Here is a 144,179-nt window from a genome sequence, read left to right on the forward strand (position 1 = left end):
AGTGTGATTTAACTATACTTCTGTCTCGGTCTGATTCATGGTTCCTGATAGTAGGGCAGTTAATACTGTCTCCGTATGTTTTTCAGGTAGGAATAGCTGCCACTTTCTTCAGAATCGTCAGGAGGGGCCCCTTCGGTAGACCAACCCTCTGTGCACCTGAAACCGATCTCGGTGCAGCAGATGGGTTTCCTTCGGGGAGTCAGTGAGGAGCAAGTCAGGGCATTGACTCTCAAAGGCCTTCAATGCCAAGCTACAGGGAGGTTCCTCCAACTGGTCCCTCTGCAGGTCTTTGACAGCTTGGGCAGACCTTCATCCCCGACTTGGGCGATATTGCAATAACATTTGGGGACACCAACAGCTGACACTCCAACCTCTTCGGTCCTGGATCCTACTCCAGGTTGATGTTCTGCTCCTTGACATAAGGCTCGTACCCTTCAGGTTTCAGCTGGGCCTATTCTTCTGGAGGGTCTCTGGAACAATGAGGCCTTCTTGACAAAGCATCAGCATTTTGTTTCCTGACCCCGGTCGATACTTCAGGCTGAAAATAAACCCTGATAGAGAAGCCAACCATCTGTGACCCGTGGCGTCCAACTTGGTGGTAGTGAGGATGTAGGTGAGAGCATTGTTGTCGGCCTTGATCACGAACTCCGCTCCATACAGGTTATCCCTCAGCTTATCCACCACCGCCCACTTCAAGGCCAGGAACTCAAGTTTGGAACGGGGGCCAAGTTCCGACTCACGTAGGCAACAGGCCGTAGATGGCAGTCATGCTCTTGATATAGCACCCCACCTAACCCATCTCGACTGGTGTCAAAGTGTAGCTTGTATGGCTTGGTTGGATCTGCATAGGCCACGACTGGAGCGGTTGTTAGGCTTCACTTCAGCTGCCTAAAACCTCTTCACACTTCAGAGTCCATTGTTCCTGAATGGACTCTATGGGTTTTCTGGGCCCTCCAGCCCTCCAGCTGGTCTGACAGGCTTCGCTAGATCAGGGTCAGCGTCTTAGCGAATCCCTTAACAAATCTTCTGTAATAAGAGCAGAATCCCAGAAATGACCTAAGCTCAGTCACGTTGGTAGACCTCGGCCAGGAGGTCAGTTCATCAGTAGACACAATGTGACCAAGGTAGTTGACCAAGGGTTGATAAGACTGGCACTTTTCCAGAGACAGCTTCAACCCCCTCACCATGGAGTTTCTTCAAGACCTTCTGCAGAAACTCTTCGTGCTCTTCCAGGGTCTTGCTGAAAATGATAATGTTGTCTAAGTACACCAACACCTCGATCAGTTTCATGTCACCCACGGTCTTCTCCATTAGCCTTTGGAAGGTGGCTGGGGCACCAGACAGGCCTTGGTGCATACGGTCAAATCCAAAGATCCCCTGCGGGGTAATGAAAATGGTCTTCTCCCGATACTTAGGGTGCATGGGGATTTGGTAAAACCCACTCTTCAAATCCAGCATGCTGAAACAATTCGCTCCTGACAGACTCTGCAAGGCATCTTCTATCCTTGGGGTGGTATATTGGTCGGGAATGGTCCTTCAGTTCAGCGTCCGGTAGTCAATCCCCAGCCTCAGTGACCCATTCTTCTTCCGTACCACCACTATTGGGGAAGCGTATAGACTCTGGAACTCTTGGATGATACCTGCCGGATGATACCTTCAACTCTGCCAGTTGTTCATGCAGATCCTCCAAGTCCCCTAAAGGAATCCGTCAAACTCTTTCCCTGAGCAGCTTATGCACTCGAAGAGATGGATCTGGTATTGGGCACTTTTTTCACACCCCACATCAAATTCACTCTTGGAGAATGCAGCCTGCCATCTCAGGAGCTGAGTCTTGGCCCTTTCTTTCCATTCAGGCAAAGGTGGAGTATTTTTCAGATAGAGTAAAGGGGGAGTATTTTTCGGATAGAGCTCCTCCACAGAAATCCCATCCTTTGCTCCCCCCCACCAAATCAGACGGCGGGACTGGGGTGGCCAGATTCACTTGTCCCAGCAACATCTGAGCCGGCATCTTCACTGGCGAGGCTGTTATGTTGCAGACACTAACCAAGATCTTCCTGTGACTTCTTTGCAACCCTTTGGTTGAAACCACCTCGGGAATTATCTCCACTCCCATGTCTTCTCTCTGTCCTTCTGATTCAAGGACAATGAAAGGGCCTGCTTGCTTCCAATTTAGCTTGACAGATGCTCATAAATAGGCCACTTTACCAGGCTGTAACACCTTCTCACACTGGTCCAAGCGCCAGATCTTTCCCTTCTGTTTTGGTACCAGGTGCTGGTAGGCTTGTCTCAGCATGGGGTGCACACTTGTAGTTGAAGTGCCCGGCTCCAGAACAAGAGATGTCAACAGCCTTCTGACAAGATCAGTATTGGTCCCTATGTTGAGAGAACTCTTACTGGCCCCTGGTGGGCAAGGACAGACCACTGCCTGAGTTTCAAAAGTCTCGGCTTTCCCAGCCATGGAGAGATCGAAGTTCAGCTTGACCGGTAGATAACAATCATAGGGGAAGTTCTGAGTCACAATGCCCCATATCTGCAGCTCTTCCAACTTCTGCAAAAGCAGGTGCTTGAGGTGCCTGTTATATAAGTCTCTGTAGAGAAGGGTCACTTAAGCTCCAATATCCAGAAGGGCCTTGGTGTAAACTCCCTTTACTTGGATGCAACAGAAGAAGGTCCCACCAGCTTGTCAGGGAGCATGGAGGAGTGGTGGCCCTGGCCTGTTCGGTGGTTTGTAACCGCGCTCCCACTTGATCTTACCGACTCTAACGAATAGCTATTAGCCTAAATGATTTTTGGTCAGAAAACTGCATGTGGGGGGGCTAACCCGTCCATATGTACCACCTAATATCTCTATTTTGATGTGGAATATCTCTGAAATGATGTGAGATCTAATGTTAAAACCACTTGATCTTACCGACTCTAACGAATAGCTATTAGCCTGAATGATTTTTGGTCAGAAAATTGCATGTGGGGGGGCTAACCCGTCCATATGTACCACCTAATATCTCTATTTTGATTTGGAATATCTCTGAAATTATGTGAGATCTAACGTTAAAACCACTTGATCTTACCAGATCTAAGGAATATCTATTAGCCTGAATGATTTTTGGCCAGAAAATTTGACAAAGGGGGGCCAGCCCCGCTCAATAATCACTTAATAAGTCTCTAATTATGTGAGATCTAATGTTAAAACCACTTGATCTTACCGGATCTAACAAATAGCTTCCAAAATAGCTAACTGTTTGGTCAATTTTTTGATAAGGGGGGGGCTGATGACGGGTTAGCCCCCCCAGCAAATAACTGTTAATATTGCTTCTTCTGTGTGAGATCTAACGCAAACAACGGTTGAGCTAACCTGATCTAACAAAGATCTAACAAACTGCATAAGATTTTTTCAAAAATTTTGATATGGGGGGGCTAACCCGGCAGAGGTAGTGGAGACTTTAGAGGGAAATGTTCCCTCAGAGACTCCATCGGCGTCTCAAAGGTATGATTGAGCACTGCAACTTCTGGTGACATTTGGCAGCCATCTTGGTGCAAGACAATGTAAATTAGGGTTCCCTCATCATTCAGGCATGCAGGGCAAGTAGGGCCAGCTCAGGGGCAATGCCTGTGCACAAAGAAAATCCCAGTATCTGCCTGGGCCAGCAATGTGGGGCTTTCCTGAGCTGCATAAGAGTTCCATCCCATAACACAGCATGCCAGCATCTCTCCAGTGAAAGCTGTCCTCAGGTAATACAGGCCCAAGCCTGGTGATACTGTAAAAATGCTGATTGCTATAGTGCGCTATACCAACTGCTATGTTGTTTAATACCAATGCCCATGGATAAATTACAACATCAAAGACTGTGTGTGTGGTCTCTCCCTGATTGTGTACCATAGGCCTTAGGCTCTGCCTACAAATAGACTGATTCAATCTGGATTTGGTGTGTGGCCATTACTCATTTAATTGATTGCTACCATGATAGACTTTGTTCAGATTTGTGTTAAATACAAACTCCAGGAAAACAGCTAAATGCATAGATGAAATACAAATACAGGAGCTGTTTTACCTACAAAAAGTTTGGAAATCTGTCCAACCACTCCTGAGATTTCACATCATACAGTCCACATAGTACAGTCCTCCTAACAACATACTCTTTGTCATACCTCCCAACTGTCCCTGATTTTGAGGGACTGTCCCTGATTTGGAGCAATGTCCCTCTGTCCCTCTTTCCTCCTCATTTTTATCTGAGCTATATAGTTGTGTATAAAATACACTTTTTATCTTTCTAAAAGTGTTTCCCAGTGCTAAACCTTTCATCTAATTTCTAAAATGCTGCATTTGTACATTTCCAAAGTCAGTATAAGGGAATAGTAGTGATAAAAAAAAAAAAGAAAAAAAAGCACGAATCATTTTTTGGTATAATTTTTCTTTAAGGGGGTGTGGCAGGGAGTGTGTCCTATGCCAACATATTTTTGATAATAAGTGTCCCTCTTTCCCATTTTTAAAAGTTCGGAGGTATGTCTTTGTACTACTGTCCACCAGGTAAGCTTATAGAAGGTAGGATAGACTTTAGAAACACTTTAAGCATACCTCTCAACTTTAGAACTTGAGAATGAGGGACACTTCAAGGAGTTAGAGATCTACGGCTGAACTCTCCATTATTTACTACTGACCCCTAAACGCTGCCTCACTTACTACCGACCTCTGAGCCCTCCGTTACTTTCTACTGACCTCTGAAGTCTCCATTATTTACTACTGACCCCTGAACTCTCAATTGCTTACTACTGACCTCTAAACTTTCCATTACTTACTACTGACCCTTGAACTCTCCAATACTTACTACTAATCTCTGAAGTCTCCATTATTTACTACTGACCCCTCAACACTCCATTGCTTACTATTGACCTCTGAATTCTGTTACTTACTTCTGATCTCTGATTAACTTTCTACTGGCCTTTGAGTCACCTCTGACCTCTGAGTCACATACTACTGACCTCTGAATCATTTACTACAGAGTACAGAGATCAGTACTAAGTTAGACCGAGGTCAGGGGTCAGTAGTGTCACAGAGTACAGTATTAAAGTATAACTAAATGCAAAACTCTTTATTTTTTGGGGTTTTGGATATGGTGCAGGGGGATTAGAATGCTTTTCAGTTTTTATTGCTGTCTGTGCGCCCTCTCTCATTGTCCTGTTTACCATTATCAATGAAAGTGAAAGTAAAATAAAATTCCAAATTTTGAGTTGTCCTCAGAAAGGTATTAGAGGGAAAATCTTCCAATGGAGACACTAGTTCAGGTGACCTGGGGTCCCCAAGGAATTCCCTTAATTTTCAAGGATTTCCTCTCACTTCCTGTTTGGCTATGGGACAAGAAGTGGAGGGAAATCTCTGCAATGGGACACAGATGGCGAAAAAAAATCTGACAGGGGTTGTAACGCTCGCCTACTCTAACAAAAATGAAAAAAAAAGCCTATAGTTCTTCTTTATGGAACCTTTGTCTAACCTCTGCTCCGCTTACCTATGTTTTTCTTATCTGTGGACTCATCACAGTACTGCAGATCCAGCTCTTTACCCCCTTCTCCTATTCCCTGGTCCAATAGGCAGAGCTAAATTACAGCTAATCATAGCTCCACCTACTCCCTGGGCAGAGTTCAGAAGTAAGCCAATCCTTCTTCTGTGTCTCTACTGCAGCTGTGCTTGTCACAGGCAGCTACAGAGTATTATACTGTTTATGGTAGTGAGGGAGCGGGTGCGAAAAGCTGCCACAGGGAGTATGGGGCAAGGCTATAATTGACTGTGGTTAGCTTAAAGCTTGCCCCCTACTCCACTACTGACCTTTAGCATCCATCGCCTCCACGGCATAAGGTCAATCATAGCCCTGCTTCCCCTCCCCAGCCTTTAGTACCTGCCCCCTCCTCGCATGAATAAACAGCGTTTATGCAGTTCGGCCCCTCTCCCCTCTCCTGATTGGCTAACGTACTTTGATTGACAGCAGTGGGAGCCAATGGAACCACTGCTGTGTCTCAGCCAATCAGTAGGGAGAGTCCTGGATGGCCAAGACACTCGTGGACATCGCTGGACAGAGATGGGTTTCAGGTACGTATTAGGGGGGCTGCAGGAAACAGAAGGCTTTTTATCTTAATGCATTGAATGCATTAAGATAAAAAAAAAACCTTTTGCCTTTACAACCCCTTTAAGCTATACAAAAAGATGGCAACCACCCCAATTTATAACTAGCCTTTGCAGTAAGGTGCACATAAAAGGGCAATGCACATCATAAACAAACAATCATTTCCAGCACACTTACCAGTTAGGCTGAAAAAAGGGAGTGATTGAACTCTGCCAGATTCCACAAACTTTTTGGGGCTAATGTAGTCTTAAATAACAGAAGGGTTTTTTCAGCGGGAACATGCATTGATATGACTCTTTCTCACTTGAATAATTAAGGGGCATATTTATAAAGCAGTGAATCTGACATTCACCAGTCATTCATTCACTGCAGGTGAATCTTCCACATACATTTTAACTGGCAGTAACTGATTTACTACTAGTGAATGTTTGGTGAAAGTCACATTCACTGCTTAATAAATAGACCCCATATGTTTTTAATACTCAATAAATATGTCCCCAAATGGAGATCTCCTGTCTCAATTACCACCATCACTGGCACAAAAAGTGAGGGGAAATTCCATGTTGGGGCACAAATGACATTAAAGACCTGAAAGGGTTTCCAATCCTTCTCACCGCAACCAAAATGAAACAAAAAATCTCTTTAGTGCGAGTTTTACCTAAAATTGGTTGTTGAAGTGAATATCACATTATTGGTTTGTGCACTATGGTGTTAAATGAATTGTACTGAATAAATAAACACAACAAACTCTAAAATGTAACACAAACAACTTAGAAAACTTGAACAGAATAGGTTAAGATTTTATTTAGTTGTTATTTCCATTGTCTACCTATGCTTTTGCATTTTTTGGAGTATATTGTTTAAGTGTATTGTCCTGTCATTCTGATAGCTGCTCTTCTTTTACTGTCTGCCTTTACTGAATTGTCATTTTTAGTGGTTTATTTCCATACCTCCCAACTTTTTGAGATGGGAATGAGGGACACCTATTAGCAAAAGTATGCAGGCATAGGACACACCCCCTGGCACGCCCCCTTAAAGGAGAATTTTACCAAAAAAAAAAAAAAAAAAATGGTTAAACCCACAAGTACTTTTTTTTACCACTATTATTCCTTCATACTATCTTTTGGAATTTACAAATGCAGCAATTTGGAAATTGGATGAAAGGTTTAGAACTGGGAAACACTTTCTGAAAGATAAAAAGTGCATTTTATATACAATTATACAGATCAGACCAAAATGAGGGACAAATGAGGAGGAAAGAGGGACAGAGGGACATTGCTCCAAATCAGGGACAGTCCCTCGAAATCAGGGACAGTTGGGAGCTATGCATGTCTATGATAATTGAGCATACATCAGCCAAACATACAAAGCCTCATATTGAAATACTGTCTTGATACCGCCACTAGGTGGTGATGTGACAATGTAGTTACATGCTCAAGCAGCCGGTAGTACCAGATTGATATGTTTTAAAAGGATATGGCAAAATTGAAAAATTAGGCTGAATTAATTACCACTTTACATTATTTCATAATATCTTATGATGTTGCTTAACTGAAGCTTAGGGCACAGTGATTACTACGGTTGTCCCAGCACATACATCCCATAGAAATAATCACTTTCAACAATAAATGTTATGACTTTAGTTTCAGTCTGACTCGTAATCCTTGTCCCTGTGCTTTAAATGCCTCAATCACCCTATATACTGAAGTTATTAGTTTGTCATAAGATGATTTGTTTAACCTTTCTGCAAACACGTCTTATTTCCTGGTACAGTGCAGATCAACTCATAGCCCAAAGTTTCTCTACATATTGAATAACTTGGGTGTTGCAAATTAAATAGAAATTGTAGGCACTGAACAGTACAGGGGACCTACCAAGAGACTTCTAAGCAGTGGTAGGTGAACTGCCAAGTATAAAATATTACTTGGTCTCAAAATGATTATTGTCCTGGAACCCTCTACAGCAGCCTCTCAACATTTTACCAAGAAGGAACCATTTGAAATAACGTTTAGGTTTCAGAGATTTCCTGCTAATAAAGCCTCATGCACACTGGACGTTATAAAAACGCCGGTAGCATTAGCTGTAGAATGCCACATTAAAAACGCGTTTTTCAGTGTTTTTTTAGCAACGCTATTCTCCCATGCAAGTATAAGGCTCAAAAACGCTCATAAAAGCCAGATAGCCACGTTTTGCTGCATTTTTACAGCTGAAAAACTCCTCTTCAAACGCAGTTCTCGATTTTTTTTTCGCCAGCAAACGCCCCTGCCAAAAAAGCCTATGTGTGCATGGACACATAGGATAACATGCTGGGGAGTTTACTGGCTGCAGGAAATTAAAAAAAAAAACAAAAAACGGCTGAAGCCAAAAACAGCAGCTGTAAAAATGTCCAGTGTGCTTGAGGCCTAATTACTGCAGCTACAGCTCTCTACCTTTGCATGTATAGAAAGTTGAAATATTACAATAAATTAAAGACTAATGAATGTGGTATACTTTACGTTTTTCACATCCACTTTATATGACAATTATTTTCAGTAATAATTGAAAATCAAACTAATGACGGCAAGAAAAAAAAAGTGAAAAATTGTAGTGTTCCTTACATTGGTGGTCAGTAAGGAAGGGCCCCCTTAGATTGGCCATCAGTCCATGAAGTTTCACCTTATTTTGGTGGTTATTGGGAGAAGGGCCCTCTTATACTGCTGGTCAATGGGAGAAGGAGTTCATTACACTGGAAAGTCGGTGTACTCAGTGGGAAAAATGCTCCTTATATTGGGGGGCATTAGGAAGAATCCTGTATACATTAGTGACCAGTGGGAAAAAAACCCTTACATTGAGCGGCAGTAGCAAATACTGTATACTTCTTACATTGGCAGCCAATGGAAAGAATGCTCCTTACATTGGTGGTAATTTGAAAAAGTGTTCTACTGTATACAAGATACAGGTAAGGAGTGGACAGGCAGACCATTTAGTAGAAAGGGAGTGCCACATACAATAATTAATCCAAGAGAGAAAAGGGGGTTTCCCTAAATGGACTTTTAAGGCACTGGAGATGGTCAAGCAAATACAAAAATATCTATAAAAATAAGAATTTTATTGAAAAACTTTAAAACACATAGAGCAAGGCATAGATTATTCGTACATCACATATATAATAATATGAGGAATAAATAATAGGTACTCTTTACACCCAACGCATTTCGATACACATGTCACATTCTTCTTATTCCGGGGTGTGAAGATTTTAGAGAACCTTTTATATGGCTGGTTAATAGAGATGTTTAAAACAATGGTTCGTTGGTTACCATAGGACCTTGCAATTGGAGTGGCATCAGATTACCGGGCTGGTAGTGGGTCAATCAAAACGAGCGTATATGCCAATGTTTCATGCAGAAGAAAATTCTGATAGAAAGGTGGGGGAAGGGGGATTCCTCATGCACTCCACCAAGGATGGCCAGACCAGGGGAATATACTGAGTCAAATGTGGAGAGGAATCCCTGTAGTTAATAGGGAGCTTCAAAAAAACATCAACTGCTCAGTCCAAGTCCAGTGCAGATATGTCTGATTCCTCTCCACAGTCTTAATTTCCTTGAAGTCTTGGGGAAAATATGAGATGCATTGGCAAAATACAGTATATTGGGGTCCATTGGGATGGGGATACAGGTGACACAAAGTCAGTTTTTGGTGTTTTGTGTTATCTTTTTGTTTGTTGATTTTTAAAGAAAATACAGTTATAAATGGCAAATAAACATTCCAGCAATACAGTAGAACATCAATAGCAAATTAGCAAGGAACACCATAAAGCAAAAGTCCAAGTTCCAATACATTAGTAAAAATATACTCAAGTATTATTCATTTTATAACGTTTAGGTCAAACAATTCACATTATTAGTGACAGTATTACCCTGATGTATAGAAAAATAGTAAGCATATTCTCTAGCGCTGGAGTGAAAGTACATGCAAATAACTGGTGACCACTGTAAGGGCCAGTTCACACCATAGAAACGCAGCCTGGATTGCGCTCCAGATGCTTTTTTGCATGCAGTTTGTGATGCGTTCCAGTGCGTTTTTGATGTGTTTTTGATGCAGTCCAGTGCATTTTTCCCCCTTTTTTTCCTTTAAACAAGAACATGGGTGTTCCAGTGCGTTTTTGGTGTGTTTAGGTGCGCACCAGTGTGTTCCCGTGAGTTTTTGAGGCTTTTTACAGTGTTCCAGTACAGTCCAGAGCAGGAAAAATGCAGCATGTTCTACTTTTTTTTCTGGAACTGCAAGCACTGGTGTGAATTATGCCATTGAAAACCATATAACCTACTTTCTGTGTGTTTTTGAAAAAAAAAATGCAATGGACTGCATGTGGTGTGAATTGACCCTGATAGAAATAGTAGGCCAGTTCACACCAGATGCAGTTCTGTGCGCTTTTTTTCTGGACAAAATGCATGCACAGTGTTTTCTATGTATTCCAATGGCTCTAGTTCACACCATGCAGTCAGCTTCCGGTCAGTTTCTGCACCGGAAACTGACTGCATGGTGTGAACTAGAACCAATGGAATACATGGAAAACACTGTGCATACATTTTTAGGGCCAGTTCACACCATAGAAACGCAGTCCAGAAAAGTTCCAGATGCTTTTCTGTATGTGCGTTTTTGACGCATTATTGATGTGTTTATGATGCAGTCCACTGCATTTTTCCCCTCTTTTTTCTTAAACTTAAATAAGGACATGTGTATTTTGATGCTTTTTACAGCGTTCCAGTACAGTCCAGTGCAGGAAAAATGCAGCATGTTTTCCTTTTTTTTCTGGAACTGGAACGCACTGGAACTGCAAGCACTGGTGTAAACTATGCCATTAAAGACCATATAACCTACTTTCCAGGCATTTTTGATGCAGAAAAAAAGCACACTGGACTGCATGTGGTGCGAACTGGCCTTTAGCGCAGAAAAAAGCACACGGAACTGCACCTGGTGGGAACTGGCCCTAAATGCAACTGAGATAAAGGAATGATACAACAGGAAAGATAAGATAAAAAGCAAAAAAGAAAGAAAAGGAGAAGTAAAGGGGGGGGGGGGATTGTGTAACAAATATCCCAAGATAGTGCAATAGGAAATGAAGATTGCTACATATAAAGTTATTACTATTATTACAGGTTTTTATATAATGCTGTCAATTTACGCAGCGCTTTACACATATACTGTACATTCACATCAGCCCCTGCTCTCAAGGAGCTTACAATCTAAGGTGCCTAACTCAAATTCATACTTACACATACTAGTTAGGGCGAAGCTATAAGTTGCCTGGGGCTCCATATTTTGTTAAATTTAGAAACAGTGTTGTTGAGCCGAGCTGTCAAATATTCCATGCTATAGACATAATGAATACGTTTGGAAAGACCTGCCAATGAGAAAAAATGGTTGATCAACTTAGTAGCGAGTTTTGCTGTATTTGGCAAGGGCAACCCCAGAGGATAGTACACAGGATCTAAAGGAATTTGAGGGCCGAATAATCAAAGTGCAATTTTAGTGTGTTCCCAAAAAGGACAAATCTTGGGGCAATTCCAGTAAATATGGTGTAGGGTCCCAACTGAGTCATTACATCTCCAACAGGTGGGAGGTATGATTGGAGTAATCGCATGGAGGTTTTTTGCTAATTTTCAAGGGGTTGACTGGCTTTCATTTATTCTCTAACTAGTTGCAATGCATTTTCTCCACAGCCACTAATCAGATTCAGATTTTCCTTTTTTCATCTGTGATTTTCCAGTGTAAGATTACCATCATACCATCCACAATCTGTAGATAAATGTGTTTATAGGTATGGTTCCAAATGCGGGGGGAATACATCATTTTAGAATCAGGACCTAACAGTGCTGTTAATTATAACGATCAATAACCAATCAACAAGCCTCCCAACATGTGATTACTATGACAGCCAGTTATGGTGATCACATGAGCTTTGTTTACAAACAAACCTGCAGACTGCAACTGTCACTGTGGATGACAGTTGTATACGCATAATTAGCTACTTTGAAACGTAAAAGAAATATTTTAAAAATGTTATGAATAAAGTAACCAAACACATTATTAAACAAGTTTTATATTTGTTCAAGTATACTAACAAACTAGAAGGGTATTTTATAAAGCAAGGTTCCAATAAAAAGCCTAATGTCTTATTTAAAAATTAATTAGGTATGCAAATTAGTCATAGAGTTGTTGTCACATTAAGGGCCTGTGTAGATGACCTTCAGTTTAAGATGCTGAGATTCTTCAGAATTCATTGACAGGTGCATTTATCCCAGAGTTGAGCTCTTTCTAACCCGCATTTGATCTGCTTCAGGTGTGTATTGCATTCCCTTAGGCTCGGTTCACACTGGGACGACTTGGGATCCGACTTGTCGCCCCTTAAGTCGCCCCAAGTCGCTCCAAGTCGCCCCAGAAAAAGATTCACATGACAGTGAATGGGAGCGTCTTAATAGACACTACTGAAGTCGCTCCGACTTCAGAGCGTACTCCCTGTACTACTTGGATCCGACTTGGTAGGCGACCTGTACCATAGAAATCAATGGAAGTCGCCTCCAAGTCGGATCTCTCTCTAAAGTCAAGCGACTTTGCAGGCAAAAAATTTTGTTTGCCCAGGCAAACCCCTCCCTCCCAGAGAGCTGATTGTCCTGTGATTGGCCACAGCCGAAGTCGCCTGTCCTGGAGGCGACTTGAAGTCGCGTTGTAATTTGCTAAAGTCGCGCTGAAGTCGCGCTGAAGTCGCGTTGAAGCCGCGTTGAAGTCGCCGTACAAAGTCGCTCTGAAATCGTGTTGCCCCTGTGTGAACCGAGCCTTAGACTTGTATGGGAAACCCATTTGATGCAAACAAAATACAGTGACACAGGACCTAAGGGATGTAAAACTGACTAACTGCTAAATTTCACCTAAGCATTAAAGCATAATGACCACTGGCCATGAAGGAGTTGAGAGCAAACTGGTGGATGTGAGGCATACTCTCATTCTTACCTAAAATGCATGTCTCTGCAAAAAAAATAATAATGCATGACTTCAGTCTGTAGTCTAAGAATTGGCACTTCCTATGAATAAACTATATATCCCACAATTCCTGGGTCTCTTGTTCTAGTGCTGTGCAGGTGAAAGCTAATAATTAAATCTGTCACAGACACAAGAAAGCAAAGCAATGAAATAAAAGAGATGTATTCATCACATTAGCACTCCCGCAGTGATGCAGCATACAGAAATGGCAAGGCAGGGGTTTTAACCCAAAACAAGAAGTTGCCTATCCCTTTAGCGAACAGGGACAAGCGAGATTTAAGGAGAAGTCCAGCCAAAGCTCGTTTGGCTGGGCTTCTCCTATGGATCACAGGGGTGCAATCCGTTTTGCACTCCTGTGACTCATTTTCAGCAGAGAGCAGACTGAAGTCCAAGCACTGTGTCAGCATGACAATGGAGGTCTGGATTCGCCAGGTGCCTGGACTGACACTGTCTCAGCCTCTCAGCGAGCAGCGGTTAGGAGGTTAGGAGCTTGACCTATTTCTGGCAGGATTGGCAGGTATTTTTCTCTATTTGCAGGGTTTTGTAAAGAGACAACAGATGGAACAATGTGCAGGTATTAATTACACAGCTGTACTGGATTTTTTTTGTTTTGATTTTATTTTGCCCAGACATATATTTTACAGCAGAACTTTACTAACAATAGCATGGTGGGATGCTTTTTTAATACAAGGCTACAAGGTAATTATTTACATGGGAAAATTTCTTTCATAAGAATGTCCATTCCTGAAAGCCATTTTTAACTTGTGTTTAGGTGCGCTACAGTTCAACTTTGGCCAATGATTAATTATGCTAACCACCAATCTCAACATGGTGAAAAAGTGCAGTATTGGCATATCAAAAATGTGTTATGGTACCATAGAGGTACAAACCCAATGTATTTTATTTTTAAACTTATTTTTATGACTTTAAAGAAAGGAGTTTATAGAATGCTCTTGATAGGTGCATTCTGACAAGGAGAAATGTCTCACTTAGGTTTTCAGAGAGTTTCCATTTTAGAACCACGCCTGTCTAGTAAATTCAGACAGACGGGTCATTACTGCAATTACACCTCATTCTTTAACAAATAAACATGAGAGAATGAGTCCATCAAAGATTTACTCCCTGTCAAGAATAAAGGCTGAGAGCTCAACGTGGATGAAAGAGGATTTCCCTCAAAGTCCAATAAAATCTCCCTCTGCCAGCAATATTTGGTTGGTTAGTGGGTTGGTAAGTAAACCTATGAATAAAAGGAGAAATATTAAGGGTGAATGATCTTATTCTATACGTTAGCAGTGTATTTTGCTCTACGTGTGACTTATGGTCTCCAATAGTCAGGTATAGTGCTAAAGTCTAAGTTCATCTTGTCAGAAAAAATGAAAAGGAAAACTAACACCCTACACTGTCCCCACCTCTTCGTCCATGCTGTACTTAGCTCCGTGGTTGATGAGCTGTCAGTGCCCATGCAGCCAGTACAGCAGTTCAGGGATCTGAAATCCCCACTCTGCTCCCTCTTCATTCTGCAGGACTTCCGGGACAGATCAGAGCAATTCTGATTGGTCAGTGCGGCCACAGAGCATCATTCTGATCTGTCCCAGAATTGCTGCAGAAAGGAGAGGGAGAAAATTGGGGATTTCAATTCTACAGAGAATTGCGGTGGCTTTGTGGGCACTGACAGCTCAACACCCAAGGAGGTAAGTACAACGGGGACTGGGTGCAAGCAAACACATAGGGTAATTGCAAGTGCCATATTGTCTTTTCTTACCTTGGTTGTATCCTTATAAAGAATATTAGCACACTTGGGACAGCTGCACTTGGTAATAGACTCATAGTGGGTAGTATTGAATTGACTGATTTAAATCAGAAGAAGCTTTAACCCAGTATGTAAAAGCTGTGTGTTGACGGCCTACATCGAGTCTCACAATTAAATCAAGCCTATGACTCTGTGGTAAGCTGTGATCAGCTTGAATGTAGCAGAATTGATTTCAGTGTTGTTAGACTTAAGTACAAGTCAGTATCATTATGGCTACTATATAATGGGGGTTTGATCCATGCACATCAGGATCAAAATCTTATCTCATAGATATGTATAGGATTTCTACCAGAAAATCAAACCCACCAGTGTCAACATAAAATTCATTCATACTTTTGAGTGAACTCATCTTTTAAAATAGAATGTTTGGCTACTGTGTGCCTGAACGAATTACTTATGCATGTTGGCTGTGCTTCTTGAATGTTTAATTGTGAGTTGTACCCGAAAAGTACATTTAACACTTCTTGCTGAATAAATCAATCTATCCCTATCACTCTACCAACAGCTGTTTTGAGTCAAGAGTTGGCTAAATAAATGTATTAAGTGAGAATCAAAGTGCTGTATCATCCTCAACTTTTATGGGTTAGGTTACCTAAAATTACATGAAAGTGTTTGACATTTCCTGTTAATCGGGGAAATGATTAGTTGTTAACCTGTTCTAAGTCATTATGACGGTTACTTGATTCAGGCCATTGTTCTTAGGGTTTTAAACCTGACTGCAATTGAACTCCCACATATCTTTACAAACTGTTTCAAAAAGTGTCCTTCAGACTAAATCTCTATGTGAAGGCCCAAGTTGGGATAAATGTTACACCTATCTTGCACAATTAGGTAAAAAAGCTTCTTTTAAATAACCAGAAGACCAACATATATGGCTAGATACTTTTGAATAACACCTCAAAATGTGTGATAAACGGTCTGTGCACTTGAATGATCCAATCAACCTAATTTGGGTTGCTCACAATTGGGCAGTTGGAATTTTTTGTCAAATACTGTATATTGGCTAAACCCTTCCATTGACGTGAATAAATTAAAATCATCATCCATATTTGTGGAAAAGTGGATATGCATGTCAAGTGAACCAAGGATTGATTAGGCCTTTTTAATTTTTGTCTCTTCATTCATCATAGTTGTGAATGGCAGCTATTTGTGGCCTGGAGTCTGTAATTTAGAGGCCAATGTTTTGTACTAACCCACCAAATAAGAAATGTACTGGTACCGGCCCGCCCATTATATATATACTGTGGTAGGGCGGCCCGGCTACAAAAAAATCACGTACCTGTACATGATCTTATGGACACAGCAGGAGCGAATCAGCAGGTCCAGCGGCCACAGTGGCCACTGCAACCCGCCGATCGTTCAGTTGAGAAACAGAGCAGTGGTCTGCCTATGTAAACAAGGCAGACCGCTGATCTGTCAGGGAGCAAATGAGAGATCTTGTGTTTCTGCTAAGCTGAAACACGGATCTCTTTTCCTCCAGTGTATCTGTCCCCCACACAGTTAGTAAGCACCTCCCAGGGACACACTTAACCCTTTGATCGCTCCTGGTGTTAACCTCTTCCCTACCAGTGTCATTTACACTGTGACAGTGTATTTTTTTTAGCACTGATCACTGTATTGGTGTCACTGGTCCCCAAAAAGTGGCACTTAGGGGTTGATTTACTAAAGGAAAAAAGACTGTGCACTTTGCAAAGAGCAGTTGCACTCTGCAAGAGCAGTTGCTCCAGAGCTTAGTAAATGAGGTAAAGATTCACTTTGCAAAGAATACCCAATCATATGCAAGGAAAATAAAAAAAACAGCATTTTTGTTTTTGCATGATTGGATGATGGAAGTCAGTAGAGCTCCCACTCATTTTACGAAGCTCTGGAGCAACTATTCTTGCAGAGTGCAACTGCACTTTGCAAAGTGCACAGTTCATTTGCCTTTAGTAAATCTTTTTTTTTTTTTTTTTTTTTTTTAATTGTTTTTACTAGTAATGCCAGCAATCAGCGATTTTTAGCGGCACTGCAACATTGCCGCAGACAAATTGGACACTAAGGGGTTGATTTACTAAAGGCAAATGAACTGTGCACTTTGCAAAGTACAGTTGCACTCTGCAAGAGTAGTTGCTCCAGAGCTTCGTAAATGAGTGGGAGCTCTACTTCCATCATCCAATCATGTGAAAGCAAAAATGCTGTTTTTTAAATTTTCCTTGCATATGATTGGGTATTCTTTGCAAAGTGAATCTTTACCTCATTTACTAAGCTCTGGAGCAACTGCTCTTGCAGAGTGCCCTCAATCTATCCCATAGTTTGTAGACGCTATAACTTTTGCGATTTTTTTTTTTTACCAGAAATATGTAGCAGAATATATATTGGCTTAAATTGATGAAGAAATTAGATTTTTTTTACATTTTTTTTTATTGGGAATGTTTTATAGCAGAAAGTAAAAAATATTGTTTTTTATTAAAAATTGTTGGTCTTTTTTTGTTTATTGCGCAAAAAATAAAAAAGCACAGAGGTGTTTCAATACCACCAAAAGAAAGCTCTATTTGTGGGGAAAAAAAAGGACATCAATCGCACGACCGTGCAATTGTCAGTTAAAGCAACGCAGTGCCGTATTGCAAAAAAAGTGCCTGGTCAGGAAGTGGGTAAAACCTTCTGGAGATGAAGTGGTTAAATAAACTTTCCTCATTCTCTTACACTTTTTATGTTGTTTATCTCTGTCTTTGTTTGCCCAGTTGGTCTGGGCCTAGCAAAGCCACTATAGATGCATACCACTATAGATGCATACTGGTAGTTTATTCTTACTGTTAGTTTAAAGTCTATTGCTGTCTGTTATTGCATCAGGGATGGCCTTGCTACTGTTTATGCTGACCTGGATGTTCTACACCTTTCATGCCTAGCTCTCATTGTTAGCTATTCTGTGTGCTGGACTGGGCTATCACTATTACTACTTTGCTTGTACTAAAATGGTTATCAATGTAGCGCCCTGGAGTTTAGTCAGGGAGTGCCTCACAAATTTACTTGCTAGGAGTAGTTACCCTGGTCAATTGCTAGAGATCCATTGATTTCTCCATAAGTTTGGCCTTGTTGCACTTTTCTCTTCTACCGCTAGGTGGCTGGGTACTTGGTGGTACTAGATACAAGAAGGGCAACCCAAGGTCAGGTTATGGGTATATAGGGTATCTCAGCCAATGGGCAGGGGGTCTCTTGAATCCCTTGGCCTGCTGGGAGAACCTATATATTCGGGTGAGGTTGGGTGATCTGGGTTCTGTGCCACCTGGAAGGCTGTCTGGGTGGATGTGTGTTGTACACCCCGGGCTGCTAAGCCAGAGATTGGGCCTATCCCAGAGGCATCTGGCTGCCAGGCTGTACGAGGGCCTATCCAGAAGTAAGAGGGCAGCGCAGGGTTGGGATTGCAGTTTGCAGTCCAATCAAAAGTGACGGTTCTGCCAGCCAGAGAACCTGTCAGTGGTCGGAGATAGAAGGGAAGCTGTTGCCACAAAGGGACCAACCACCTTTACCAGGGACCACAGTGAATAACTGAAGCAAGTACCGGAGCAGTATTCTCACCGAATGGGCACGGTGGAGAATCAGGAAACTTCAGGCGGTGATCAAGTCAGGGACCCAATCAGTGGAGGTGACACTTACAGAGCAGCCTTGTGAGTCAAGCCAGGGACTGAGCCAGTTAGCGGGGGTGAAACTTCAGAAGTATCTGGAGTGCCAAGCTAGGAACCCAGCAGAGAAGCATGGGTGATGCTTGAGGGAGATACCACCGCAAAGCTTTGAGGAGCTCCGGGGATTCACAGTCAGTAAATCAGAGGGTCCAGTGAGAGACCAGGAGCTCAAGGGGCTGAAGAACTACAAGTAGAAGTTGTAGTGAAGCAAAGAGAACCGTAACGATTTGTGTTAGAAACTGTTAAAGACTGTTGCCATAGGAGACAGCAATCCTACACGTGCAGATGTGGCGTCTAGCTGGGGCCTTGCCCTGCACGGCTGTCCTTCTATTGAAGTCTCAGAGTCTGCCAATTGAAATTGCAACTGCTTAAGGGAGTCCTGGCCCTAACCCTCTTTCCTCCTCAAAATATAAAAAGGACTGTCAAGAGAAATAAAACCTTTTAAACGTCCAAGAAGTGTCTGGCGTCCAATAACTTTATCCACCTTGCACCCACTACACCAACGTGGGGCTAAGGTGTTGTCCTCGCAGCAGTCACCCATAGCAACTGGATTCAGCCCCATTGGGATTTCGTCTGGCTCCGGGGGAAGGTGGCAAGTAATATTTACCCTTCTTATAGACTGTGTTGTCGTGTGTACTATCAACGTGGGGAAGGACCAACAAGTCTCATTGCTCAGAGGAAAGGATCAGCCTGGTCTTTTGACACTTCCCGCCAGTGCTGTGAGGGTTAATGCAGACTCCAAAATGGACTTGATTAAAGTTTTGGCGCACTGCAGTAAGAAGAGGACAGGCGTCACGGTTCCCAGAAAATGTTTGCACTGATCCGTTGGCAGGGGGAGAAGCTCCTGCTCTGCAGAAGAGGATAAGGAAGTGCTGCCATGTGTGTCTGATTGTGGGTTAGTGAAGGAGATGGCGCAGTTCGTGAGTGAGATGGCGGATTGCAGAAAGTAAGCTCCGGGCATCTGCTTTGGCCCGAGTGGCGGAAAACCTGTCCTGACCAATACCGGAGTGTGGTACGCACCGAATGGCCAGCTTACTTTGTATACAGCCGGAGGCTATGAGTCTCTTGGACTGATTTGTGGAAAGTGCTCTGGTCTGGCTACGCAGTTGAGGCCTTGGATCATTTGTGGACGCTGTGGGAAACACCTATTCGGGGTTGTCCCTCCAACCCTACACCCACAGATCCTACAAGTGGATTGGGACAGGAATGTTGCTGTCCCTTTGGAGAGTGAGGTCCAAAGCCCGTCGGTGGTCACCCAAGTATTGCAAAAAACTGCTGACCCTGCTTCAGCGACTACCCCAGAACCCAGTGCATTGATCGCTCCTAAGGGCCAAGGTCAGGCTCGGCAGCTTGCATTGATGTCTGAGTTACCCGAGAGAAAATTACTAGGGCCGGGTAAGTAAGCAAAAAGCAAGAGTGGTGTGCCTGTGGGGGAAGGGATACCAGTAGCGGTAAAAGAGGATGTCAGCCAAGGTGAAAGCCAAGCGCAACTACATCCCGGCCGAGGAGTGCTCGACCATCTCGGATTCGGACATTCCATCCGATGGTCTGTCAGAACTCTTCTTGGACACCCTGTCCTACTCAGGGAAATGGGAAGAAAGTGATGAAGAGTTAACCAGTAATGTGCAGGAAGATGAAACACCTGCTACTACTACTGCAAGCATACAGATTATGCTGTCAGCCAGTGCAGCACCGCTGATTAGCATTGCCAGATCCTTTGAGAAGGATCAAGGGAATCATTGGGTTCCCACAACCCGACCTATCACGCCCATGCCAAGTTCCAAAGCGGATCGTAACCCAGAGGTGGTTGCTAGATACCCAGTTCAGCGCGCCCCAGACGCTCGGTTTCTATCTGGGTATGGAGGCCCTAAGGCCCTGCTTTGGCTGTCAAAAATACAGTGTATAATCATTAGGAGAGTAGGGGAAATCTGCTGGTATTTATACCCCTACATTCCTCCTCATATGGAAGAGGTGATTCTGGAGAAGAAAACGCAGTGGGTGGATGAGGCCATCCGTGAATTCCTTCAAATACCCTTCAAGATAGACTTTCTAACGTTATCACCTAAAATTTCGGGAAAATACCTTTCAGTACTGACAAAAAAGAGGCTTCAATCATAACAAATGTAGAGTAAGGTGGTCCCATCCCTCACGTGATAAACCATAAAAATAGGTATGTACCTCCCTTCCAAATGGGACTTTGACAGACCACCAACTCTTGCAATAAAAATGATATTTAATAGTATACTTTAAAAAAAAGACATAGAGATGTCTATAAGATACAAAAATGCAAAGAATACAAATACAAAAAATATACATTCTATACAAAATCAGAAAAATATACAGGTATAAATACTAGATGTACATTCCTAGGGGTGGCATACCCCAATACCCGATGCGTTTCCGGTATTCAGACACCTTCATCAGGGGTTTGAGAGTTGTAAGTATTTTTTAGTATATAGGTTCCAGTAGGATGACTTTGTGTTCAAGCAGCACATATGGCCCCCACCGTCAAATAACGTCTTGTATAGGCGCCAGACCCAAAGGGGTAGAAAAATTTGTATATGTGTAGTATTAGCAATATCCAGGTATGCTGGAAAAGCCAAAGGGGATAAGTATTCGTTCAAGCCTATGTAATGCAGGCTACATGGTAACTGGATAGGTGTCCAAAGATGGTCCCCCCATGGCTATCTCCTGGGTAGCGCCCTATACAAAAACCTTGTACCGTATGGGTCCGATGCGGGATGCCTTCCCACAATCAGTCAATCGACTGTAACATGTCATGGACACTGAGTGTGTAGATAGTTAGAATAGGCTGTGATAAAGAAATGATTGCCTATTTTCTTCAAATAATGGACTCATGTGCATATATCAGGACTGCCACTGATTTAACCAATACTGAAGTTCTATACTCATTAAGAAAGTGGGTGGCATTCTCAGCAAGAATAGGGCCTGCTTTCATTCTGTAAATAATGTAGTCATATATATTGGATGTTTTACACTTTCATGCTGTCCTCGGCTGAGCATCAAGTCAAATCACTGTGTACATATTGCACTATGTTCTTATAGGATATGATGCTTTTGCATTGTTTTGATTCTCTCTTTCAGGTGTTGCTGTGTTGGTGCGTCTTCCTTGGCCAAGGACAGTCAGGGATCTAGCCGGATAACAACACTAACCCTTTGTATATTCACTATTTTTGTATATATTAGAAAGATAGTTAGAAAGCAATACTATTGCTTTACTTGCCTTAAAGTGTAAATAACCCTTTTTGATATTTGATTGTCATACGTGACTATTTTCATGTTTTGATTTTAATGTTATTCATGTGGTACGCTACACATATGCTATTCTACTGTTATACCGTTAACCCTTTCCCTGTTTCCCTACCTATCCCAGTTTTTGCCAGGACCTCCAAGGTACCTTTTCAGTCGGTTACCAAGTCTTCAGCAGGAATGGACTGCACCTAAATGGGGAAGGTGCAGCTCAGCTGGGAGAGAAGATGGCCGAAAAGTTAGTGGGGCTTTCAAACTAGGTGACGGGGAGGGTCCAGATGTAGAGACAGCCAGTGTGGAACAAGGTTCAGTGGAGTAATATTGGGGGCATTAGCGATAGGGAAACTAAAATACCTAAACCCAAGGTAAGTAACTTGACAAATCCAAATTGCAGACTCATAACCAACAAGGAGATAGTATGCGACCGGACAAAACTATGAGACTTGTACACGAATGCTAGAAGTTTGGCTGACAAGATGGGAGAACTGGAGCTGCTGATGTACGAGGAGGATTTAGATTTTGTGGGAATCTCAGAGACTTGGTTTACCAGCTCTCGTGATTGGCTGGCAACCATCCAGGGGTATTCCCTATATTGCAGAGATAGGGAGGGTAAAAAAGGGTGAGGGGTATGCCTGTACATCAAGAATGATGTGCAAGTGAATGTGAGGGATGACATCACTAATTGCGCAAGGAGTCCTAAGGAGGGAACTAAGGGGAAAGTAATACTGGGCATATGCTATAGGCCCCCCTAACCAGAGGAAGGAGGGGGAGGCAAGCCTCCTATCACAGTTTGGAATGGCGGCAAAGATGGGAAGTGTCATTATAATGGGGATTTTAACTAAAAGGCCTTTAAAAAATAGAAAGTTGAGGGGTCATTGTCAGCATTCCAACTTTACAAAGAATGCAATAAGAAATGTAAGGGTATAATCCGGGCAGCTAAAACAGAACATGAAAGGCACATAGCGGAGGAGAGTAAAAAAAAATCCCAATAATTTTTTTTAAAATATATGCAGTATAATTAGGGAGGCCAGATCATATTGGCTACATAAAGGATGATGAAGGGAATTTGGTTACAAAAGAAAAGACGGAGAGATGGCAAAGGTTTTGAATATATTGTTCTCCTCAGTCTTCACAAGGGAAATGGGGGGATACAGTAACCAAGACTGTAATGTTAATTTTCATAGCATATCACAGGAAGCATTCTCATGGCTAACAGAGGACAGAATTAGAAATAGACTTGAAAAACTTAACATAAATAAGTCACCGGGACCAGATGGCTTGCACCGGTTGGTCCTTAACCACTTCAGCCCCGGAAGGTTTTACCCCCTTAATGACCAGAGCACGTTTACACTTTGGTACTGTGCTGCTTTAAAGCGGGGGTCCACCTATCTATCGTTTTTTTTTTTTGGAGTTCATTCACAAACTTTTCTTCTCATGATTATCTACTCACATGTTCTGTGTATTAAGTCCACCTGTGTCCGATTTCGTTGTAAAGAATAACTTATAAAATTCACTGAAGGCGGTTTCCATCTTCATTGTGGGCATTTGAAGCCCACAAGCATGTATTTCCTGGATGCGGTGAATGCTGTGCTCCCAGCATTCACCGAGATGTTGTGATGACGCTGTTGCACAATGCATGCTGGGAAGCCTGAGACTAGCTCCCAGGGGACTGTGGGAGGTCTGGGAGAGGCTAGAAACACGCCTACTCCCATGGGAGGAAAACCAGGAAGTGCTAAGAAGATTAGAAAAAAAAGGTAATTACGGCGATTTAAATTTTTTTACACAGCATGTCAGCATCTAGGCAAGGAAGAGAATGCATAGAGATAATGTTCAAAATTTGGGTGGAACCCCGCTTTAACTGGTATTTGCTCGGTCATGCAATGCTGTACACAATTGAAATTGTAATCCTTTTTTTATCACAAATAGAGCTTTCTTTTGGTGGTATTTGATCACCTCTGGGATGTTTATTTTTCATATATTTTATATATATAGATCTAGATCTATATCTAGATCTATATATATCTATATATCTATCTCATTTTTGAAAAAAAATTATATTTTCTACTTTTTGTTATAAAAAAATTCAATAAACTTAATTTTAGTCATACATTTAGGCCAAAATGTAATCAGCCACATGTCTTCGGTAAAAAAAAAAAAAAATCAATAAGCGTATATTTATGGGTTTGCGCAAAAGTTATAGCGTCTACAAACTGATACATAGGGCAGGTTAGAGTGGCACAGGGCAGGTTGGGGTGGTATAGGGCAGATTAGGACTCTATGTAGTGACACTGTACAGTGTGCAGTAACTTACACAGCATGCAATATGCCTGCAGATGAAGACCCGGGCGGGGCTGCTGTGAGCTCGCCTCTATCTCCTTCAACTGCGGGATCAGCCATCCACCCACCAACTCCGACTGCCACGGGAGATATTAGAGATCCCCGAGGGACAGCCTGACCTGACTGGGGAGTGTTACAGACAGCCCCCCTGCACGGCTGGGTGCCCTACTCGTACCACTGCACTGCAATCACTATAGTACAGTGTTTAGCGGTAGCCCTGGTGTCACCCCTTTGGCAGGTGTCACCCGGTGCGGGCCGCCCCCTCCCCGCACCTCCATAGCAATGTCACTGATTTTACACCCTTAGAAAACCTGAAGGTGGTGATTGGTTTTTGGGGTCCTGTACATGGCTAGGCTCCCAAAAAGTCTCACACATGTGGTATCCCTGTACTCAGAGGAAGCAGCAGAATGTATTTTGGGGTATAATTTCACATATGCCCAATGCCATGTGTGAGCAATATATCATTTATTGACAACAACTTTGTGTCAAAAAAAATAAAAAATTGGTAATTTTCCCAAAACTTGTGGCCAATTATAAAATTTTCCATGGACTCAACATGCCTCTCAGCAAATAGCTTGGGGTGTCTACTTTCCAAAAAGGGGTAATTTGGGTGGTTTTGAACTGTCATCAGAAGCTTATGCCACACATAACCCAACACTCTTCTAACCACTAGAACCACCAAGTCCTTTCTGACACCTTTTGTTTACATGAAAAAAAAAATATATTTTTTTTGCTAGAAATTTACTTTGAACCCCAAAACATTATATATTTTTTTAAAGCAGAGGCCCTACACATTAAAATGGTGGGTGTTGCAATTTTTTATTCACAAAGTATTTGCGCAGCCATTTTTCAAACGCAATTTTGGGGAAAAAAACATTGGGCGTGGCTGTTTACTACGTGATCGGCCGTGATGAAGTCAACAAACTGCGGTAACAAGATGTTATCAGGTTCTCCTCCTCACACACTGATCGTGTGTGAGAAGGAGATTGCGGTAACATCTCGTTACCACTTACAGTGTACACCAATCACACTGATTGCCCCCCTCATAAAGAGGACTTGTCACCACCGATCAAAGTACCTGTCACAGTTCATCTGAGTACCTGTCAGTCCATCAGAGTACCCAAGTACCTGTCACAGTCCATCAGAGTACCCGAGTACCTGTCACAGTCCATCAGAGTACCCGAGTACCTGTCACAGTCCATCAGAATACCCGAGTACCGGTCACAGTCCATCTGAGTACCTGAGTACCTGTCTGCAGCTCATCAAGTTACCCGAGTACCTGTCTCCAGCCCATCAGAGTACCCGAGTACCTATCTGCAGCCCATCAGAGTACCCAAGTACCTATTTGCAGCCCATGCCTCATAGAATATACATTGGAGTGTTTGCTTTCCAAAATGGGGTAATTTTGTGGGTAATTCCACTGAGCTGGTGCTCAAGGACCTTCAAAAGTGTGATGGGTAGGAATGAAATGAGATGTGCAATTTATGCTCCTAGAACACCTGAAGGTACTACTTCAATGTTGGGCCTCTGTATGTGGCCAGGCTGTGTAAAAGTCTCACACATGTGGTATCGCCATACTCGGGAAGAGTAGCAAAATGTATTTTGTGGTGTAATTTTTTCTATATTCATGCTATGTGTTAGAAATATCTTATAAATTGACAACTTTGTGTAAAAAAAAAAAAAAATGCGGTTTCATTTTTTTTCCACATTTTCCAAAAACTTTCAAAAGACTCATTATGCCTCATAGATTATACGTTGGGGTGTTTGCTTTCCAAAATGGGGTAATTTTGGGGGCAATTCCATTGTCCTGGTGCTCCAGGGCCTTCAAAAGTATAATAGGTGGTTGAGAAATGAGATGTGTCATTTATGATCGAAGAACGCCTGAAGGTGCTACTTCAATGTTGGTCCTTTGTATGTGGCCAGGTTGTGTAAAAATCTCACACATGTGGTATCACCATACTCAGGAAGAGTAGCAGAATGTATTTTGGGGTGTAATTTGTTGTATGCATATGCTGTGTGCGAGAAATAACCTGATAATATGACAATTTTGTAAAAATTAAAATAAAAAAAAAATCTTAATTTTGCAAAGAATTGTAGGAAAACATTACAACTTAAAAAACTCACCATGCTACTTACTTAATACCTTGGAATGTCTACTTTCTAAAAAGGGGTCATTTGGGGAGTATTTGTACTTTCCTGACTTTTTAGTGTCTCAAGAAATGAGATTCACCTGATGTACTGAAAGCCTGATCAGATGTGATCAATTTTCAGTGATTGGCACCATAGTTTGTAGACTCTATAACTTTCACAAAGACCAAATAATATACACTAATTTGGGTTATTGTTACCAAAGATATGTAGCAGTATAAATTTTGCCCAAAATTTATGAAGAAAATTTACTAATTAGCAAAATTTTATGACAGAAACAAAGATAAAGGTATTTTTTTTCACAAAATTAAAGGGTCTTTTTATTTATAGCACAAAAAATAAAAAACCCACTAGTGAGTAAATACCACCAAAAGAAAGCTCTATTTGTGTGAAAAAAAGGATGCAAGTTTCATATGGGTACAGTGTTGCATGACTGAGTAATTGTCATTCAAACTGTGAGAGCGCTGAAAGCTGAAAATTGGTCTGGGCAGGAAGGGGGTATAATTGCTCTGTATTGAGGTGGTTAAAAGCCTTTACAGGTTACCATTTTAGATTCACAGAGGAGGTCTACTGCTAGAATTACTGCCCTTGATCTGACGTTCATGGTGATACCTCACATGCATGGTGCAATTGCTGTTTACATATGTCACAAGACCGATGCTTGCGTTCGCCTTTGCCTGTGTGCACCGGGGTGCTTTAATTTATTTATTTTTTTTTATTATTCACTTTGCTTTTTTATTTTATTTTTACACTGTCCCTTTCATTTATTTTTTTATTCATTTTTATTGTTATCACAGGGAATGTAAATCTCCCCTATAATAGCAATATGTAGTGACAGGTACTCTTTTTTGAAAAACGTGGGGTCTTTTAGACTCTAGATCTCTCCTTAGCCCTTAAAACATCTGACCACACCAAGATCAGTGAGATAAGATGCTTTCCCAATTTCCCAATGGCACTGTTTATATCCGGCGAAAACCAAAGTCATGAAATGCTCGTAGCTTTCGGTTTCTTAGGCCATAGAGATGATTGGAGCTGTTCTGGGCTCCGATTAGCTCTATAGTCAGCTGGTGGAACCACTGGCTGCATTCTTGGGATTCCCCAGTGGGACAGGAGAGCCCAAGAAAACCATGAATTAAACAATGCCAGGATGATACCTAAACCTGCAGGCATCATTCTAGTATAACCACACAAAGTCCAGCAACATACCAGTACATCGCTGGTCCTTGTTGGACATATATTGTATTTTTTTCCATGTAGCCTGTGGGTTAAATGAAAAAAGAGAACCTAACAGATTCCTCTATTTATATTGATCAATCGGTGGTATGCCCTCCATTAGCATACTTCCCTGCGTCCACCCAATTCTAATAATGGGCATACATGCACTGTTCTTTTTTTTGTTCAGCCCATTTTTACACTTATTTGTAAAGGTTGTAGTTTCGGGCCTCTCAAAATGCGATGGCCATCTCACCTTTTGAGACCCTGTTTGAAAGTGTGCCCTAGGACTGTGCCATGCTGTACCCTATGCTAATACTCCACTAGTGTGTAGTAGCGACGTAAACAGCCTCAGATGCAGGGACCAGGTTGGTCAGGACAGGGGGGACAATAATAGTGGGTGTCACACCTATGTCCGTGTTTTCTACAGACACAACATCTTCTTTGGGGTGATCTTTTGGCAGGGGTACCAGGGAGGACATCCGGAAAATGCCTCTCATGCATCCGGATCATTGCATTTGGATTGGGAAGTTGGGCCACAGCACCTTCTGGAAACAGAAGGGCTGTTATGATCTCTTCCTGGAATGTTAGGAAGGATCCAGGTCGTCCAGACACTTTTTATAATACATAAGCATTGAACAGAGCCAATTGGAATAGGTATATGGACACTTTTTTGTACCAGGGCCTGGCTGTATGGGCAATTAAGTACGGCGCCATCATCTGATTGTTTAAGTCCACCCCCCCCCATTTTAAGGTTGTATTCGTGCACATAGAGGGGCTTCTCAACAACACCAGTTGCCATAGTAATTTGGACTGCTCTGTCTGCGTGAATGGAAGACAGAACGAAAAACGTTCCGTTTGTCCTTCCATCTCACAGCAAGCAATTCGTTGGACCTCAAGCAGGCTATCTCCCTCCGTCTAAGTCGGGTATTTACAAGCTGTTGGGGGAAGCCCCGGCAATTTGATTGCACAGTGCCACGTATGCCAATTCCTAATTGAAAGAGGTGTCTAAAAAGTGTCACGTTTGTATAAAAATTGTCCATGTATAAATGGTACCGCTTTCGGAATAAGGGTGACACCAAGTCCCAAACAATCTTGCTGCTGCTCCCTATGTAATCTGGGCAGTCACGGGGCTCCAAACTTCTATCTTTTCCCTCATAAACCAGGAAACTCTATGTATAGCCGGTGGCCCTACCACAGAGCTTATACATCTTGACCCAATATCTGGCATGCTTGCTGGAGAGAAACTGTTTGAAGACAAGGCGGCCAGAAAATTTAATCAGGGACTCATCAACGCATCTTGATCGGGAATAAACAAGGCTGCAAATTGTTGAAGTGGTTTACGAGGGGCCGAATTTTATGGAGCCGATTATATCCAAGGTCACCCCGAGGGCGACAGAGTTCATTGCCGTTGAAGTGCATGAACCTCAAGATTTGCTCGTATTGAGTCCAGGTCATGGAAGCAGAGAACATGGGCATATGGTGAATTGGGTCAGTGGACCAATATGACCCCAACTCACTCTTTTTAGTATGCTCATGAGGAGGGATAGGCCCAGAAAAGTTTTAAATTTGTGAACCGTTATACAGTAGGTTTCCAGCCAAATTCTCTGGCAAGGGTCAAATTTGGATTTGCGATGATAAATTGACCAGCATACAAATTGCTTTGGTCCATAATAGATCTATACAGATCTTCCTAAAATTCCCTTCCCTTGAATTCTTGGTGGCTGCAGGGCACTACTGGGCCACGTCACCAAGTGTTAATGCAGTGCAGGTTTGTTTATGACCAGGACGTACTAGGCTGCTGGTGCTTGCCAGTTCACCAGAAGGTTGAGTGGCACTAGTACAGGCTCTCTGCTGCATACGAGAACCATGTGGTTGTTGCACCTCAGCAAGAGAAGAATGGGTCTGGTACGCCTGACCTTAGCAGGGACCACTACAGGTTTGTATAGTGAGCCTGAATCAGATTGTGATTCTGACAATGAGGCTTCCCCTGAGCACTCATCTGTCATGCTCAGTATCCTGTAGACTTCTTTACTAGTGTACCTTTCGTTTGACATTTTGGCCACTAAATTTACAGGTACAGCTAGCATGACTCACAGGTAAAAGAGCACATGGTTGTCAGAGACTGCTTGAATCGTTACAAAAACTAACTGTTAGTGTTAGCAGGTATCAGATGTGACTCTGCTACTGCTGCAGTTTTGTGTGCTATGTTTTGTAAAGTGACAGTGATCTATTGATACTGCACTTGGGTGGGCTGAGCTGGGCGGAGGGGCTAAATGTAGGTGCTGGCAGGTGTCTGGGTTGATCCTGTTAACGCTGTGTTTTTGGGAACACTATACTACTGAAGAGGCTAATATACTGAAGTTCTGATCAGATCAAAATATATTGATCTGTTCAGACACTATACTAGTAAAGGAGGTGCATGGTGTGGGTGTGTGCTTCAGCGCTACTGGCAATCAAAGGGTTAAAATCTGACGCTGTTTGGGATTGACGCTACCACTATGACACTAATACGGTGATCAGAAAACAGATCTGTACATTATAGTAGTGACACTAACAGGGAGTGAAAGGGTTACCTGGGGAGCGATCAGGGGGTTAAACCTTTATTAGGGAATAAGCAATGGGTACCCTGAAGCTATATAAGACTGATGGTGACTCTAGCTAACTAGTGTCACCCGTGACACTAATACAGTGATCAGAATATAGATCTGTACACTATATTAATGACACTGTGACAGGGGGTGAAAGGGTTAACTGAGGTGGTGATCAAGGGGTTAAACCCTTATTGGGAAATATATGGGGGTACCCTAAACCTACCTGGGTCTACCACTAACTACTCTAACGCTGTTTAGTGTCACGAGTGACACCAATACAGTGATCAGTGAAAGATCTGAAAAATGCACTTGGTGACACTGACAGAAGTGAAAGGGTTAACTGGGGGGGGGGCGATCAGGGGGTGATCAAAGGGTTACTAGTGTGCCTATGTGTCCTGGTGTCAGTGTAGTGCCTGGTGTACTCACTGTAGATGTCTTCTCTTCTTACGCTGGAACCGAAAATGGCTCTTGGCTGTTTCCATTACACGTCCAGGGCAGACTATAGAGGAGAGGATTTGGTAGCATACCTAGATAACATTGATATCCCAACCCTTACAGTAACGTATTGTGACAAGCTTGACGCCCCAATTACATCCTTAGAAATACTCCAGGCACTTAAATCAATGCAGACGGGGAAAACACCGGGACCCGATGGTATCCCTGTAGAATTTTACAAACAATACGCTGCAGAACTAGTGGACAAACTTCAGGACCTCTTCTCTGCATTGACGCACCTCGAGAAACTCCCGGATACAATGAGTGAAGCGATCATAGTGGTGATCCCCAAGCCAGGGAAGGACCCTACTTTATGTTCCTCGTATCGCCCAATATCCCTCCTGAATGTGGATGCAAAAGTACTGGCAAAAGTATTGGCCAATAGGCTTAACTTAGTCATTACTGCCCTGATCCACAGGGATCAAACAGGCTTCATGCCCGGGAGAGGTACTGACATTAATATTAGACGCCTTTATACTCATATAGACAGGGCAGATGAGACGTCCAAGGGACTGGTGGCCTCACTCGACGTGGAGAAGGCTTTTGATTCCGTCGAGTGGGGCTACTTATGGGAGGTGCTCTCACGATTTGGGTTTGGCCCGGGTTTCACGAAATGGCTCCGCATACTATACCATAGCCCCTCCGCCAGAATACGCACCAACGGTTGCCTATCAGAGAAGTTTGAATTATTTCGGGGTACGAGGCAGGGGTGTCCCCTTTCCCCGGGCTTATTTGCTCTGGCGATGGAGCCCCTGGCTATATTGCTGAGGGCCAACCCCGAGGTGAAGGGGCTTCAGGTGGGCCCAATCGAGGAGAAGATTTCACTGTATGCGGACAACGCTCTGCTCTACTTAGCGGATGCGTCGTCCTCTTTACAGACTGCACTACAGACTGCACTAGGTCTGATTAACCGATTCGGCGGGTATTCGGGGATCCGTATTAATTGGGATAAGTCGATGCTGTTCCCGCTCCACCCATCGACTCCTAGAGTTCCACACGCGCAGCTTAAAGGGGTAGAGGACTTCAAGTACCTGGGGATTAAGATTAGTGGTAAAGTCCAGGATTATATGGACAACAATCTGCGACCACTTATGACACAGCTAACGGCTAGGTGCGCTGCTTGGCGTTCCCTTCCACTGACCCTGGTTGGCAGAGTAAATCTGCTAAAAATGATTTACCTTCCCAAATATTTATATTTTTTCTGCAACACACCCATACACATCCCTGGGGCCTTTTTCCAAAGGTTGGAGAGTCTGCTGATAAATTTAGTATGGGCTGGGAAGCCACCCAGGGTGGCCAAGCAGATCCTATATCTCCCACTATCGGGGGGGGGGGGGGGACTGGCACTACCGAACTCTCAAATTTATTACTGGGCAGCTGTTCTTGTTACGATTCAGTGGTGGTTCTCCCAGCCCATGCAGAATCCTGCGGTCACTCTCGAAGCAGCCATTCTGGGTTCCTTTGCAGCCCTGAGCAACCTTCCGTTTCGTGGACTTAGGGCTAGTCCGTCCATGACAACTCCGATGTGGACCACCGTAAGGGTCTGGCAGGAGGCTAGGAAGATATATGGGAAACCTAATCATATCTCACCTCATATGCCCCTATGGGGTAACCCCATGCTCCCTCACCTTCACAGTATACCAGACCCCTCTATTTGGGCAAAAAAGGGTATTCTTACACTAAAACATATAGTTCAGGACACTAGGCTTATGACTTTCCAGGCCCTGAGGCAATCATTTGCTATCCCATCCTCCTTCCAATTTAGATACTGGCAGCTAAAGCACGCTTTTGAAGCTCAGTTCCCTGCCCCCCTTATTTTGGAACCAGACTCCATTGAATGGCTCTTGATTTCTAGTGTGATGGGGAAGCCACTTTCAACATTATATCTATATCTCACAGTAGAGTATGACACCAAACTAAGACATGGGAAAAGTGGAGGGTTGATATTTCTTCCCTGGACGAAAAGGAATGGAAGGAGTGTTTAATCTCCTACATTCCTTCCATGATCGCGGCAAAAGATAGGTTCATACAATTTAAGTTCCTACACAGAGCGTACTTCACCCCACAGAGACTGTCGTGCATTTACAATCAAAGGGACCCCAATTGTCAGAGATGCAGACAGGAGGTGGGCACCTTTTGGCACATGGTCTGGTCCTGTCCCAAACTCAGACCCTTTTGGTCAGCAGTGGCCTCCACACTGAGCAATGTCACAGGTTTAAATGTACCGGTTGATCCTCAGATACTATTGCTTAGCCATTTGGAGGATGTTGAGGGAGACAGGTATAGTAAATTGTGTCTTACCTTCGCATTATATTATGCTAGGCGTGAAATCTTACTGGTATGGCAACTAGCAGAGCCTCCTACTTTGGCATCGTGGAGAAGGTAGGTGAACATGGTACTTCCCCTGTATAGAATTACATATGAAATTAGGCAATGCCCAGGGAAGTTCGATAAAATCTGGTCCTCTTGGGTGGATGCCTCTGGGGTCCCTGAACCCCCCACCCCATAATTATGCTGTGAAACCCATTGGAGGACATCCTATATCTCATGCCTACTCCTCTTCTGCCCGTTCCCCTTGTGCTCCCCTCCTCCCCCCCCCCCTCACCCTTCCCTACCAGGCTGGATTGAAAATTGGTTACTTACATAATTTTATCTATGATGGTATAATACTATAATGCAATAAGGTGTACTGTTAAGTGATATTTCTGACATCTGCACAACTGGAATATCTGATAAACAGAGACTACAGGTTGAAGGTAGATTTTACTGTCATTATCCTCTCTACTTTGAATGTACTAAATTATCTTGTACTGTAATGCTGATTTGTTAAATAAAAAATTTTCTGTTAAAAAAAAAAAAATTAAGAGACTGGAGGATCTCAGCTCTGGGGAAAGACTACAAGCATTGAACTTATTCTCTCTGGAGAGGAGACTCTTGAGAGGGGATAGGATATCAATGTACAACTACCATACTGGTGACCCTAGCATTGGTAACAAACTTTTCAGTGAAAGGGAATTTAAAAAGACACGTGGCCATTCACTAAAATTAGAACAGAAGCGGTTTAACCTTAAACTGCGTCAAGGTTTCTTTACTGTCAGAGCGGTAAGGATGTGGAATTCTCCTCCACAAGCAGTGGTATCAGCGGGAAGCAAAAAACAATTCGATGGGTATCTTAGCGATCACAACAAACAGGGGTATACAATGTGCTATTAACATAAAACACACACACAGGTTGAACTGGATAGACTTGTGTCATTTTTTCAACCTCACCTACTATGTAACTATGTAATACAGTTACAATACAAGAGAATTAAGAGGGCCCTGCTCAGAAGAGCTTACCATCTAATAGGGTGTGGCAGGTGGTACAAAGGGTCATAAATGTGGGGAATGAGCTGATAGAAGTGGTAAAAGATTAGTTGGAGGCATGATAGGCTTCCCTGAAGAGACGAGTTTTCAGGGATTGCTTGAAGGCAGCTAGAGTAGGAGATAGCCGGACAGGTTGAGGTAGAGAATTCCAGAGGATGGGAGAGGCTCTGGAGAAATCCTTGAGACGAGCATGGGAGGAGGAGACAAGGGAGCTCGAGAGTAGGAGGTCTTGAGAGGAGCAGAGAGGGCGGTTAGGGTGATATTTAGAGACAAGATTGTCTCCAAATGCTTACTGTTCTTCTTGTGGAGGCTCTGACATGAGAAAACGGAAAATTGAATACTTATCTTTCCGTAATTTTCCTTTCCTGGTGCCTATCCATGGCAGCATACACATGGTTGGTTGCTCCATCGCCAACCAACCCATAGGACCAATTTAACTCTATAATAGAAAGAGCCTCCCCCATACGCCATTTTTGTAACTAGTATAGCGCTTGGTTGCTACTAGTAACTAACATCCACCATGTCACCCTGCTGCCAGACCTCCATCTACCCCTTCTGAGACAATAAACAGTCTTTTTGCATTTTTTTTTGTTTTGTTTATTGGGGAATATAACTTGGTTGGGGGAAAGGAAATATGGAATGCCCATGGAACAATTGCTTTGCCATCATATTTAAGAATTAGAACAAAAGGTTGAGCTGTGAAGTACTGATGTACACGTAATATCTAGAGGCGCTTCCCCTGCATAACATCATGCAGACTATTTCTCCTCCTCTGTGTATCTCCTGCAGACTGTTGCTCTCAGGACTTCCACCCTCCTTCACAAACTTCCACTGTAGATCATTAGTCTTCCTGTCACATCGTCCTCTTTTCACAAAAGAGACCACTCTGAACAGTCTCAGTTGCTGGCTAGAATTGGTTACACTGTTACTATGCCAGAGGTCTGCAGTGCCTCTACTCGGCAGCCTAGTAATTTAGTAGCATGTGCTGATTGGTGGGCTACTGCTCCCAGCTAGTCCGGCCTGCAAATCCTGCGCCCTCAGGCCGCAGCAATTTGACACTCTCCCCACAGTCTCTCCTCTGGCCTTGCACCCAGCTCCCCTGGCATGCCTCATCCAGAACTCCACTGTGGTCCACTCACGACCTTCTCCTGCCCCGAGTCCATGATGGAATGTTTTAACGGAACATACGTTCCGGCAGCTTCTCCAGCCCCTCTGTTCCAGAACACTTCATTCATAACCGTGTAAAAATGAAGCTCCCTCCCAGCTCTCCCGGGCTCCTCCGCTAAGCCTCGCACCCCCCCCAGATGGGGTTGGGGCCCCTGCTGCTGCCTAGTAATCCATTCTCCACGTCTCCCGGTCAACAACTCCTCCTCTAGTGGGCTGTTGCCCCAGCTTATATGGGAGGCCTGCCCCCTGCAAATCCTAGTTGGGGATTGGTCAGAGCTCCTCACATGAGCTGCCTGCCACTTCAGTCCCAGGCCCTGCCCCTCTTCCAGATCATTCTTCCTGGAAGCAGGGGAGGCGCCTCAGAACTAAAGCACAGGTGGTCACACCCACTGCTGCACTAACCACTCCCTGCCCCCCAGATCAAAAAAAGCAGGCCTAGACTGAAGAATAGGCCTGCCCAAATTTACCTGCACTGACAGTTTCCCTTACAAAATCCTCATTCTAGCACCTACCTATGGTAGAGGGTGCTACACTAGACATTAAGAATTATATAAAGGGAGAGCGTATGCTGCCATGGATAGGCACAAGGAAAGGAAAATTATGGAAAGTTAAGTATTCAATCTTCAGTTTTCTTTGTGCCTTCATGGCAGCATACATATGGTAAATAACTCACTCACAGGGAGGGTTGCTGCAAAAACAATTTTTAATCTCGATTAGAGCGGATAACTGTAAATGTTTTTTTTCAGAAGTCGCGAGAAGTAAGTGAGGCTGGATTCAAACTATAGTGAGTCAGGAATGTGGTAAAGGAAGACCAACTTGCCGCACGACAGATAGTTTCTGGAGAGACTCGCGCTAAAGCCACCCAGGAAGAGGCCATTTCCCGTGTCACGTGAGCATTTATTAATTTTGGAAACTGGAAGACCACTAGCCCAATATGTCCTCTGAATGAGGCGTGCAATCCAACTTGCCAAAGTTGTCTTTGATGCTGCCATTCCTCTTCTCACGCCCTTAGGGATCACAAAGAAACGTTGATCCTTGTGAAAAGATTTTGTTAGCTTAATGTAGTGCTGGAGAGTCCTTGCCACGTCCAGCTCGTGCAGTTTTGAAGTTGCTGGATCTTCCTCGAAAGCTGGGAGCACCCATTCTTGGTAAAGATGCTATACAGAGGGAACTTTGGGGATGAACTGGTGTAATGGTTGGAGGACCACCCTTTCTGGAAAAAATGTAGGGGTCTTGGATCTCCAAGACCTTTCGGCCAGAGGTGTATGGCAATTAAAAATGCCGCTTTGAGAGTAATATCTTCTAGAGAGCATGTGCGAATGGAGGAGCTGCGAGCAAACTGAGCACCAAAGGTAGATCCCACTTTGTGTATAGAGTCTTTCCTGGAGATCATAATCTAAGGACTGTCTTTAAAAAACGTTCTATTAGAGGGTTTAGAGACCATCTGGTGTCTGTTAGAGCTGATAAGGCTGAGACCCTGTACCTTAAGGGAACTAAGTCCCAGGCCTCAATCTAACCCCTTTTGTAGAAACAGGAGAATTTCGTGAACACCTGGCTTTAATGGGTTGAAATCGATAGTTTCCGCAAATTCTGAGAATTTTTCGCTAAATCTCAATTTCCAGACCCTCAAGTCCAGGATTTCTGGATGTGGATGGACGAGGTTTCCTTGGGACAGCAGGTTGTGTGTGATTGAAAGTGTTAAGGGATTGCAAAGACATAGTTTGGTCAATAGTGTAAACCAGAGTCTCCTTGGTCAGTAAGGGATTACTGCCAAGATGGTTACCTGTTCTTCTGTGAGACGTTGAAGAAATTTCAGTATCAGAGGGATCGGAGGAAATGCATATTCTATCTGAAAAATCAATGGTTGGACAAGGGCATCCACCCTTGCCAACCCCCGGACTGGAAACCTTGTGAAGAAGCGAGGTGTTTTGGCATTGAGAGGTGACACAAAAAGGTCTATTTGAGGGCAGCCCCATTGGTGGCAGATCCACTGGAAAGCCTTCTGGCTCAAGGACCATTCGTTGTTGATGAAATTTCTTGATAGGTGATCCGCCAGTTGATTTTTGAGAGCTGGGATATACGATGCTCTGAGATTGGTGAGATTCTTTCCAACCCAGGACATAAATCGGGACTATCTCATTGGACAATGACCTGCTGTGTGTCCCCCCTTGGTTATGGACATAGGCTACTGCCAATTTGTTGTCCATTTGTAGCAAGATGAACCTGTCTCTCAGAGGGGATGCCAAGTGTGATATCGCCATCCAGGCTGCCTTTAACTCCAAAATTTTGGACACTATGCCTTCCGTGTTAAACTGCAATCTTCCCTGGATCATCTGATTTTCGAAGCAGGCGCCCCAACCCAGACGACTTGCATTTGATGTAAGAGTGATCCAAGAGATGGGGCCAAGATGGCAATGATTTAACAGATTGTGAGGTTTTGTCCACCACCATAGACTGGATTTCATTGAACACGTAATTAGAATCTTCTGAGATAAGGATCTCCTCCCTCACTGGGAGAGAAACCCCCATTGAAAAACATGGAGATGCCACCGGGCACACTTCACCATCGGGATGCATGAGGAAAAGGATCCCAGCAGACTCAAACACTTCGCTGCTGACATGGTTCTGCTTGGTAGAGCTCCTCATACTTTGGCTACGATTAGAGGGATCTTTTCTGGTGGGAGTGACACCGCTCTCTTCGGGGTATCGAATAATGCCCCAAGGCATGTCATTCTTTGTGCTGGGGAAAACTGACTCTTTGGATAGTTTATTAGCCAACCGTATTTCGTTAGTGTGCTCACGACTTCCTGTAAGTGATTTTAGAACGCTTCTTTGTATCACCTTCTCCTGAAGAGGATCTAGAATTGCCACCGACACCTTCGTAAAGGTTCAGGTGGCTGTGGTGGCTGTCGATTAGCCATAAGGCAGACATTGAAACTGGAGATGAAGTTCTCCTACTTTGAATCGTAGACAAGGCTGGAAATCGTGATGAATTGGGATATGTAGGTAGCCATCTTTGAGGTCTATAGAAACCATCCAATCCTCCGATTGAACTGCTAGGATTACTGTGTTGAGAGATTCCATTTTGAAATGTTCTAGATTGATGAATTTGTTTAATCGTTTTAACTCCAGAACCGGCCTCCAGCTTCCTGATTTTTTGGGTACTAAAAAGACTAGGAAATAAAACCCCAATAATTTTTCAGACTCCGGCACTAGTACTACTGCTTCCTGATGTATTAATGTCTGTACATACTGGAGAAGAAATTCCAGTTTTTCTCTGGAGCTTGGGATCTTGGTGGGTAGAAAGGAAGAATGGGGCAGGTGGTGCCTGAACCTCCAGACGTGCCTGTGGAGTATCGTGAAGGTGCCCCACTGATCTGTACAGGTTTCCACCAAAATCTGAGTGAAAGCTCTGAGACGAGCCCCCAACAGACTGGTTTGGGTGGGCAGGAAGTCAAAAGGACTTCTGGTTTTTGAGTGGAGTAGATGTAGCTTTCTGCTTTCCCATCTTTAAAAAGGTAGCCTGGGAACCTCTCCAGCCCCTTCTATATTCTCTCCCTGGCCTATATGACCTGGTTTCCTTGTTCTGCTGAAAGGAAGGCTGAGCTACAAATTTTTTCCTCCTGTTCCTATCTTGAGGCATTAGGTCACTCTTCCCTCCAGTAACTCGATTATTCGCTGTATCAAGTTTTTCAGAGGGATTTTCTGTCATGGGGTATGCAGCACCATGTTTGCTTGGAGGAGGGGTCCACCGATCATGGTTTTAACCAAAGCGCTCTTCTGGCGGTCACTGAGTATAGCATGGCTCGGGATAAACATCTTAATGTATCGATGGCTTCTTCAGCCATAAAATCAGATGCGAATTTCAATTCATCTAGGGCTTTAATAATCTCATCTAACTCAATGCCCTGCTTCAAAGCTAACTCAATATTATCAGTCCAGGACTTTGATGCTCTGGAGACCGAAGTCAGAGCTACTGCTGGTTTACAAGCTGGCATCCAGATTTGTTGGTGATCTCCATGCTGGATCATCCTCTCTCTACTGCTTAATATTATCATCTCTGTTGTAAGTGCTGGGACACTGGAGTAAATCTTCAGTGTGGAGACAGAGTCTGGAGTGTGCGCTGTGGGGACGCTGAGACGGGGGCTGTAGGATCCATCCATCTCAGAGGTCAGGAGACACACAGAGGATGTGGCCAGGCATCGGGCATTTACTTACCTCATGCGTTAGATGATCTTCTATAATCCAGAGAAAGCCTGCTGTGCCTGAAAGTATGTTTAGAACTGCGTGAGATCAATGTAAGCAGTGCGCATGCCCAAGCGGCTCTTGTGCTCGTTCACATGCGTTTGTTCGCTGTGCAGCCAAAATCTTACGTAAATGTTAAGCAACGTACATGCACTTGCACGGGTTAAACAGGCTCACCTCTAAACTTGACAATTTTTTTAACGCTGGTTCACCTGTTTTTTTTAAGGAAATTTGCACACAGGTCATGTTAGCATGTTACGTTGCCAACATGTGACATGCACCATGTTCAAATTATGTAAAAAGACTCCTCTAGCTCCTCCTAAAAGGGTATTTAACCTTCCCCCTCTAATGCATATGATTTCCTTGGGCAAGCTTTTGCTTTTAAAGGGGAACTCCACACTCCATTCTCCAATACACTTCTCTCCCCCCTCTAATCCCTTGGATTTCCATGGGCTAACTTTTGCTTTTAAAGGGGAACTCCACACTCCACTCTATTCTCAAAAGGCTGTGAGTTGCCATCACCAATCCAAACCACATCCTTTTTCAGAGCATACAACAGTGTCAGCTAGGAAAGGGGCGAGAAGAGTGATCGCCCAACCCCCTCCTGAACCATACAAGGCTACATGCACTCAACATAGCTGGCTGCCTTTGCGGCATGTTGGACTCAGTCCAATACCAACCACAAAGCACCTTGTACCCACTAGTTTAAAGGGGCTTTCCACATTTGGTAAAGCCCCCCTGTCTGCAGCCCCCTACAACCCCAGCCTAAGGTTGTGTGGAAGAGGCCCTTGTACCCCTGAATATGGGAACAAGGTGGTTGACTTTTGGGGTGCCTAAGCCTCTCCTGCCCCCCAAGCATCTCTCCTCCTTTCAAGGGCTGGCTTGCTGTGTGTTTGGCTAGGGGTTTGTTAGTGTGTGGGAGGGGCACAATTTTTTTTTAAGTTTGGGGTGGTATTTTTCACATGGAGGTTTTCATTTTAAGCCTTAACAGACTCAACAGACCAAATGGCCTTGTATGTGGGGGGGGGGGGGGGGGCAGGCTATTTTTTGTTTTGGGTTAAAATCTTGCAGATTTGTAAGTTTTCTCTAAAGCTGTACATCTTTGAAGGAGCATTTTGGATACATGCTACAGATGCACCACTTTACAGACAGAGTAAGCCCCCCCCCCGCCCCAAGTTACTAGCTTTTAAGCAATTTAGCATTTTTAAAGGCACTTCTTGTTTCGTTTTTGAGGTTGTCCAAATTGGTGACATTGATATATGTCCCTCAGGGTGGGACCTGGGCCCCCATACCCATTTTAAGGCCAAAAACTAGAATATAAGCCAGCCAAGTGGGGACTAGCAAAATTAACAAGTCAGTTCCCATAGACTGCAATGGTATTTGTTGTATAACTTTTGCCCATGTTAGGCTCTTTGTTTGCCCCCCTAAACCGGGGGTGTTTGTCCTATCTGTAATTTTGTAGCATGCTGGATGATATGCTTAATTTTGGAAAGGGGGGTGACTTATTTTGTGCTAGCTGCATTTGGGTTGGTCTGGGTATGCTCAGGGACTTTGGGTTTTTTGTGCTTTTTGTGTGTGAACAGCACTTGGATTTTTCTGGGCATGCTCAGAGAGTGTGTTTTTTGGGTTAGTAATTTAAGGACATCCTTTAGGCCCCTTTCACACGGGACGGATCCGTGTTGATCCGCCCCGTGTTTATCCGCTGCTCAGCGGGGATCGCTCCATTTTCCCCAGCTGAGCAGGCAGATGACAGGGCGGGACCCGCACACTGTGCAGGGACCGCCCTGTCAGATCTCCGCTCTCCCCTATGGGGGATCGGAGGAACACGGACCGTCTGTCCGTGTTCATCCGATCCGCTCTGCAGACGGATAGAAAAATAGGATTTTCTTCCGTCCGCAGAATCGGACGAGAGCGGAGCCGGACAACATCGGGTGTTAGCGGATGTACATCCGCTATCCCATAGGGATGCATGTATGTCCGTATTTCATCCGAAAACGGATGGATGAAATACGGACATACTGTCCGCATGTGTGAAAGGGGCCTAACAGGTGTACCTACTTTGACGTTCTGTCTCTACATTGGGTGTGTCTGTGTGTCAAGAGAGTACATTTGGGTGTCCTTATAGAGTTTGTAACACATGTATTTTCTCTTTGTATTTTGTTTGTTCTGTTTTGCAAAGACGTGTTTTAGAGCAAGTATTTTTTACTTTTGTTATTTTATTTTGGGGGGGAGGGGATATTTTTCACTGAAATATTTTTGATGTTGTCATTGTGTGTTTGTAGGTTGTTAGTTTCACTTTGATTTAATTGTCTGTGCTGCATTGTTTTGCAAAATCTTCCTCAAGATGTTGTGTGACTAATAAATGTTTAAATCCTCAAGAGACTGTCCATTTGTGGGTGCAGTCCGTTTAACTCCAGTTAATTTCCTCTGGAAAATGGTCAGACATCAAAACCATATTCTGTTAGTGTCTCAAATAACATACATGTGTTTTTTTGCTTTCTTTGCTCTTTTCCAAGTCCTGTTTTGTCGACCAATAAAATTTGTAGCACATTTTTATGTTTTATGTGTTTTGTTAATAAATTTATTTTGCAGATGTATGCTCAATCCAAGTAATGCATTTTACACCCCCCCCCCCCCCCAAACAATTTCCATGCAACAGATTTCCCAGCTGCAGCTTAACTAGGCTGATTGGCATGGCAAAACAAAAAAAGGTGTGGTTTGTCTAAAAGCTACTTTCCTGGTGTCTTCATGGTAGCATATGCATGGATTGTGCGTATGCTGCCATTGATAGGAACCAGGAAAGGAAAATTACAGAGAGGTAAGTATTCAATTTTGCATTTTAGCGCAGTGGTTCTCAGCCTCAGTCCTCAGGTACCCCCAACAGGACGTGTTTTGGGAATTTATCTTAGCTAAAATAGCTGTCCAAAATACCAAGTTATTGACTGATTTAAAGCACCTGTGCAAGATGAAGGTAAACTTGCAAAATCTAGCTCAAGACAATTGTATTCTAATTGTGGGCATTTGAGGGAAACCGAATGTTAGAACCCCTGCTTGTCTTTTTTTAGGTTGGGCTTTGTATCCCTTTTTTGAAAATTGGCTTCACTTCCTGTCACATAGACAAATAGGAAGTGTGGGTAAAACCTTACCAATGTCTTTCCTTGGAGACACACTGGTCAAACTAGCGCCCCCATTAGGCAAATTGCACTCTAGCACTTTGTTGTGTACACCCCCAAATTATTAGGTATTTTGGGGTTTATTAAAGTCAAAAAGGTGCAATTTACCTAATGGGGAAACTATTTAGACTGACCTGTGTGTCCCCAAGGAAAGACATTGGTAGGGTTTTACCCTCACTTCCCATTTGGCTATATGACAGGAAGTGAATAAATTTGAAGGAGAAACTGGCAAAATTTGGGAGGTGTCTTCAACCGATCAGGAGTGTAGACATCCCCCAAAACTGACAAGATTTCTAATCCCTCTGCACTCTATCCCCAAGCAAAAATAAGAAAGGATTTAATTTAGTTTAACTTTGCAAGGACACATTCCTAAGTTCAACTGTGATGCATGTCAATGGCCCATTTAGGCCTTGTTTAATAGAAAACACCAGTTGCCTTTCACTAGAAACATTTGTTAGTCCAGTCCTGGAAATCTGCATATGCTTTACTATTAATTTCCATAAAAATTGGGTTCCTGCAGCTAAATGCGCCAAGTGCATCTAGATGCGTGACTGCTGTGTATGTGAGATGCACAACTGCTGTTTGCCCAGCGGTATTTACATGGCGCATATCTGGTTCCTGGAAGCGGTGGCCAGCACACAGGAATGACATCACACCCCTCCAGGAAGTTGCTTGTACTGCTGATAATTTCTTCCTACCACCATGCTCACTGTTCTCTGAGGAATTGATGATCCTTATTTGCAAATTAGGATCATTTTTATTTATTTTTACATGAGGAGGTGTTTGTGTGGTTCATGTATGTATGTCTAAATGATTTGGCCTCAAAACACACACCTACTTCCTGTGTACAGATTCACTTCCGGGCCAATGTATAGTGTGTGTGTGTGTGTGTATATATATACAGTGGGGACGGAAAGTATTCAGACCCCCTTAAATTTTTCACTCTTTATTATATTGCAGCCATTTGCTAAAATCATTTAAGTTCATTTTTTTCCTCATTAATATACACACAGCGCCCCATATTGATTAAAAAAGAAAAACTGAAATATCACATGGTCCTAAGTATTTAGACCCTTTGCTGTGACACTCATATATTTAACTCAGGTGCTGTCCATTTCTTCTGATCATCCTTGAGATGGTTCTACACCTTCATTTGAGTCCAGCTGTGTTTGATAATCCTTAAATGGAAGATGTTTGGGACGACCAGAACCCTTCCTAGAGCTGGCCGTCTGGCCAAACTGAGCTATCAGGGGAGAAGAGCCTTGGTGAGAGAGGTAAAGAAGAACCCAAAGATCACTGTGGCTGAGCTCCAAAGATGCAGTCGGGAGATGGGAGAAAGTTGTAGAAAGTCAACCATCACTGCAGCCCTCCACCAGTCAGGGCTTTATGGCAGAGTGGCCCGACTGAAGCCCCTCCTCAGACACATGAAAGCCCGCATGGAGTTTGCTAAAAAAAACACCTGAAGGACTCCAAGATGGTGAGAAATAAGATTCTCTGGTCTGATGAGACCAAGATAGAACTTTTTGGCCTTAATTCTAAATGGTATGTGTGGAGAAAACCAGGCACTGCTCATCACCTGTCCAATACAGTCCCAACAGTGAAGCATGGTGGTGGCAGCATTATGCTGTGGGGGTGTTTTTCAGCTGCAGGGACAGGACAACTGGTTGCAATCGAGGGAAAGATAAATGCGGCCAAGTACAGGGATATCCTGGATGAAAACCTTCTCCAGAGTGCTCAGGACCTCAGAATGGGCCGAAGGTTTACCTTCCAACAAGACAATGACCTTAAGCACACAGCTAAAATAATGAAGGAGTGGCTTCACAACAACTGCGTGACTGTTCTTGAATGGGCCAGACAGAGCCCTGACTTAAACCCAATTGAGCATCTCTGGAGAGACCTAAAAATGGCTGTCCACCAACGTTTACCATCCAATCTGACAGAACTGGAGAGGATCTGCAAGGAGGAATGGCAGAGGATCCCCAAATCCAGGTGTGAAAAACTTGTTGCATCTTTCCCAAAAAGACTCATGGCTGTATTAGAAGGGTAAAGGGTGCTTCTACTAAATACTGAGCAAAGGGTCTGAATACTTAGGACCATGTGATATTTCAGTTTTTCTTTTTTAATAAATATGCAAAAATGTCAATAATTCTGTCTTTTTCTGTCAATGTGGGGTGCTGTGTGTACATTAATGAGGAAAAAAATGAACTTAAATGATTTTAGCAAATGGCTGCAATATAACAAAGAGTGAAAAATTTAAGGGGGTCTGAATACTCTCCATCCCCACTGTATATGTATATATATATATATATATATATATATATATATATATATATATATATATATATATATATATATATAATGTAGGTAGTTGTGTCCACCAGCAGAGAGAAGTTGGGTAGATGCCACACTCCCAACCAATTCTGGAGGCATGGTCTAGCACTGGGGTCTTCAAACTATGGTCCTCCTGTTGTTCAGGAACAACAATTCCCATCATGCCTAGTCATATTGTGAATGTCAGAGTTTTACAATGCCTCATGGGATGTGTAGTTTCGCAACAGCTGGAGAGCCGTATTTTGAAAATTCCTGATCACACTAGCATGTCTTGAAAAAAGGTGTTTTTTCATGTGCTTTGTATAATGCCCAAGAAATATAGTTTGGAAAATGCAAGTGGGCCATGGCACATCTACATTCCAAATTTAGCATTTAAGATTGTCATGCACTATGCAATCTGATTGGCCAGTCTGTGTACAACTTGATATTTAGGCAAAATAGGTAATAGGAAGACGCACTTGAAAAATTAATTCAAATTATAGGAAATAAAACAGGCTCTTGCACTAAATTAATTTATTTAAGATCTAACTGATTGCAGTGTATGGTCACATTTAAAGATCAAGATCTGAAAAAAATAATTTATTGGGTTTAAAATGTAAAATGAAAACTCCTGCGCTGTCAGAAAGACCTATACTAAGGGACACTGCTGCAACACCTATGTGACTGATCCAAACAGACAAAATTGCATAAATAAAAGTGAGTGGTAATTGCGCTGTGACAAAAGGAAAAAAGGAAGTGGAAGTGGAAGGGGCTAAATGAGATGCATAGAGAGGTGACAATGGCCGAAATGAGTGCGGCCACACAAGCACTAAACACACATACACTAAAAGAACAAGAGTGCTAACATAAATAAATGATATAAATACGTGGCAAAATAAGTGTAAATAATAATACAGTAAATAACAATAATAATAAACCACTGAAAAAATGGTCCAAGTGAATGAAGGCTAGTGTCAAACTAGCACATAAATGACAACTCAGCAAGCTGATAGTGACAAATCCAGATAGGTAAGTGGATGACAGTCCCGCCACCAAGTAATGCGAAATTCCCAAATAATAAACAGTTCCAAAAAAGAGGAAAAATCTTCAGTGGGGACACCTCTGTGTGCGCAAGCAGCTCACCTTACTGCTGTAAGGTATACAGCTTGTGCTTAAATGCAAATCACTGGCAGGCATAGGTATCCCATCCGGTTATTCAGGCGATTCCGATGATGGATATGCAGGGTGGTATATAAAAAGACATAAACAATACATAGTGTAACTCTGTGACGGCCAGAGTGGAAGGGATGCAAGACACAGAAGGGGGGTGCATTCACTTTTAAAAAAGGAGTGTGGGCATCAATCCACGAACACCGAGTTCGTATGCCTCAATAGGTGTCTTCAATCCGTCCCTATTCCTCAATGCTCGTCAAGTGGGGTAAGTATATATGGAGTGTAGGAAGAAAGTGCACATAGCGTAATCCCGTTTAAAAGTCAATTTATTAAGTTAAAACAACCTGATAAACTTACATTTAGCAGTGGGCTATGGTAAAAATCATCCACGAGCGCCGAGCTCGTCTCCTGCCGTCAGTCTGTGACAGTATCCCATGCTCCAATCCTGACGCGTATCGTCACGTCACGTGACTTCACCAGAGGCTAACCAATGGGTTTAGAAACACCTCTCTGTTCTTTGTAATGTATTGAAATATTTGGGTAAAAAAAAGAAAAAAAACCACTGTAATAATATCCACAATCTCCCCCACTGTAATAATATCCACAATCTCCCCCACCTTCCCCACTGTAATAATATCCACAATCTCCCCCACTGTAATAATATCCACAATCTCCCCCACTGTAATCTCCACAATCTCCCCCACTGTAATAATATCCACAATCTCCCCCACTGTAATCTCCACAATCTCCCCCACTGTAATAATATCCACAATCTCCCCCACTGTAATCTCCACAATCTCCCCCACTGTAATCTCCACAATCTCCCCCACTTTAATAATATCAGCAATCTCCCCCACTGTAATAATATCCACAATCTCCCCCACTGTAATAATATCCAAAATCTCCCCCACTGTAATAATATCCACAATCTCCCCCACTGTAATCTCCACAATCTCCCCCCACTTTAATATCCTCAATCTCCCCCACTGTATACAGTATGAGTATAGGAAGGAAGACTAGTGTTGTTTAGTCTTACCTTACAGAATAGAAGCCGCCAAGCTGGCCAGATCAGATCCACAAGTTTAGGGGTGACGACGTCAGCGCGCACCGCAGCTGCGTGTACCAAGCTGGTCGCCGCTCCGGAGCTAAGCCGAAGCCGCGCCCTTTTCTAAGGCCGAGGCAGCGGAGTGCTCCACGGAGCGCATGTGTGCCGATCCAAACAGGTTGACCCATTCGGATCACGGATCTGTGACGATCCGTTGCACCCCTACTAGCAACAGTTGCAGTTTACATATGCGGGTATTTATTATTGCTATTTGAGCTTCAATGTGCGCCGGTTCACACGTTCGATTAATGACTTTTCCGGCGCACCAATTAATGTATGAACTGGTGAAGTGCCTTCTTAGTAAATCACCCCGTGTTTGTTATAATTCTTTGATAAGAGTTTTTCTTTATTTATGAGACAGTGCAATCTTTTATATTGTCACTTTTTCATTATCTCCTTGTATCCAAGGACTAAAAGTGCAGCAGTCTTCATTTATATTAAGATAAGAGATTTTACACATATTTTTATTATAGGCAAAAGTCAACCAAAGGAGTTTACTCCCACATTATACAAGTTTGTTAGTAAATACCTCATTACCAAGTCCTGTATAATTTATGTTTTTACTGTAGTGCCAGTTAAGGCAAGTTCTGATCTGTTTTGCCCCCTGGTTGGCTGGATAATGAGGTGGTTGATATACTGAATGGTTGCATGTGTCTACCTCTGGCAATGCCGACCCCTAATTTCTAAACTGCGTGCAACTGTGACTATTGGCTTATTGCTTTTCAGGAGGTAGGCTATATTTACTATTGCTTGATAGAAACATGCATGATTTGCATTGTACACAATTATTCCAACTTTTTGTCCCGAAGAAGCAAACGCTGACCCAGCTGAAATTCCTGATACAACAATACCCACCTGAACCAACAATGGAATCATGGATTGTGAAAAAGCTTATGTAGTCATATATTTTGTATTGGGGTGTCTGGGGTGAACCATTGTACATGTGTGTTTTGAATGGGTAACTTTAAAATCCTCTAGTTTATTTTCTGTTAGGGTAATTACATTTATTCAGTTTCTATAATGTGGTACCTTAAATAAGTATTATATAGCTAGTGTGCAACCCTTGGATATTTGAATCGTTCGGAATGAGTATTTTTTATATTAGTATACTTACCAAAAATGAGGCTTAAAAAGGTGAGGTTCTTTTACGTGAATAATTAATATCCTGTGTCACATCCTATATTAATTACTATGCTAAATACAATAGTAATTTAAAATAGTTCAGCATTTAAACATTCTGTATTTATGACGTCTCAGCACACTCTTGAGAAAATTGCAACCCACCTGTGATTCCAGCTACTGAATTATCCACCTACTTCCAAAACTTATCTGCTGATTCAGCTTTGAACACCCTTTCCGGTGTAATGTGTATCATACCGAATAGAGATGATTATCATACTTTCAAATAGCACACAGCCTATGCATTGCTTCCAAAACTGATATTCTATGCAAAATAATGGTACGGTGTGCAGATAGAAATGTAAGATTGCAAAACACTCAGTCTGGACTTTGTTTATCATTTCTAACAAACTCACAAGTATATCTTATACATGTAAATTAATTAACCGCTTCAGCCCCGGAATATTTTACCCCCTTCCTGACCAGAGCACTTTTTGCGATTCGGCACTGCGTCGCTTTAACTGACAATTGCGCGGTCGTGCGACGTTGCACCCAAACAAAATTGACGTCCTTTTTATCCCACAAATAGAGCTTTCTTTTGGTGGTATTTGATCATCTCTGCGGTTTTTATTTTTGTCGCTCTAAACAAAAAAAAAGAGCGACAAATTTGAAAAAAAACTCAATATTTTTTACTTTTTGCTATAAATATCCCCTAAACATAGATAAGAAAAACCTATTTTTGTCCTCAGTTTAGGCAGATATGTATTCTTTATATTTTTGGTAAAAAAAAAAAAAAATAGCAATAAGCGTATATTGATTGGTTTGCACAAAATTTATAGAGTCTACAAAATACGGAATAGTTTTATGGCATTTTTATTAATATTTTTTACTAGTAGCGGCAGTGACCTGCGATTTTTATCGGGACTGCGACATTATGGCGGACATGTCGGACAATTTTGACACATTTTTGAGACCATTGGCATTTATACAGCGATCAGTGCTATAAAAATGCATTGATTACTGTAAAAATGTCACTGGCAGGGAAGGGGTTAACACTAGGGGCGATCAGGGGGTTAATTGTGTTCCCTAGTGTGTGTTCTAACTGAAGGGGGGAGGGGACTGTGTAGGGGAGATGACAGATCGCTGTTCATACTCTGTATGAACAGACGATCTGTCTCTTCTCCCCTCAGAGAACCGGAAACTGTGTGTTTACACACACAGATCCCGTTTCTCGGTGTGCCTCGAGCGATCACGGGAGCCTGGCGGTGATTGCCGGGCACTTGCATCGCCTCAGTGGGCAAGCAGGGGGTGTGCGCGAGCGCCCCTAGTGGCCCAAAAAGGAAGCAACGTAACATAACAGCGATTCGCGCAGCCGAGCCATGTTGCCGCAGTACAACTACGGCAGCTGGTCGGCAAGCAGTTAAAGTAAAACAAATCTCATTTTTCAGTATGGTAATATATTAAACAAAATATAAAATATATACATATACAATAAAGACAGAGGGGGTGATTTACTAAGAAGGCATTGCACCAGTTCATACATTGATTGGTGCACCGGAAAAGTCATTAATCAAACGTGCGAACCGGTGCACATTGAAGCGCAAATAGCGATAATAAATACCCACATATGTAAACTGCAACTGTCTCTAGGGTAACTGCGGTTTTCTCATTGATAATAGCGCAAGCCCAATACAATTGGTTAATTTCATCTCATTGAATGTGTCTTGCAATTAGTAGGTGTTCTCAGTTAATTAACCCCTTTTGATGCTAATCTCATTCCTATTACTTCTAATATATCTTTGAAATTAGTTTTTTTCTTTTTTTTACCTAAATCTTTCAATACATTACAGAGAAGTGTTTCTAAACCCAATAAATAAATTTTTTCAGATCTTGATCTTTAACCCCTTGCCGACCGGCTTACGCCAATATATACGTCGGCAGAAGGGCATATACAGGCATATTAACGTTCCTGTACGTTGCCCTTTAAGACGCGGCACTGTGTGATCGCGGATCCCACGGACTTGATGTCTGCGGGGATATCCGCGATCGTCTCACGGAGAGGATGAATGGGGAAACGCTGATGTAAACAAGCATTACCCCATTCTTCCTAGTGACAGGACACTGATCACAGCTCCCTGTGATCGGGAGTGTTGATCAGTGTCATGACATGCGAAGCCCACCCCCCGACCACAGTTAGGACACATCCCTAGGACACACTTAGACCCCTGCAGCGCCACCTACTGATTAACCCCTTCACTGCCAGTCACATTTACACTGTAATCAGTGCATTTTTAATTGCACTGATCACTGTATAAATGTGAATGGTCCAAAATAGCGCCAAAAGTGTCTGATCTGTCCACCATAATGTCGCAGTCACGATAAAAATCGCAGATCGCAGCCATTACTAGTTAAAAAAAAAATAATAAAAATGCCATAAAACGACCCCCTATTTTGTAGACGCTATAACTTTTGCGCAAACCAATCAATAAATGCTTGTTGCGATTTTTATTATTTTTTTTACCAAAAATATGTAGAAGAATACGTATCGGCCTAAACTGAGGAAAAAAGATGTTTTATTATATATTTTTGGGGGATATTTATTATAGCAAAAAGTTAAAATTATTGCGTTTTTTTTCAAGATTGTCGCTTTTTTTGTTTATAGTGCAAAAAATAAAAACCGTAGAGGTGATCAAATACCACCTAAAGAAAGCTCTATTTGTGGGGAAAAAAGGACGTCAATTTTGTTTGGGAGTCACATCGCACGACCGTGCAATTGTCAGTTAAAGCGACGCAATCGCAAAAACGCTCTGGTCTTTGGCCAGCCAAATGGTCCGCGGCTGAAGTGTTTAAAAGTTGACCATACACTGCAATCAGTTAGATCTTAAAATAAATTAGATTTAGTGCAAGAGCCTGTTTGATTTCCTATAATTTGAATTAATTGTTCGAGTGCATCTTCCTATTACATATTTTGCCTAAATATCGAGTTGTACAGAGATTGGCCAATTAGATTGCATAGTGCATGACCATCTTAAGTGCCAAATTTGGAATGTAGATGTGCCATGACCCACTTGTATTTTCCAAACGATATTTCTTGGGCATTATACAAGGCACATGAAAAACCACATGAAAAAGCACCTTTTCTCAAGGCATGCTGGAGTGATCAGGAATCTTCAAACTACGGCTCTCCAGCTGTTGTGGAACTACACATCCCATGAGGCATTGTAAAACTCATTCACATTCACAGACATGACTAGGCATGATGGGAATTGTAGTCCCTGAACAATTGGAGGGCCGTAGTTTGAAGACCCCTGTGCTACCCCATTATTATGCCTCCAGAATTGGGAGTGTGGCATCTCCTCAACTCCTCTCTGCTGGTGGACACAAGAACCTACATCTATATCTCATATTATATATATATATATATATATATATACACACACACATATATACGCACACAAACACACGCTGAAGCAGGAAGCAATATACATTGGCCTGGAAGTGAATCTGTACACAGGAAGTAGGTGTGTGTGTTTTGAGGCCAAATCAAAGACATACACACATGACCCACACAAACACCACCCCATGTAAAAATAATTAAAAAATTATCTCAATTTTCAAATAAGGATCTTCTTCAGAGAACAGTGAGCGGGGCATGGTGGTGGGAAGAAATTAGCAGCAGTACAAGCAACTTTGTGGAGGGGCGTGATGTTATTCCTGTGTGCTGGCCACCACTTCTGGGAACCAGATATGCGCCACAGGTACTAGACATGTGCATTTGTTTTCGTCCGAATGCATTTTCGTCCGAATTTCAGGTATTTTCTGTATCGTTTTAACAAACGATAACGAAAGTGCAGAATCCAAAAAATGAAAGATCCGACATAAACAAATGCTTTATTTTCATTTTCGTTGCTACAACAGTTTGATATAGATAGGAGATTCTACATGATGCTGACAATAACAATCTGTGTCCATCAAACCTGTGGTCGAATGTGCCTAACCTTAACTCTATTAGTCCAAGATTATTCTACATAGAGAGAAAAGATTCGACATAGAGAGAAAAGATTCGACGTAGGGGAGAAAAGATTCGACGTAGGGGAGAAAAGATTCGACGTAGGGGAGAAAAGATTCGACGTAGGGGAGAAAAGATTCGACGTAGGGGAGAAAAGATTCGACGTAGGGGAGAAAAGATTTGACATAGGGGAGAAAAGATCGCTGCTGGAATTGGGTGGGGGAAGTAAAATAAAAATAATGATGATGATGAATGTTATTGGCTGATTGTAACCAAAGAGGATTATGGCTTATGGTGTCTGTTGAAAGTTCTAAGAAGATTCGACGGAGCAGCTAAACTATACGGCGTCGTACAGTTTAGCTGCTCCGTTGAATCTTCTTTGAACATTCGACAGACACCATAAGCCTTCAATGTCAGATTCAACGTTAATTAATTTGGATTTTCGGACGAATGCAAGTTTTTAACGAAAAACGAAATAAAGAAAAACGAATTTCGGGAGTAACTAAATACATTTATTTTTCGTACGAAAACGAAATTCCGAAACAAAATATTTCAGTGTGCACATGTCTAACGGGTACATAACTGCGCACACAGCAGTTGCGCATATAGATGCATTTGGCGCATCTAGCTGCAGGAAGCCAATTTTTATGGAAATGAATAGTAAAGCAGATTTCCAGGACTAGACTAACAAATGTTTCTAGTGAAAGGCAACTGGTGTTTTCTATTAACCCCTTCCCAACCAGCCGCCGCAGTTGTACTGCGGCAGATTGGTTCCCCTGGGCGAACTGATGTAACTGTATGCCCGTGACACCAGAGCCGATGCGCTTGCCCAGCGGCCGCTATGACTGCCGGGCACCCAAGATCGCTCCACACAGAGAGAGAACGGAGATCTGTCAATGTAAACAGACAGATCCCAGTGCTGTCAGGGGTGAGGAGACCGATCTGTTGTTCACACTAAAATAAAGTAAATAAGGGTAATGTGATACACCACATAATTTGGAAGGTTTTTTTTCTCTTCTTTTCCTTCTCCTCCCGGGGTGGGGGTTGGGAGTGGGGGGAGACGGCGAAATACCCTTAATTCTTTTGGAAAGTGTTTTGAGATTGATCCATCTGTTATATTGTTTGTGGTCTTTTATGTGTCTTATTTTTGTATGTATATGTATTTTAAAAGGATGTTTATATATAAGAATTTGAAATGATATGGAATGTTTTTTGTATACGTGAAAAATATCTTAATGAATATAATTGAAAACATACTAAGTATGAACAACGTGCGGTCTCCTCACCCAGTCAGTCCCCTCACCCCACAGTTAGGATCACTCCCTAGGGAACACAGTTTACCCCTTCATCTTCCCCTAGTGGTATCCTCTTCCCTGCCAGTGACTTTTACACAGTAATCAGTGCATTTTTATAGCACTAAACAGAAGTAAGGGTAAAACCCTACCAATGTCTTTCCTTGGGGACACATGGGTCAATCTAAATAGTTTCCCCATTAGGTAAATTGCATTTTAGCATTTTGCTGTGTACACCCCAAATTATTAGGTATCTTGGATTTTGGGGTTTATTTACTAAAGGCAAATCCACTTTGCACTACAAGTGCACTTGGAAGTGCAGTTACTGGAGATCCAAGGGGGACATGCAAGGAAAATAAAAAAACAGCATCTTTGCTTCTACATGATTGGATGATAAAATCACCAGTGCTTCCCCTCAGATTTACAGCGAGTACATTTGTATTGCGGAGTAGATTTGCCTTTAATAAATGCCAAAATACCTAATAATTTGGGGTGTACACAACAAAGTGCTAGAGTGCAATTTGCCTAATGGAGACACTAGTTTGATTGAACTGTGTGTCTCCAAGGAAAGACATTGGTAGGGGTTTACCCTCACTTCCTATTTGTCTATGTGACAGGAAGTGAAGCCAATTTTCAGAAAAGGGACACAAAGCCCAACCTAAAAAAGACAAGCAGGGGTTCTAACACTTACTTGGTTTCCCTCAAATGCCCACAATTAGAATAGAATTGTCTTGAGCTAGATTTTAGCTCAGTGCTCTAAATCAGTGGTTCTCAACCCTGTCCTCAATACCCCAACAGGCTATGTTTGCAGGTTTACCATCATCTTTCACAGGTGCTTTAAATCAGAGTCAATGGCTTGGTATTTTGGACAGCTATTTTAGCTAAGATAAAAATTCCCAAAACATGTCCTGTCAGGGGTACTTGAGGACTGAGGCTGAGAACCACTGCATGAAAATGGAAAACTGAATACTTACCTCTCTGTAATTTTCCTTTCCTAGTGCCTATCCATGGCAGCATACGCACAATCCATGCATATGCTACCATGAAGGCACCAGGAAAGTAGCTTTTAGACAAATCACACTTATTTTGTTTTGCCATGCCAATCAGCCTAGTTAAGCTGCAGCTGGGAAATCTGTTGCATGAAAATTGTTTAGGGGGCGGGGGCAGTGTAAAATGCATTACTTGGATTGAGCATGCATCTGCAAAACAAATTATTAACAAAACACATAAAACATAAAAAATTGCTACAAATTTTATTGTTCACAAAACAGGACTTGGACTTGAAAACACATGTATGTTAATTTGAGATACTAACAGAATATGGTTTTGAGGTCTGACCATTTTGCAGAGGAAATTAACAGGAATTAAAATGACTGCGCCCACAAACGAAGTCTCTTAAGGATTTAAACATTTATTAGTCACAACATCTTGAGGAAGATTTTGCAAAATAATGCAGCGCAGATAATTAAATCAAAGTGAAACTAACAACCTACAAACAACACACATTGACATAAAAAATATTTCAGTGAAAAATATTCCCCCCCCCCCAAAAAAAAAAAGAAAAAAATACTTGCTCTAAAACTCTGTTTTGCAAAGACATAAACAAAATACAAAGAGAAAATATAGCGTTTGTAACACATGTAAGGACACCCAAATGTACTCTCTTGACACACACACACACACACACAATTTTGCCTCTTTTCAGGGTAAGGCAAAGCATGCTATCTGCAAGCTTTATATAAAAAATAGGTTTGTGTGCTAATGAGGTAATTGAAAACACACGCACAGTCCATGAAACACACAAAAATGGAATATTGTTTTAAATACTTACCGTAATTTTCCTTTCCTGACGCCAATACATGGCAGCATACATATGATATAGCTCCGCCCCAATATCCACCCACAGGACCTGTTTGGCTATGTAAAAGTCTGACTGAGAGCTACTTCCCCCATTCTCCGTATAAAGCTCAAAGATCAGAGGGAGGGTTTGTATGCTCCCATATATTGGCGTCAGGAAAGGAAAATTACAGTAAGTTTTTGATAAATTTTCCATTTTCCTGAAGCCAAACATGGCAGCATACATATGATACATAATGAGCTTTTGAGAGGGAGGGTTTAATGCTACAAACTTAGTCTTTATTTGACAATAGACATAAAAGCTTGGATGGTTTTCCTCCCAAACTCTACTGTAGTAAGAGCTGCTGAATCCACCCTGTAGTGTTTTAAGAACGTATGATGAGATGACCAGCTAGCCTCTTTGCTGACTGTCTCCAGAGACAATCCTGCCCATGCCGCCCAAGAAGAAGAAGACATCCCCCTGGTTGAGTGAGCTCTAACCACCTCTGGAGGATCCTTCACGGCCGCTCTATATGCCCGGTGAATAGTTTTTACTATCCAGGCGGAGATGGTTCTGGCCGAGGCCTCTTTCCTTTTAAATTTTCGTGATGATGAAAAAGTCTGTCAGAATGTCTGAATGTAGAAGTAGCCTGGAGATAGGATTTAAGGACTTTTGGAATGTCCAACTAGCCTAGAACAGCATCTGATTTCACTGGGAAGGCTGGAAGCACCCATTCACTGGAGAGATGAAATATCGATGCCACTTTTGGGACAAAATGGTCTCAGCATAACCCTGTCTTGGAAGAACATGGAATAAGTTTCTGCTGCCCCAATTCTTGGAGTTCCGACACCCTTCCCCCTGAAGTTATGGCTAATATTAAAGCCGTTTTTAAGGTGATATCCCATAATGAATAGTCTTCTATCGGAGTACGAGGAGGGTTTGCTAGAAAATTAAGGACTACTGCCAGGTCCCATTGAGGGAACCTATTTCTCTTGAGAGGGCGTAGTCTAAGTACTGCTCTCATGAAGTGCTCCACCAGCAGGTTTGCTACCCATTTCTTTTGGGTAAATTTGCATCTTAAGCGAACTGAGCCCCAAATCTAATCCGGATTGCAGGAAAGACAAGATTTGAGATACATTTGGGTCACTAGGGTCAAACTGACGTCCAGCTGCAAAGCTTGTGAACCTATTCCATATTCTGGAGTAGATGGCATTTGTTGACCCTTTTCTGGAACTCTGTAAAGTTCTAATACCCTCTGGAGAACATCCTAACCGGCAGAGTGATCGGTGTGAACATGCTGAGATCCATTGCCAGAGAGACCCATGGTCTGTGAGGCCAGTAAGGAAATACTGTGATGACTGTCAAATTCTCTGTCAACAATCTCCTCAGGAATTTCAGGATTAAAGAAATTGGAGGGAAGGAATAGGCCAGTTGCCCAGATGGGCGAAGGCATCCATCCACTTCTCTAATGGATGAGGGTAGAGAGAGAGGAACCGGCTCACTTTGCAGATGGTTGATGAGGCAAAAAAATCCATCTTGCAGACACCCCCACTTGTGGTAGATCTGTTTGAACACTTTGGGGTGAAGGGGCTATTCGTTGGGGTCCACGAATTGTCTGGATAGGCGATCTGCTTCCAAGTTCTGACAGCCTGGAAGATATGTGGCCCTCAAATCTGAGAGATATTGTTGTGCCAATGTCATGATTGGTTCCACCTCTCTCAAGAGATATTGGCTGTGCATCCCACCTTGTCGTTGTATGTAGAACTTTGCTGCAGTGTTGTCCAGATGGAGCAGGACTAGGTGACCCTGTATGTGAGGCAGCAAGGTGGCCAACGCCATGAATGCTTCTTGAAGTTCCAGAATATTGGAAACTAGGCCCTGAGTGGAAAAATCCCCTCTGCCCTGGATCTTGAGTTGTTTGCAGGTGGCGCCCCACCCTGCTGCACTGGCATCTGTGGTAACAATGATCCATGGCTGCGGCCCTAATGGACGATGCCATTTATCGTTTGCTTCATTTACCACTAGAGACTCTGGCCCCTCTGGCTGGTGATCCTGATTGGCTGGGCTAGATGAACTCTTCCACTGCATCAGGAAGCCTTGTTGGAAAACTCTGAGTTTCCAATGAGCCCAGGGGATCATCGGAATACATGAAGCCATCATCCCGAAAGGACTCATGCACTGGGATGCTGACATCACTGGTGCAGCCAATGCCTATTGGAACGTCTCCCTGATTTTGGGGAGTTTATGAGGTGGCAAAGAAGCTATGGCCATCTGAGTATTGAATTGGGCCTCTAGGTAGACCATATTCTGTGTAGGCTCCAGCTGGCTCTGGTAATGCCTGTCCCTCAACGCAAATCTGAGGTATGACTGAAGGATTGGGACATGCTGGTAGGCATATTGCAAGCCCACTGAAATCCTCCAGTCTCCTGGTTGAATAACCTGGGTTATGGTATGGAGAGACTCCATCTTGAGTCTATCCAGATAAATCGATTCAGCCTCTTGAGGTAGTTCTGGAGGCTGTCGTTTGAACAGCCAATAATGGCCTTGTGCCACTGTGGACTGAATCCACCGTTTTTTTTTGGCAGTGGTCTTGCCGGAACTGGGTCATTTTGAGACACATGGTTCCAACTGCCTCCTGGGCGGGCCTGGCTTTAAAAGGGCTTCTAGATATCTGAGGGAGCCGCAAGGGTCTTAAATCTCTGCGATTTTACGAAGGTTGACTGTGTACCCCTCCAACGCCTTCCAAAGTCCTTGGATAGGCGAAAGCCTCTGAAATCCCAGTACCTGTTTGGCGCTTTTCTGGATGATTGCCCCTTCTGGCGTCTGGACCTTTGATCTTGGGGCAGAAGACCTGATTTTCCTCCTGTAACCCTGGAGATGGCAGTCTCCAGTTTTTTGACCAAACAGCGCCTTCCCATCAAAAGGCAGTTTACAGCAATTCTGTTTGAGGATGGGTCAGCCACCCAGGGTTTTAGCCACAGCGGTCTTTTGGATGTGACTGAGCATGACTCTGGAGGACTATCAAATGATGTCTATAGCTGCCTCACCTGTGAAGTCTGCCAAGAGTTTTATCTTATCAAAAGCCTTGATGATTTTTTTTTTGGCAGCTGATTTTTCATCTCATACTCCAAGTTCTGCGCCCTCGCATAGCACTTGCTACGGATGTTAAAGGAAAGGCGGGTTTACAAGCACCACCTGCCGCAAGGTAAAACTTTCTTAAGTGCATGTCAATGCGTCAATCAAGGATATTGTGAAAGGAGAAAGAAAGAGTCTTCCATCGGAAATGTCACATTCTTGGCCAGTCTGGTGACTGCCGCATCCCCCGTGTGGTTAGATAAAGGAGTAGCATCCTCCTCTGTTAGTGGATACAACTTCCACAACCTATTGGTTGAGGAGGATTTTCTCTCCCCCTTTTCCCATTCCTCCTGAAACAGGCCTCTTATTTCTGTCATAAGAGGAAAGGTAGCTACCTGTTTCTTTAGGTTCCTACTATGGAACCCAAAGGCTTGTTCACACTTGCAGTAGGCGCTGCTGTTGCACTGAAAAGCGATCTGTGTTTAGGTCACTTTTCAGAGACATGCAATATTATCATGTAGATGGGACAAGTGTTCCTGCAATGCGATTTTCAAAGAGCCATTTGTACGCAATGTTCAACTCACATGGGGCAGCCCATTCACTTGGCTGCCCTATATGTGCAAAAAGACGCAGAATCACATTACATTTGGGGTGCCCTGAAAGGATAAAGGCACCTAATGAGTGTTTAACAGCAATTGCCACACAATTTAAAATCAGATTGTATAGTGTTGTGATAATAGGTTTTCTCCTTCTTTGGAGGAGGTTCCCCCCATTCCAGTGCAGCTTTTACTGCCTTAATGAATAGTGATATTAGCGTAAAATCAAAGCCTGAACCTTCAGGATCCTCTGCCGAGGAGGCGATATCTTCTCCCTCTGCCTGGAATATTGGCTGTAATACTGAGTCTGGAGAATTAGCCTGCCTAATCTGCTGGGCTGGAGTCACCCCTGAAGTGTCTGGTACCCCTCTAGTTAGAAAGGGTTGACTGGCTTGTTTTACACCTAGTGCAGGGCCCACACTGTTTGTCCGCTTCTGTCCCTGGTTGCCCGAGATGACCGTAAAATTCTGCAGGGAGTTTGGGACTACTTTCTTGAGCAAGTTTAATACTTGCTGACTCTCATACTCCTGGTCTCTGGCAAGCTTCCTGAAGTAGTTGCTGCAAAGTAGCTTTCCAGGCATAGGGCCATCTCCACATGATCAACATTTGCCTTTCGGGCGCTGAGCCCTCGGAGAAGCTGTGTGCGTTCTCTTAAGCGTACATTTACGCCCTTTGTACTGGGGTCTGCCAGGACTGGAGGAGTCACTTTCTGGCCTGGAAAAATCCTGACGATCCAGAGGGCCCCTAGAGTGGGAGTGTGAGTGCCCGCAACTGCAATAGACAGGAAGACACGCTCGTCAGGGCAGAATGCACGCTTTTTCCTGCATCTTCTTTCTTACTCAAAGTTGGCCCTTACCTGGTGTTGAGGTGGTCTTAGGCTCATGCTGGCAGAAGAACTGAAAGGTGCAAAGGAAACTGCATGGCAACAGAGAGAAATAGGGGAAGCGAGAGAGAGAGAGAGAGAAAAAACACATATATATCCCCCTTTTTTTTGGCAAAGAGTAACAAATTTAAATAAAATAAATCTGGGCAAACCCGCCCTCCCATCCGCTAGTAATACATTGCTCCTTCCCCCCTTTTATCCCCATTACTAGAATAGCAAGACTTACCTGTCATCGACTGTTCGAGAGAGCTAGAGAGAGACAGACACTTTCTGCCCTCTCTCACTTCTGTTCTAATCAAAAAAGGGCTAGTACAATTTGGAGGGAAGCCAACGCCCATCCACACAAAAAGGACATTTTCAAGCTGGCTACACATCACACAATCCTCTGCAGATTTTTTTTCCATAGGAGAGAAGACATCATGCAGTCCCAGCTGCTGGATCCAGACTCCAAAGCAGGCATGCCACAAGAGGATTGTCCTCTCTGATTAGAGAACACCTTGACCCCAAAAGACCACCAGAAGGAGTTCCCCACCTTGTTGGCGCGCTTAGCAGCCTAACATGTGGGACTGCGTGCTGGGAGAGGCTTGAACCTAGACGGACTCCGACATAGTCGGCAGGTAAGAGCTTATCCTGAGTGTAACGGTCTGTAGGTGTTGATCTTTTGAGGACAAAAAGGAGAATGGGAGAGGTAGCTCAGTCAGACTTTTATAGAGCTAAACAGGTCCTGTGGGTGGATATAGGGGCGGAGCTATATCATATGTATGCTGCCATGCTTGGCGTCTGGAAATGCAAGTTCACCCAATGTAGAGACAGAACTTCAAAGTAGGTACACCTGTTAAGGATGTCCTTAAATTACTAACCCAAAAAACACTCTGAGCATGCCCAGAAAAATCCAAGTGTTGTTCGCACACACAAAGAAAAAAACCCCAAAGTCCCTGATTATGCCCAGACCAACCCAAATGCAGCTAGCACAAAATAAGCCACCCCCCTGTCCAAAATTAAACACATCATCCAGCATGTTACAAAATTACAGATGGGACAAACCCCCCCCCCCCCGGTCCAGGGGGGCAAACAAAGAGCCTAACATGTTCAAAAATTATACAACAAATACCATTGCAGTCCCCACTTGGCTGGCTTATATTCTAGTTATTGGCCTTAAAATTGGTATGGGGGCCCAGGTCCCACCCTGAGGGACATATCAATGTCACCAATTTGGACAACCCCAAAAACGAAACAAGAAGTGCCTTTAAAAATATCAAAATTGCTTAAAAGCTAGTAACTTGGGGGGGGCTTACTCTGCCTGTAAAATGGTGCATCTGTAGCATGTATGCAAAATGCTGCTTCAAAGATGTACGGCTTTAGAGAACTTACAAATCTACATTGCAGCTGCCAGTTTTTAACCCATACATTTAATGCATACAAGTCCATTTGGGTCTGTTAAGGCTTAAAATGAGAACCCCACGTGAAAAATACCACCCCAAACTAAAAAAAGATTGTGCCCCTCCCACACATTAACAAACCCCTAGCCAAACACACAGCAAGCCAGCCCATGAAAGGGGGTGGATGCTTGGGGGCAGGAGGGGCTCAGGCACCCCAAAAGTCAACCACCTTGTTCCCATATTCAGGGGGACAAGGGCCTCTTCCACACAACCCTAGTCAAGGGTTGGGGCTGCAGACAGGGGGCTTTATAGAATGTGGAAAGCCCCTTTAAACTAGTGGGTACAAGGTTCTTTGTGATTGGTATTGGGCTGAGCCTAACATGCCCCAAAGGCAGACAGCTATGTTGAGTGCATGTGACCTTGTATGGTTCAGGAGGGGGTTGGGCGATCACTCTTCTCGCCCCTTTCCTAGCTAGCCCTGTTGTATGCTCTGAAAAAAGGATGTGGTTTGGATTGGTAAAGGCAGCTCACAACCTTTTGAGAATAGAGTGGAGTATGGAGTTCCCCTATAAAAGCAAAAGTTAGCCCATGGAAATCCAAGGGGTTAGAGGGGGGAGACAAGAGCATCGGAGAATGGAGTATGGAGTTCCCCTTTAAAAGCAAAAGTTAGCCCAAGTAAATTATATGCTTCCATAATTTTGCCCCTAGCTACATCACTGTGCAAATCCACTGCAACAGAGCAGGTAAGTATAACATATTTGTTATTTTTATAGAAAAAAAAAAACAAGACTTTACAATCACTTTAAGTGCAGGGCAAAGATTTAAAAATACCCAATACATCTGGGTAAGGGGGGACATGTGACTCCCGCCATGTGACAGCACTAAGGCAACTACCAAGCACCATCATTGTCCCATTAGGAGGATTAGGATTAGGTCTGCATAAGCTGTGATTTGTGCAACTTGCCTTTCCATTGCAATGTAATGGAAAGGCGAGGATATGCTGCTAAGGGTTGGGGCTTTGAAGTGAACTATGTATGAGCAAAATAGATGTTTAGATTAATAATCATAGAATGCATTAAGATAAAAAACCTTCTGCCTTTATAACTCCTTTAAGGCATCAGCATACCAAGACATTGTGGACAATTTCAGGCTCCCAACTTTGTGGGAACAGGTTGGGAATGGCCCCTTCCTGTTCCAACATGACTGCGCACCAGTGAACAAAACAAGGTCCATAAAGACATGATGAGTGAGTTTGGGGTGGAGGAACTTGACTGGCCTGCACAGAGTCCTGACTTCAACTCGATAGAACACCTTAGGGGTGAATTAGAGCAGAGACTGCAAGCCAGGACTTCTCATCTGTTAGGTTCAACTTTTAAATAAGTTGCTTTAAGTTTATATTGCTTTGTCAAATTATTGCTTCTATAGGAATTAAGACACAGAGTCAGAAATCCGTGTATCAGTTCTTGAGCATAATGGACTGCTGCCTTTTACTTCTTTCAAAGGCCTTTTATAGGCAATTATACAAACAATAGCATCAGCACAACCCCACAAAGGGCAAGGGTAAACAACAACAGGAGTCACCTGGGCTACGAACACAAGCTTCAACACCATGGCAATACAGTTACAAGAAAACAAAAGCAGCTTCAATTGAGTTCAACAGCCAAAAAGTTACATTCATAACAGATTTACACGTAGGCATTATATTAAGTGAGAACTCTAAATTAAATCCCTGACCTTATCAATTTCCCCCTTTGACATCATCCTCTCCTTCCCCCTGGGTCCTCATGAATAAGTTCTAGTCAGTTTTTCCCCAGAGTCCTTTCCCTGACCGCGAGTTGTCAGAGGGGTAGAACCCATCCCCCTAGGTATTACCAACATCTTAAAATTCAAGAAGAGGAGTTTTATAGGAGTAGGGTGATGTCAATACACATTTATCGGTATGCCCTGTCTATTCTCCTAATTTTCCTATTTATTTTCCTGTATACACATATATTCGTGATTGTAAGTGATATTAATATTAGAATAATAATTACCATTGGACTTAACAACCAGTGAAAGGTATTGGTTGCTGTAGAAGACATTCCACTAAATATATCCCACCAATGTGGTGCAGTATCCTGTTGTATCTGTGAGGAAAGATGTACTAGTCTACCTTTGTCAATAATTGCAGATACAAGGTTATTCTGTAGGGTATGTTCTAGTGTTTCTATGTGTTGTCTTAACAACTCTGATTGTTCCAAAACCTGTTTTAGTGGGTCTAAAGAAATTATAAAGGGTGTAGTGTCAGTGAGATTATGTACCTCATAGACTGAAGAGAATATCTTATCGGCGTCTGGTTCAAAAAGATAGGTGTCGTTACCCCATTGTAATATTTTAATCTTTTTTATACATCCCGCAAACGGCGCCGATTTATTTAATGCTGACATGGTGTGGTTATCATTAGTAATGATACAAATATGCTGGGGTCCTATTTCTATGAATCTATTGTTCACATTTATCGGTGTTCTTTGCATTTTGCATATGCTAGTTTGGTATTTTAACAAGCAAGGTTCATATACTGGGGAACTTCTGCCACATACCATTCCCTTATTAGTTCCTTCACATAGAGTTAAATCATGGGTTCTGTTTCCTTTATCTACATATTTCCCATATATTTCTGGATACCAAAACTCGTCTTTAATTACTAGTGGCATGACCACTATTTTAGACATTTCCATTACATCTGCTACCCGGTATGCTTCGAACCTTCCTACACACCATTTCTCCTCACATTCTATCTTATCCCCTTTTACTTGGAACCATACACCATCGTCAGTTAGACCCTTAAAATATTTCATCCAGGTATGATAATTTCCCAACTGTAGTTCAGTCCTGGCCCTATTTATTTGTATATGATAGGATAAGAGGTTAAAAGAGCACTGTGTGAAATTTACAAACTGTTGATTTTGATTCCACAGCTGGAGCTCTGCTCCTATCGTGTGATTTATTAACCCTCCCAAAAATGTAATAGGGGTATTTCTTGCAATTGGGTTTCAAAAGCGGTGGGTAACCATTTGCTTGTAATAGTCAAACTGTCAGCTATGTGTCCCCCTGCATGCTTCCATCTGTTGTTCATTTCTTCTATTTCGACCGAGTTTAAAACTCCCATTCCTGTACCTGTTAATCCCAATAGAGTATCATACCATTCTCGCTTATACCTACACTCCGGTATAGAGGGAAAGGTGATATTGAATTTTATTTTTGTTTTCTGTTGTGATGTCGATACATTTATGCAAGTGTTTGGTACGGGTGTTAATATGGAAGATTCAATTATTGGCGTTACTTCTTCCTCCATTTGTATGTGAAATCCATAGGCCTCTGCATTCCAATACCACCCATCATTTCTCTCTTCCCTCCACCAAGAGGCACAGAGGAAAGTACTTGATTGATTAACGGTAATATCTGTTAGATTACACATCCCTTCTGATATATTTTCTCCCCCTGCTTTATGAACTAATATTTGGTACATTTGTCCTACTACCCGTTCCCGTGCTTGTTTCCATGTCTGTGAAAGAGATATTTTATGGCACCTATGATTTTTACTGTTATTGAAAGGAAAGCGCATATTGTCATTCCACTGGAAAGTTATAGTTACTTCTGAGAGTGGGTCTGCCTGTATCCATGCAATACCTACATCTATATGAAATGGTCGCCTGTGTCCTTTAACAGTGTAATTACCTACATCATAATACTTATTCATCTCATATCCTGAATCATTTGCTACTTTAGGATCATCTATAACCCATTGAAAGTTTGCTGTTTCCTCTACCTCAATTACATTAATACCAGGAGTCCATGCATATATTTGTAAAACAACAATCTTCAACAGAAAATATGTAAGTAGATATTTCATCATGTTGTTTTCTCGGGTTGTTTCTTGCAGTGTGATGCGTGTATCCAGGTAGGTTTTCCTTCCAGCTTTACTGAAGTGGCTGTGGTCAGAAGCACTTGATAAGGACCTTCAAACCTTGGCTCCAATGTCTTTCTGGTGTGTTTCTTTACATATACATAATCCCCTGGTAGCAGAGTATGTGTACCTGCTATTGAATTAGGGTCTGGAAGAGAAGAATACACACTTTTGTGGATCTTAGTTAGACGTTGTTGTAATTGTATCACATATGCAGTCAAACTATCACATTGCAATTGCATACTCTGTGGAAAGTATAAACCTAATCTAGGTGCATTCCCAAAAAGTATCTCATATGGGGATGATCCTGTCTTTCCTGTTGGAGTGTACCTTATAGAGAACAAAGCCAAAGGCAGACATTCAGGCCATGGTTTGTTTAACTCTTGCATGGCTTTTTGTATTTTTAACTTTATTGTCCCATTTACTCTCTCCACTGATCCCGAACTCTGTGGGTGGTAAGGGGTGTGAAAACTTTGTTGAACCCCTAACATGGTCATCACATTCTGCATGATTTCTCCTGTAAAGTGTGTCCCCCTATCTGATTCTATGGTTTCAGGAAGACCAAACCTAGGTATTAACTCAGTGATCAGTTTCTTAGCTGTGGCTTTAGCTGTAGCCGATTTTACTGGATAACTTTCGGGCCAACCTGAGAATAAATCGATACACACGAGAACAAATTCAAAGGGGCCGCTCTTAGGCATTTGTATGTAATCAATTTGCAGTCTCTGGAAGGGGTATTGGGCCCGGACCTGGTGTTTTCGTGGGGTTTTTACTCTCTGTCCTGGGTTATTCAGGAGACAGATTTGGCAGGCTGCACAGTAGTTTCTTGCAGTGCTACTGAATCCAGGGGCGAGCCATCCTTGGTTCACAATCCTATACATGGAATTGGAACTGACGTGTGTGGGTAGGTGAACTGCCGCTGCCATTGCTGGGTACAGAGAGGCAGGTAGGCATATTTTGCCCCCTTCCCTCCATACATTGTCAAGGTCTGGTGCTGCTCCCATTCTGACCCACTTATCTTTCTCGCTCTCCCCTGCTTGCTCCTGTAATTTACTCAGCTGCTGCCATGTTGGTTCTGGGATACTCACCTCTACCGCTGCTAAGGTCTCAGGGCTTCCTTCCCCTAGAGCTGCCTGTTTTGCAGTCAAATCTGCAAATGCATTTCCTTTTGCCTCAATTGTTTTTGCGCTCGTGTGTGCCGCTATCTTCATGATGGCCACTCGTTTAACCTTTTGAAGATTGTTCAGGACTCTCTTAATCCCTTCTCCATGTTTTACAGGTGTACCTGCTGCTGTCAGATAACCTCTAGCCCTCCATATGTGGCCATAATCGTGCGCTACACCATAAGCGTAAGCGGAGTCAGTGTAAATATTCCCTTCTCGTTCTTTTAAGTATTCTAGGGCTTGTTCTAAAGCTTTTAATTCTGCTTCCTGTGCTGACATGTGGGCTGGTAAGGCCTGTGCTTCAATTACCTGCGTATCAGTCACTACAGCATACCCTGTGTGATATTTACCCTTGTCATCAGCAAACCTACTGCCATCTATGTACAAAGTGTGCTCAGCATTTAAAATCGGTGTATCTGTAACATGTGGGAATCCCATTGTCTCCTGTTCCATGAGCTGAAAACAATCGTGCTCATTTACTTCCTTAAACAAAAGAGTGTTTGTTTAGGTACCTCATTTCCTTTCTCACTAGTACTATTAGCACTATCATTCCCCCTTGCCAAATCTGGTGACTGAAGAGGCAAAAAGGTGGCCAAATTTAAAGTTGTACAGCGCTGAAAAGTGACATTTGGAGGTAAAAGTAAAGTACACTGTAACCTTAATTGCCTGGCCATGGAAATGTGTTTGGGCTGTACCTGAGACAAGATTGCATGTATGTCATGTGTGGTATGCACTACGACTGGATTGTCTAGAACAATCTCTGATGACTTATCTATGATAATTGACACTGCAGCTACCGCCCGTACACAGGACGGTGAACCTCTAGATACTGGATCTAATGCTGCTGAAAAGTAAGCGACTGGTCTTTGTTTTACATGTGCCTGTGTCAGAACACCTGTGGCATGTCCAGTGATCTCAGCAATGTACAGATTAAATATCTTGGTGTAATCTGGTATACCAATAGCCAGGGCAGAAATCAACAACTTTTTCAAAGTGATAAACGACTCATAAGCTACTTCTGTAAGCATATACGGTACAATTTTCAAACAATCATATAATGGCTGCATCAAAGCGCTAGCATGTGGTATCCACTGTCTACAATATGACACGATACAATGTCCCAAAAAGATAACTTTTTCCTGACACACTTGCAACTTTTTCTTATTAACCTTGCAACCTTTTTCTGCCAAAAATCGCAACAAATTAAGGGTGGTGTGCAAGCTTTCAGTCTTTCACTTATCTGTGGAATTAATCCTTCCATAAACTGGCTATTGAAGGCTCGGATCGTGACTGGCAGCTCTAAATCCATTCCCTCATCTGCCATCATACTTTCTATAGATAAGTAAAATTCTGATACAGTCTGTCCTGGCATTTGTTTCATGGGTGATATTGACCCCCCCCCTCTTGTTGTTTTGCCTGACAGAAAGCTTCTAATCTAGCAATAAAAGGAGCCCTTGAGTCTATATGTCTGACATGTCCTGTCTCCAGTATTGCCATCCCCCTCAGCTCGGTCTGCAGGTCAGTCATAAACTGGTTAAACAGGGTCAGAGTCATTTTATGTCTGCATAAATCCTCCCCATCCTGCCAGGTTGCTTCATGTGTATTCATTAACTGTGTCACAAATCTACAGAAAACAGCTGGCTTTACTATAATGCATGTATCAATGCGTACGGGGGCTACAGTTTCTGAATGAAATTCTTATACTCCACAAACCTGAAAAAAAAAAAACATTCTCTACCCTTAAGTACAGGATATATCTTGTGTGGTTTACGTTCTATGTCAGTATATGGGGGTGGGATGGTTGAACTAAGATTATTTAAAATTTCAACATTTTTTGTTCTTCTGTCTTTCATATCCCAACCATCACAGTCTGGATTATACTTCCACCCCTCTTCTTTTGCTCTATTTGAAACCTTAATTAAGCATTGAACCTGACGCATCCATTGCTTCTCTAACACCTCTCCTTGTCTGTCCCTTTTTATTTCACTCCATACATCCGGGTCTAAACCCGCTGCTCCTTTCACCTTAAATTTACGAAGGACATCCTTTAAGTCCTGTGCTTCGGTTTTCCCATAAATGTTCTTAATTATCTGTGGCACCGTATAGTGCGCCACAATTCCCTGACGGGGTTTTGTGTTCCTCTGGCCCATTCTAACAGTCCTGCCTAGGTAGCGTGTGGGACACTTAGTGTACAATATAATGCGGCTACAACATATACAAGAATGAATAATTACTTTATATGCTAGCCCAATAACAAACCAGCTAAGTTACACTAGTTCCTCGTTGCCTTCCTCCTAGGGTGCTAGAATACTAGAAACCTCTTCCGGAATGAGATTTCTGAAATCGAATTACTTTATATGCTAGCCCAATAACAAATAATTACTTTATATGCTAGCCCAATAACAAACCAGAATGCGGCTACAACATATACAAAAATGCGGCTACAACATATACAAGCATTCCTTTAAGTGGCCAGGTATCCGACTAGATCTCCGGACTTTTGGAGATCTTATTCCCTCCCCGTATCTGGGAATCCCTCTCATACACTCTTATCCCTGCTTTATGGAGCAGACAGGGCTTATGCCCGTCTATGGTTTATGAGTTAGATGTGAGGTTAAGCATAAGCGTCAGACCCCCAAGCTCACAAGCCCTCAAGTTCCCAATCATGTGAGGTAAGGCGCATTCCGTTGCTTAGTTCGGCAATCCACTTCTAACTCATACCATCCTTGACAAGGCTCATTCACTTTCTCAACAAGACAGACAAGACAGACACAGACAACAAAACAAACAAATAATTCCAGCAATATAAACTAAAATATGCAGTAATTCTAGACTCACCACTACAGAGGCTGGTGTTTTAAAACCAGGAGAACCGTAACTGACAGAACGGATAGGCACAAATCAGGGGAGCACAGAATATAAGAAAAATAAAGCTTTTTCTTACCTGCGCAGGTTTTTTGATCTGTGGTTCCCGGAATGCCTGTCCTTTTGTTTCGTCAGCGTAGCTCAGCCACCTCTTGTAGCAACTTGGTGGGTCCCTGTTCGGGCGCCAAAATGTTAGGTTCAACTTTTAAATAAGTTGCTTTAAGTTTATATTGCTTTGTCAAATTATTGCTTCTATAGGAATTAAGACACAGAGTCAGAAATCCGTGTATCAGTTCTTGAGCATAATGGACTGCTGCCTTTTACTTCTTTCAAAGGCCTTTTATAGGCAATTATACAAACAATAGCATCAGCACAACCCCACAAAGAGCAAGGGTAAACAACAACAGGAGTCACCTGGGCTACGAACACAAGCTTCAACACCATGGCAATACAGTTACAAGAAAATAAAAGCAGCTTCAATTGAGTTCAACAGCCAAAAAGTTACATTCATAACAGATTTACACGTAGGCATTATATTAAGTGAGAACTCTAAATTAAATCCCTGACCTTATCACATCCAACATCAGTGCCTGACCTCACAAAAATTAGACGTCAGGACGCTAAGAAACAGTCCACTGCTGGAACATAGATCAGAAGGCCATGTAAGTGAAACTGCTGTTCCCGTCCCCTAGACTTAAACGAGAATGTAAACCTTACAGTTAAGGTGCAACCCTGTTGCAATGGAGCATTTATATTTTCCCTGAAGCTGGGCTTTATGTTATAATAAAAGAATTGAATAGCAATGAACTATATAAAAATAAATAGATTTTCTTTAATATAATACAATAAACTCTAAGCAACTTTTATTTAGCTATTGATATGTGGGGGTTTAGCATCTTCTCCTGAAATTCCTAACTAAAAATGAATGATGATGCAAAATAATAATCCATTGAAACTGAATGCATTCCTTAAATGTGTAAGCAAGATGACCTTTTTAAATCCACACTATACAGCATTACTCATAAGAGATTTGTGTACCATCCTATAATTAGACTGATGTGCACATTTGTGTAAAAATGTGTAATGTTCAAAGTTATGCACCCCATCCAAAAATCCCATTATTCCTTACCTTTAGACAATGGTGGAATTAAATGATGTTGTTAGTAAATAGTTTACTCATATGAGTTGTTATATTGCTCACCTAAAAACTTCCTTCAGCCCACCAGTCACTTTGGATACTAATCAACCACCCTCTAATTTGGAAGAATCAAATGTTGATTCTGCCTTGTTTTTATTTTAATGCTTGTAATACTTGCAGGAACACCCAGCCCATAATATTATAACCATGTATGCCAGGTTAGTATGAAAAACGTACCTTCCATTAGATATACTGTACATAGCTACATACCGTAATTATGTTGGTAAAAAAAAAAGACAGAAATCCATTTAGTTCAACAGAAATAAATAAATAACTGGGTGGACTTCTGGTAGTTTATATCTCTTGGCGAGCCACAGTGCCTGTAGTAATGAGGCTTCTTGACTGCACAGGGGGTTGGGGCACTCTTGCAGGCAGCTTTGGTGGCAAGCAGCTTGAGGTAAGCTTTCCTGCTGGTGGTTTTATAGGTGGTCTGCTGAGTTCAGGCCATTTACTCTTCACTGAAACTGAATATTCTATACAGTACATGGAATAGGCAGACATCCCAACCTGCCAAAACCCATTTCAGGGAGGTGGGGCTGCACGGCGTTTCGCGCTACCCCCCACCACAATCAGGAGATGATCAGAGACTGCAGACATACTACAGGAGATTAGACCCGTTTCACACTGGATGCATTTTTCAGGCACGTTAGCGTTAAAAATAGCGCTTGAAAAAAGCCTCATCTGCAATCCCAGTGTGAGAGCCCGAATGCTTTCACACTGGAGCGGTGCGCTGGCAGGACATCAAAAAAATTCCTGCAAGTAGCCTCTTTGAGGCGCTGGAGGAGCAGTGTATACACCGCTCCACAAGCGCCCCTGCCCATTGAAATCAATGGGCAGTGCCTGCAAAGCGCCTTGGCAGTTGAGCTTTGAACACTTTATTCGGCCACTAGCAGGGGTTAAAAGTACCTCCAAAACGATGGTAAAGTGCCGCTAAAACTATCGGCACTTTACCGCCGACACCCCCGCGCTGTCAGTGTGAAAGGGCTCTTAGTACCTCTCATTATACATCTGTACATCTGTACATTACATACATTATACATCTGTAGGTGGACTACTGAGGCACAGGAAGGGACAGGGGCTATGTATCTAGAACACAAAAAACAAAAACAAAATCTAGAGCAGGGGCAGTCCAGAGCACATGTAAAGGGATGCTGGGTATGCCAGCACACACCACTCTGAGTGTGACTCACCTCCTTCTCTCTCCCTGCAGCCCAAGATAGAGATGGGAGGGGGGGCCATTGAAGTTGGTGGAGACAGTGCGGGGTCCCAGTGTGAGGAATTCGTTTCCACACATCAGCACTCAGCAGCAACTGACTAGAACCCTCTTCAGGAAGAGGAGCGCCCCTCCCCCCAGCGCTGCCAGACTGTGTTCGGACGGACACAGAAGAGGAGGTAGGAGAGAACTCTGGCACTTTGGCACCCCCACCTATGCAGGCGCCTGGGTGAAAAGCACCCTGCCGCATCTGCCTAGGATTGGCCCTGCCACTGCTTTCCCTGGCTGGGAGGAGGGGGCGGCTCGGGCTGCTGCGGCCGGGAGATCGCGCCACACTCGCGGGTGTCCGTGAGCCCGCCATCAAATACGGGAGACTCCTGCGAGTTGCAGGTAGATGAATGTGGGCTTCCTATGTATACCTCTGGCTCCTCCTCTGGACATCTCCGTTTTCTCTGGTTCAACTACTATAGTAACTACATAATTATATTTCTTAATTATTTACATTATAGAGCAAAAAACAATGGGTTGACCCTAATAACAAAAGTCCATAATGTGGCCACACACATATGGGTAAAGCCATTTGGAGCAACGATAATTTAATAGTCATACTGTATATATCAGACCGTTTCCACTGAGGCCCCATTCAGACCTTGCAAAGCATTCCCGCTTGAGATGTTTAAAGCACGATTTACACATGTAAACTCATGTCATACATAGGGCAGCCCATTCATTTCAATGGGCTGCCCTATGCATGTTTGTTGCCCCAAAGAAACTCCTGCTCTTTTTTGGGTGACAAGCTTAGTGTGATTTTTAACCACATTTTGCTGCCATTGCCACAAGATTTTGTCACACAACAATGACGACAGAATAAGACTGCATTTGGGGTGCAAATAAGACAAGCGATTCTACCTGTGATTTCAAATCTCCTTATGTGAACTGGACCTAAAATTTGTGATTTCATCAAATGCTTATTTTTACTGAAAGAGCACTGCGCCCAGAGCCCACCCATTTGTGTGACAATAGCGAATTAATATTCGCTATTGTCTTCCTGATTCTCCTCCCGGCCAATCAGGAAGCGGGTCCTGAGACATATACCCAATTGGCCGAGAGGAGAAGCGATCCTATTGGCCGCTGAGGAAGAGGAGGGAGGAGATGCAGGGGAAGCCACCGTGAAGCACCAGGAGGAGGAGATGCTGCCTGAAGGAAGCGCTAGATGGGGTAAGTGCGGAGCTGGTGACCGACCGGGGGTTGCCTGTGACCCGACCGACCGAGGGGTGGGGATTGGCGGTGGGTGGATTGTTTGCCGCTTCCCCCAAAAAATATACCACCAGCTGCCACTGCAAAACTTTTAACACAGCTTCCTGATACTCTAGGACAGTGGTCTTCAAACTGCAGCCCTTTTATTCAGCCCTTGGGGCACTATTCCTCCCACCGAAATGAGTCATTATTTCTCGCACTGTCAACAACGATGATGCACCATTTGTTCCACTGGCACCTCCTATTCCTCCTATCACCTATTCCTCCCAATGAAACGAGTAACTATACTTCCTACTGACACCAACGATGGGGCACTATTCCTCCCACTGATACAAGTCACTTTTTATGGATATATATGTACTTTATGGTATAATGTTTATTGATATTGTATATCTTCAATAATATTATAGATGTACACGTGTGTTTCCTGGAGAATACCCCTGAGGAAAGAATTTATTTGAAACACGTTAGGTTAAGGATCACATTTGACCGTGTGCTGCTACATTGGTGTTTTCTACACAGTTTTGTATACATTCCAACCATTTGTCCCAAGTGACAATGCTTTTAAAGTGTTTTGTCAAATAAATATTTTGTAATACTATCAACTCACTGTTTCATACTTTTTTTGTATAGATATCACTGCCTTTAAAGTCCATTTAGGGGTACTTATTCTTTTAGTTTACTGATACAGGTCACTGTTCCTCCCACTGACACCAATGATAGAACACTATTCCTCCCACTGATATGAGGCACTACTCTTCCCACTGACATCAACGATGGGACACTATTCCTTCTACTACTTACCACAGGTACTTTACTCTCACTGACGCTAGGGTATTCTCTACTCCCACTGGCCACAGTCTGCACCCCCTAAAGTCTGAAGGGCAGTAAAGTGGTCCTTTGTTTAGAAAGTTTGGAGACCCCTGCTCTAGGAAGCCAAGAGATGCATAGTGGGCACAATAATGTAAAATAAATAAAGCCCAACATTAATTTCAGGTATGGACAGGTTTTTACTGTAGTCTGTGTACCATTTGGGTACAATTCTTCACTTTTTTTTTTAGGATAGGTTAGAACCTGTGTCAGTTTATTATTACTGTCCTTGTGCTCCTGTCCTAGTGACTACCAATCTTCTCATTCCTTGTATCACTGTCACTGACAGTCAAAGGGACCGGGAATAAAGTGAAATGTCTCTACCATAGTCACAGATAGAATTAAAAAAAGTCTCTAAAAAAAAAAGTTTTGGCTGCAGTTGGGCACTGAAGGAGAAGTTTGGGGTTTTCAAAAATGAAACATACCTACTCACATCCATGCAACAGCATCGGCCTGATGCTGCAGCTGTTCCCCACCAGCTCTTAGCCAAAGAACTGAGCAATCATATGGCCACTGATACAGTAACTCCGTTCTCATTCTTCTTAGAGTTGAAAGCGGTGACAGTCAGTCAATGCTCTCTGCTCTGCCCCTCCTACTCACTGAAGTGGTGGCAAGGAGAGGGGGTGAATGCAGCTGGCTTCAGCACTCAGCTGAGCACAGAGCCAGAGCCAGTTTTTCAGGCAGCTGGGTGGATCTGGACAATATGGTCAGGATTCTTCCAGAACTTGGGGCGGCTCTGTGACATTCCTGGGTCATTGAAGTACAAAAGTAATTGTGCATCTGTGATTTAGAAAAAAAAGTATGGCGAGAAAAGCTTTGGCCATACTTCTCTTTTAAAGGGAAAGTATTGTGTATTTTGAGTTACCATTGCAGTGTTTTAATATGAGTTTCACTGTTTACATTTTACACTCTTACATAAATTTGCCATTGTATCAGATATAGAGATTGTAGATTATTTACTTAAGGCAAAGTAGATTAACTACTGCAATGATTTTGTCTAATTGCTTAACAGTAACAGCTGATAAGATATAAGCCACAGAGGGAGTGCATTGTTTTCAATGGGTTAGCCAATGAACAAACTTGCTTGTTAGGCCTGATTCACACCTATGCATTTTTAGTGCTTTTTGCATTTTGCAGATTTGCACTACGGAACGTGTTCCATAGGAAACCATGGTAAATTGACTGTAGAGCAAATCTACAAAATGCAAAAAGCACTAAAAATGCATAGGTGTGAATTAGGCCTAAGAAGGTAAAGCACATCCACTATGTAGCACCGCAAAGCAGATTGCAGAGTCCGAGTATGAAGAGTAGTAAGAATATACGGCCGCCCCAATACATGTACATATATAATGATTAACTATACATACAAATATGATTTTTAGCACAATGATACTCATTGACAATATTATTTATTAATCATGTCAAGCTGACCTATTTTACATGTACAGTATATCTGAAATACATTGAGTAAACTTTACATTTTCTTTTAAATGTCTCTTTTCAGTGCAAAGATAAACATATTCAAAAACTTCATTGCATGTATGAATAACACCTGAAACATTTCCGCTTCCTGTAAATGACAAACCTTTTCATCACTTTACATATAATGCTACTCTACTGTATACTATGTTATATAAAGAAGGCCTATTGAGAAAGTCAATCAAAAGTACATTTTTAAAGGTCAATCCATTTGGATTTACAGTGGGTTCAGCCTTTTGTGCTTTTTTCAAGATTACATCTCACTCTTTCAACATAACCATTAATGAGCTGACACCACCCCATACTTCAATTATATACCTTCACTGACTTTCATATATTCTTGCTAATAAATACAAGAGATTATGTATTACGGCATGGGCACTTTACACTGCTACATAAAAATGTCTGAAGGATTTTAGGTATGTTATGTTAAAACACAATAAATAAAGATATACATCTGTTTAAAATCTATTTATGGAATTTTGTATCTAAAGCCAAAACTGTTCTTTTTGGATCTTCGGTTTGGATGCAGTGGTGAGGAGTTAGAACCCCTGTCAGATCTGTATTACTTTGGGATTGCACTCAGTTTGGGGAGATTTCTTTTCACTTTCTGTTGTGTCTAAAAACAGGACATGAAGGGAAATCTATCCAAAGGTACCCACAGCATTAGTGAAAACTGACCGGAGTTGTAACAATTTCCTACTATATAAAATCGAAAATGAAAAAGACTTTAACCTAAGGGGTTAATCCTCCACATTGTGTAAAAAGGCTGTTTGCTCCTGTCTTCTCTGATCCTTCCTCTCTTTTGCTGTCCCCAATCCATCTGCTGATAGAACAGAACCTTGTGGGCACCCTGCACATGCTCAGTTTGGTGTGTATTGCTAGGGCATTTTTAATAATTGGGAGGGGGCCCAGGGCCAATCAGCACTGTCCAGACAGAGGGTCTGTCACAATCAGAGTGTAAGACCACCTGGGACTGTAAGCTCTAGATCTAGCAGACCAATGGAACTACTAATATTATCAACAAAAATGCAGCCCTAAAGAGATTAAAAGTATAAAAAGTCCATAATAATCAAGTCCCAAGTGAATCCAAAATATACAAAGATAATGGTGTTGAACTTCCAGGAATCTGTGAGGACAGTACAATGTGCAAAAATACTCACTGGAAAGTGAATATAAAACTGCCTGAATTTCCGATATAAACTGTAGTGATCCTTACTGGCGACAACCCTTCACCTATCAATTGCACTCACCAGAGTCAAGACCTTTGAAAGCCTTGTATCAGTATCCTGAAGAGTTACATCCTTTCACTTGGAGTGGTGGGTGAATGGGGAGAGCATCACAGAAGACCAGCGCTAAGTAAAAAAGCTCACGCAGAGGAGCCCAAAAAAGCTTATATGTTGTAGTATTTTTTAAAAATTTGCTGCAGCATAAATACTGGTATATATATTTATAGTGACTGTGATGCCTGTCCAATATATTCAAAGTACAAAAAGTGGCCACTCCCCCCACCTATAACTGGTCTTGAATATATTGGTCAGGCAATGCACTGACGCCCTTGCTGCCATAGTGCTATGTGCTGGGTGTTCAGTGTGACCCTGTACCTTTAAGGAGGGAAGGCTCCTTCCAGGCTCACCTGTCCCCTACCTATCCATTATAAACGCATGTGCTTCCAAGATGGAGACTTTCAGTAGTTAGGGACTGAAACAGGGTGCCTTGGCGGGGCCTGCAGCTTATGCATGTATTTGCAAATGTGTGCAACTAAACCCCTGTTCTTAACGCATATTGTTTTATAGGTTAATTCGGTTGGTCGCTAGCTGGTTTGTAAGTTTGAGCTTGGAAATCTCTTTATATTTGTTTGACATACGTTGCCCTTCCAGTGCTCCTTGCTACAAAGACCAGCTTTAGGTGGGGGCAGTGGCCACTTTTTGTATTTTGATCCTATGAGTGGAGCTTGGTGGGACCAGAGGAGTGGAGGAATATAACCTATTTAACATGTCCAGGGGGTGTTCTGAGGATTCTTCTCACTTTTCTTTCTGGAGCACCAATGAACTTTTTATTCTGAGTGGAGCAGTGAGTGGATTATTGGATCTCTGTTATTAATTAGAAGCACATTATTTGAACTATTTATTCAAACTGAATGTGTGTCATGGATGGTGAAATGAACACAGAAGTGAGCCTGATTTTGCACTCTGCGGCTTTAATAAATAAACCCCTATGTGTTATTAATTTTATTTTATTTTTATGTCACTTTTGTACTGGTTTACGTGGCTTTTATTTATATTGTCACTATAAAAATTTATGTTTTTAGCACTGCCTTATTAGATCTTTTTATGTAAATAAGTGGATTTTATATAGGAAGCACTACACTATAATATATATATATATATATATATATATATATATATATATATATATATATATATATATATATATATATATATTGATTCAATTCTGTGGTTTCAGCTATTACACAGGGGTGTTTAACAGCTTCCAGCAGATCAATATATTACCAATGCCATATTTATTGGTAACAGTGCAGGTGTTTATAATTCGAGATTAGTAAAAAAAAAAAAAAGATTGGAACTACTTATGGAGTTCGTGCAGATGTTTGTTGCTCTGTAAGGCCCCTTTCACACTACCGCGTCTTCAAAGTTGCGCAATTTTGCCGCGATTTTAGGGAATGCTTGTGTAACTCAAATCAAAGTCAGACCAAAGTAGTACAAGGACTAGTTGTACTAATATGAACGGTAGTCATTGGAAATCATGGGGAACGACTCGTCATACGACTTTGCAGACCCAAGTTGTAGTACAAGTCGTACAAGTGTGAAAGGGGCCTTAGCAACATTTACTTAGTAGTATTTATTTTCTCACAGTAATTACTTGTTCTGTTAGTAGGAGCGTGGCACGTGGCTCCTATTCCATGCTACACACATCTATTAGGAGTTGAGATCTTGTTTATCAGGTAAGGAGAGCTGACATCACATGTAAAATATAATCTCTGGCATGCCTGCCCTTGCCCTTACATATGGGTGTATATCCAAATGTCCAAATCAATTCACTCAGACTATATTAAAATGTTACCTTTTCAGATCATAATTTTAATTTTCATTAATCTTTTTGTCATTTTAATAACAGGTAATTTATCATGTAGCAGTGCACAGAGAATTGCTTACACTGGCACAAATGCATTTAGGTTTTTCCAGCAGATTATGCTTAGACTTTTTGTTCTAGTTTCTAAATTTTAGCCAGAAGTCCTCTTTCAATCTCTACCATCTGTAGTAATAAGTGTACATTGGAAATGTTTAGCAATAGCTATAACTTAAAAAAAAAAAAAAAAAACACACACACACATTTCATCATATTCTTTGTTGCCTTGCTCTACCCACTTGTGGCACTACCATGCAGTGGCCTTTTGGTACTACACTGTGGCCTTGCCTTACCATTCCTGTTTCTCAGTGCAAATCTTCCCCTCAGGATTAACTAACTAAAAATAACAAAATCTCTACTTGGCTGAGACCTTAGCTGTTGTCAAAGTGAAAGGTGTCAAAAATAGAATGGAAGAAATCTGCAAATCTCTATCTCTATATATGAAAAGCAAATGCAATCATCAAACTATAGACGAAAAAGCTTGAAAAATTAAAGACATTATAGAAGACATCACAAATTATGATTCCTTAAAAATGTACATCTTAGTATTTTCAGTTTTCTGTAGCTAAATTAGTTTACAGATTCTGACTTGTTGCTGCATTTTTTACCTAAGCATTGTTCTGATCAGTACAGATATTCATAAATTCTGATCTGTGGCTTCTTGCATTTACCTCTAATTTTTTACAATGTTGTTAAAATTTGGTTGTAGAAGATATACTGTTGCATAAAGTAACTTACACCCTTCTGCCACCAGTTACAAATTCTTGGTTACAATATTATTTGTAAGATATACAATGATTACACTGTATGTTTAGATACAATACCCTGTAGGCTATATGCACAGGGGTTTATAAACCTTCATTTGACCTTTTTGTGCAACAAGCCAGGCAGGATCAATGCTCCCAGCAAAATATTTCTGCTCTATGTATAGACTTTCAGTCTAAAAAAACTCATGGTAGACCTTGTGCAATGGTATTGTTTAATGGGGTGAGGTAATGCCCAAAGGTATTGTCTAGAAATACGAAAGATGATATGTTTCACAATGGAAAGGTGATCAACTAGTTCAAACTGCTAATAGCTGGCTACAGTGGCGGCTGATTGTAATTTTTTTTTTTTTTTTGGGGGGGGGGGGGGGGGGTGGCAAACAGTGCACCTGCAGCCGCAATCACCACCCCCCCATCAGGTCGGGTGGTCGGTCGCTACACTTACCCCATCCATGGTGGGCAATCATGGGCGGCTTCCCCTGCTCTCCTCCGCGGGCATCATGAGCAGCTTTTCCTTCCCCTGCTTGGCGGCTTCTTTCGCTATTTTCACACACCTGGGTGGGCTCATAGGGTGGGACCAGAGCCCACCCTAAATTGAAGCCGATTAGAGCCTCTGGCTCTAAAAAAAAAAAAAAAACACCCACCCAGCATTGGAATCCATGGTTCGGCGACCTGAAAGGGGCCGGACGAATGTGTAGGGGGTGGTGGCGGCGATGGATAGGGGAGATAGATAGGGGAGACGCTACCTGTGCACCCTTAATGGATGGGCCGCCCCTGGCTGACTACATGGAACAGATCTCCAAGTTAAAGGAGAAATATAAAAAGTAATTGACAGGTAGGTAGATGCTGCCTAAAACAGAGTTTTTAAATATTTGAACCTGTTGTAGGAAAAAAAGCTTACGAATCATTAGATGTAGTGGCTGCAATCATTTTGTTTCTTTATGCTTTTCTCCCTCTGTTTTCATGTGGTGATCTAAGAGCATGTTAAAAAGAGACTGCTAGAAAATACTGCCATTACCCTGGGTTCACACTAGTGTGATGCAGGAACCAGTGCGATTCCATCGCCGATTCCTGCATCGCTCCTCTCCCGCAGGCAGTTCACACTGCCTTGTGCGAACCGCTGTGGGTGTCATTGACAAAGTTAATGACACCCCCAGTTTAGTTCACAGATCGCAGTGCGAACTGTAAACTTGCACAGGAATCGGATTGCATCAGTGAGTACACCAATGCGGTCCGATTGTAGTGTGGGGAAAAACAAGTCCCTGCACTATTTTCTGTGCGAATCCAATGCGAGTTCAGCCATACAACTGTATGGCTGAACTTGCATTGCTCAGAGATCGCATGTTATCGGCACCTGCAGTGCGGGTGCGAATCACATGCGATCTCTGAGATTGCACTAGTGTGAACCCAGGCTCAAAGTCCCTTTGAGTCACTGCTGGGATCCCACAGCAAGTACGTAAGGACTGTAGGTGGACCTCGGCCACAGATTGCATACCAGGACTCTAGAGCTTGCAGGACAAATAAAATGACCACTATTAAACAATGTGGTCAACTTGACAGACATCCATAACCGGTCAAATAAATTCCTTTTCTTTTTCAATACATTTTTATTTTTAAGTAACAAGTGACAAAAAAAAGTATCAATGTATTTCATTACATTAAAAAAAAAATCAGACTCAGAAAAACAGCACACATATCAGTTACAGTATTTCTAATATATGGGATTACTATAACACTATATTGTATCAATCTCTAAAATTTGGAATATAAACATAGCATATAGATATGTAGTGCCTTAAAAAAGTATTCATACTCCTTAAAGTTTTCAACATCTTGTCATGTTACAACCACAAATGTAAATTTTTTTTATTGGGATTTTATGTAATAGACCAACACAACGTGGCACATAATTGTGAAGCGGAAGGAAAATGATAAATGGTTTTCAAAATTTTTTTACAAATAAATATCTGAAAAGTGTGACGTGCATTTGTATTCAGACCCCCCTGAGTCAATACTTTGAAGAACCACCTTTCGCTTCAATTACACATGCAAGCCTTTTTTGGGGAAGTCTCTACCAGCTTTGCACATCTAGAGAGTGACATGTTTGCCCATTCTTCTTAGCAAAATAGCTCAAGCTCTGTCAGATTGGATGGAGAATGTCTGTGAACAGCAATTTTCAAGACATGCCACAAACTCTCAATTGGATTTAGGTCTGGACTTTGACTGGACCATTCTAACACATGAACATGCTTTGATCTAAACCATTCTATTGTAGCTCTGGCTGTATGTTTAGGGTCATTGTCCTGCTGGAAGGTGAACCTCCGCCCCAGTCCCAAGTCTTTTGCAGACTCTAACAGGTTTTCTTCTAAAATTGCCCTGTATTTGGCTCCATCCATCTTCCCATCAACTCTGACCAGCTTCCCTGTCCCTCAGGAAGAAAAGCAACCCCACAACATTATGCCGCCACCACCATGTTTCACGTTGGGGACGTGTGTTCAGGGTGATATGCAATGTTAGTTTTTTGCCATACATAGCATTTTGCTTTTAGGCCAAAAAGTAAAATTTTGGTCTCATCTGACCAGAGCGCCTTCTTCCATATGTTTGCTGGGTCCCCCACATGGCTTCTCATGAACTGCAAACGGGACTTATTGCTTTTTAACAATGGCTTTTTTCTTGCCACTCTTCCATAAAGGCCAGATTTGTGGAGTGCACAACTAATAGTTGTCCTGTGGACAGTTCCCCCACCTGAGCTGTGGATCTCTGCAGCTCCTCCAGAGTTACCATGGGCCTCTTGGCTGCTTCTCTGATTAATGCTCTCCTTGCCTGGCCTGGCAGTTTAGGTGGATGGCCATGTCTTGGTAGGTTTGCAGTTGTGCCATACGCTTTCCATTTTCAGAGGATGGATTGAACAGTGCTCCATGAGATGTTCAAAGTTTGGGCTTTGTTTTATAAACTAACCCCACTTTAAACTTCTCCAAAACTTTAACCCTGACCTGTTTGGTGTGTTCCTTGGACTTCATTATGCTGTTTGTTCATTAAGGTTCTCTAACAAACATCTGAGGGCTTCACAAAACAGCTGTATTTATACATTACACACAGGTGGATTCTATTTACTAATTAGGTGACTTCTGAAGGAAATTGGTTCCACTAGATTTTAGTTAGGGGTATCAGAGTAAAGGGGGTACAATACAAATGCACACCACATTTTTCAGATATGCATTTGTAAAAAAAATTGAAAATCATTTATCATTTTCCCTCTACTTCACAATTATGTGCCACTTTGTGTTGGTCCATCACATAAAATCCCAATTAAATACATTTATGTTTTTGGTTGTAACATGACAAAATGTGGAATATTTCAAGGGGTGTGAATACTTGTTCAAGGCACTGTAGATATTTTATACATCATATAGATACAGATATCTTATATAAAATATTTATTGTACAAAAATAAATGTGTAAAAGGAATAGGAATTGGGAAGTTAGACAATTAATGCCCATGAATAAGAGTATACATAAACCTCAAAAATAATTAAAAATCATAAAACTGAAAATCAAACATTAAATTCTGGATGAGCATACTTCCATGCCGAGGGTACCAGATTTGCAAAAATCTGTCCATTTCTTTTGTGTCTAATTTAGGATTCTGTCCTTTTATGTGAAGACTATCCATTCATTTGAAATGATTTGTTGTTGATAGAGAGTAGATAATAAATGATAAACCAAAAATGATTCATTACAGGGCAAGACTACCATATATGTGTCATATTTCTAATCTCATCACATCCCTGAAAGTATATATTGGAATTATTGGGGGTAAAATGCAAAAATGTAGCTGCTGTTAAATACCATTGCATTAACACTTTATATGCTACCTCTATAGTAATCATATTAACCTCCCTGGCGGTATGATTATTTCAGATTTTAGGTGCTGAAAGCGATACAATTATTTTGCATGGAAATTTGGCGTTTTATATTGTAGGCCTGTAATTCTTAGGAATAATTCACTTTAATCTGTCCAATTAATAATAGACATCCCGGGTATGATAAAGTTTGAAAAACGAAATCATACATTATAATATAATAAATAACTATAAATAATTATACCAAATAATAATATAATAATAATAAAAATTATTCAATAATGTAATCAAATCAAAAAACACTGAAATTAGCTCAGTTGCAGAATTGTCACTGTCATTACTTTTCAGTGTTTGGTGACGGATTTTCCCACAAATCACTATCACTCAATTCTGCGAGTGATTCTAATTTATTATCGCTGTTTTCTAGCTGGTCTAAAACCACTTTTGATGTAAAGGGACAGTTTTGGTTGCTATGGACAATCTCCAGTTTCCAGGCAGAAAGAACAGTTTTTATGATATAAAACTGCATGCAGGGCACTGGACAAACCACTAGGGACAAAGGGGATGTGTAATTATTTGATACAGTACTGTAATCTGTAAGATTACAGTATACTGAATCTATAATGTGTGTTTTACTTTTTGAATTTGCCACCGAACTCCATCCCTGTGCGTCGCAACGCTCGCAGGGAACGGAGCTCGGCTCTGTGAATCGAGCGAGACACGGTGACTCGCAGATCACAGCAGGGAGACATCGCAGGATCCAGGGGACAAGGTAAGTAACCTCTACATGGATCCTGCGATGCGATCCCGAGTCTGGCTCGGGGGTTACCGCTTTTGGTACTGAAAATCCACCTCGAGCCAGACTCGGGAATACCGCTAGGGGGGTTAATAGAACATATTTTCAAATGTGGTTAGAATGTAATGAAGAGGTATATTCTTGTGTTACGATATTTTTTATTAAGAAGAATAAAATAGAATACATAAGCAAGTATATATAGATATGTTGTATAAAACAACATCAATGAATATACAATTAAATATATTGGAAATAGTCAACAATAAAAAAAGAGAAGAAGGAGAAAGGGAGAAAAAAAAAGAGAAGAAATAAAGAAGAGTAGAAGAAAAGGTGGAATAAGATATCCTGGGTGTTATATAAATGGTGGCTGTAACCTTATAATTTTAGAGAGAAAGCAAATAATTATCAATAGTAACTGTATTGGTAAAGCCAAGCCATGGAGACCAGATTTGTAAAAAGTTAGAATGGTTATCAAGTAGAATAGATGTTAATTTTTCATGAACCATGGTGCCCATAATTCTTTGCTTCACTTCTCTAACATTCAGAGATGGAGTTTTCTAGGCTTTAGCAATAGTTTGTCTTGTGGCCAAAAAAAAATTAAAAAAGAGATCAATTTTCTCTCGGGTTTGCTAAAATTTGTTAGGTCTGCCAGGAGATTCCAACCGTCACTTCACTTTCCTTACCAGTAGTCTTGTTATCCCAGTATCAGGTGGCAGGATGGTTGAGATCCTGCAGCCAGTATCAAGGGTCCACAATAGAAGGTGCAAACAGACTAACAAGGAACCACCAGCAAATAACTCACGGTTAGTAGTGGCTGAAGACAGGAACCAGGTAGAAGAAAGAGCAATCCTAAATGATCCAAGTCAGGGGATCAAGGCAGATGTCCATGGGGGTCAACCAGAAGGCAGCGTCAGGAACAGGCAGGGTTAGTAACAATGATCAGCGTTAATCCAAAGTTGTAATCCAAGAAGCAGTGTCGGGAACAAGCAGAAGTCAGCAACCAGAAACAAAATATACACCAACAAGCAGGAACTGGAACCTATACTAGGGCAAAGACAGGAAGGGGAAGTGTTGATTTATAGGTCACTAAATCAGGTGACTGCCTACAGCTGAACAGTGAGTGGGACCAGGGTCCAAGATCAAGGAGCAGGGCATAACAAGGGTGCTACACAGATGGAAGTTCCCCAGTGGCTCAGGCAGTAGGGAACTGTCCACAGAACACCAGGTCCCCATATCAAATCCCAGACATGGCGTGACAAAATTCATATGTGGTTTATGTAGTAAGGCTTCCCATGGGCCTTGATTGATGGGTTTGTTAAAAATTTTGTTAATCATATCATAAATTTGTGTCCATAGTTTCTGGACAATAGGGCATTCCCACCAGATGTGTGATAAAGTTCCTCTAGAATGACACCCTCTAAAGCATAAAAGGGAGATTGAAGGGGAAATATGCGATAGTTTTGTTGGAGTCGTATACCAGCGAAGAAATATCAACTAGTGAACAAAATTTCTAAAGAATCTCCTAGATCAATTTCCCAAGCAAGAGCGTAGGCAGGTTTACTAATAGTTTGGGAAGAAATTTGTGAAGCGTAAATAAGAGAAATAATGCCAGGGGAATGTGGATTTAATCTGCATATTTTTTTCAAAAGGTGTTAAGAGACCCAGTGCGCATGCACACGGCGCCGGAGCAGGACATGCACTGACCGAGCTCCGCATCATAACAAGCAGCAGTCAGTGGTAAGTGATGCCCAGATCACCATCAGACCGGCAGCCCGCAGACTGGGAACAGACAATGCGGCTGGGGACAGCAGGGAGCACAAAAAAGCAAAAACCTGCTCAGCAGCCCCGAACGACATGCGCCTGCCAGGACCAGCAGCAGTCTTCCCAGACCAAGATGGCAATGAAGAGGGGAGATACAGGGTGCGGCGGTGGCCTCCAACCCAGACAGCAAGATCCTCTGACCGGGACAGTGCAGGGGAGAGGAGGCACAGAGCGGGGCAGCCCACAAGCCCAGCAGCAACCCCCCCAGACCACTCAACAATTAGGACAGGGAGCCCTGGAGAACAACAGCTCCCAGACACAGCAGCAGCAGCCTCATCAGGTAAAGATGGCGCCGACACAGGGAGCCTCAGGGCAGGGGGACCACCAGATCCAGCAGCTAATCTTCCCCCAACAAGGCATGGCAACACAGGACAGTATAGGCAGAGACCCCTTTTCATCCCAGTCTCAGGAACAGCTCCTCAAACCGCAGAGTGAACAGCCACAGATGTCCCCCTTTTCTATCTCCCCAGACAGGGCATTAATGTATGCTGACTCCCCAGCCTCCTCCACAGACAAATGGCAGAACTTGCCTAGCTGGCTCTGAGTCAAAACAGTTCTGGGCACCCTCAACCACCTATCCCTGACACCACATATTCAGCAGATGCAGTCCTTCTGGCTAGATTCTCTTCACTCCTACAAAAGGAACTGTCTAAAGCCTGCACAATTATTACAACCGGATTGAAAGACAATTTTCAGAACATAGGGGAGAGATTGGATACCATAGAGTCCAAAATAGGCAGTAACGTTAAGAGAGTTAACCAAAATACCAGAATGATTTCTTCCCTGCAAAAAAAAGCTAGATCAGGCGAATGCGAAAATTGAGGACCCGGAGAACAGATCTAGGAGGTACAACTTCCGCGTGCGTGGCCTTTTAGAGTCAGTGGGAGACCTAGAAGACGCTATACACTCCTTGATGAAAAACCTAATACCAGATATTTCTCCTCACCAGCTGGAAATAGACAGAGTACACAGAGCCTTGACAGCACCTAGGCTGGATGGCCTACCCCATGACATGATAGTTAAGCCGCATTTTTATCGGATTAAAGAAAAGATAATGATGGAGGCTAGAATCAAAGGCGATATATCACTTTTGGAAAATACGGTCCAGATCTTCGCTGATATCTCCCAGGTAACGATCCAGAAAAGACAACAATTGAAACCACTACTAACCCATCTGATCAACCGCTAGATCAAATATCGATGGTTGTTTTCATTCCGACTGTCCTTTATATTTAGAGGAAAATCCCACTCCTTCGCCAACTTCCAGTCCGGCGAGGCGCTACTCCTGGAAATGGGACTGATTTCTAAGGCAACACTGAGGGTCGCCCGGTTTCCCCTTTGTGGTCCCAGCCAAGAAGATCTAGAATCAGGAAGTCTCCATTTATCACCTAAGCATCCCCAAGAAATGTCACCTGGACGTTGCTCCTCATTTTGAGACCAGTCTTCCTACATTTGGACCCGGTCCAACTTCGAAGACCTTAATACCGAAGATGCACAGTTCCTGTTTTGTTTTGTTGTGTCCCGCAAAGGACTCTAGCCTCAAATTGCTTACCAGACGATTGCATTTTTTCACCCCCCCCCCTCTTTTTGTTTGTTTTGTTTTTCTCTCAATAGAATGATCTTGTTCCCGAATGTGGACTTACCTTATCTTGCATTTACGACACTAAGTCCAGCTAGACGGTTCCTCCCATCCCTTTCAGACAATGCAAGAGATGGGCTGGAGCGGAAATGCATGCCACTTGTGGTGAACTTGCTCCTACCCCGAGAGTGAAGGCAACCTCGCAACAGGATAAGGGGGCTTGGCACCCCCACGGTTGCACTGAATCACAGTGTACTGGTTCTTTTTATTTGTTAGCACTGTTTACATGTTTTTCTTACAGCTTAACCAAAGATGTACAGTCTTCTATCGCTAAATCTGTTTTTCTCTCTTCTTTCCGAGCTTCTCTCTCCTTTGGTGCACTCCCACTACAGGAATGGATCCGTCGTGATAGACCGAGAGGAACCCAAACAGAATTCTTAAAGCTCCTAAAATGTGAGTACAGTCCGCCAAACTCTTATGACCAATAGATCCTCCACAAAATATACCATCTTAACACATAATGTGCAGGGCCTTAACCCCCCTATAAAAAGGGTAAAGGCCTTTCAACAATACCATAAAATGGGGATAGACATACTACTACTGCAGGAGACGCAGTTTTCACTGACCTCTGCCCCTAAATATCTAAATGCACAGTACCCCACAGTCTTTTTATCAACTGGACCAGACAAAAAACGGGGAGTAGCAATACGTATTGCTAAAAAGATCTCTTTCACACCCACCAATGTTATAAAGGACAAGGAAGGCCACTATATCATGGTAACAGGGAAAATCAATGAAAACGTAATCACCCTACTTTCCTATTATGCTCCCAACACAGGTCAAACACAGTTCCTTCGCTCAATGCTGACAGTGATTATGCCCCATGTGATGGGTCATGTAATTCTGGGAGGGGATAGCAATACTTCTCTAGACCAAATTTTAGATAAATCTAACCCCAGGAAGACAGTTCTAAAACACACCCCAAAGCAGAGTGGGGGAATAGCACGCCTACTACACAGCTATGATTTGTTCGATATATGGAGAGATGCCCATCCCACCACCAGGGACTACATGTTCTACTCCCACGTACACAAAACGTATTCCCGAATAGATGATCTATTCTCCTTATCCCCTCTACTCTCATATGTCTTGTCGGCTAAAATTCTCCCCATGGCATGGTCAGACCACTCCTCGATCCAAGTCACACTAAGAAACCTATGGTCGAAACCACAACCATCTTCTTGGCGACTAAACAAGTCTTTATTAAATGACCCTTTTATAGCCAAAGAAGTTGAAACGGCTCTCCAACACTACTTTCAGGACAATCCCCCCTCGTCTTCGTCCTCCACCCCAACCATGATTTGGGTGACCCATAAGGCCACCATCTGCGGTAAACTGATACAATTGGCCTCCAGAGCGAAACGAGCATGTGAACAAACGATCAATCAACAAAACGAGGAGTTGCAACGCCTTATGCGTGAACAAAAAGCCAAACAGCATCTTGATCTTAGAGACCAGATTGATGTAACCCACACGGCCCTGAACTTGAGCCTCACCACTAAAGCAGAAAAACACATTAGATGGTCCAGACACCGATACTACACCATGGAAGATAAACCTAATAAACTCTTGGCGAGGAAACTAACTCCCAGACTATTTACACCTGCTCTACCTAAATTACGGTTGCGGAATGGCCAGACAACCCAGAATCCCCAGCTAATACTGCAGGAATTTTTCACTTTCTACTCCAAACTATATGGTTCCCCTACCCCTCTCCACAAGGATAGGGCGGAGGAGTTCCTCCGAGACATCCCGCTCCCTACACTTGACCGAGATCATGCAGAGCTAATGGAAGCGGAATTTACCACAGGAGAAGTAGTAGCAACCATTAAAAATCTAAACCCATCCAAGGCGCCAGGCCCAGATGGATTCTCTGGCCACTATTATCGCAAATACACAGAGGTTCTGACCCCACACCTATGCTCTTTTTACAACGAATTAAGAAAGGGCTCCCTTTTACCACCACACGAAAATAGCGCCACTATCCCCCTTATTGTTCAATATGTCGTTAGAACCATTAGCCATCAAAATTTGGGATCATCCAGATATACAGGGATCTAACCACTTCCACCCCAATGGAAATTTTTTGCAGGACCCTCGACAAACACACCAGTAACATATCGCAGATTTACAGTATTTTAACCTCGACTTCTCAAAAACTCTTTTACATGCAAAAATGGGAGCAAGATATAGAAATCAGCTTAGAAGCTGAAGAATGGAGCAAAATGACGCAATGTGCATTCATGGTACCAGCGAGGATAGCAACCTTTGCCCCGGGGGCCTCACCACAGTGCTTCAGGGGATGTAACATAGACGGCACCATGTTCCACACATGGTGAACATGCCCAAAAGTGCGAAGGTTCTGGATAAGAACATATAATTTCATATATTCACTGACTCAAGTGAATCTCACTAAGTCACCCATACAAGCACTGTTGGGACGCCCAGTGGAGGGGACATCAAACCATATGGGGAGACTCATCGCCTTCATATTTGTAGCAGCAAGAATATCGATTGCCAAATCTTGGAAATCACCAACAATCCCTTTTCACTTGCTAAAATCTAAACTATCATGGATAATGGTGAATGAATGCCTTTCGGCAATTTTAAATGATAAGATAGCTTTGTTTGACAAAATATGGGACCCTTGGATTAACTACCTCTCGGCTACATAATGAAATGGGAGTGGCTCAGGAGTACTATTCTCCAGGGCCAGAGTGCACCCCCTTCCACTATCCTCTACTCTTCTTTCTCTCATTCTTTTCCTTTCTCTCTTTTCTTTCAACTTGGCCACTAAGGGCCCATGGCCCGATTATGGGTCCTGGGTCCACTTAGAAGTTAACCTAGTAGATTACACCTAGTAGGGGTGGCAGAGGATGAGGTTCCCCATGCTACATGTTGGAGCACACCTGTGCACCACCTAGAGGAGGTTTTCTTTTGTATTGTTTTGGTTTAATTTCTATTTTTTTCGGTTTAGGTCTGACCATACTATATGAACCTAGAATAGGGACAATGATACACAAGACCTCACATAAATATAAGATAATTTGCGATGCAACCTACTCATAACCGATTTGATTTAATTGTACCATTACTTTGTACTACGATTGTAAATGTTGGTATTGTACTTGGTAAAAATTTCTGAATAAAAATATTGGAAAAGAAAAGGTGTTAAGAGGGTCGGGCATGTAATGGGAGAAGACGAAAGAAGGGTATTTATAAAATCCATAATTATAATTAAGTGTGATGATTCTGATAGAGGAAGATGCCAATGTTTCAAAAGATAACATCGTGTTTTGATCCCTTCTAACGATAAGCGGTCATGTATGAATTTAACATTTTTATGACGCCACCACAAAAAAAATTTGCAGAATCCTCCATGGGTGGGGGGAACATAGGGTTGTTAAGAATCCGAGATAAGGGAAGATGTGGAGATATCGGGTGACTAGAGTATTTAAAACGGTTGAAGAGGTATAATTTTGATTAGAGAATCTGTGAGTGGGGTTATGATTGGCTAGATGTTGGTGCCAAATTGCACAAGTCACCAAGGCTCCAGTTCTTCTTGGATAGGACAACTACCCACCTGTTGTTGTTGGAACCCTCCGCCATATTGTATCATACTACTGGTAGGAAGCCCATGCTTGACAACTTTGGCCGTAGATCTTAAAATTCAAGAATAAAGGAATGTCCATATGTAAAATGCATTTTCCGCACTTTACTGTAACTTTTCAAAGCTCTCCATGACATCTCAAATTTAACTTACTGTCAGAATGCTTTGGCACAGAACATCATACAAAGAAGTAGACATTCTATAATTTCTGTGCAGAACACAAGCACTTATCTTATAGGTCATCTTCCCTTTGTACCTCCTCTCCTTGGGAGCACCACAGATTTGGGAACAATTCCCTATGTATACTAAATTCACAGCATTTAGCTTTCATCGCCAAGTAGGATCAAGGTGCCTTCTATAGTATACCAGTCTCTTTCCAATATCCCTCTGTGGTTCTGCCCAGCCAGGCATGCTCCCAGATGGCATATATTTCACAAGCTTCCACTACTACTCACAAATACTGTTCAGCCCTGGAAATGGCCATTTAGATCAGCTCCTAAGGAGACATACTACATCTTAGCAGCTCCAGTGTGTTTGACTCCCATATCCTGACTCTCCTAGCCTCCTCTCTTACTGGCATTTATATGGGCAATAATTACACCCATGACATCACTAAGGAGGGACTTATTTAAAAAGGGACCTAATACCCAATTACAACTTTCTGTTACCATACTATAATGGAAACAGAGCCACCCAGTGGCTGGCAAGCTAACCACACCTGCCAACAAATGTATCCAAGTCTGAAAATTGTGCATATCTTTAAAATTTTTTAGAATGAATGTTACATAATTATTGAAGTTTTACCAATGGGACTGTAGCAGAAGCAAGCATTGGGACTATACCAGAAATAATAATAATAATAAAGCATTGGTGGTCTACATTTTAAAGAGGCAGGATTATAATAACCAGAATAAATAGGGGATGGTTAAGAATTGTAGAGAGTGGATACCAGGGAGAGGTAAATATATTGACATATTTGTAAGAACTCCATATTTATAAACTGTGTAATAGTTTGAACAAACAAATGGCCGCTGCCCCCACCTATAAATGGCCTTTGCAGCAAGGAGTACATGGAAGGGCGACACATGTCAAACAAAACAAAAGAAAATTCCCACCAGGCTGCAAGTTTGGTCTATGTTTGTGAGGAATTTATAGCATGGAAGATATTAAAATCAACAAGGCAAAAGTGTTTTCAAGTAAGGCCTCATGCACACTGGACTTTTGAATTTCTCCTCTAAACACCTTTTACTTCCTCTCATGATCACGCTGATGATGTTTTTTTTTTTTTTCAGCCTGCAAACGCCTATGTGTGCATGGAAACATAGACTAACAAAGAGGTGCAAGAGAATGAGCAAGACTGGTCTATAGCAGGACTGGACTCCTGTCAGCCAGAAACATAAACATACAGCTCTAGCAGGCACAGAATCACCAAAAATTGACAACCAAAGAATGAAAAAAACAATGCTTGGATTGAGAAATCTTGATTTCTGCTTTTGTCACTGTGTCAGTGCTTCAGCCTGTGGATGATGGTGATGTAGAGGTGTAAGCAATGTTTTTTGGCCAACTTAAGGCCCCTTCTTTCCAAGCATTGATCATCTACACCCATTTATGGGTCATAGATAGATGTAACCAATACAGTAGCCACGGAATGTCAAATATTCTATAGCTACATATAGAGCCTACATTAGAGCTGCAAGCAATAGTTTGTAAGTATACGTTTTATATTCTGAATACAAATCCAATTGTGAAATTAGCAGGCCTTATTCATTATGGTAGTCTAAAGTACAGTGATGATGTTCAAGGTAGGGCAGTTTGCCATTCCTTCCTCATACCAAATGTACTCAGTACTACACATGCCTTTACCAGATTTCTATTATTCTATGGGCTGCCTATAGATTCATCCAAAGGTTAAAGCAAAGTCAAGCCATGAGGGCTTACCCAATTGGCTGTGCCTTCTGTCATATTATACATAATCAAAAAGAAGGGAATATTGGCGCTGCTTATACTGAATATAACATAAATATCAACCGTCCAAGGTGATTATATGTATGACAATATATGACAATATATATATATGACAATATATGTGAATGTATTTATATGTTTGAGGCAATAAAAAAGGTATAAATCCTTAAACACTGTAATAAATTCTTATATATAGCACCTACTAAGAACTGTGTAGCAAATGAATTGCTTGTTATCAGGTGAATCAAAAAAATAAATATATATATAAAGTATAAAGCAATAATGAATATAAAGTCCATTAATGAAAACAATCTATAACAAAAAGTCTCTTGATGTCCAGTGTCCATATTCCCAAAAAAGTGGCTTGTGCTGATTTTCAAGTGATGCTGCTTTATATCAACTTCTGTGCATCAAATAATGTGACTTCTCATGCATCAAATAAAGTGACTTCTCATGCTCCCCCTTAGGTATATGCACTCACCAGAAGCTCCCACCCCTGCAGGGGTAAAGAGCATGTAATAAAATGGGTCTCCAATCCGGATATCCCTGGGAATGATAAGCTCTCCTACTCCTCAATAAGATGTATGCAAAACGGTATCCACATGTAAACAAAAACGGGCATCCATAGTGTAAATCCGAAAAAAAAATGTATTTATCACAAATAAAAAGATGGAATAAAAGGGACTTTCCTTAGGTAAAAAAGGGGCTAACAATTGCCCCAATTACATGGATGGCTTACAGACAAAATTCCTGGGTTTGGACGGCGTGCGTTCCACAGACCAACATGAAAAAAAACAGAAGTTACCGGAAATGATGTTGACGTCGTCTGAGGCGTAGCTCATTTGCAATTGTAAGCCCCTGTTAGCATCACTTGAAAATCAGCACAAGTCACTTTTATGGGGATATGGACACTGGACATTGAGAGACTTTTTGTTATAGATTGTTTTCATTAATGAACTTTATATGCATTATTGCTATATACTTGATATACAGTGGGAACGGAAAGTATTCAGACCCCCTTAAATTTTTCACTCTTTGTTATATTGCAGCCAGGGGCATCGGGAGGGGGTGGCTAGACGTGGTTGAAGCCCCGAATGTTCTCCCGAAAAGCCCTGAGTCACTACCGTCAGTGTATGTAGGTCAGTGTAGGTAGGTCAGTGTAGGTAGGTCACTACCGTCAGTGTATGTAGGTCAGTGAAGGTAGGTCAGTGTAGGTAGGTCAGTGTAGGTAGGTAACTACCATCAGTGTAAGTAGGTCAGTGTAGGTAGGTCACTACCATCAGTGTAGGTAGGTCAGTGTAGGTAGGTCATTACTGTCAGTGTATGTAGGTCAGTGTAGGTAGGTCAGTGTAGGTAGGTCACTACCATCAGTGTAGGTAGGTCACTACCATCAGTGTAGGTAGGTCAGTGTAGGTAGGTCACTACCGTCAGTGTATGTAGGTCAGTGTAGGTAGGTCGTTGTAGGTAGGTAACTACCGTCAGTGTAGGTAGGTCAGTGTAGGTAGGTCACTACCATCAGTGTAGGTAGGTCAGTGTAGGTAGGTCAGTGTAGGTAGTTCACTACATCAGTGTATGTAGGTCAGTGTAGGTAGGTCACTACCGTCAGTGTAGGTAGGCCAGTGTAGGTAGGTCAGTGTAGGTAGTTTACTACCGTCAGTGTAGGTAGGTCAGTGTAGGTAGTTCACTACAGTCAGTGTAGGTAGGACAGTGTAGGTAGTTCACTACCGTCAGTGTAGGTAGGACAGTGTAGGTAGGTCAGTGTAGGTAGTTCACTACCGTCAGTGTAGGTAGGTCACGGCCCAGCCAAAAAAAAAAAAGCCCTGCGTCACGTGTACACCCCCCCTCCTGTTTCCGGCCTCTGACTTTGGGCTGAAGCCGCTGGTCTTTTTGCCATCTAGCAACGCCCCTGATTGCAGCCATTTGCTAAAATCATTTAAGTTAATTTTTTCATCACGTTTTCATCACGTTTCATCACGTTCATCACAAGTTCATCACATGGTCCTAAGTATTCAGACCCTTTGCTCAGTATTTAGTAGAAGCATCCTTTTGATCTAATACAGCCATGAGTCTTTTTGGGAAAGATGCAACAAGTTTTTCACACCTGGATTTTGGGGATCCTCTGCCATTCCTCCTTGTAGATCCTCTCCAGTTCTGTCAGGTTGAATGGTAAAAGTTGGTGGACAGCCATTTTTAGGTCTCTCCAGAGATGCTCAATTGGGTTTAAGTCAGGGCTCTGGCTGGGCCATTCAAGAACAGTCACGGAGTTGTTGTGAAGTCACTCCTTCGTTATTTTAGCTGTGTGCTTAGGGTCATTGTCTTGTTGGAAGGTAAACCTTCGGCCCAGTCTGAGGTCCTGAGCACTCTGGAGAAGGTTTTTGTCCAGGATATCCCTGTACTTGGCCGCATTCATCTTTCCCTCGATTGCAACCAGTCATCCCGTCCCTGCAGCTGAAAAACACCCCCACAGCATGATGCTGCCATGGGACTGTATTGGACAGGTGATGAGCGGTGCCTGATTTTCTCCACACATACCGCTTAGAATTAAGGCCAAAAAGTTCTATCTTGGTCTCATCAGACCAGAGAATCTTATTTCTCACCAACTTGGTGTCCTTCAGGTGTTTTTTAGCAAACTCAGCCACAGTGATCTTTGGGTTCTTCTTTACCTCTCTCACCAAGGCTCTTCTCCCCCGATAGCTCAGTTTGGCCGGACGGCCAGCGCTAGGAAGGGTTCTGTTCATCCCAAACGTCTTCCATTTAAGGATTATGGAGGCCACTGTGCTCTTAGGAACCTTAAGTGCAGCAGAAATGTTTTTGTAACCTTGGCCAGATCTGTGCCTTGCCACAATTCTGTCTCTGAGCTCTTCAGGCAGTTCCTTTGACCTCATGATTATCATTTGCTCTGACATGCACTGTGAGCTGTAAGGTCTTATATAGACAGGTGTGTGGCTTTCCTAATCAAGTCAGTATAATCAAACACAGCTGGACTCAAATGAAGGTGTAGAACCATCTCAAGGATGATCAGAAGAAATGGACAGCACCTAAATTAAATATATGAGTGTCGGGGGGGGGCGTGGCCTGACGAGGCATGTGAGCAGACCTGCTGCACGGAGCTCCCGCTGATAATCCTGCCTAACATCCTCTTCTCACTACCGTTTTCGCCCGTTCTTGCCCCAGAGAGTTGCCTGATACCTCCTGGAGACATCCGGTGCTGCTGGCTGACCGATTGGAGCTAACGATGACCCGGGGGAACCGAATGGAGACCGAGGCCTGGGAGTCCCAAGCTGACCAAGATGGCGCCGGCCAGTCTCAGTCTCCTAAAGCACAGCGCGGCCTGGAAAAGAAATCTGAACAGGGGGGTAAGTCCAGCAAACTCCCTAAAAACAAGGAGCAATCCAGGGACATGCTTTATTATGCTCAAAAGCTGGCCAGGCGTTCTGATTCCCCTTTGCATGGCTCCCCCCAGCCCTTATACACCCCTGAGCTGACTAACAGGGAGGATACAAGCATACTAGATGACACAGTGCCATTAGATCTGCAGCAGGATCTCATGTCTGATCCATCTGACTCCCCCACAGAGGACAATGTTCAGCCTTCTCTGAGTGATATCCTGCATGCTGTGCACAAATGCACTGCTTCAGTTGATGATTTGAAGGAGAAATTTGGAGGCCTGAAGGAAACAGTGTCCCTTATGCGCCAAGATCTGCAAAAGATCAGAGAAAGAACCACAGCAGTGGAGGGCCGGGTGAGCGACGTGGAGGACCAGTTGCCCCCCCTTCACAGAGATGTCAGGATGGCCACTCAAAATGCCTTTCAAGCCCTTAGCAAAACTGACGAAATCGAGAACCGTCTGCGACGCAATAATGTGCGCATAGTGGGACTCCCTGAAAAAGTGGAAGGACGTGACCCCACAACCTTTATTGAAGAATGGCTGCAGGAAGTCTTTGGTAAAGATGCTTTCTCTCCCATCTACACAGTGGAAAGGGCCCACAGAGTACCCCCACGCCCTCTCCCCCCTGGGAACCCCCCAAGATCAGTGTTGGCCAGGCTCCTGAATTATAAGGACCGGGAGGTGATACTGAGAATGGCCAGGGAAAAAGGCAGCATTAAACACAATGGCACTAAAATCTAATTTTACCCAGATTTCTCCGCCGAAGTACAACGCAGGCGATCAAAATTTGCAGATGTTAAAAAGAGGCTACAAAGGCTGCAATTATCCTATGCAATGATGTTCCCAGCCAAGCTGAGAGTGACGGCCAACGGACAGAACAACTTTTTTGAAAATGCGCAAGATGCTGCAGCATGGCTGGATCAAAATGAGCAAGCTCTACGCCGCCAGGGCAGGGATGATGGAGCCGGATAAACCAGATATGGCAGAAGAAATGCAGGGGAAAGCAGGGCGTCCATTCCCCTTTTATGTTCACCAGTCTGAAGAGGAACTTTACTAGTTGCTTACACAGCGAGTGACTACCGCAGAAATACTGTTATATCTTTTACAACCAGTTATTCTTACTTTAAGCACAGACCCTCATTGGGGTCGCTACCGAGCAGAGTGTGTGGAAGTTGCTTGAAGTCATGGGTTACATGGCTACTGTTCCAAAGCCCTGTTGGCGGTAATATTCAGGACAGATCACATACCCTACAGTCTCAGGACAGTTCTGGATGTGTGCGCCACGGTGTGGTGGGATCCAGGGCCCTCAACACAGTCTGTTTCTACTTTTGTTTTGTTTTTCACTGTTTTGCCGCGCAGTTGCGCGAGAGTATCCACCCTTCACGAACACCGAGCTTCCATTGGGACAATTTTTTAATGAAAAAATGCTTTTTGATGCAACACATTCTAATGCTCTTGGGCAACCATATAACCAGAACAGTTCTGACATCCAGAAGAATCTCCTCTCAATGTATTTTTGAATATTTGCAATGGTATCCACACCCATAGTATCGTGGAATGTGCGCGGAGTAAATGACCCTTTAAAAAGGACCATGATCTCCTCTGGTTTGCGCAAATTCCACCTGGCCATTATTGCCCTTCAGGAGACACACCTCCTGGGGGGCAATGTGAGCTGCTTGCAGTATGCCTGGGTGGGCAAGTCCTATCATTCCACTCACACTGCTTATTCTCGTGGGGTGAGTGTACTGATACACAAAGCTCTGACATATCAGGAACTAGACTCGCTAGTTGATAGTGCTGGCAGATTTGTATTCATTTACTGTAAGTTGTATACCTTAACATTGAATATAGCCTTTATATATATTCCACCCCCGTTTTCACGGGAGGTGCTGCAACTGTTGCTGACATATCTGGCGGGCAAACCTGATGTCCCACTGCTGATCATGGGAGATTTTAACTGCTACCTAGACCCTAAATTGGATAGGCATCCCCCAGTCCCTTCTCCTAGGGGTGGCAGGGGTACAGCTCTCAGTCTCCTAATTATGGAATTAGGTTGGACCGATTTTTGGCGCATACATAACCCCAATGTAAAGCAGTTTTCATGCTTCTCTAAAACTCACGGATCCCTGTCCCGTATAGACCTTAGTATAGGCACCCCTAATTTGCTAGAATATGTTTCTAAGATAGAGTACTTTCCTCGGGGAGTATCTGACCATTCACCTGTGGCTGTATGGCTCATTGCCCAACCCCCAACCTCATTACCTAGGGCGCCATGGAAACTTAACGCCTTCTGGCTGAAACTGTTTAATTCCCCAGAACGAATTTCCAACCAAATAGAAATATTCTTTAATTCTCATAAACATTTAACAGGTAAAATTCAAACCTGGGAAGCCTTTAAGGCCTACCTTAGGGGAGTGTTTATTGCTGAAATAGCCAGGGTCAAAAGAAATTCCTCAGCATTATTGGAGCAGGTTGGGGATCAGGTACGTCAGCTGGAACTTGTCTATGTTACCGACCTTACAGAGTCTGCGAGGGAGGCGTGGATTTCGGCCCAGGATTCACTGGACCGCTTGAGAACCTCTGCCGCAGAACGCAAAAGGTTCTTTAGCAAGCAGGCATTTTATGAAGAAGGGGAAAAAACGGGACGTTTATTGGCAAAAATAGCCAGGTCACAGCAATTGTCTCCAGCAGTTGGGGTGATTCGTACGGCCGGTGGAAAGGTGGTCAATGCCCTGGATCAAGTTTTATCAGAGTTAGCATCCTTTTACAAGGATCTCTATGGAGCGAGGGATGACTACACAGATAGCGAGTTGGAGGCATACCTTTCAGGGATTGATCTGCCCTCTCTGTCTGAGGAGGCCAGGCAATCATTGGAAGCTCCCCTGACATTGGAAGAGTTACAACATGCGGCATGCTCCTTTCCTACGTGCAAGGCTCCAGGAGAGGATGGTATCCCCATGGAAGTTTTTGCCCAGTATGGCGAGTGGATAATGCCACACTTGCTAGATGTGTTCAATGACTCGCTTAAAGAAGGCAGTTTACCAATCTCCATGACTAGAGCCAATATAATTTTATTACTGAAACCTGGAAAGGACCCGGTTGACCCAGGCTCATACAGGCCTATTTCACTACTGCAAAGTGATATTAAAATCCTGGCTAAGGCCCTGGCGCTTAGGGTCAACCGGATCATTGAATCCATAATACATCCCGATCAGGCTGGGTTTATGCCGCAAAAGTCCACTGCCACCAACCTCAGACGCCTATTTTTAAATATGCAGCTGCAGCCGGATAATGAAGGGAGCAGGGCTCTGCTTTCCCTAGACGCCAATAAGGCGTTTGACAGTGTGGGCTGGCGATACCTATGGGCGCTACTATCAAAGTTTGGGTTTGGAAGTCGCTTTATAGCCTGGGTTAAACTGTTGTATGCCTCCCCGAAGGTGACTATCAGGATGTCAGGTAGGATGTCTCATGCGTTTGCTCTGAGCAGGTGCACAAGGCAGGGATGCCCCCTGTCTCCCCTGCTCTTTGCCATTGCCATTGAGCCACTGGCGGCTATAGTAAGGGCCAGTCAGGGGATCACGGGCTTTAAATATGGGAACCTCCACGAAAAGATTATGCTGTACGCTGACGACATGATGCTTTTCCTGGGGGACACCAAAATGTCTTTGGCAGAAGTGACAAAAATCATTACTGGGTTCGGCCACTTTTCTGGCCTGACAATTAACTGGTCTAAATCAGCTCTGATGTTGCTGGACGAGGGGGGAGTGGTGAATTTGCCAGATTCTTGCTCGGTTCCGGTAACGTCATCTTTTAAATATCTAGGCATACAAATTTCACCTAAACTAGCGGAATATTGCCCCTTAAACATACATCCCCTGCTATCCAGATTTAGGGACAAAATTAATACATGGAACAGGCTTAAATTGTCACTGGCGGGCAAGGCAAATTTAATAAAAATGATCCTAATGCCGCAGCTACTCTATTTCTTACACAACTCCCCAGTAGTGATACACTTAAAGATTTTTAGGGTGGTTAACACTCTTTTCCGGAGATTACTGTGGAATGCAGGTACACCTAGAATCAAGCTGGAGCAGCTACAAAACCCTAAGGACAGCGGAGGGCTGGCAGTACCCAACCCTTGGCTGTACTATATAGCAGCTCAGCTGCAACATTTGGTTGGATCCATGGCCCGAGACCCTGCTGGCTCATCGGCGCAGTTAATGCTGATTGGGACAGGAGCGGAAACGGTCCCGCTAGGCCTTGAGGCTCAACTGTTTCACAAGTCCAATAAACTGACACCCACTCTTACTTTAATGCAGAAAATCTGGAACAAGGGAAGGCAGTTGCAGGAAGTGACAGGTTTCACGGAATACAGCCCAATATGGGGGAATCTTTCGTACGTCGAGTTAGCAAAGTTGCAACAGGGTCCCAAATGGCGTTCATTTGGTGTTATCCTTTTATCCCATATATTTAGAAATGGCAGGTTGCTGACGTTTTCAGAGCTACAAAATAAATATAACCTGCCAAATACTATGTACTATTCCTATATCCAGCTCAAACATGCGGTGGACACACAGGGAAAAGCTGCTCCCTGGACTCTGTCAACCACCCCTATTTTTCATTTGATACAGTCCAGCACAGAAACTAAAGGATTCATCTCATATTGCTATCAAATGCTATTGATGCTACTTTTGAAAGCGCACCCGACTAGGGCACCATCCCTATGGGAGCAGGATATAGGTCCAATTACGGGAGATCAATGGGAAGAAATTTTGCAATCCACTAATATATGTTCTCTCAATGTGGCCCAAAAGGTATCCCAACTATATATAGTACTTAGAGTGCATTACACCCCACTTAAACTTTACAATATTGGTAGGAGGCCTGATCCTATATGTAGCAGATGTAAGCGACATCAAGGTGATCTCATTCATCTACTGTGGAGATGTCCAAAACTCCATAGGTATTGGAAAGAGGTTATGGGAACACTTAATCAGGTGTTCCAGACTAACATCCCCCTTGACCCAATTCACTGTATTTTAGGAGTCCTAGAAGATAATGTCCTGGAGGAGATGACTAGAATAGCACTCACTAGGGCACTGTTCCAAGCACGCAAACTTATATTGCTTGGCTGGAAATTGTCCTCCCCGCCATCAGTAAAATCTTGGATAACGCATATGGGCAACACCTTGATTATGGAAAAATACATTTACCAACATAGAGGCAGCTCCAACAGATTTGAGAGGATTTGGGCACCATGGTTAGATACCCCTGGACTGAGTCCTAAGGAGCTGGTAATGTCCAGACTACTACAATGACCTGGGGGGGGGCCCATGAGGTTCTTTAAACGATTATTGACCGTAAATTGGTAGAGCATTGCAATGTTATACGATTTTCAGTAATAGATGATGATTGGAATGTACTATTCACATGAATGTATGTTGTTGCATGATGCTTGTACAATGGAAGCTATGTAAACTTGTTCAATAAACACCTTTTTGATTTAAAAAAAAAAATATATATATATGAGTGTCACAGCAAAGGGTCTGAATACTTAGGACCATGTGATATTTCAGTTTTTCTTTTTTAATAAATCTGCAAAAATGTCAACAATTCTGTGTTTTTCTGTCAATATGGGGTGCTGCGAGTACATTAATGAGGAAAAAAATGAACTTAAATGATTTTAGCAAATGGCTGCAATATAACAAAGAGTGAAAAGTTTAAGGGGTTCTGAATACTTTCTGTCCCCACTGTATATCTTTTCTCTTTCAGTTCACCTGATAACAAGCAATTCATTTGATACACAGTTCTTATTAGGTGTTATATATATTTTTTCCGTCACTTGATTCACTTGTAAATTAGTAGTCTACTTACTACTAGCACTAGGTTATTAGTTAGTATTTACTTTGTGGTAATGCACCATTATTTGATGTGGATAAATAGGAAATAGGGAAATAGGATTCAATATACTGCTTAGGGATTCACACTTTTTTTGTCCTAAACAGACAACACATTGGGGGTTATTTATGAAAGGCAAATCCACTTTGCACGTGAACTTGGAAGTGCAGTCGCTGTAAATCCGAGGGGAACATGCAAGGAAAGTAAAAAACAGCATTTTAGCTTGCACATGACTGGATGATAAAATCAGCAGAGCTTCCCCTCATTTCAGATCTTCTTTTATGCCCCGTACACACGGTCGGATTTTCCGATGGAAAATGTCCAATCGGAGCGTGTTGTCAGAAATTCCGACCGTGTGTGGGCTCCATCAGACATTTTCCATCGGATTTTCCGACACACAAAGTTTGAGAGCAGGCTATAACATTTTCTGACAACAAAATCCGATCGCGTCAATTCCGACCATGTGTGGCCTGTTCCGACGCACAAAGTGCCACGCATGCTCAGAAGAAATTCCGACACGGAACAGCTCGGTCTGGTAAAATTAGCGTTTGCAATGGATACAGCACTTTCGTCACGCTGCAATGTTAAAAATGGTTTAATACAGTGCACTCTCTTCTTCTTTATAATGTGAGAAGAATTAAGTCGTTTTGCTGCTCATATTCATACACACTTCTCACAAACTTATTTATTTATTTTTTTTATTGGGATTACCTGAATATATTGTTATTTGTCACATCTGACATAAATAATTTTTTTTATTTAAAGCCATTTTTATTTTAGATTTTATGTTTGTATTTTTTCAAAGGCTGATCTTTGTTTAATGTTATTTTTAGTTTTACTCCAGAATATTTTTGTGTGTGTTTTGTGTGTCAAGTTACCACAACACCATTGATATCTTTTATTATTGAAGCTCAAGGAGATTGTTTGGTGTTGGTGTCCTTTGTTAATTTCACATTGTATATTTGAAATGTACCTGAATCCTCACAAACAAATTGTCCTTTTTGAAGTAAAACACACATAGGCAAGTATAATTCAAACCAAAATTCCTTTATTAAGGGCTCAGAACCAAACAAAGAGGGAGGCAACGCTGGATAAACAGCAGAAATTAGCGAAGCCTTTGACCCCCAGGGCAGACATCAATTCTTGAACATCAAAATTGGTGGCCTGAGGAGTCCATATGTAAGGAAGAGCTGTCTGGTCCAGAAGTCCCAGAGATCCGGAAAGCAGCAGATGACATCTGTGTCCCCAGGCTGTGGTACCACAAGAGGCTGCATCTTTTGCCAGACCAGACTGAACCCAGGGCCAACACTTTCTGGTCTTCCTTCCACGCTGTGGCTCTGCTGTTGGAGATGTGGCAGGAGGAGGAGTAGGACCTGGAGGAGGAGGAGGACTAGTAGGACCTGGAGGAGAAGGAGGAGGAGGAGGAGGACCTACAGGAGGAGGAGGAGGACCATGTGTGAGGTCACAAAGGTGTGTATCAGATGCTATTTGGGCCCTCAACCCCTTATTGAGAGCCTCCAACATTAAGGACTCACACATGAGTTGTTGTCCCTCCTCCATCCTCTGCATTTTACAGGCAATGATGGCAGCGAAGTCATCCTCCACGGTGTGTGGTGCTCCCAGGGCCTCTGTAGCCTTCCAAAAGAGGCCTATGGCAGCCTCGTCTAGGGCACTCCTCCTCCTGCCACTTTCTCTTTCCAGGTGTAGGGGAGGGACCTGCAGATCAGGCAGCCTGCTCGGCCCGGCCACCTCCTGGCTGAGACTTCCCTGTGTATGACATGGTTTTAGTTTTTGCATCATCAATCACAATCATAAATTAGTACTCCAAACTAACATCTAGTTAACATCATTGATTGGACAAGCAGAAATATTTAGAGGAATGCTATACCTGGCTCAAGCTGGGCTCCTCCACATGTTGCTGTCTGGAAGGCCCAGGTTGGGCGTCAGAAGCCTCAGCTGGAGGGGAAGGAAGCATGGAAGGAAGACTGGAGAGTGATGACCTGGGTTCAGTCTGACCTGCCAGAAAATGCAGCCTGTCATAGTACCACATCCTGGGGACATGGATGTCATCTGCTGCTCCGGATCTCTGCAAATCCTGGACTTTCTGGCTCTCCCTTACATATGTGCTCCTCAGGCCACCAATTAGGATCTTCAAATATATGATGTCTGCCGTGGGGATCACCTGCTTCACAATTTCCAACAATTGATCCAGCGCTGCCTTCCTCTTTGTTTGGTTCCTATAATGTGGGTGGTTGATCTCCCACAGACAAGGCAGCTCCCTGAACATGTCAATGAATATTGCCATGAAGTCAGTATCTTGAAAGATATCCATTTTCACTGCACGACACAACACAAGACAAACCCTAATGTCAGGCCAAACTCTCCTAATCTTGTTACAATATAGGCCTCAATGTAGAAGCAGTATAGGCACAAGTATGTCTCTTACCTTCGTTCTTACGATCGGCGCCTCCAATGCTCCTTCCTCCGCTCACAGATCGTACGTAATACGCACGTGTGGTACGCTTTATACACACTGCGCATGCGTGTAACTCCGCCCGCCCCTGACGTTCTTTCTAGTCTATTCCCCGCCCCTTTTCGTTCTGCGCAGTGGGGGAAGAGCACATGGCGGATACACAGCAGGTGTGTGCTAATTACAGGAACGAGGAGGAGGAGGAGGAAAGCCCGGATCCGGACATGTCCCGATCCAGAAGGAGAAGATTTAAGGCCACAAATATGTCCTTTGGGGAGATGTTGGAGATGATCGACATCCTGAAGAAGGCCGACTATGATGGAAAGTATGGGCCTTACCCCAACCCCAATATCAGAAAGGCCAAGATCATTGCGAAAGTGGTCAAAAGTCTGCACCAGAATTTCGGGGTACGACGATCGAAAGATCAGCTCAGGAAGCGGTGGTCAGACCTGAAATTAAGAGAGCCCGAGCAGTACCGAAAGATCCGGAGAGTGCTGCAAAAAAGTAAGTAGTTGTGCTGTGTTCCTATTCTTTTTGTCTTTATTACATTCGTGCTGCTCCATATGCTTTTCTTAATTGTTGTACAGTTTAAAATGTCAACTTTAATGTTCATGGGCCCATTATTCGTTCGTATCAAACATTTTTCTTTCGGCCTCTAAAACACCATTGTTTAGGCCATATGCATTTTCCTACATTTTTTATGGCCTACTTGTATGAAAAATATTTGGTTGTGTAGATGGCTTTGTTACTAGAATGAAATGCAAACTAAATTCTGTGTAAGGAGAGGACACTCAGCAGCTGTTTTCACATCTGGACACTGGAGCACTAGCGTGGGACACAAGAATAGGGATGAGCTTCGTGTTCGAGTCGAACCCATGTTCGACTCAAACATCGGCTGTTCGATCGTTCGTCGAATTGCGAACGATATGGGCCGTTCGCGCCAAATTCGTGTGGCGCGTCACGGCCCATAATTCACTGCGGCATCGCAGTGCATTGCTTGCTGATGATTGGCCAAGCATGCACTATGACCCGCATGCTTGGCCAATCACAGCGCCGCCTTAACAGAGAGCCGTAATTGGCCAAAGCCAAGGAGGCTTTGGCCAATTATGGCTCAGGGGATTTAGTACACGCCCCACACTATATAAGGCCGCCTGCACGGCGGCCCTGTGCAGTGTGTTCCGGTGTGCTGAGAAATAGAGAGAGAGAGAGACAGTGTCATTTCATTTGAGTTAGCTAGATTAGGCAGGACAGTCAGTCAGTTAGCTGCACTTAAAGTGTATTGTCTATATATATGCATCCCAGGTGTTGCATATATATATATATATATATATATATATATATATATACACTGTATTCAGTTTAGCTAGATCCGTTCCTGTTATCTTCTAGACTATTTACATTTAGTGCAGTGCGTCCTGCTCACAGTGTTCAGCTAGATCCGTTCCTGTTATCTTCTTACTGACAGGCAGGCTTGTCTTGTTACAGTATTTTGAAGAAAATTACTGGTGTTCTTTTGATCCTATTAGTACCACAGTCAGGCAGCTAGACTATTTACATTTAGTGCAGTGCGTCCTGCTCACAGTGTTCAGCTAGATCCATTCCTGTTCTCTTCTTACTGACAGGCAGGCTTGTCTTGTTACAGTATATAAAGCTACCTGAAGAAAATTACTGGTGTTCTTTTGATCCTATTAGTACCACAGTCAGGCAGCTAGACTATTTACATTTAGTGCAGAGCGTCCTGCTCACAGTGTTCTGCTAAACCTACAAGTTAGTGGGGTGCGTCCTGCTCACAGTGTTCAGCTAGATCCGTTTCTGTTATCTTCTTACTGACAGGCAGGCTTGTCTTGTTATAGTAAATACAGCTACCTGAAGAAAATTGCTTGTGTTCTTTTGATCCTATTAGTACCACAGTCAGGCAGCTAGACTATTTACAGTTAGTGCAGTGCGTCCTGCTCACAGTGTTCTGCTAAACCTACAAGTTAGTGGGGTGCGTCCTGCTCACAGTGTTCAGCTAAACCTACAAGTTAGTGGGGTGCGTCCACCTCACAGTGTTCAGCTAAACCTACAAGCTAGTGGGGTGCGTCCTGCTCACAGTGTTCAGCTAGATCCGTTTCTGTTATCTTCTTACTGACAGGCAGGCTTGTCTTGTTACAGTAAATACAGCTACCTGAAGAAAATTGCTTGTGTTCTTTTGATCCTATTAGTACCACAGTCAGGCAGCTAGACTATTTACAGTTAGTGCAGTGCGTCCTGCTCACAGTGTTCAGCTAAACCTACAAGTTAGTGGGGTGCGTCCACCTCACAGTGTTCAGCTAAAGCTACCTGTAGAAGGTTGGTGGTGTTCTCATACTACAGGCAGGCAGTTGATTTTGCTAGCTGCAGTATCAGTACATATATATATATATATATATATATATATATATATATATATATATATATCCCAGCTTAGTGCAGCTACAGGCCATTAGTATGTCTGGAAGGCCAAGAAGGAGAGGCAGACAGTCACAAGCCAATAAGAGAGGGCAAGCAGGCTCTGTGTCTAGTGCTGGTCGTGGAGACGGTGCATCCTCATCAGCACGTGGCCATGGGACACGCTTGGCCTTTTTTTCGGCAGCTGGCCATGTTGAGCCGCAACATGCGGAAGACTTGGTCGAGTGGATGACCAAGCCGTCCTCATCCTCCTCATCCTCTCTCACCCATGCCCAGGGTACTTTGTCTGGCAAAGCAGCGGCCTCTTCCCTCGGCTCAATGTCATCAGTGACTCCTTCCCTAGCCCCACCATGTCCTCCTGAGGAGTCCCTCGAACTGTTTGACCACAGTGTTGGGTACATGCTCCAGGAGGATGCCCAGCGTTTGGAAGGCTCTGATGATGATACTGAGCTCGATGAAGGCAGTAACATGAGCACGGACAGAGGGGGTGCCCAAGAAGGACAGCAATCTGGCAGTCATGCTCCCCCTGCTGCAGCATACTGCCAGGTTTGCTCCAGTGATGAGGAGGGAGGGGATGATGAGGTCACTGACTCAACGTGGGTGCCTGATAGGAGAGAGGAGGAGGAGGAGGAGGCGGCACATCACCAACGAGGCAGGATGCCCTCCAGGGGCCAGCCTAAGGGCAGCACATTGACTGCATCACACCCCAAAGCTCCACATGTTCAGGGCGCTGCAGTCTCTGCGCGTTATTCAAAAAGTTCCTTGGTGTGGGCCTTTTTTGAGATGAGTGCATCAGATCGCACCGCTGCTATTTGCAACATATGTCTCAAGCGTATCTCGCGTGGCCAAAACATCTCCCGCTTGGGTACCACATGCTTGACCAGACATATGTTGACCTGCCATGCAGTTCATTGGCAAGCGTATCTAAAAGACCCACACCAAAGAACAAAGAGGACCTCTCCTTGCTCCTCATCAGCTGAGATTTCCAACCCCACTAGACCTTCAGTCCTCTCTGAGACCTGCACTGAGAGGAATGAAGGTGTAGAATTAGGTGTGTCACAGCCAAGTACTTGAGGGCAATCTGATTTTGGTACACCGACGTCAGATTGTACCAGGCAAATTTCCCTGCCCCAGCTGCTGCACCGCCGAAAGAAGTTTGCTCCCAGCCATCCACATGCCCAGCGGTTGAATGCTAGCTTGGCAAAATTGCTAGCACTTCAACTGCTGCCTTTTCAGTTGGTAGACTCTGCCCCCTTCCGTGAGTTTGTGGAATGTGCGGTTCCTCAGTGGCAGGTACCCAAACGCCACTTTTTCTCACAGAAGGCGATTCCGGCTCTCTACCAGCATGTGGAAGGCAATGTCCATGCCTCGCTGGACAGGGCGGTCAGCGGTAAGGTGCATATTACCGCGGACTCATGGTCCAGCAGGCATGGACAGGGACGTTACCTAAGTTTCACGGCGCATTGGGTGACTCTGCTGGCAGCTGGGAAGGATGCAGGACAAGGTGCAGTAGTGTTGGAGGTTGTTCCGCCACCACGCCTCCAAAATGCTAATGATTGTGACACACCTCTCTCCTCCACCCCCTCCTCTTCTTCTTCCTCCATGGCCTCTTCCTCGGAACCAGCGGTGCTCCGTAGTCGTTCAAGGGGCTACGCAAGTACGCAGGCCAAAAGATGCCATGCGGTGCTTGAGCTGGTGTGCTTGGGGGACAGGAGCCACACTGGGGCAGAGGTTCTGTCAGCTCTGCAGGGGCAGGTTCAGAGGTGGTTGACGCCACGCCAACTTAAGGCAGGAATGGTGGTTTGCGACAATGGCACCAACCTCCTCTCTGCCCTCCGACAGGGACAAATGACCCATGTGCCCTGTTTGGCTCACGTCCTTAACTTGGTGGTGCAGCGGTTCTTGGGCAGGTACCCGGGCTTACAGGATGTCCTGAGGCAGGCCAGGAAAGTCTGTGTGCATTTCCGCCGGTCATATAATGCCAGTGCTCGGCTGACGGACCTCCAAAAGGAGTTTAACCTGCCCAAGAACCGCCTAATCTGTGACATGCCCACCAGGTGGAACTCAACGTTGGCCATGCTGCAGCGGCTGCACACGCAGCAGAGGGCCATCAATGAGTACCTGTGCGACTATGGCACCAGGACAGGGTCAGGGGAGCTTGTTTTTTTTTCCCCACGCCAGTGGGCCATGATCAGGGATGCATGCACTGTCCTGTCACCATTTGAGGAGGCCACGAGGATGGTGAGCAGTGACAGTGCATGCATCAGTGACACTGTCCCCCTTGTCCACCTGTTGGAGCACACGCTGCCTGAAATAATGGACAGGGCACTTGAGGCAGAACAGAGGCAGGAAGAGGAGGACTTCCTTAGCTCTCAAGGCCCCCTTTATCCAGACAGTGTTCCTGCGTGCCCGCCGATCACACAGGAAGAGGAGGAGGAGGAGGAGGAGGAGGAGGAGGAGGAAGATTGTGTCAGTATGGAGGTGGAGCCTGGCACTCAGCATCAGCAGCAGTCTTTAAGGGATCAGTCCCAAGAAACACATGGACTTGTACGTGGCTGGGAGGAGGTGGCTGCGGACCATGTCGTCCTTAGTGACCCAGAGGACTCCGGACCGAATGCCTCAGCAAACCTACGCTGCATGGCCTCCCTGATCCTGCAAAGCCTGCGTAAGGATCCTCGTATTCGTGGTATCAAGGAGAAGGACCAATACTGGCTGGCAACCCTCCTTGATCCACGTTACAAGGGTAAGGTTGCGGACCTTATCTTGCCATCGCAGAGGGAGCAGAGGATGAAACATCTTCGGGAGGCCTTGCAGAAAGGTCTGTGCAACGCGTTCCCAGAGACTGGGAGGTTACAAACTCCTGTTTCTGGACAACGTGTTGCTGAGGCTTCGGTCAGTCAAAGAAGGAGCGGTGGAGAAGGTGGCCGTCTGACCGATGCGTTCAGACAATTTTTTGGTCCGCAGCCGCAAGGTATGATCGGTTCCAGCAACCATCGCCAGCGTCTGTTTTACATGGTGCAGGAATACCTAGGGGCAAGATCAGACTTGGACACCTTTCCCACCGAAAATCCTCTGGGTTACTGGGTCTTGAGGATGGATCACTGGCCAGAGCTTGCACAGTATGCAATTGAGCTACTGGCCTGTCCTGCATCCAGCGTTCTTTCGGAATGCACATTCAGTGCTGCTGGAGGCGTGGTAACCGATCACAGGGTGCGTCTGTCCACTGACTCGGTCGATCGACTGACCTTCATAAAAATGAATCAGTCTTGGATCACCACCAGCTACCAAGCACCTGATGCTGATGTAACCGAATAATTTTTTTTGAAATCTCAGATCCCTTCAAAGACTGCCTATGCTGATGCTGAGTGACTATCCCTGAGTAATTATCCTCTTCCTCCTCAATCATCACGCTGATAGCTTGTAAGAACATTTTTGGTTCTGGGCGCCACCACCAGTGCCTAAGGCACAATTTTTCAGCCCCTGTTTAACAGGGGCGTGTAATTACAATTTTTGATGTAATACTTTGCAGCAGGGCTTGTTCCTGCATTCCAACTAGAGTGTCTGTGAGGGGTTGCAGTGTTGTGGCACCAGCACCAGTGCCTAAGGCCCATTTTTTCTTCCCCTGTTTAACAGGGGCGTGTAATTACAATTTTTGATGCAATACTTTGCAGCAGGGCTCGTTCCTGCGTTCCAACTAGAGTGTCTGTGAGGGGTTGCAGTGTTGTGGCACCAGCACCAGTGCCTAAGGCCCATTTTTTCTGCCCCTGTTTAACAGGGGCGTGTAATTACAATTTTTGATGCAATACTTTGCAGCAGGGCTCGTTCCTGCGTTCCAACTAGAGTGTCTGTGAGGGGTTGCAGTGTTGTGGCACCAGCACCAGTGCCTAAGGCCCATTTTTTCTGCCCCTGTTTAACAGGGGCGTGTAATTACAATTTTTGATGCAATACTTTGCAGCAGGGCTCGTTCCTGCGTTCCATCTAGAGTGTCTGTGAGGGGTTGCAGTGTTGTGGCACCAGCACCAGTGCCTAAGGCCCAATTTTTCAGCCCTTGTTTAACAGGGGCGTGTAATTACAATTTTTTATGCAATACTTTGCAGCAGGGCTCGTTCCTGCGTTCCAACTAGAGTGTCTGTGAGGGGTTGCAGTGTTGTGGCACCAGCACCAGTGCCTAAGGCCTAATTTTTCAGCTCCTGTTCAACAGGGGCATGTAATTACAATTCTTGATCTAATATTTCAAAGCAGGGCCCTGTGAGGGCTTACAGTGTTGTGGCCACAGCAACACCTAAGGCCCAAATTTCTGCTGAGTATATAGGGCAGGACCCTACTTTCAAACAACTAACTTACAAACGACTCCTACTTGCAAACGGAAGGAGACAACAGGAAGTGAGATGAAATCTACCCCTAGGAAGGGAAATTCTCTCCTGTAAGAGTTAATATGGGAAAAACATTTCTTCTTTCCACTGATGCTTTCCAATCCATTGGGACAAAAAGTGAGGTGAAATCTTCTGAAGAGGAGGAAAGACAGCAAAACAAATGTCACAGGGGTGATAACCCTTCCCTATGTTTTCCAAAAAGCTTAAAAAAGATTTTTTGGCTGGAGCTAAACACGTTAAAAATGTACCCGTTCAAAATTACAAAGAGATTCTACTTAACAACAAACCTACAGTCCCTGTCTTGTTTGCACCGCCTGTATACTGCTGTTCAGAGTATATAGGGCCTGGTGGCCCCACACCTTTCCTTATTTTAATTTGGGTGTGGGGTTCCCCTTAATATCCATACAAGACCCAAAGGGCCTGGTAATGGACTGGGGGGTACCCATGCCGTTTGTCTCACTGTCTCACTGATTTTCATCCATATTGCCAGGACCCGACATTACATTAAACCCGCAAGCAGTTTTAAATGAGATTTTTTCCTTTAAAAATGACATTTGGTGCAGGGACTGTTCTAAACACGGGAAACACGCGTCACTTCACAGGCATACTATAGACACCCCTCAGGTACGATATTTAAAGGAATATTTCACTTTTTTTTTTTTTTTTACTTTAAGCATCATTAAAATCACTGCTCCCGAAAAAAACGTCTGTTTTTAAAAGTTTTTTTTTGCATTGATACATGTCCCCTGGGGTAGGACCCGGGTCCCCAAACCCTTTTTAGGACAATACCATGCAAATTAGTTTTTAAAATTAGCACTTTTGATTTAGAACGTTCGAGTCCCATAGACGTCAATGGGGTTCTAACGTTCGTGCGAACTTTCGGTCCGTTCGCAGGTTCTGGTGCGAACCGAACCGGGGGGTGTTCGGCTCATCCCTACACAAGAACACCCTTTTTATTAGGGGGCCCACACAGGTACTCCAGTGTATACTATAGGGGTGTCTCCATCTGTGAAGTTTGTACAAGACAGGTAAAGTATTGCAGCTTGACAAAGGACAATAAAAATGCTACATCTTGGAACTCTGCCCAAATAGACAATTGTACCCCACTTCCAAGCAATGTTTCCTATTTATAGTTCTGCCATCAAATATCTGTGTGCTAATTATACCATTTTTGTTTTACATAGGGGAGAAAAGACTCGGAGGACACCCCTCATCCGAGGAGACCAGAGAACCCCCACCTCTGGAAGAAGGGGAAATACCCCCAACCCAAGCTGAGCAGGAGGAGGAAGAAGATGTGGTGGAAATTGGCACCACAACAGGTGAGTGTCTGCGACCACAGACTCAGGTAAGAGATGGATTCTGGCAGATTTTTGATACCTGTTTTTGTTTGGTTTCTCTCTTTTTAGGTGATCGTGATGTTGTGGATCGAGATCCTTTCACATCAGAAAGTGCCCAGATCCTGATCGGGGAGATCATGGGGTGTAATTTAGAATTGGAAAACCTTAAGAAAAAAATCAATAATGTTATTCAAAAAAATAATAACATCATTGATGTTTTGGGGCGAATTTAAAACCCCACAAAATCACTTTGTTTTTTTGTGTGCTACAATCTTAAAAATTTTTTAGCGATGTTTCGAAAAGCCAAATTTGGAGGATGCACACAGTGTGCCAACATGTGCTGCCATCACGGGAGATCAATGGACGCGTTTTGGGGGTGCAACCCCTTCCTCAATAATAAAGTAGCGGTGAGGAAGGGGTTGCTCCCCCAAAACACGTCCCTTGATCCCCCGTGATGGCAGCTAGCACATGTTGACATTCGTAAATTGGTGTGCATCTTCCAAATTTGGCTTTTCAAGGGGTGACTTCACCCCATCTGAACGCAATATCAAACACAGTTCCAAAATACTCATGTCTGATATTGCCTTCAAGTTTTACCATATGTGAACTTTGTAAGTTCAAGATTTTTGTCTTTCTTGTTGGTTTTACACAGGGCTGTTTTATCGTAAATGGACATTTCTATTTTTGATAATGCCACCCCAAAAATTGTTATACAACAAACATGTTGGTTTGTTTTAAAAACCTTTTCTAAATGCACATGTGATTGTGCAGGTATTAAAAAGTTTGTTAATCAAGAATGTGTGGATTATTGTCTGAACGCTACAACGCTTTTTTGGTGATGTAATTGCTGTTTTCTGTTATTTCCTAAGGGCAAATCCTCTTTGCACTACAAGTGCAGTTTCAGTGCGGTTTCAAGTGCACTTGTAGTGCAAAGTGTCTACACCTTTAGTAAATAACACCCAACAGTGCTTTGTATAAAAGGTTACACAATCACGCCATTTTCAGGACTCCCCAAATTGCTGTCAGGGTCAGCTAAAACAAACACAAGCAGTAAATGCCACCAAAGATTAGCTTTTTTTTTTATTTGATAAATGCTTCAGAAATTGTCTGGCATATTGATGGCCCCCCTACCCGCAAAGAACTCAAGGTATCTCAACCGGACATCACGGGCACTCAGGGAGGGCAAGCCAGGACGGCCACTTTCAAGCGCCGTCAGGGTTGTATCATGTAGAATTCCAGCCTCAGGCCCAACTGAGCCAGCATAGTTGGCAGAATGTTGGCGTAAAAAGTTATGTAGAACACAGCATGCCAGGATTATATGATTAAGTTTATACTCCGCCATATGGATGGGTGTCAGAAATAGGTGGAACCGGCTGGCCATGATTCCAAATGTGTTCTCCACCACTCTTCTGGCTCTGGCCAGCCGGTAATTAAAAACCCTCTGTTCCGGGGTGAGGGTTCTCATCGAGAATGGCCGCATAAGATGGTCCCCCAGCGCAAATGCTTCATCCACAACGAAGACGAATGGGAGTCCTTCCACATTGTCCTCTGGAGGTGGCAAGTCCAAGCTGCCATTCTGGAGATGCCTGTAGAACTCCGTCTGGGCGATGACTCCACCATCGGACATCCGGCCATTCTTCCCCACGTCCACATACAAGAAGTCGTAATTACTATTGAACCCCTTATAGTTGAAATAGTATGACCCCAAATTGGGTGGTGGGACGATGTGGACGTGTTTCCCATCAATTGCCCCTCCACAGTTAGGAAAGTCCCACCGCTGGGCAAAGTGGGAGGCCACAGTCTGCCATTCCTGTGGCGTGGAAGGAAACTGTTGAGGAAAACAAAAAAAATTAGTATTTTTGCACATAAACATGGCAAGCAGATTAGACACAAACATTCTTGGCCAACCTCCAGATAGCATTTGTTAAGGGGAATTTAACAACACCAAAGTATAAGGTACACCTATCATATCCCCCCCCCCCTCTCATGGGCCATTTCTAACATTATAGGGGGGGGATCTTGGATAGGTAACCCTCTCCACTTCATTGAGAGATGAATGCCTAAATACAGGGTATTACTTGGAACAGCCCCTCCTTAGTTACACTATTGGCAGCCCACTGGACAGGTAAGAAGTGTCATAATACAAAGATATAAATACACACTGTACACATTTGAGCACATTTGGACATTCTTCTATTACCTGTCAAGATAATAATAGTATACAAAAACTTTAAACAGTACCATTTGAAAGTATACAGGCAGGCCCTTGCACTACATGCTTTGGGGAATTCATCCATACATCTGAGCACAAAAGAGATGGGTATAGTGTGTATGGGTTTGGCAAAGTCAGCAGATAGATGATTGAGGATAGATAGAGAATTGGGATCAGCTGACTTAGCAGTTGGGGGGAGGGAGGGCTACTAAAAATGATTTGGGGACACCACAAAAAAAAAGCCTCTGGCACTCTGCCTGAATTTAAAGCACAAATCACATTTAAGCATGCTGGGGAGGTTATTGAAGGCCAATCTGTATGAAGGACTACAAAAATAATTACATAAAAATCCAGCATGCATGAGGACAAAGGGGACATTCACAGCATATTACAATCATGGTAATTGGGGAATGAGGAAAGAAATACAATATATTATCAAACATTCAATACAATAAAATGTGATATTAAAGGATAAAAATCTTACCTTCATATACTCCTTCTGCAGGACCTGGATGATGGCAGAACAGGTCTCTGGGATAATGATACCCAGAGCCTGGGGGAGATGCCTGTGGAGAACTTCAAGTCCTGCAGACTTCTCCCTGTCGCCAAGTACCGCAGGGTAGCGACGAGCCTCTGCTCCGCAGTGATGGCTTGCCTCATGCAGGTATCCTGCCTGCTGATATAGGGGGTCAGCAAAGCCAACAAACGGTGAAATACGGGGTCCGTCATACTGAGAAAGTTCCTGAAATCATCAGGATTATTCTCACGGATCTCACGGAGCAAAGGCATATGAGAGAACTGGTCACGCTGAAGCAACCAATTCTTGGTCCATGAACTCCTCCCCACCCTGTTCATGGACTGGACTTGTGTCAAGGTCAGGACCCCAACACCAAGCCCCCGCACAGCACGAACTCTACGAGGAGTACGTATACGCAACATTGCTAGAAAACGGTCGGCTGCTCAGAACGAAGTAACAGAACGCACTGAAGAACAGCAAGGCCTGTGAAGAGCGACCTGAAAAACAGTAACGAACGAACAAGAACACAATGACTATAAGTCACGCGGAACTTGCTTGCACGCACTGAAGAGCAGATACAAACCCACAAGCACAAACTGAACCGCAGAAAACGATCTGAAAGCCACGAGTCTGAAAAAGCGCGAATCGTCTCTCACCAAACTTTTACTAACACGAGATTAGCAAAAGGAGCCCAAAGGGTGCCGCGCTTGGTTCTGAACTGGCCTTTTCTAGTCTCGCGTACGTGGTTGACGTCACCGCGTTGTTGGCGATCGGAAATTCTGACAACTTTGTGTGACCGTGTTTACACAAAACAAGTTTGAGCCAACAACCGTCGGAAAAAATCCTAGGATTTTGTTGTCGGAATGTCCGAACAAAGTCCAACCGTGTGTACGGGGCATTACAGCGACTGCACTTTCAAGTGTACTTGCGTTTCGTAAATAACCCCCATTGTCTGTTTGAAAATAAGAATTTATTATAGTGTTTAAGGATTTATACCTTTTTTTATTGCCTCATACAGATAAATACATTCCCATATAATCACCTTGGACGGTTGATATTTATGCTATATTCAGTATAAACAGCGCCAATATCCCTTCTTTTTGATTGTGTATTTATTGGGACACCATTAGTGGAGTCTTTATCTGGGGAGGCTGCAGCTTTACTCATACCTAAGCGTGGAATTTTTAGTTTTATTTATGTCATTTTATGTCCAACCCATTCAGGTAATGCATAAAAGGAAGGATGTGTACCACTAGGTCCCATCATAAAAGCTTCTGATCTTAAGTCTGCATTTTTACTTACTGATAAAATATGAAGGTGTTCCTTGGCAAAAATTCCCCCCCACAAATGTACTGTAGACATTCAAGAGATGTCTTTTAATTCTTTTCATATTCTCTGGGAAGGTATTAATCATATTATTAGGCAGTAGTACATACCGTATTTATCGGCGTATAACACGCACTTTTTTCCCCTTAAAATCAGGGGAAAGTCGCAGGTGCGTGTTATACGCCGATCCCCTGCGATCCAGAGCTGTCACAATATTAAAATCGCCGACCGCAATTTGAAAATGGCGCCGCCAGCGCCGAAATACACCAAGCCGGTCCTCGGCTCTTTCCGGCGGCTCTCGTTTACTTTCGGCTCCACTCGTAGTCCCGAGCGGAGCTATCCGAACCTACTCGGCTAGGTTCGGATAGCTCCGCTCGGGACTACGAGTGGAGCCGAAAGTGAACGAGAGCAGCCGGAAAGAGCCGAGGACCGGCTCGGTGTATTTCGGCGCCGGCGGTGCCATTTTCAAATCGCGGTCGGCGATTTTAAAGCTCAGGACAGGGGATCGAAGGCTGCACTGGGAAAGGCTGCACTGGGAAAGGCTGCCCTGGGAAAGGCTGCACTGGGAAAGGCTGCACTGGGGAAGGCTGCACTGGAGAAGGCTGCACTGGGGAAGGCTGCACTGGGGAAGGCTGCACTGACATGGCTGCACTGACATGGCTGTACTGACAAGGCTGCACTAACAAGGCTGCACTGAGAAGGCTGCACTGACATGGCTGCACTAACAAGGCTGCACTGGGGAAGGCTGCACTGACATGGCTGCACTGAGAAGGCTGCAATGATGGGCATTTAAATGTAAGTTTTTTTTCCTTCAACTTCCCTCCTAAAAGTTTTTTTATCCTTAAAATTCCCTCCTAAATTGGGGTGCGTGTTATACGCCGGTGCGTGTTATACGCTGATAAATATGGTAATTCTGGCACTTTTCTGTGACTTTTCTTTCAAATGACATGAAAACATTTTCCAATAGTAAGATATGTGCCCACTCGCTTCTAAGATTAACAGAACTAGCATTGTTTAAAATAGAAGGGGGGGGGGATTTTACATCCTTATGAGTTACTGCACATTGCTATTTTTCTTTGCATTGTCTTAATAAATGCATTACCTGGGCTTATTTTCTAAGAGAAGTGCAATATACAAACAGCAGTTACACATACCAATCAGTCATTAGTTACTTTTATTTTCAACCCTTTGCATATCATCATAACTCTTAACTGCCTTCTCGGATAAGCCCATTGTACCCGTGCTAGGATCTGACTTTATTAAAAAAAATCCTATTCATGACTACCACATTACGTTTGTTTATTATTGCTTCAAGCCATTGGTTGTAGCTATAATGTCAGTCTGACTTTCCCAGGCCTGAAAACATCAAGATTTCAATGATTCTTAATTGCCTGGGAGTTGCCAAACCATTTAAATAAATTACGGCTCCTCCTTCACCCCTGGCACTGAAGTATGAAGTGATCATGTGCATGCAGAAACATATGGACACCATCCTAACTGATACCGTTCCTGTCAATAGGGAACTTCCAAATTTAAGTAGCACTGAAAAACATTACATGTCCAGGAAGAAGAATTTACCTCTGGGTGAAACAATAACACAATATTCTCGCTATGCCATCTTTTATTCCATGACATACATCAGTGTAATTTTTAGGATCGCAGATTCTGTCATGTCATTCTTTGAACTTCCTTACAAGTGAATAATATGATGGAGAATAAATGATGAAACCACCAGACACGAGAAGACATGTTTTACTGGTAACTTGTGTACGATGAGCCTGAATAACACATATTTACTCATAGGGGTGACATCAGCCACAGAAACAGTCATCTTGACCTTGATCTCTGTCCACTATCATGCAGATCTAGAATTATGTTGGTTATAGAAAATTAGATTATCATAAAAGAAAGGGTCTGACTTGATATACAAACAGGCTGCTTGGCAATGTGCACTGTTAGATCACTTTTGCATTAACTTAACCCAAAACACTAGTGCTGGCATCCAAGTTGGGTGTGTACAATGTATTCATGGCACTTTTATTACAAAGGTGGAGCCCTGGGCAAGGCCCATCTTACAAATGGATAGAGGTGCAGCAAGAATCTCCACTGTCTGAGCAATTTGTCATTCCAGTTTAACCTCTTCTCTACTGACACAGACAGAAATCCTTTCCATGCTTTAAATTAGGAATATATACAGTACATGCCCAGACCAGAAACAAAGAGTTAAGTAGGCTGAAAGTGAATTGTCTTGACACATTACACATCTTTTGGGTGTGGTCCACAAGACGTAGTTTTTCTTTCTTCTCATATGTCATCAAAATATTTCTCAACAATTGTTTCCAAACTATAATGCTTTTAGAATAATGCTTACAAACAAAGATATATGTATGCATTTGTATATATATATATATATATATATATATATATATATATATATATATATATACACACAGTATATACACACAGTATATGTATACAGTATACACACACATAGTACTACATGACAAAAACATTCACATAGTAGTACTCTCATTACTGGCCAAAGGGTTGTCTACTTTCACCACAAAGTCTAGGATCAGTCTTGGATCAGCTAGAGTCACTTTTAGTCGCTCACACAACACTGAGTTTGCTGGAATGCTTATTCCTGCTTGGAAGTTTTTGATATAGTGTGGTTTTGACCTTGAATTTGATCTTGGCAGAAAGATGTGTTGTTTCCAGACATTTTAATTTCAATAAAAACCCTTTCAAAACTTGTTGGTAGCAGCTTGGTGCTCTTTTGTTGACAACGCTACCTGTTGTGCTAATTGCTTGCTTAGAACTTATTCCGGAGGCTAACAAGAGAGCATCATAGCCTATGGTCTCTCAACCACATTTAACTAACCAAGATAGATGTAGAATTGATCTAATTTTGATAACTTGTGCAGTGCCATGTTGGGAACTCCCTAGTTGCCATTACTTCTCCACCAAAGCAGTCCCTTTTCCATGTCACAAGAAGCCCACATCACTACTGGCACATGGGGTTGATTTCGCTGTTCACATGCACAGAAAATAGAAACGTGGTTTTCCAGAAACTCTAGATGGATTACATGTAACAATTTTTAAAAACAGCATTAATGCATTGAACAACTTCTTTTCAATATCCTACCAACCTTTAAAATCTCCAAAAAAGATGTATGAAATTACGATGGCCTGTCAACATCCAGTACAATTAAGACTATTCTGAAGACCTGTGATAGACCTGTGAACTGTTAGAAAGGGTAAATTTGGTTTGTTGCAGGCTGAATGGTAAGTGAACTGGGAATTTGTGTTCGTTGTTTTTATCCTGAAGACCTGGTCTATAAAGTGAAAAGGGAGTCCTAGAAATCCTATGGACAATAAATAACTGTATTACTTTCTGATAGGCTGGTATTCACTCCTAATATCACTGATTATTCATCCTCTTTGACACTGCTTACGTCTCTTGATCATTGGTCTCTGCATTTCGGGGGATATTTTAAATAGATATTTACAGCTTATTATGTTTGTATTATACAGAGAAAATAATACTTTTTTTTAAAAACAGATGACAAAACACCCTTTACTATTGGATAATTTCTCATAGAAGTTATCTTCTCCTGGGAGCACATGACACAACTGCAAATACTGATATAAACTTTGTATGGATATAAATACGGTAACTCTTCTCTATAACTACTGAAATTATTTTAGGGATTCATTGTAATACGATTGCTGATATCCTAAAATACCCTGTTGTTTCCAGAGGGTAAATCTCTCCAACTTTGCCACAGCTTCTTTGCTGCTCCATAGTTCCTGAACTTATAACCAACAACCCCTTGGATCACTGTGTCTGCTGGCTAGGCCACTGGTCAGGACTGGCTCAGCTTATCATACCAGTTCTCCTCTGTCCAGCATCCTAATTAATAAGGCAATTATTACAGATGTTATCAGTATGTCCCAAAGATCACCATATTTTCCATTTATCAACTTCCAACCTCCACCTTTCTACTGTTGTCCATTGCTGATGACACAAATACCCCAATTCCACCAATGTCATCAAAACTACCAGTAGATGCCAAAGCAAAAACAGACTTTATTGTCTATAACCAATACTACCACCCCCAGTGAAGGCTAGATATTGCATTCTACCTGCAAGGTTTAGCAAATTTCCAATTATGCTGCCTTCCAAAAAAAACTATCTATATCTACATTTCTGTGCAAGAAGAATAATTTTTTTGTCCATCTGCCATTGTTAACCACTGCTGCTGCTGAAGTGACTCCTCCCAAAACATATTTGGAATATATTATTCTGACTGTAGGGTACTCCTTCATTACAATTTTAAGTTTCTACTATGTAAACATTGACTACAGTGAAAAAAAATATACTCCTATACATGGATGCACCTTACTTGAATTGACAGATTCACATTCCCACTTCCATACTTACGGTATTTTTTTCCATTAGGCATGCACTCATGGAAATTTGAGCAGCAGTATATACTTTAGCAAATGTGTACCCATTCAAAACTGTTAAATTTTGGCTTAATGATTTTTGGCATATGAGTGCCTCATAACACTAGGTCCCTAGGTTCTTGGGTATGTACACTTATTTCAGTCTTAGAGAAAAAAATGCTATGATAGGTGTGTGTTTATGCTCTGTCAAGCTCAAATATTCTTAACTAAAAAAAGAGTAGCTTTTTAATAGGTTTGTAAAGGCAAACAAATGCATTAATTGTGGTTTTATTCAGATATAAAGTCATACTCTTGATCACATCGATATTCACAATTATTTTATACTCAGTAGATGACTGTAATACGCCCTCTGATGACTATTCTTCTAATAAGAGACATGCACACGGAATGATTCTCATATCACATTCTCAGACTATACTGTCACACATGGTATAAACTCTTTCGTACATAAAAAGTTCTTATCCCTTTTTTACCTGCTGAACAGAAACAACCTGCTGTCAAACCTCCATCTTTACAAGGGAATAGGAACAAACATAACATCTTTAAAAGTGGACAAAAAAAAAGAGGAAAAAAAATTTAAATCACCAAAGGTACATTATAACTGACCATTTTATTTATTTTATGTAAGGACACACAAACAGAAATTGTTATGCTGCGTACACATGAGCGGACTTTTTGACCGGACTGGTCCAAAGGACTGAGTCTGGCGGACAATCCGACCGTGTGGGGGCTTCATCGGACCTTCAGCGGACTGTTTCTGTCGAAAATCTGACAGTCTTTAGATTTGGAACATGTTTCAAATCCTTACGTCAGAACTCCGCCGGACCCAGTTCCTATCAAGAAATCCGCTCATCTGTATGCTGGTCCAACGGACAAAAAACAACGCATGCTCAGAAGCAAGTACGAGACGGAAGCGATCGTTCTTGTAAAACTAGTGTACGTATTGTAGCTAGCACATTCCTCACGCTGCAAATTATGTGATCGTTGAATGCAGCGCAGTATGATTCTTTATAATGCTAGAAGAACAAAGTTGTTTTGCTGCTCATATTCAAACAGAGTTCTCACAAACTATCTGTATCTTATGGATTATTTCTCTTGATCTCATGAATGATATTGCATTTTTTAAAAGCCCGATCTCCATACTAATGTTTACACATTTTTTATTTTGAGACATTTTTTATTATTTTTTATTTCATCAAGATCTTTTTTTGGGATTTTAAAAATATTATTTTCTAGTGATCTCCATATATATATTTTTTTTTTTTTTGTGTGTGTGTCAAGTTACCACAATAACCTTTTGTTATTTATTTATTTCTTTTTTTGGTGTAAAGTTACCACAATAACATTAGATATTATTCATTTTTTGGAACCTCAAGGAGGTTGGTGTCCCTTGTTAATTTGACATTGTGTTTTAAAAATGTATTTTAATAAAAACACATAGGCGAGTATTTTCACAAAATAAAATATCCATTTATTCTGGTCTACAAAATAAAGATGAAGGCAAGGCTGGATAAACTTTTTGAATTTGTGAAGCCTTTTGGCCCCAGGGCACACATCAAGTCTGTGGAAAAGAAAATTGGGATCTTGAAGAGTCAATATAATAGGGAGCACAATCTGGTCCAGGAATTCCAGAGATCAAGAGCAGCAGCAGATGACATATATGTCCCCAGGCTGTGGTACTACACCAGCCTGCGTCTTCTGTCAGACCATACTGAACCCAGGTCATCACGTTCTTCTCTTCGCTGCAGCCTTCCCTCCACGCTGCCCTGCACCCTTCCCTGCAGCCTTCCCTCCATGCTGCCCTGCAGCCTTCCCTCCACACTGCCCAGCAGCCTTCCCTCCACGCTGCCCTGCAGCCTTCCTTGGAGGCTGTGGCTCTGGTGGTGGACTTGTGGCAGGAGGAGGAGGAGGAGGGGCTTGCTCATTTATTTGGCTGTTGGCAGTCAACACGCCCCTCAGCCCCTTGTAAAGGGCATCTTAAAAAAGTTTTTCACAGAGGAGGCGTTGGCCCTTCTCTACTTCGAGCAACCTGCTGGCTATATAGGAGCCATAGGCCTCTTCAGGTTCGGAGGGCTCTTGAGGAAATTTGTAGCTTCTATCATAAGGCGCAGTGATGCCTCCTCTGTCACTGTATGTCAGGTCACCTTGAGGCTAGGTGACAGATGCACTCTGCAGGAGTCAGAAGTGCACCTCTAGGTAGTGGACCCTAGGCCTGACTGCTGCGGATTGAACCCTGGGAGGTTCAGGAAGCAGGTCTACTGGATCACTAACACAGATCCCACTGGGAGCTAGAGCATAGATTCCCCAGGGCGCAGAGTCTAAGAGCCAGCAGGTGTTCACCAAAGCCTCTAGTGGTGACGATGGACTGAGCTGCAGTCTGGCTCCAGGTCACGGCCCCTAGGGTCTCACAGCTCACGCTCACAGTAGACTACAGGAGAAGAGGAAGGAGGCAGCAGGCTGGAACAACAAGGAAAGTAAGGGATAAGCCAAATGTCAGGACGACTAGCAGACAAGGATAAACATAACATGCCAAAGGTCAGGGTCACAAGCAGACAGGGAAAGTCGAGAACAGGCCAAAGTCGGTAACTGGAATCAGACGTCGGAAACACAGCAAGTACAAACAAAAGCTAACACACAATGGTTGATCAGCACTGCTGGCTTGCAGTGCACAGGTTAAAATAGGGTTCCCTGATAGGGTCTGGGGCGGGGCCATGCTTAGAGGAGAGGTTATAAAACCAGCCAGGTGGGAGGGGCTGGCCTCTTAGTCTAAACACATGAGGAGAAGGTAAGTTGACAGAGAAAGATTACTGCATAACCGTGACACTGGGCCTTTTTGTCTGAAGGCAGAGGGGAGGTACCTGCGATTGGGTGAGGCTCCTACTGGGCCTGGCCACCTCCTTGCTGACACTGGGCCCGGCCACCTCCTTGCTGACACTGGGCCCAGCCTCCTCCTGGCTGACACTGGTCCCAGCCTCTTCCTGCTTGCCACTTTCCAGACCCTCGTCCTGGCTGAGCTCATCCTGTGTCAAAAAAAAGGGACATAGTTTTATTTGTTGGTTCATCAATCACACACAATTTTCAGCTCATGACTTGCAAATTCTATGTTAATACATATAAAAGAGTATCACTCTGACCCCAGCATTTTTTCAAGCTGGTGACAAAACATTTTTGGCCACTACTTTAAATTGATATGTATACATCATTTTTTGTATAAAATCCTTAATAGGTAATCAACTAGAACATCTAGTTAACATCATTAATATTAGGACACTAAATATGTCAAAAAATAATATACCTGGCCCAGGTTGGTCCTCATCAGCCTCTGCTGGGGTGGAGGGAAGGGTGGAGGGAAGGGTCGAAAGAGATTCCCTGGCTTCAGTCTGGTCGTCAAGAAAACGCAGGTTTTGGAAGTACCACAGCCTGGGTACATACACATCATCTGCTGATGCTCCTGATCTCAGGGAAGCCTGGATTTTGTTATGCTTCCTCCTATACATATTCCTCAAGATACCAATTTTCCTTTCCAAAATCTCCATGGTTGCTTCTGGGATGAAAGTCTGCACAAATGCCAGAAGTTTCTCCGGCGTTGCCTTCCTAATTGGTTTAATGTAATATTGAGGGTGTTTGACCTCCCACAGATTTCTCATCTCCCTGTATTTCTCAATAAATGGTGTCAGAAATTCAGGGTCCTTAAACTTATTATTCATTTTTGCTGTAAAACAATACACAACACAAAAACACTAATGTTAGCCTAAACTCTCATAATCCTATCCCAACATAGGTCTCAATCTTTAAGCAGGCCGCTACAAATTAAATAAAATTTACCTTTGTTTCGGATGCTCGTAACTTCAGTTTCTCTTTCCTCCGCGCACAGAAGGTACATACGGCACATGCGTGTTAGCTTTATATACACTGTGCTTGCGTGAAACTCCGCCTGTGTCACCCGCCCCTGATGTTCTTTTTCACAAATATTCCCTGCCCCTTTCTCTACGCACAGAATGTACGTACGGCACATGCGTGTTAGCTTTATATACACTGCGCATGCGTGAAACTCTGCCTGCGTTGCCCGCCCCTGACGTTCTTTTTCATGAATATTCTCCGCCCCTTCTCTCTACGGTGCACAGTAGGAGCAACAATGGCAGAGACACAGCAGGTGTGTGCTAATTACTCCAGTAACAAGGAAAGCCTGGAGCCCGAAATGTCCTGATCCGGGAAGAGGAGATTTAAGGCCTCCAATATGGCCTTTGAAGAGATGGTGGAGATGGTAGCAATTTTGCAGAGAAAAGATTACGATGGGAAGCATGGACCGTACGCCCAGCCTAATTTACGAAAGGCAAAAATAATGTCCAAAGTGGTGAAGACCCTGCATCATAATTTTGGGGTATGACGCTCTAAAGACCAGCTGAGGAAACGATGGTCCGACCTTAAATTGAGGGAGCCGAAGCAGTACAAACAAATCAAAAAAGTTCTTAAAAAAAGTAAGTACTTGTCGTGTGTTCCTATTCTGATTATTAACTTGCATGCTGCTACATGTGCTTTTCTTTACTGTACAGTTTTAATCCTTAATCGTTCGTTGGAAACATCGTTCGTAGGAAACATCGTTCGTAGGAAACATCATTTGAAAATATATACGATATATTTTTTAATCAAAACTTTTTATTTATTTATTTCCGATGCAGAAAATGATCATACAAAGATAGTACAGATTACCGTAAGGATTAAGGAAATCAAGGTCCAGCCAAAAAAAAAGGAAAAAGCAAAATTATACAGTGCAAATTTTCATACATCTGAATAAAAGTTTTTATACTGCACCTTTGTCTACTATTGACTAATACCAACAGGTGTTTAACATACCTAATATAAAACTGTAGGGTGTGATCCCCTCCCCTCTCCCCTCCCCCCCCCCCCTCCATCTGCTGCACATTCTTCAAACTAAATTCGTAACAGTCTATCCATCACAAGCTGTGGGGGGACAAGAGCTGGGTCAGACAACCAAGGCTCCCATATTTTTTCAAATTTATTGCCAGCATTTCTATGACGGTAAGCTAATTGTTCCCTGATCAGGAGTGAGTTTACATGTGCAATCCATTGCTTTCCCGTTGGTACAGTGTGCGCCATCCAGTGTCGAGCTATAAGCTTTCTAGCTAGATACAATAGCCTGGTAAGCATAATGTACATTCCCCTCTGGTACATCTCCTCATCAATCGCACCTAGTAAACACACCAGAGGAGTGGAGGGCACTGGCACCTGCGCCAGCCGGGATACAATCTGTATGACCTCATTCCAGTATCTATTAAGCTTCGGGCACCGCCAGAGCATATGGATGAGGTCACCCTGATGTATTTTACATTTTGGGCACAGGGGTGAATCTCTCAGGCCCCAACCAAACAGTTTAGTTGGCGTCCGATAGGTTCTATGCAAAATAAACAGTTGCGACAACCTATGAGAAGCTGAAATGGATGTATTAGGGATTGATTCCAGTACCATATCCCATTGTTCATCATCGATGTCACCAATATCTATGACCCATTTAGCTCTGCATTTTAAGGAGGTATGGTCCTGATTGGAGGAGAGCAACACTGAATATATTGTAGATATCAGTCCTTTTCTAACATTCGCATGCAACAGTTCCCTCAGAAGTGGGGATGACGTTACAGACACGGGGATCACTCGACTCTGGGCCTGTAGGGCATGTCGAAGTTGTAGATACTGAAAAAAGCATCTATTGGGGAGTGCAAATTCCGAACATAATTGCGCAAAAGATTTTAATATACTCCCCACATATAACTGTGAGAAAAACCAAATTCCCTTACTCTTCCACAGGGTAAAAAAAAACTCTAATTTATTACGTTCTTGGATTATCCCATAAGGGGGTGCACTCCAAGGGGCCGACAACCTTCAGTGCCCCCCGAACTGCGCCCCATACTTTTTTAAGAAGACCCGCCGTAGGTGAATTTGGGGGTAAGCTGGGGAGGTCCATTTCTAAATAGGAGCTGGCCTTCAAGTCCGGGTTTGTACGGACCACTAAAGGTACTATGGGATCTTCTGAGATATCATCATCCCCCCACCCCATTAACTGCTGCAGTTGAGAGGCCAAAAAATATAGTTTGGGGTGTGGTACCGCTAGACCTCCTCTGTCTTTATGATATTGTAGAGTGTTTAAGCTAATTCTAGCACCCTTCCTTTTCCAAATGAGATCCCGCATCTGTGTATCTATTTTCCTAAACCATTTGTTAGAGATCCACATAGGGGAATTTTGAGTGACGTATAATAATTGCGGGGCCCAGATCATTTTTATTAGGTTTATCCTCCCCACGACTGATAAGGGAAGTTTACACCAGCTAAGGGATTTCTCTTTTTGTTTCTTCAACAGGGGTTCCAAATTTAATTTGAGATACCTAGAGGTGTCCGGGGTCACCACCACTCCTAAGTATCGAAATTATTCAGCGATGGTGATTTGCCTTGCCTCCTGGGGCACGGGTTTAATTATGGGGTCTATAGGCATCATAATAGATTTGGACCAGTTTATTGTAAAACCTGAGAATCCTCCAAATTTAATTATAAGTGACATTAGTATCCTCAAAGATTTATCCGTATCTCCCAGATACAGCAGTGCGTCGTCGGCGTACAGTGAGATCTTTTCCTCTGAGAGGCCTCTACAGAATCCCACTAGGAACTACGGATCATGATAGCCAACGGTTCGACTGCCAAAGCAAACAGCAGGGGTGACAATGGGCACCCCTGACGAGTGCCTCTGTGTAACGCAAAGGACTGGGAGAGGGAGTTATTAATGCGAAGCCTCGCTCTAGGAGCTGAGTATAGAGTCTTCACCCATTTAACAAACCTGTCACCCAGGCCAAAACGAGCTAGGATCTCCCAGAGGTAGGGCCACTCCACACTATCAAAAGCCTTAGCGGCATCCAAGGATAATATAGCCCTACCTCCAGGGTTATTCACTGGGGTCTGCAGGTTCATAAAGAGGCGTCTAATATTATTAGTTGTAGATCTAGTGGGTATAAACCCAGACTGGTCTCTATGCACCAACTTCCCTATCACCCCGGACAATCTGTTTGCCAGTACTCATGCTAAAAGTTTGACGTCTAGGTTTAAGAGGGATATGGGCCTGTATGAATCCGGTAAAAGTTTATCCTTACCCGATTTAGGGATCACAACTATGAGGGCTTCTTGCATACTATCCGGCAGGGATCCTTCCTCCTCTGCCGCAGAAAAAGCTTGCAGCAGTGGTGGAAGTAAAATATCACTATATCTCTTGTAAACCTCAGCAGGCAATCCATCCGAGCCCGGAGACTTATGCTTCTTAGCCCCCTGGAGGGCCTCCGCCAATTCCTCCATAGTTATTGGAGCATCCAGCATACTCCTCTCATTCTCCGAGACTTGAGGGAAGGGACAATTCTGTAGGAATGAATCCAGCTCAGAGGAACTAGATGCAGTCCTAGAGGAATATAAGTCCATATAGAATTGATAAAATATCTGCATAATGTCTGTTGTCCTGGAGCAAGTCTCCCCTGTCCCTGATTTAATAGCTAGAATGGAAGCCGTGTCTCTTTGCTCCTTGGCCAGTAGGGCAAGGAGATGACCCGTGTTCTCGCCCTCTTCATAATATTCCTGTTGTAGGAAGAACCTCCGTTTTTCGGCCGCTGATAAGACTACTGAGTTGTATAATGAGTGAGCCTCAATCCATGCCTCCCTATTCTCTTGGGATGGGTCTGAAATCATTTTCTGCTCTCTAGTTTGTAAATCCTCCCTAACCCTGGATTCCCACTCTCCCGATCTCCTTTTCACTCCATTAATTCCTCTGATCAGACATCCTCGCAGGAACGCCTTCAGAGAGTCCCACACAACAGCCGCGCTCGCGGATCCTCTGTTGAAGCGTAGGAACTCCCTCAAGGCATCAGCTATCCCATCCGGTTCTGGGAATAGCTCCAGCCAGAATGGGTTAATCCGCCAGAGGGGTTTAACCTCCTGGGTTCCTACGTCTATCCGCACTCAAAAGGGAGAGTGATCAGAAAGTAATCTAGGTTCATATGCGGAATCCAATACCCTCTGCAGCAGGGCAGTGTTGCCCAGGCCCAGATCTATACGTGAAAGACCACCATATTTGCTCGATCTACATGAATAACATTTCTCCATTGGATGCTTCTCCCTCCACACGTCTCTCAGACCCAATTCAGCAAGCATAAGTGCAAATGAGGTAGTACCCGGGGAGCGACCATTTTGTCTGGAGTTTAAGGATATTCTATCTAAGTGTGTATCTAACACATTGTTGTAGTCTCCCAATGCTAGAACAGGGGTATTAGGGTATAAGGCTATGAACTGGGCAAATTTCTTTAGAGGATCTGAGGAATATGGGGGAGGAACATACATGGCCGCAACAATACACCTATATCCATTGAGCTTACACAATAGAAACACAAATCTGCCATCCCCATCAATCCTCTGTTGCAGACATTCAAAAGATATCCTCCCAGATATCAGTACACTCACCCCCCTGGAGTAGGAGGAGTGCACCGAGTGAAACTGAGTAGGATATTTATGTGATTTCAACATGTAAATCGAATTGAGCTGCAGGTGAGTCTCCTGAAGACAGACCAGGTGCGGCTGCATTCGAGCTAAATATTTGAACATTGCACTCCGTTTTGTTTTCTCCCCCAGTCCCCTAATATTCCAAGAAAGGAGCATTAACCCCCCAGTACCTCGATTCGCCATTTCCAATCTGTTTTAGAGGCAAAATTGAGGGCTGAGGAGCCACATGCTTTTTGTGTCACAGTACTATTTTCAGATAGTAAAACAACCCAGCCTGCCCTAGTTACCACAGTATTCCTACACATCAATTCCCGCCACTGCTTGGAGTGTATAAGTATGAAGGGAGTTAAACAGACATATAATCGTCCAACCTGTAGGAGGAAGAGGGTCACACCTGGAGAGGGGAAAAGGAAAAGTACACCCTTAAAGAAAACAAAGTGTCTGACCAACATGGCCGTACATAACCATAATAAACCCCAACGTGGGGAATTCAGTCCTCTCAGGACTCTGTAGAGGGGGCTCTTGCGTAGCCCAAGGGGCATGTATTATTATCAAATCTTGCACCAACAAAATTAGAAACAGTATGTTACTAATGCCGAGATATCAGCATATAAAAGTGACGTGCAAAAATGAAAAAAAAACCTCAAAAAAATAGAAAAAATATTCTGCAAAAATAAAAAGGGGGTGTGAGAGCCAACTCCGCCATACTAGAAAAAGAAGGAATCAAATTTCAACAGAGCACCGCTTGAACAAGGTGCCGTAAAGAAAAGAGAAACCGCACTCATGCAGGACGTTGTGCTAAGGCACGCTCTTCTCTATCCAACCAGTTCATCGCAGCATTGGGGTTTTCAAAGAAATGGGACGTGCCATTAGCAATCACTTTCAACTTTGCCGGATACAACATGAAGTATTGGAGATTCAGGATCCTTAGCCTCTTCTTGATATCGATGAATTTGATGAATTGATGAGACCGTAGCATTGTCCACTTTCAGGTTCCCAGCTGTTCTGGCATTACTCAGGATGGCATCTCGATCCTTGTAGTTAAGCAGCCGAAAGAGGAAAGGGCGCGGTGGAGCTCCCTGTGGTGGTGGCCTTGAGGGGACTCGGTGGGCCCTCTCAACCGCAAACATAGGAGAAAACACGGTGCTGCCAAATGTGTCCTTCAGCCAAGATTCAATAAAAGCTACCGGGTTTTTGCCCTCAGCTCTTTCCGGAATACCGACCGCCCGCACGTTATTTCTGCGCAGGCGGTTTTCCATATCCTCCAATCGGGCCGCATTCACAGACGCCACTGATGTCGCATGTCGCACATCCCTCTGTAGGGGCTGCCACTCATCCTCCAATGTACTAAGTCTGCCCTCCAAAGCGGATGTGCGTTCGCGCAGCTTCTGCATATCATGTCTTATTAAGGAAATCTCCCCCTTCATACCTTTCACTTCCCCAGTTAGTGCAGTTATAGATGAGCTGCAAGATGTAACTGCAGCAAAGATATCCCGCAGTGTGGGCTCAGGGTCAGTGTCCTGCTGCAGAGATGCGGGGGCCATATTGGAGGAATGTGGGAGAGTACTCACATTTGCAGAAGATGTTGCAGCAGCAAGCTGAGGAGGGATCCCATCCAGGGAGCTCATAACATCCTCCAGCAGCGCTTCCTCAGGATCAGGCATGAGAGCTGCTGAGAGGTCCTTCTGGGCAGAGTTAATGCCAAATAGGCGCTGGGCAGCTTCCTTCGCCGTGCGGGGCGGGAGGCCGCCATCTTGGCCAGGGGTGTCCAGTGCCGTTCGTGCCGCCGGTCCGCGTCTGGCCATTGTATCTTCGCTGGTTTACCCCTCTGAGGATAGCTGACAGTCAGGGGATCACAGTGCACTAAGAGCCGAGTCTTTATGTAATAGGATGGCGGTGATATTTAGAGGATTCGTCAGGATTCCTGGCGGAGCTGTGCAGTGTGCGTCTTACTCCATTCCCCGCTCAGCCACGCCCCATATACGATATATTTAGTTGATACAGGCTTTAGACAACATTTTGGTCTTGGTAATTTGTCTTGGAATGAATAGCAAACTTAATTCAGTGGAATGTAAGGAGAGGACACTCGGCATTGTTTACACATCTGTGCACTAGTGTAGGACACCAGAATACAATTTTTAGGGTAACCCACACAGGTGCTACAGTGGATACTTGTTTGGGGTGCCTCTATCTGTGAAATGTGGCCAAAAAAAGTAAGTATTCCAGGTTGTTTCAAAGGGAATTTTAATCATGTCTTCAACTTGGATCTCTGCCCAAACAGACAATTGTACACCACTTCAATACAATGTTTCATATTCCTATTCCTGGACTCAAATATCTGTGTGCTAAGTATACCTTTTGTTTCATTCTCATAGGGAAGAAAAGACTCAGACAACCTGATCCCATGGACCCCCAACCTTTCCAGCCAGATTGGTAAATCAGCCCAAGCCCCACCGAGGATGTAAAGGAAGGAGCGGTGGAGGAAGTGGGTGACATATGCACCGCACCAGGTGAGTGTCTGACACCCCAGCTTCTGGTAATCTATGTATGCCTGCAAATTTCTAAATACATCTTTTTTCATCAATTTTAGGTGATATTGTAGAAGGGGAAGCGGTGGAACCATGTACAAGTGCCAGCGCCCCCCACCCCCGAGGATGTGGAGGAAGTGGGCGACATGTGCACCCCACCAGGTGAGTGTCTGACACTCCAGCTTCTGGTAATCTATGTATGCCTGCATATTTCTAAATACATCTTTTTTCATCAATTTTAGGTGATGTGCTGGTTGTGGAAGGGGAACCATATACCATGGACAGTGGCCAAAGATTAACTGGGCAGATCATGGCCTGGAATGGGGATATTGATGCCATGCGCCCTAGCCTGGACATCATGCATAATCGGCTGGACAATATGCAGCAGGAAATGAAGAACATGATCGATGTTTTGGGGAGAATCTAAATCCCCCTTCACAAAAAAAAACATCGATCATGTTCTTCATTTCCTTTTTTGCTGACCCCATTCTGGGCTTTGAATTTTTAACATTTTAAAAAGCCAAATTTGTTTTAATAAAGCCTGTTTATAAAAAAAAAAAAAACCCTAAAAAAAAAAAAAAAAAAATAGAGGCCTGTTTCTAAAAAAAAAAAAAAAAAATTATTGTTTATATATATATATATATATATATATATATATATATATATATATATATATATATATATATATATATATATATATATATTAAAAACAAACATTTTTCATAAATGCACATGTGAATGTAAAAATGTATGTTAATCAACAATGTGTGGCTTCTTCTTTCAATGCTCAATACCAGTTTTGTAAGTTATTTGGTGTTTACAGTGACAATAAGGCTTATTTACTAAAGGAAAATACACTTGGCACTACAAGTGCACTAGGAGAACCTAGGAGACAGCCAAAAAGAAAGGCAAGCAATAAATAAATTTCTAGATTTTATCCGATCGTTATTTTTTATTCAGAAAAATTAGAGATTATCTGGCATTGCAATAACCCCCCTACCCGTAAAAAATCAACATATCTATCACAAACTTGATGGGCGCTTTGGGGGGCCAAGCCAGTACGGCCAGTATCCAGGCCCGTCAGAGGATTCTCTGTAAGTCCGGCCTCAGGCCCAAATGATGCAAGATAATTGCTTGAATTTTTGCGTAAAAAATTGTGCAGGATGCAACATGCTAGGACAATGTGATTAAGTTTGTAGTCCGCCATGTGGATTGCTGTCTGAAACAGGCGGAACCGGCTGGCCAGTATCCCGAAGGCATTCTCCACAACTTTTCTCACTCTGGCCAGCCGGTAGTTAAAAACCCTCCTCTTCAGGGTGAGGGTCCTTTGGGGGAATGGCCTCATCAGGTGCTCGCCCAGACCGAAGGCTTCATCTGCAATGAAGACAAAGGGGAGTCCTTCCACGTTATCTGCATCAGGTGGCAATCCCAGGCCACCACTCTGAAGACGCTGGCCATTCTTCCCCACGTCCACATACAGAAATTCATATTGTGCCGACTCCACCGCCATTAACACAATACTATGAAATCCCTTATAAATAAAATAGTATGACCCGAATGGGGTGTTGGCACGATGTGGACGTGTTTCCCATCTATAGCCTCCCAACGGGTGGCACAATGGGATGCCACAGTCTGCCATTCCTGTGGCATTGAAGGAAACTGGGGAGTCAAACAAGAAAAAAAAATATAAGTACTTTTGCACATAACATTGCAAGCACATTACACAAAAAACATTCTTGCACAACATCAGTTTAACATTAATTTTAAGTATTATTTAAAGACTAAAAATATAAGGCCCACCTATCTGATTCCTCACCCCCTCTGATGGCCCATTGATTAAATTTATTAAGGGGGTGGGGGGAGGGGGATTATAAATCAATTTAAGGACACACAGACCATTTGGATAGATTTTAGAGGGGGGGGATTATAAATCAATTTAAGGACACACAGACCATTTGGATACATTTTAGAGGGGGGTGATTAAAAATCAATTTAAGAACACACAGACCATTTGGATACATTTTAGAGGGGGGTGGGTTATAAATCAATTTAAAGACACAGACCATTAGGATACATTTTAGAGGGGGGGATTAAAAATCAATTTAAGGACACACAGACCATTTGGATACATTTTAGAGGGGGCGAGGGGGATTATAAATCAATTTAGGGGCACACAGACCATTTAGATACATTTTAGAGGGGGGATTATAAATCAACTTAAAGACACAAAGACCGTTTGGATACATTTTAGAGGGGGCGAGGGGGATTATAAATCAATTTAAGGACACACAGAACATTTGAATACATTTTAGAGGGGGGGATTATAATTCAATTTAAGGACACACAGACCATTTGGATACATTTTAGGGTAAAGCACTACAATGGAGCTGACAAAATACATTGTTAAGTGACTAGACTAGGTGGATATGGGCCCAGCATAGCATGCTGGGGAGGTTAGTGAAGGCAAATATGCATGCAGGACAAAAAAGGAGCATTAAAAGATTACAGTATGCATGAGGACAAAGGGGACATTCACAGCATATTGCAATCATGGTAATTAGGGATTGAGTAAAGAAATGCAATACATTAGCAAACATTAAATATACAATAAAATATGATGTTAAAGGATAAATCTTACCTTAATATAGTCCTTCTGCTGGACCTGTATGATGGCAGAACAGGTCTCTGGGATAATGATCCCCAGAGCCTGGGGGAGATGCCTGTCGAGAACTTAAGGTCCTGCAGGCTCCTCCCAGTCGCCAAGTACCGCAACGTGGCGACTAGCCTCTGCTTCGGAGTGATGGCTTGCCTCATGCAGGTATCCTGCCTTCTGATATAAGGGGTCAGCAAAGCCAGCAAAAGGTGAAAAACGGGGTTTGTCATCCTAAGAAAGTTCCTGAAATCCTCAGGCTTATTCTCACGGATCTCACGAAGCAAAGGCATGTGAGAGAATTGGTCACGCTGGAGAAACCAATTCTTCATCCATGAACTCCTCCTCGCCCTGTTCATGAACTGGGCTTGGGATGAAGAATGAACTACAGCACCAAGCACATACAAAGCACAAACTCTACGACGAGTACGTACACACAACATGGCTTCAAAATGGTCGGCTGGTCAGAACGAACTTAACAGAACGCACTGAAGAACAGCTAGGCCTGTGAAGAGCGAGCTGAAAATCAGCAACGAGCGGACAATGACACACTGAATAAATCAAAGCGAACTGACTACACGCACTGAAAAGCGGATACAAACTGAACAACAGTTGAACGATCTGAAAAACACGAGTCTGAAAAGCGCGAATTGTCTCTCACCAAACTTCTACTAACACGAGATAAACACGAAATTAGCAGAAGGGACCCAAAGGGTGGCGCACGAGCTATTACACTTCCTTTTTATAGTCTTGTCGGACCTGGTGTACGTCACCGCGTACTAGGCGGCCGGACTTTGGTGTGATCGTGTGTAGGCAAGTCCGTTCGTTCAAAAGTCCGTTGGAAGTCTGTCAAAAGTCCGTCGGAAAAACTGTCGGACTTTTGTTGCTGAAAAGTCCGTCCATGTGTACGCTGCATTAGTTACACAAACATAAGCACACACCATTGAGATCTGGCCCAGCACACGTGTCTTATACTCCAGAATCCAACTCACCAGTGAGATCTGCCCTCCAGCACACACAGGTCATAATCCATTATGTATATCACTAGTAAGAACTGCCCTCAAAACACACAGATTATACCCCAGTGTTCATCTCACCAGTGAAATGTACCCCTAGCACATACAGTATGCAGGGTGTTCCATCTTTAGTGTAAGCATATTGCTGATGGCACATTTTAAGGTCTGCATAGGTGCATGTCAAATGGAAATAGTAAGAGAGTTCTAAAAAAAGGAGAGAGGTCCATCTGAAGTCTTCAAGGCACAGAGGTGAACAAGGAGCATGGCTTGGATGGCTAAGAAAAGAGCTGCACCTTGGATCCGCTCCCATCCCAGCCTGCAGTTATATAGAAATAACATCCATGGGCAACTGCAGTACAAAAACACCTCAAGCATGTAGGTGACAGACCGCTGGGGGAGTTTTCTGTGAATTTGTGGCAGGATATGTGCCTTGACTAGTATGTAAACAGCTACCTGTAGGTTACTGTACTTTTGTTTAATTTTTGTTCTGGTCTAGTCTTTCTACTGTACTGAATGTTCTGGAAAGCATGGTTTTTCTTTTGTAAACCAAAAAAAAGACCTCAAGCTTACCCACACACAGGCTATCACTAAAACCTCCATTAAGAGTTTCTTTGACCCTGCTATCATCCGCACATTGGAGCCCTCAGTGATGCAGCTTCTTGCCATTTTAGCGACTCACATGCAACTGGTTATACCTATGGCTACATCAAGGATTTATAATATATATAATACTCCTTTGCAGCTAAACCATAAAAAAATAAGAATGTGAAAAAAGTGGGTGCCTTCTTCAGAGTTTCCCTGAAGAAGTCACGTGGGTTGTGATAAAACGTGTTGAACAGAGCTGGGTGATGTCATTACTAGGGATGAGCTTCGAGTTTGAGTCGAACATCGCATGTTCGACCGTTCGTCGAATTGCGAACGTTATGGGCCGTTCGTGCCAAATTCTTGTGGCGCGTCACGGCCCATAATTGACTGCGGCATCGCAGTGCATTGCTGGCTGATGGTTGGCCAAGCATGCACTATGACCCGCATGCTTGGCCAATCACAGCGCCGTCTGTACAGAGAGCTGTAATTGGCCAAAGCCAGGGTGGCTTTGGCCAATTATGGCTCAGGGGGTTTAGTACACGCTCCACACTATATAAGGCCGCCTGCACGTCAGCCCTGTGTAGTGTGTTCCGGCGTTGAGAGAGAGATAGAGAGAGAGAGAGACAGTTGCATTTGATTTAAGTTATATAGAGTAGGCAGGCGAGTCAATTAGCTGCACTTACAGTGTATTGTGTATATATATATATGCATCCTAGGTGTTGTATATATATATATATATATATATATATATATATATATATATATATATATATATACACTGTATACAGTTTAGCTAGATCCATTCCTGTTATTCTCTTCCCACTGACGGCAGGTGTTTTTACAGTACTTACAGCTACCTGAAGAAAATTGCTGGTGTTCTTCTGATCCTATTAGTACTATTAGCTATAGTATTTACAGTTAGTGTAGTGCGTCCTCTGCACAGTGTGGACCTAAAGCTACCTGAAGAAAATTGCTGGTGTTCTTCTGATCCTATTAGTACTATTAGCTATAGTATTTACAGTTAGTGTAGTGCGTCCTCTGCACAGTGTGGACCTAAAGCTACCTGAAGAAAATTGGTGGTGTTCTTCTGATCCTATTAGTATCGCAGGCAGCTGTAGTATTTACAAGTTAGTGTAGTGCGTCCTCTGTACAGTGTGCACCTAAAGCTACCTGAAGAAAATTGGTGGTGTTCTTCTGATCCTATTAGTACCGCAGGCAGCTGTAGTATTTACAAGTTAGTGTAGTGTGTCCTCTGCACAGTGTGCACCTAAAGCTACCTGAAGAAATGTGGTGGGCAGGCAGCTGCAGTATTTACAAGTTAGTGTAGTGCGTCCTCTGCACGGTGTGTACCTAAAGCTACCTGAAGAAAATTGGTGGTGTTCTTCTGATCCTATTAGTACCGCAGGCAGCTGCAGTATTTACAAGTTAGTGTAGTGCGCCCTCTGCACAGTGTGCACCTAAAGCTACCTGAAGAAAATTGGTGGTGTTCTTCTGATCCTATTAGTACCGCAGGCAGCTGCAGTATTTACAAGTTAGTGTAGTGCGTCCTTTGCACAGTGTGCACCTAAAGCTACCTGAAGAAAATTGGTGGTGTTCTTCTGATCCTATTAGTACCGCAGGCAGCTGTAGTATTTACAAGTTAGTGTAGTGCGTCCTCTGAACAGTGTGCACCTAAAGCTACCTGAAGAAAATTGGTGGTGTTCTTCTGATCCTATTAGTTCTATTAGCTACAGTATTTACAATTAGTGTAGTGCGTCCTCTGCACAGTGTGCACGTAAAGCAGCATGAAGAAAATTGGTGTTGTTCTTCTGATCCTATTAGTACCGCAGGCACCTGCAGTATGTACAAGTTAGTGTAGTGCGTCCTCTGCACAGTGTGCACCTAAAGCTACCTGAAGAAAATTGGTGGTGTTCTTCTGATCCTATTAAAACCACAGACAGGCAGCTACAGTATTTACAGTTAGTGTATTGTGTCCTCTGCACAGTGTGCACCTAAAGCTACCTGAAGACAATTGCTGTTGTTCTACTCCTATTAATAAATAAAGAATGGGGTGAATGGCGTTCCCTTAAGGGGGTATGTAAACTGTATGTGCAACACCAGTGCTAGCAAAACCACTATGATGATTAAATAAAATAAATAGAATTAAGGCAACCCCCTGTAAACATATACCTGTGTAAACACTAATCAATCAATGCAAAATTCTATCAAAACAAACAGTAAAATAAAAATAAAAGTGATATATCAAACCATCAATATTGATAGAGCATAACATCTGCATGTATAATGAGGTAATCAACGGTGCTGAGCATATGTGCAAACGTTCCACAAAAGATATATATTGATGCAATAAATAATTGAAAGAGCCCTGAGTGCTCCAAAAAATTGTTGTTGTAAAAAAGGAAATGTTTTTATAATGTGTATCAAAAAAGTTCCAAACAGTCTAGTGACTCTTGTGCTCAGAGAAAAATCGGTGACTTCTGTGCTTCCCCATGGCTCCCCACTCACTGGCTCCTTATACCCCTGCAGGCAATATGGGATATCCGAGGCAGTCTTCACAGATGGTATCCTGTAGTCACTGTGGCAATAGCTCTTGTTTCCCTTGTTTCCGCTACCCCAGGACATCGGGATCAGTCATCTGTGCACCACAGCCTCCGCCACCACATCCAAGAAGGGGATCACCAGAGATCAGTCCCCATAAGAGACGGCTCTTCTTGGACATCGTATATACACATGGTGTAGTGCTTTTTTTAGCTTTATTTCCTATGGGAATTATTTGTTTTAAATAAAACATTTTTAACTAACATACTACACTATGGAGTGATATCTCTTCTTATGATGATTGATCTCTGTGACTCAGGATACCATCTGTGAAGACTGCCTAGGATATCCCATGTTGCCTGTCACCCCTGCAGGGGTATAAGGAGCCGGTGAGTGGGGAGCCATAGGGGGAGCACAGAAGTCATTGATTTTTCTCTGAGCTCAAGAGTCACTAGACTGTTTGGAACTTTTTTGATACACATTATAAAAACATATCCTTTTTTACAACAACAATTTTTTAGAGCACTGAGGGCTCTTTCAATTTTTTATTGCATCAATATATATCTTTTGTTGCATGTTTGCACATATGCTCAGCACCGTTGATTACCTCATTATACATGCAGATGTTATGCTCTATCTATATTGATGGTTTGATATATCACTTTTATTTTTATTTTACTGTTTGTTTTATTAGAATTTTGCATTGATTGATTAGTGTTTACACAGGTATATGTGTAGCACTAACTCTCGGTGGAGCTGCTGGTTTAAAGCGGACTTGTTACCTTCACTCTCGATACCTCTGTTTCACCGACACCGGGTCTAGGGTTCCGTTGAGTTTACCTCTGGACGATATAAGCACCAAACACTTGAGTAGGTTTTCCAATGCTTTAATGAACAAATAAAGGAAGTAGCAGGAAAGAGGCAGAAGGAAAGCTGCAGGGAAGCTCAAATATCTTTCCTTAGTATTCTTCAGAGCATTCTTTGTAATTGAACACTTGTAGTTGAATGCGCTCCCCTTGTGGGATTCAATCTTTGCCCGCCTGGATAGACCTCTCTCACTTGTCCAGCAGCCACTACGTAGCACGTACAAAAGTCTCTGCCACAGACTTGTTTGAATTAAAACCCGTACGATCCTCTGCCACAGAATATAATGGTTTGCAATGAATGTCAGACACAGTACTTGAACCTTTAAGCCAACCCGGCAGTACTATGCAGTAAGACTACTTCAGGATACGTCCTCCAACCGAATCACCAGGCCCCTCTCCAGACCAGCACTCTGCATGATCCTTTCATGATGGGTCCTCCCCTGGGATCTTCTCGGTTGTCCAGCTTCTTCACTCAGGATAGACAGCTCAGGACCATTCCTCTGCTGCTGTGGTAGGCCCCAGACAGGCTTCTGGGCCCACCCACACGCCGCAGGAATGGAGGACCACGAGGTGGTACTCTTAACACATACCTGTCGGCCAGGAAGGCCAGCGGGTGGCTGAAAACGAACCCCAGAACATGGCGTCTGTCCCATAAATACCCTCTCCCAGAATGCAACTCGGAGGACCACCTCCACCGAGTTATCTCCGGGACAGAGGAGCACTCATACGCTTCAACACGTTGCTTTTCCAACACTGGCCCATGGCGACAACGACACCCACCGGCACAGTGTGGAACTACACGCAACGTCAGCCAAGCTGGAACAGAGGCAAATATAACTTCCTATAATAAGTAGCCCACTAGATTTACCTATCAGCGGTAGATTAAAATCTACCAGCGCTACATATGTTTACAGAGGGTTGACTTAATTCTATTTATTTTATTTCATTATGAGCATATCATCATAGTGGTTTTGCTAGCACTGGTGTTGCACATACAGTTTACATACCCCCTTAAGGGAGCACCATTCACCCCATTCTTTATTTATTTATACACTCTAGCCCCCCCGTAGGTCTATTAGGGGAGGCTGCATACCTTTACCTTTTTTCTCCAGTTTCAAGCGCGGAGTTTCTGTGTGTCCTCTGCGCCTATTAATACCACAGGCAGGCAGCTAAAGTATTTACAGTTAGTGTAGTGCGTCCTCTGCACAGTGTGCATCTAAAGCTACCTGAAGACAAATGGTGGTGTTCTTCTGCCCCTATTAATACCACAGGCAGCCAGCTACAGTATTTACAGTTAGTGTACTATGTCCTCTGCTCAGTGTGCACCTAAAGCTACCTGAAGACAATTGCTGGTGTTCTCATACTAATAATACTACAGGCAGGCAGTTGATTCTGCTAGCTGCAGTATCAGTATATATATATATACATCCCAGCTTTGTGCAGCTACATCTCACTGCCGGCCATTAGTATGTCTGGAAGGCCAACAAGGAGAGGCAGACAGTCACAATCCAAAAAAAGAGGGCAAGTAGGCTCTGTTTCTAGAGGCAATAGTGCTGGTCGTGGAGACGGTGCATCCTCATCAGCACGTGGCCGTGGGACACTCTTGTCCTTTTTTTTGGCAGCTGGCCGTGTTGAGCCGCAACATGCGGAAGACTTGGTAGAGTGGATGACCATCCTCCTCATCCTCTCTCACCCAGGGTCAGGGTACTTTGTCTGGCAAAGCAGCTGCCAACGCGGCCTCTTCCCTCAGCTCAATGGCATCAGTCACTCCTTCCCTAGCCCCACCATGTCTTCCTGAGGAGTCCCCCGAACTGTTTGACCACAGTGTTGGGTACATGCTCCAGGAGGATGCCCAGCGTTTTGAAGGATGCCCTCTAGGGGCCAGCTTAAGGGCAGCACACTGACTGCATCACACCGCAGAGCTCCGCATGTGCAGGGCGCTGCTGTCTCTGCAGGTTATTCCAAAAGTTCTTTGGTGTGAGTCTTTTTTGAGATGAGTGCATCGGATCCCACTGCTGCTATTTGCAACATACGTCTCAAGCGTATCTCGCATGGCCAAAACATCACTCGCTTGGGCGCCACATGCTTGACCAGACATACGTCAACCTGCCATGCAGTATGTTGGCAAGTGTACCTAAAAGACCCACACCAAAGAACAAAGAGGACCTCTCCTTGCTCCTCATCAGCCGGGATCTCCAACCCCACTATACCTTCAGTCCTCTGAGACCTGCACTGAGAGGAATGAAGGTGTAGAATTAGGTCACAGCCAAGTACTTGGGGGCAATCTGCTATCGGTACACCAACGTCAGATTGTACAAGGCAAATTTCCCTGCCCCAGCTGCTGCACCGCCAAAAGAAGTTCGCTCCCAGCCATCCACATGCCCAGCGGTTGAATGCTAGCTTGGCTAAATTGCTAGCACTTCAACTGCTGCCCTTTCAGTTGGTAGACTCTGCCCCCTTCCGTGAGTTTGTGGAATGTGCGGTTCCTCAGTGGCAGGTTTCCAAATGCCACTTTTTCTCACGGAAGGCTCTCTACCGGCATGTGGAAGGCAATGTCTTGGCCTCGCTGGACAGGGCGGTCAGTGGTAAGGTGCATATTACCGCTGACTCATGGTCCAGCAGGCATGGACAGGGATGTTACCTATCTTTCACTGCGCACTGGGTGACTCTTCTGGCAGCTGGGAAGGATGCAGGACAGGGTGCAGTAGTTTTGGAGGTTGTTCTGCCACCACGCCTCCAAAATTCTACTAGCGGTGATTCTTCCACACCTCTCTCCTCCACCCCCTCCTTTTCTTCTTCCTCCATGGCCTCTTCCTGTGCTGATTTGTCCTCAGAACCAGCGGTGCTCCGTAGGCATTCAAGCGGCTACGCAAGCATGCAGGCTAAAAGATGCCATGCGGTGCTTGAGCTGGTGTGCTTGGGGGACAGGAGCCACACTGGGGCAGAGATTCTGTCAGCTCTGCAGGGGCAAGTTCAGAGGTGGTTGACGCCACATCAGCTTAAGCCAGGTATGGTGGTTTGTGACAATGGCACCAACCTCCTCTCCACCTTCTGACAGGGACAACTGACCCATGTGCCCTATTTGGCTCACGTCCTTAACTTGGTGGTGCATCGGTTCTTTGGCAGGTACCCGGGCTTACAGGATGTCCTGAGGCAGGCCAGGAAAGTCTGCGTGCATTTCCGCCGGTCATATAATGCCATTGCTCGGCTGGCTGACCTCCAAAAGGAATTTAACCTGCCCAAGAACCGCTTAATCTGTGACATGCCCACCAGATGGAACGCAACATTGGCCATGCTGCAGCGGCTGCACACGCAGCAGAGGGCCATCAATGAGTACCTATGCAACTATGGCACCAGGACAGGGTCAGGGGACCTTGTTTTTTTTTCTCCATGCTAGTAATGATCAGGGATGCATGCTCCCACGATACATAAAGCCGTGACTCCAGCGCTGTAGGAGGTGATTTCACCACCACAGTTACATTGGTGCTGTTTACATCCGGCGAAATCTAAGTCATGAAATGCTCGTAGCTTCCGGTTTCTTAGGCCATAGAGATGTATGGAGCCACTCTGGTCTCTGATCACCTCTATGGTCAGCTGGCTAAATCACCGGCTGCATTCTCAGGTTTCCTGTTGGGACAGGAGAGCCAGAGAAAAACATGGAAGACGGTGGGGGGGATTCCCTTCCACTGCTTGTAAAAGCAGTCTAGAGGCTAATTAGCCACTAGGATTGCTTTTACATGAAAGCCGACCGCTAGCTGAAAAGAATGATACAAAGATGATACCTAAACCTGCAGGCATCATTCTGGTATAACCACTCAAATTCCAGCAACATACCAGTACGTTTCTGGTCCTTGTTGGGCATATATTGTAAACTTTTTTTTCATGCAGCCTGTGGGCTGAACGAAAAATAAAGATTGATCGGTGGGTATGCCCACCATTAGAATACCTCCCTTCATCCACCCACTTCTAACGATGGGCATACATGCACCGTATATATATGCCGAAGCATGGGTGCATCCTCCCGCAAAAGTTAGGAGCAAATCGC

Source organism: Aquarana catesbeiana, linkage group LG02 (assembly GCF_042186555.1).
Source record: "Aquarana catesbeiana isolate 2022-GZ linkage group LG02, ASM4218655v1, whole genome shotgun sequence".
NCBI classification, from domain to species: Eukaryota; Metazoa; Chordata; class Amphibia; order Anura; family Ranidae; genus Aquarana; species Aquarana catesbeiana.